This window comes from Malaclemys terrapin, chromosome 20 (genome assembly GCF_027887155.1).
Source record: "Malaclemys terrapin pileata isolate rMalTer1 chromosome 20, rMalTer1.hap1, whole genome shotgun sequence".
NCBI classification, from domain to species: Eukaryota; Metazoa; Chordata; order Testudines; family Emydidae; genus Malaclemys; species Malaclemys terrapin.
In genome coordinates, this window is record NC_071524.1 from 13,236,583 (window position 1) to 13,374,508 (window position 137,926).

A 137,926-nucleotide genomic window follows, 5' to 3' on the forward strand; every position below is an offset into this window, starting at 1 on the left:
TGGAGGGGACCATCTAGTCTGACCTCTCTGGGATGACATGGCGCGGCTCTGAATTCCTGGTTAAAACGGTGCTGATCTTTAAAAAAATATAATAATAATAATAACATCCCCTCTTGATTTTAAACTTGCCACGGACAGAGAATCCATAGAAACATAGAAGATTAAGGTTGGAAGAGATCTCAGGAGGTCATCTAGTCCAATCCCCTGCTCAAAGCAGGACCAACCCCAACTAAATCATCCCAGCCAGGGCTTTGTCAAGCCAGGCCTTAAAAACCTCTAAGGAAGGAGATTCCCCCATCTCCCTAGGTAACCCATTCCAGTGCTTCACCACCCTCCTAGTGAAATAGTGTTTCCTAATATCCACCACAGCCCTTGGGAAGTTGTTAATTACCCGCCTCACCGTACAAATTTTACACGTTATTTTTACTCTGAATTTGTCCAACCGCAGCTTTCAGCCATTGGATGGTGTTAGACCTTTCTCCGCTAGATTGACGAGCCCATTATTAAATATTTGTTCCCTACGGAGATACTTACAGCCAGGGATCAAATCACCCCTTAACCTTCTCTTTGGTAAGCTAAATAGATTGAGTCATGCCTCAGTGCTGGGGGGGTTTCGGGGCTAGCGGGGAGGCAGTCGTGTCTCCGTGTTGGGGGTCCCTGCAGGCCGGGGCGCAGCGGAGGGGATGAGGTGTTTTAGGCCGTGCCTTCTCCAATGTAAATGCACAGCAGTGAACGGCACAACCAAACGAAACAACCCCTCCCCTGCTCCCCCAAAGCCAGACACCCCCGGCACACACTTCTCAAGAAACAACGTGTCACCGACGTTCCCTGCCTCACTTAATGCATGACTGGAAGGGGCTGGTACTGGATCGTAAGACCCCCACAGAAAACAGAATGATGGTGGAGCGCCGGGGCTGCTAGAGTTAGGGTGAAGAATTCCTTCCTCCTTCAGGGTCGACTCTGAACCCTACCTGGTTCCTCATAGTGCTTTGGGTGGGCTGCAGGAGGCTACACCCCTGAGCCCCCATATCTAGTCACGCGCGAGGCTGAGCTGCCCGGAGTCCTAGGCCTTGGGGAAGCCAAAGATTAAAGAGACATGTGCCAGCCCTTCTCCTTTCCGAGAGGGCTCGGATGTCCAAGGCCCGTAAACTGCGTCCAGGGGCTGAGATAGGGTTAGCAATCCAGATCTGGAGTCATTTAACTAAGGGGTTCCCAAGATATAACTCCCCCACCCCCAGCATTTCTTAACGCTGACAGACTCCACCAATGGTTTTTGTGCAGACCTAGTGATCAAACTGTGGTTCTGACCATGCCCCAAATGGCCTCAGGTGTGCGACATTTACCCCAACTAGCCTGTACCAAAGCGAAGCGTCACCGGAGCGGCGCCTCCTGCTGATCGTCTTGGGAATTAGCCCAACTCCAGCTCTGGCGCGCCGTCTGCTGGCTGGTGTCTCGCCTGCCTCAGGCCCCCGTGTCCCTCCCAGACCCCGGTGCCCTTTAACTCGGGGTTCTGCCCCCAGCAGTACCCCCGCTCTGGGTGTCCCCTCCCAGGGAAACCCACAACCCTCTACACCCACCTCGCCTCAGTGGCTCCTGCAGTCGTCAGCTAACCCCCGCTCCCTGGCAGACAGCAGTCTGTCATGGCCGCTCATCCCTGGCAAGGGGGTTGGACCAACTGCCTCTGCCTATCCCGGCCTGCACCTCTGCAGCCCCAGTTCATTTGTGGGCCTTCAACAAGGCCTGCAGCCTGGGGGTTCACCAGGCTGGAGCTCCCCATCTCCTCTTGCCCTTCCCCAACACGGCTCTAGCTAAGGTACCTTCTCTCAGGCAGCCAGGCCCTTCCCGCTCCAGGGCTAGAGTGAGACTCCCTCAGCTCCTGGCCCCCAGCCCTCTTATCAGGGCCGGCTGGGCCCTGATCGAGCTGGTCACAGCTGTGGCTGCTTCCCCACTCGGCCTGGCATGGCTGCTTTTAACCCCTGTTCCCCAGGAGTGGGGCAGCCGTCCCATCACATAGCCCATGGCACCCACTAGCCTGCTGCGGGACAAACCTGAGACTGGTGCGCAGGAAAGGTGTGGGCCTAGCACTCCCGTGCCAGACAGCTTGCAAGGGCATGGGTGGGCAGAGGGGTCTAGCCAGGAACGACTCGCAGCATCAGTGCACCACGGCTGAGAGTTCAAATCCACCCGCTGAGGCAGGTCACCACGATGGGTGGGTGGGGTTCGGCTTTAGGGGGATGGGGATGAGGGTGGGGGGAAGGGTCCAGACAATTATTCAATGACAGTGGACGCTGAGATTCAAAAAGTTAACGCTTTATAACCATTAAAATACAAGGTGTCAACATCACGTGTCAGAATATACCAAGTAGACCTCGTTAAATCAACAGCACCTGGCTGGGTTTGCTTTTCATTCGCTGAAAGAGATGGGCGGGGAGGGGATATCTGTTATTGGGCCGACTTCTGCTGGCAAGAGAGACCAGCTTTCCCGCCCCACAGAGCTCTTCTGGGGAAGGGGGAATATGAAAGCAGGGTGTATACGCTACATACAAATTGGGACCGATTGATTAACACGTTGGAGGTGGTCACTTGAAATGAAGTGAGCAACTGGGGTGAAGATCGGGGGCGCTGGAACAGGGAGGGGCAACGAGGGGTCCATGCCCCCCCCTTTTTTACTGGCAGTAAGGGCAAGCGATGGGAGGAGGGGGCTGAGAGGAGAGGAGTGAGTGGGGGCGGGGCCTAGGAAAGGGCAGTGCGAGGGCGGGAGTTTGGGAAGAAGGGGCGGGGCCTCAGGGGAAGCGGTGGTGCGAAGGCGGGAAGTGGCGGTGTGAGGGTGGGGGTTCGGGGGAAGGGGTAGTGGGAGGGTGGGGGCTCTGGCCAATGGGTGGTGCAGGGCAGGGGCCTCGGGGAGGGGGAGTGGCACAGCAGACGGGGCCCTATGGCCCTTCACTTTGAGGGTGTTTCCGCCAACTTTGGTTCAGATGGTTATGCATAAAGGGTTTGAAGCAGGCAATCAAGGTAGCCGGCAGAGTGGTGTGTGTGCTGCTTGTAGTGAACCATGTAACCAGCATCCCTGGTAGGTCCACGGCTTTTCGCATCTCGCTGAGTTGTGAACGTTACGTTCCCCCGCTCGCCTTTTGAAGGCATTGGACAGGTTTCCCTCGGGGACGAGCACCGAAATATCAGTTATGGAGCGATCGCTTCGTGCAAAGTGTTTGCCCCCAGGGATGCAATATTTTCATCATTCGAGAGCTCCTTCGTTCGCCAGCCCGTCTGCGAGATGCCTAATTCGAACGTCTCAATCGCTAGATTTTGACTCTAATACATTCTCAAGCAGCCTTTTGCTTCCGTCGCCTATCTGTAAATTTAGCCTGTTATCGATGGAAATATCTTTCCCTCGGTTTGCGTGTGTACCGTGAAATAGATGTTTACAGACATTTACCGAAAAATATCTAATCCTCGCAAGCCGAGATATCGTGTAACTCCACCAATCACGAGCCTCGCTCGCTCGACAGCTAATTGGTATGCAACAGTTTCATTGGTTGTGTGAGGGAGACTGCACAGATGGCGGATTACTTGGGCCAGTTGCCACATGCACGGACTTGGAGCTCCCCGTTTCAGGCAATGTTCTAGTGGCGAACTCGCTCGGCTGTAGTTATATTGAGAAGTCTTTTCTGTTTAAAGGTTGATTTTTTTTCAAAGTGCTCTGAAACGCACATGCTTAGGCGGCTTGTCTTGATATCTGTTATGCCTCCTGGAGGTCTGGGGTAGAATTAGTCGTCAAAATTTGGGGTCATTTGAGAAAGAGGTTCCGGAAATACAACCCCCCACCAAATAACAGCTTTTCTTGAAGGTCACAGATTCGATCACATTTTTTTGTGCTCACTTGTCTCCTACAGCTCTAATGGCTGAGAAGGGGAGGGTAAGCTGCGAAATGCTCACCTAGGACAGGTCCCCTCCCTGCTCACTGCCTCAGTTTCCCTAGCTAGATGAAGATACTGACCAGCCTCGCAAAGGCTTGGCAATGCATGCCGCTCCCTTCCACCTTAAAGGGGATGAAGATACAACAGACCAGTGCTAAGTGCTGTCAAGTGGCCCCCTTTAATGAGACTAATTGGTGCACGTCCCCCAGGCTCCAGGCCTCTCCCCACCAGGCCGGGATCAGCTCCAGGGCAGGACCTGGCTCCTCAGAAGTTGTCACCGCAGGAGAAGCATCGGGCCGATCTACGCTGGGAGCTCACATCTGCATGACTACGTCTCTCAGGGGATGTGTGAAAACTCCGCACTCTTCAGAGACGGAGTTAAGCTGGCCTAACCCCTGGTGTAGACAGCACTACGCCGTTGGGAGAATTCTCCCACCAGCCTGGCTGCCGCGTCTCGGAGCACTGTAGTGTTTTAAGCATTGACACATTGTTCAGCTCCTAACACAGGCCATGCAGCGATGCCGACAGGGCAGGGTGGCCTGGTAGTTAAGGCTGGACTGGAATTAAGGGGACCTGGTGAGGCCTCACCCAGCCTGGGACTCTCTGGCTGACCCTCACACCTCACTCAGGCCCATCTCTGAGGTCTCCCGTTGATTTTGGCCCGGGGTCTCGGGTCTGTAGCATGGGGCTCATGGCCCGTCCGTGAGTGCCCCCCCTCCCCCCGCCGCCTAAGGGATTCACAGTTTGGCCCAAAGCAACCCCACTTTTGAGCCAGGCTTTGAACAGGGCTCAGCTCTCCAGAAAATCTGGCCATGGATTTCGGGTCCCTAACGGGTGCTGCTGAATCCTTCTCAAGTGTGAGCGGCCCACACCCTCGGCCGGCTTCCTTCCCCTCCTTTCCTCCTGCCCTAGGAGTCAGCAGAGGTGTGTGAAACCAAACCAGCCCCGCCATGCAGCACCCGCCTTTACCTCCAGGGGACGTGGCACTTTCAGAGAGTCCGAGACCACCAGGGAAGCCCGGCCGGCCAATGGTGCCTTCAGCCTGTCGCGGCGGGTTGAGCCGGAACGTGTCTCTTAGACTCCAAGGGATGGAGACCCGTCTCCGGTCACGGAGCAGTTGTACCGATGCTTTGTTTCCATCACCGCAACAAACTTTCTCCTGTTACCAGTCTGAATCCGGCCAGCTTTGGCTCCAGCCGGATTCTCAGAAATCTCCCCCCATGTAGGGTTACCAGAGAGCAACTGTGAAAAAATGGGACGGGGGTGGAGGGTAATAGGCACCAATATAAGAAAAAGTCCCCAAAACCGGAACTGTCCCTTTAAAAACGGGACATCTGGTCACCCTACCCCCATGGCAGGGACTGGGCAGAGGCTGGCGCTGTAAAGAGTTTTCTTTCTCAGGCTTTTAGCTGATCTCCCACCATCCTCGAGGCCTCGTGGCATTTTCCTCTGGGGCTTGGCAGCAGGGCCCCGGGGAGGCTGGGCTGGGCTCTCTGTACCTGGGGGGAGTGAAGGAGAAGGGAAACCCATAGGGAGTCTCACCCCAGCCCACAGGGAGTTTCCAGCCAGTTTGCAGCTGACCCGGGGTAGCCCTCTCTGACAGCCTGGCCTGCCGCCTCATATTCCCTTTGTCTTTCCTGCTGTGGCAGGATGGAGTCCCAGGACTTACAGACCCTGACCAAATCCCCTCGCAGCCTCCCCTTGGGTAACCTGAACAACTCGAGGCCTTTGCTCTCTGTGGCGTATGAGGCATCGTTCTTGTAGCTCTTCTGGGAGCCCTTTTCAATCGGGAGCATGCAGGCCGGGGTACGGAGCCACGGCGGGGCAGGGCAGTCCGTAACAGTGCCTGGAGAGCCCAGGAGGACACGCACCGGGTACAGCCGTCCTATGGGCAGAAGGACCATTTCCCCGGCTGTATCCACACACGTCTAGTGAGGGGCGCTGTGATGTCTCCAGCACTTGGGAGCTGGATGGTCCCTCACAGGAAAGCAGGCGACGTGCAGAGAAGAAATAAAACCTTTAGCGCCCGATACTTCGTCCTCTTCCTTACATCAGTGCGACTCCACAGCTGCCAGTGGTCGCGCCCCATTCAATGGGGGAGCCAGGGGACTCCCGTGGAGTTACTGCTAACACCTGATCTGCGCTGAAAACGTATCCCAGCGTACATTGGTGAGGGGTGTGAAACCGCCCAGCCCCTAGCCGGCATAGCTCTGACACCGAAACCCGCCGTGTAGACCCAGCTGTGTGGATGGAAGAGGGCTTCTGCCGGCACAGCTGACATGGTTCAGGAAGGCGGTGTTCTCACACAGCAGACCTCCTCTGTCTGTCAGCGGATGCTGTGTCTCCGCTAGGGGGCTCTGCCTGATCCCCAGCTGGTGTCAATGGGCCGTAGCTCCATTGGAGTCAATGGGCCAGATCCCAGCTGGGGTCAATGGGCCGTAGCTCCATTGGAGTCAATGGGGCCAGATCCCAGCTGGGGTCAATGGGCCGTAGCTTCATTGGAGTCAACGGGACAGATCCCAGCTGGGGTCAATGGGCCGTAGCTCCATTGGAGTCAATGGGCCAGATCCCAGCTGGGGTCAATGGGCGTCGCTCCACTGGAGTCAATGGGCCAGATCCCAGCTGGTGTCAATCGGCCGTAGCTCCATTGGAGTCAATGGCCCAGATCCCAGCTGGGGTCAATGGGCCGTCGCTCCATTGGAGTCAATGGCCCAGATCCCAGCTGGGGTCAATGGGCCGTAGATCAATGGGCCAGATCCCAGCTGGGGTCAATGGGCCGTAGCTCCATTGGAGTCAATGGCCCAGATCCCAGCTGGGGTCAATCGTCCGTAGCTCCACTGGAGTCAATGGCCCAGATCCCAGCTGGGGTCAATCGTCCGTAGCTCCACTGGAGTCAATGGCCCAGATCCCAGCTGGTGTCAATGGGCCGTAGATCAATGGCCCAGATCCCAGCTGGGGTCAATGGGCCGTAGCTCCATTGGAGTCAATGGCCCAGATCCCAGCTGGGGTCAATCGTCCGTAGCTCCACTGGAGTCAATGGCCCAGATCCCAGCTGGGGTCAATGGGCCGTAGCTCCATTGGAGTCAATGTCCCAGATCCCAGCTGGTGTCAATGGGCCGTAGCTCCATTGGAGTCAATGGCCCAGATCCCAGCTGGGGTCAATGGGCCGTAGCTCCACTGGAGTCAATGGCCCAGATCCCAGCTGGGGTCAATGGGCCGTAGCTCCACTGGAGTCAATGGCCCAGATCCCAGCTGGGGTCAATGGGCCGTAGATCAATGGGCCAGATCCCAGCTGGGGTCAATGGGCCGTAGCTCCACTGGAGTCAATGGGCCAGATCCCAGCTGGGGTCAATGGGCCGTAGCTCCATTGGAGTCAATGGGCCAGATCCCAGCTGGGGTCAATGGGCCGTAGCTCCATTGGAGTCAATGGGCCAGATCCCAGCTGGGGTCAATGGGCCGTAGCTCCATTGGAGTCAACGGGCCAGATCCCAGCTGGGGTCAATCGGCCGTAGCTCCATTGGAGTCAATGGCCCAGATCCCAGCTGGGGTCAATGGGCCGTAGATCAATGGCCCAGATCCCAGCTGGGGTCAATGGGCCGTAGATCAATGGCCCAGATCCCAGCTGGGGTCAATGGGCCGTAGATCAATGGGCCAGATCCCAGCTGGGGTCAATGGGCCGTAGATCAATGGGCCAGATCCCAGCTGGGGTCAATGGGCCGTAGATCAATGGGCCAGATCCCAGCTGGGGTCAATGGGCCGTAGCTCCACTCGAGTCAATGGGGCCAGATCCCAGCTGGGGTCAATGGGCCGTAGCTCCATTGGAGTCAATGGGCCAGATCCCAGCTGGGGTCAATGGGCCGTAGCTCCACTGGAGTCAATGGCCCAGATCCCAGCTGGGGTCAATGGGCCATAGCTCCATTGGAGTCAATGGGCCAGATCCCAGCTGGGGTCAATCGGCCGTGGCTCCATTGGAGTCAATGGCCCAGATCCCAGCTGGGGTCAATGGGCCATAGCTCCATTGGAGTCAATGGGCCAGATCCCAGCTGGGGTCAATGGGCCGTAGATCAATGGGCCAGATCCCAGCTGGGGTCAATGGGCCATAGCTCCACTGGAGTCAATGGCCCAGATCCCAGCTGGGGTCAATGGGCCGTAGATCAATGGCCCAGATCCCAGCTGGGGTCAATGGGCCGTAGATCAATGGCCCAGATCCCAGCTGGGGTCAATGGGCCGTAGCTCCACTGGAGTCAATGGGCCAGATCCCAGCTGGGGTCAATGGGCCGTAGCTCCACTGGAGTCAATGGGCCAGATCCCAGCTCGGGTCAATGGGCCGTAGCTCCATTGGAGTCAATGGGCCAGATCCCAGCTGGGGTCAATGGGCCGTAGCTCCACTGGAGTCAATGGGCCAGATCCCAACTGGGGTCAATGGGCCGTAGCTCCACTGGAGTCAATGGCCCAGATCCCAACTGGGGTCAATGGGCCGTAGCTCCACTGGAGTCAATGGCCCAGATCCCAGCTGGGGTCAATGGGCCGTAGATCAATGGGCCAGATCCCAGCTGGGGTCAATGGGCCGTAGATCAATGGCCCAGATCCCAGCTGGGGTCAATGGGCCGTAGCTCCACTGGAGTCAATGGCCCAGATCCCAGCTGGGGTCAATGGGCCGTAGATCAATGGCCCAGATCCCAGCTGGGGTCAATGGGCCGTAGCTCCATTGGAGTCAATGGGCCAGATCCCAGCTGGGGTCAATGGGCCGTAGATCAATGGGCCAGATCCCAGCTGGGGTCAATGGGCGTCGCTCCACTGGAGTCAATGGCCCAGATCCCAGCTGGGGTCAATGGGCCGTAGCTCCATTGGAGTCAATGGGCCAGATCCCAGCTGGGGTCAATGGGCCATAGCTCCACTGGTGTCAATGGGCCATGGCTCCATTGGAGTCAATGGGCCAGATCCCAGCTGGTGTCAATGGGCCGTAGATCAATGGCCCAGATCCCAGCTGGGGTCAATGGGCCGTAGATCAATGGCCCAGATCCCAGCTGGTGTGAACTCTCATAGCTCCACTGCCGTCACTGGAGCTCCAGCGCTCTAGACCAGCTCAGGATCAGGGCGTAGGTGTGTAAAGTGACTGGTTAAAAGTAGCCTTCACCTGCAGGTAAATTAGTAAGTTCTCACTGAGCCGCCGCTCCCTGCCGCCCGCTGGGGAATGGGACGAGGAGACTGGGGGAGGGCGGCCATATTGGATCCCTCTGCCACCAAAGCCAGGAACAGAAATCCACATTTAGGCACCGAACTAAGGTCTCGCTCCAAAGCCCCCCGGAGCCAGCGGTTCTCCTTCCACCCTGGGAGCTGAGCATCAGGTCCCCTAGGTGCTCTGCTAGCCGGGGGCTGAGCTCTCCCGGCTCCAGTCAAGCCAATGGGCAAGGTGGACGCTCAGCACGTGCAGAACACAAGAGCCCCTCTGAACGGCCCTTCGAGTGCAGCATCCCGGCTCCAGCCCTGGGGCTGGGACCGGAGAAGGAAAGTGCAGCTCATGCCCCTGAATGGGTGATGGTGGGGTAACCTGCCTCCCGGGGATGTGACCTTCTGGCCCCTCCGGCGCCTGGGAACAGGAAGGGTTAGAGCTAAAAAAATCCTGACTGACGTTCTCACCCTCTGCGTAAGTGTCGGGTCCTCACGTGAATCCTGCTCCCTTCCTGGCCCGGCTGCTGTCCTGTGGTGGGGAGTTCTGCAGGCTCACGGGACGTGGGCTCAGCTTGTCAAAAGAGCCCAGAGCCCACGGAGAGCAATGGAGCATCCCTCTTCCCCCCCGCCCCATGGGGAGCAATGGAGCATCCCCCACCCCCGCCCGTGGGGAGCAATGGAGCACCCCCACCCCCACCCGTGGGGAGCAATGGAGCATTCCCTCTCCCCGTGGCGAGCAATGGAGCATCCCCCTTCCCCCCCCCCCGCCCCGTGGGGAGCAATGGAACATCCCCTCTCCCCATGGGAAGCAATGGGAGCTAAGCGCTCTCGAAGCCCTGCCTTTTGGCATTGCCAGTTGGGTGCCCGGAATAGGTGGCCATTCCCCCCAAGGTTGCTCTGTCCCTTTGAAATGATGAACTCCAGCAGCTGCCTTCCCCGCGGTGATCCTCCTGCTCCGGGGCTGGAGCCAGTCGCTAACTATCCGAGAGTAGGATGGGACCAGTGTGCAGGGACATTAGCCCCAGGGGCTACGGCAAGATTCTCACACCTTCCGCTGGGGCTGAGTCCTGTCTGAGACAGGACACGGGGCTGGACGGGCCTCGGGGCTGGTTCCTAGCAGCCCCCAGTGACTGATGGGGGATGGACCAATGGGCCAGAGACTCTTGAAATCAGAGGGTTAAAACCTCCCCTCTGTCCTAGCCGGTCCCTCCCTCTCGTCTGGTCAGAGCAGGGCTGCTCCCCCCTTCTCCCAGTGCTGGGCTATCGCTTCCCCCCTACCCCCCACCCTCTTCTTTTCTCATCTGTGCTGCTGATTTAATCCCCCCCAATGGAAAGCCAGTGGGGGGAGTGAGCACAGGATGGGGGTTAGGAGCCTGGCTCTAGGGAATTCCTGAACTCTCCCATCAACCCCCTCCTGGTGTGGTCAAACCAACCAAGATGAAGAACATACCAAGAATATATCAACATGTCATCTGAAGGTTCGAGTGCTGTATCAACACCTGACCAGCCCAAAGCACAAATCCAGCGACCTACTGAAGAAACAGCGTCTCCGCAACCTTCCCGATGTTTGTCGGTCAAACATTGCTCATTTATTGAAGTCACAAAAGATGGCTGGCTGGTGCACCTCTTGCAAAACAGGTTTCAGAGGGGTCGCCGTGTTAGTCTGTGTCAGCAAAAAGAACAGGAGTCCTTGTGGCACCTTAGAGACTAATTTATCTGGGCATAAGCTTTCGTGGGCTAAAACCCACTTCATTGGCTGCAAAACACCAAGCCTCTGGACTGCATGGATATGCAGAAAGCCAATCACTGTCACGGGCAATTTTAGAAGTACTTTATGAGGCTGTTGAGAATGCTGGAAACACGACACTGTTTATGCAAACAAACAGGGATGTCGCATCATTCTTCCTATTTAAGCAAGAGATACTACACCCTACAAACTGGAGGCCAACGTTAAAGGCATTGACACTTGTTAACCCTGGAGTTAGACACTGGTTCCAAACAAGACCCGCAAATGCTCACTAGCTTTCGGCAAGAAACTTAACTGACTGGTTAGAAGCATGTGATGCGACACTGAAAGACTCGGCAGTGGAAAAAGCGAAGGACTCTCTCACCCCATTCAGAAAATGTGCCTACGTGGTGATGAATGCACTGATGCAAATGGGGATCAAGTATTAAGTCATTGCGTGCATTATTTTGATTATTCGGCTGCATCTGTGACAACCCACATCTTAGAAGAGTTAAATGCTTGTCAATGGGACCCCAAACCAATGGCTGCTTGTGCGTTTGATGGAGCTACAAACTTCTCTGGAAGACCTGGTAAAGTGGAAGTTTTGCTCAGAGAAAAGTGTAACCCACATCTCTCCTATACACACTGCAGAGGCCAGCTTAACTTCAGTACCCGGAAAGAGAATGGGGCAAATATTAAAGCAATCCCTTTGCAAACACCTAGAAGATAATAAGGTGATAAGTAACCGTCAGCATGGATTTGTCAAGAACAAAGCATATCAAAGCACCCTAATAGCCCTACCAAATTCACGGGCCGATTTGATCAATTTCATGCCCAAAGGGTTTTTTAATTGGTCAGTTTCACTTTTCCGATGTTTACATCTGAAATTTCATAGTGCTGTAACTGTGGAGGTCCTGACCTGACAGAGGGCCATGGGGGTCACAAAGCTGTTGCAGGGGGGTCGCGGGATTGCCACCCTCACTTCTGCACGGCCTTCAGAGTTTCCTGCAGTCGGGGGAGGTTCCCAGAGGTGGGTTTGATCTCCTCTGTACTGCCGGGGGCTTCTAGCTGCTAGTCCCAGCTAGGCGAGGGAGGGACAGGACCTTCCTCTTCCCCTGCATGGCTCTCAGGGGGAGATCAGACCCAACTCCGGGTACCTCCCCTGCCTGCAGGACGCTCCGTGTCAGTGCTGCCTTCAGAACTGGATTCTGAAGAGCTGCGGTGCTTCCTGCAGCAGTAGGAGGTACCCAGAGAGGGGTCTGATCTCTCCTCGAGAGTGGCCATGCAGGGGAAGACGAAGGTCCTGTTCCCCCCAGCCCAGCAGACTAGCAGCTGGAGCCCAGTGAATGGTAGGAGTCCCCTGCTGTGACGCCCCCAGCTCTGCCCATCCCTCTTCCTTCCAATAGCTAGATTTCACAGGGGTGGTCTGATTTCATGGTCCGTGAAATGTTTTACACGTCCAGGATTTTGGTAGGGCCCTGCTAATAGCTTTCTTTGACAGGATAACAAGTCTTGTGGATGGGGGGAAGCGGTCGATGTGGTCTATCTTGACTTTAGTAAGGCTCTTAATACTGTCTCACATGATCGCCTCACAAACAAACTAGGGAAATACAACCTAGATGGAGCTACTATAAGGTGGGTGCATAACTGGTTGGAAAATCGTTCCCAGAGAGTAGTTATCGGTGGTTCACAGTCATGCTGGAAGGACATAACAAGTGGGGTCCCGCAGGGATCGGTTCTGGGTCCGGTTCTGTTCAATATCTTCATCAATGATTTAGATAATAGCATAGAGAGTCCACTTGCGGATGATACCAAGCTGGGAGGGGTTGCAAGTGCTTTGGAGGAGAGGATTAAAATTCAAAATGATCTGGACAAACTGGAGAAATGGTCTGAAGGAAATAGGATGAAATTCAATACGGACAAATGCAAAGTGCTCCACTTAGGAAGGAACAATCAGTTGCACACGTACAAAATGGGAAATGAGTACCTAGGAAGGAGTACTGCGGAAAGGGACCTGGGGGTCATAGTGGATCACAAGCTAAATATGAGTCAACAGTGTAACACTCTTGCAAAAAAAGCAAACATCATTCTGGGATCATAGAATCATAGAATATCAGGGTTGGAAGGGACTTCAGGAGGTTCTAGTCCAACCCCCTGCTCAAAGTAGAACCAATCCCCAACTAAATCAAATGTATTAGCAGGAGTGTTGTAAGCAAGACACGAGAAGTAATCCTTCCGCTCTACTCCACTCTGATATGGCTTCAACTGGAGTATTGTGTCTAGTTCTGGGCACCACATTTCAGGAAAGATGTGGACAAATTGGAGAGAGTCCAGAGGAGAGCAACAAAAATGATTAGAGGTCTAGAAAACATGACATACAAGGAAAAATTGAAAGAATTGGGTTAGGTTGTTACAAGGAGAAGGGAGAAGAATTGTTCTTAACCTCTGAGGATAGGCCAAGAAGCAATGGGCTTAAATTGCATCAAGGGAGGTTTAGGTTGGACATTAGGAAAAACTTCCTAACTGTCTGGGTGGTTAAGCACTGGAATAAATTGCCTAGGGAAGTTGTGGAATCTCCATCATTGGGGATTTTTAAGAGCAGGTTGGACAAACACCTGTCTGGGATGGTCTGTATAATACTTAGTCCTACCATGAGTGCAGGGGACTGGACTAGATGATCTCTGGAGGCCCCTTCCAGTCCTATGATTCTATGATCTACTCAACAAGCACTAGTACAAGCTGCAGAATCTTCAAAATACCTTTAAAAAGCTACAAATTTAATGTCTTCATTAGCCTCTTTTTTCAACTGAAGTCCAAAAGGACTGAATGTCTTGGAAGAAATAGAAGATGCTCTGGGTTTGACGTTCAAATTAATCCAACCCGAGAAAACCAGCTGGCTTTCTCATGAGTGATCCTTGGCCGTTGTCTTAAAATTACTGCAACTGTTATTGCTGGCTTTAGAAAGTATCTACCTAGATGGGACGGATCTCAGTAGTGAGGCTGGTGGACTCCTTTTGCTACTACGTTCAGAGAAGACTATCCCCATTCTCTCTCTTGTAAGTCTACTGTTAAAACCAACTTGGGTCATTAAACAATGCCATCCAGGCATCTGCTAAAACAGTAGTAGACCTTTGTCCAGCAATAGAAGTTACCCTTGGATCAATCAGAGAGCTATCCATTGAAAATGTACTGGAAGAAGCAAAGACTTCAGTCCAGAAGTTGACTAATGAAGGCACTTATATTGACTCCTTAAGTGAAGAGGACAAGAAGTATTTGTTAAGCCAGCTGAAAAAGTACGACAGACTTGATTCTTACAAACCCACAACAGTGACTTCTGGATTCTACTCAGGGTACGTCTACACTTACCGGAGGGTCCGGCGGCAGGCAATCGATGTTCTGGGATCGATCCCGGAAGTGCTCGCCGTCGACGCCGGTACTCCAGCTCGGCGAGAGGAGTACGCGGCATCGACGGGGGAGCCCCCCTGCCGCGTCTGGACCCGCGGTAAGTTTGGACTAAGGTACTTCGAATTCAGCTACGTTATTAACGTAGCTGAATTTGCGTACCTTAGTCCGAAGTGGGGGCTTAGTGGGGACCAGGCCTCAGCCTCTAACTAGCTTTTACAGATCCCTGTCTTATAAAATATCGACCGTTGAGTGGCGTGAGGCACTACCAGCAATGGGGCTGCCATGTGCTCAGGAAAGAATAGAGAATTTGAACAGAGCGGAATATCATAGGATGAATGAATGAAGATTTGACTTCAACTTTTTTATCATCGCTAGTGGCTCGACCTGATCTTCGCGCTCGGTTTCCTGGGATGAACGAAGTAGGAATTAATCTCTTGCTACTCCCTGTCACAACAGCGAGAGTTGAATGTCTTTTTCCTCATTGAATAGAATTTTGTGTTCTGAAAGAAGTCGCCTTCTGCCTGATCACGTGAATGAACTAATGAGCATATCAATTGAGGGACTGGAAGTACCGGATACACCAGAAGCCACCAAAGATGAACGCACTGCTTCCGAGAAGTTCGTTAACAGAGTTGTGCAAAATTATAACCAGAAACCAAGAAGGATGTAGATGTAGTGCTCCATAGAAAACTTGATTTGTGTGATGATTTTAAAACACGAGTTCAATCTAATAAAATGCTCATGAACCATTTTTTTGAACTTTTACTGTGGTGCCATTCAACCCACCTTCACCCTCACGGACTCACCTGCTGGCCCTCGCCCCCCTGTAAATTCGACCCTCCCCCCAATTCAGTTCCTGGGGGAAACACTGCTTGGCTTCAGCCCCTGATCTTGGCATAAGTCAGTGGCGCACTAAGGGCTTTGTGACCCAGCGGTAAAGGGCCCAGGGGACTGGCCACAGGCTGAGAGTCACAACTCCTGGAGGGCATTCCCAGCTCTGCCTCCCTGTGGAAGCCTGGGCGAGTTACGACTGAGCTACGTGCCTCAGTTTCCCCATGCCAACCCCCCTTTGTGACACTGCAAGGTACCTATGAAAAAGATGCAGCGACAGCATCTATCTAGTACTGGCAACATCTTTCTTTCTCAGACACAAGCCCCCTCCGCCCTGGCAAGGGTTAATATACATTGACTTCACCTCCGAGACTGGCACCTGCACTGCCCAATGAGAGCCCCTGCGGCACCCCCTCCCCCGGGCACCGGCTCTGCGCGACTGGTCCGCACCGTGCGCCCTGGGCGAGGTGACTTGGGGAGGTGCCGGGCTCTGGCGGGACGTGCTACTGAGCTGCCGCGGGGAGGGATAGAGCCGGATCCCGGCGAACTCCAGCGCCCCCCCCCCCACACACACACACCCCAACTCTCTTGCATCAATCCACCCCCGCCCCTTCCCCAGTCACCCACGCGCTGCCAGCTCCAGCCGGGAGGGGGAGAGCGCCCCTTTAAACTTCGCTGCGCGCCCGGGGCGGCGGGGCTCCGGGATGGAGGCTGCGGGCGCAAGGCGGCGCTTGGCCGGAGCGCACAGGTAAGGGGCTGCTTGCGCCGGGGGGCGCCGAGGATCCGGGGAGCGCTGGGGATCCGGGGGGCGCTGGGAAGTTCGGGGGGCGCTGGGGAGCCGGGGGGCGCCGAGGATCCGGGGGCGCTGGGGAGTTCGGGGGGCGCCGAGGATCCGGGGGGCGCCGATGATCAGAGGGGCGCTGTTGAGTTCCGGGGACGCTGGGGAGCCGGGGGGCGCCGAGGATCCGGGGGGCGCTGGAAAGTTCGAGGGGCGCTGGGGAGCCGGGGGGAGCCGGGGGGCGCTGGAGAGTTCGGGGGGTGCCGAGAAGCCGGGGGGTGCTGGGGAGTTGGGGGGCGCCGAGGAGCCGGGGGGCGCTGGGGAGTCGGGGGGCGCTGTTGAGTTCCGGGGACGCTGGGGAGTTCGGGGGCGCCGAGGAGCCCGGGGGTGCTGGGGAGCCGGGAGGCGCCGAGGATCCGGGGGGTGCTGGGGAGTTGGGGGGCGCCGAGGAGCCCGGGGGGCGCTGGGGAGTTGGGGGGCGCCGAGGATCCGGGGGGCGCTGAGGATCCGGGGGGCGCTGAGGAGTTCGGGGGGAGCCGAGAATCTGGGGGGCGCTGGGGAGCCGGGAGGCGCCGAGGATCCGGGGGGTGTTGGGGAGTTGGGGGGTGCCGAGGAGCCCGGGGGGCGCTGGGGAGCCGGGGGGCGCCGAGGAGCCGGGGGGCGCTGGGGACTTCGGGGGACCGGGCAGCGGGATCGCTTCTGTAGGGCTCTAGGGGGTTAGCAGGGCTCGGGCAGTCTGCGCTCCCACCCGCATCTCTTTAGCACAGTTAAATCCAGCTCAGGGACCTGAGAGACGCTAGGTTACACTTCCCTCCCTGAGGTCCTGGTCTCTGTCCACAGGGGGCCATCCGGATTGGGATCCCCATTTCCAGCAGGGGCCATCTGGAACCTGGTCTCTGTCCACAGGGATCATCCCGGATTCTGGGTTCTGTGTATGGGTCAGTTTGGATCTGGATCCCCATTTCCAGCAGGAGCATCAGAAATCTGGTCTGTGTACACAGGGATCAATCCAGATTCTGGTCTGTGTACGCAGAGATCAATCTGGATTCTGGTCTCTGTATGGGACAGTTCGGATCTGGATCCCTGTTTCAGGATGGGGCTCTCTGGACCCTGGTCTCTGTACACAGGGATCAATCCAGATTCTGGTCTCTGTCTATGGGTCAGTTTGGATCCGGATCCCCATTTCCAGCAGGGACCATCAGAAATCTGATCTGTGTACACAGAGATCAGTCCAGGTTCTGGTCTTTGTCCACGTGTCCCTTTGGATCCAGATCTCCATTTCCAGCAGGGACCATCTGGACTCTGCTCTCTGTACACAGGGATTAGTCCGGATTCTGGGCTCTGTCCATGGTCAGTTTGGATCCGGATCCCCATTTCCAGCAGGGGCCACCTGGATTCCCGTCTCTGCGTACAGGGAGGTCAGTTCAGATTCTGATCTCATTTCACACGGAGCTTAATCAAGTTTTGGATTGTGGCTCTCCCCAGGGTGGAGATGAACTCTTCTGTCAGCTTCCCCTGGCTGCAGTCCAGAATAGCTCCCTTGACACCAGCAGCGCTACTGCAGGTCAATGAGATCTAGGTTGGGCCCCACTGGTGTTTAATTTAAAGGGGTGCACTTCCAGAAAAGAGAGCTTCCATTTATGGGCCAGAGCCGTGGCTGAGGGGTTGGGGGGACTGGCTGGGTGGGGATGGGGAGGGTTGAAGAATGGGGGATGGAGGCTCTCCCAACCCAGCAGCCCCATCTGGCCCCTTGCCCTGTGTGGCATGGGGAGGCATGTGGGCAGGGGCTGGGGGGCACAGTTGTGGGAAGCTTGCCCCCCATTAGCTTGGCCTTCTCCAGGACAGTCAACCAGGCACTGCTGCCCAGTGCCGGCCACCCCATGGGAGCCCCGATCTGGGTTTGGAGAGGGAGCGTTGGGCTGGGCCGTGATGGCTTTGCTGGCTGGGGACGGGCGGGAGTTACACCGCGAGGATGCCCAGAGTCAAGAGCTGGATCGTGCTTCATTTGCCCCCCTGCAGATGCCCACAGAGCTCAGACACGGCAAGGCGGCCCGTGGGGCGAGACCCAGAACAGATTAGAATTCACTGCCAAAACCTGAATATCCTGGCTCACGCATGGGGGGGTCAGACGCCTCCGGAGAGGCAGGGCCCCCCAGATCCCGGCACCCACTCAAATGCCAGGAGAGACCCCGCAAGAAAGACGAGACTAGAACCTTTGCCTTGCAGTCAGCGGAGTTCCTCTGGCTTTACACCAGCATCGGGCCCAGAGCAGAATCGAGCCCCCGCTCAGCTTCTTGGCCCTTGCTGTCCATTAGTGTAATGGGGACGGGTGCCCAGGACTGGGCGGGGGAGCGCTCGGCGCTTGGCTCCCATTCCCAATTGCAGCTGGGCTTTTTAATCAAATCACAATGTTTTTATTTAGTTTATAAATGAGGAGAACGGTAGCAGCAGAACGCGGCTATGCCAGGGGGCCAACGCCGGGCTGGCCAGGGTTCAGCAACGAGCCATGTATGAAAGAGACTGAGACCAGAGCAGGGCTGGGAACAGAACCCAGGAGTCCTAGCACCCAGCCCCCTCTGCTCTGACTAATAATCCCCACCCCCTCCTGGAGTAGAACCCAGGAGTCCCGACTCCCCGTGCAGTGCCCCGTCCCCCCAGACCACATTGTCAGACCTTCACCCCCAACACATGGCTGCGTGATTTGGCTGGGAGCTGGGGATCTTCACATATGGAAGGGGGGGAGCGGGAGGAATCTTCCACCCCCCAGGTCTTGGTGTGAGAGGGGCTCTAAGGGCTGGAGTAGACTCTGGCCCGAACGCCCCCCAGGGGAGGGGTCTGGGCAGGATTCCTCCCTAGGAGATTGACGGCTCTGTTGGCGATTAGGGTGAGGGGGAATTGGTCTCTGTCTCTCCCGGGTTCCCAGCCCCCCATCCCTGCCCCCCCCCCCCAGCTTGGCTCTCTCTGACGTGAGTGGCCGGATGCTGGGAGACGCCGAGAAGTTAACATTGATTTTTTAGCTTCCCCGGTGGCTTTTAGCCGAGTAAATATTATTGCGCAGTGTCCGGGGAGCTGGCGGGTGATTGATTAGAGACGGGAACATGGAGCAGCCGGTTTGCATGGCTGGCTCCGTGCTGCTCCTGCGGCTGATTTCCTCCATTGCCACCTCCTCAATGGTGGGGGCCTAAGAGGGGATGTAATGTCTAGTGGTTAAAGCACAGGACTGGGCATTAGGACTTCCATCCACCTCCTTATACACCCATCCATTTAGTCATCCATCTCCATACACATCCATCCATCCATCCATCCATCCATCCCCACATGTACCTGTCCATCCATGTCCTTATGCCTCTATCTGTCCATCCATCTCCATACACATCCATCCATCCATCCATCCATCCATCCATCCATCCATCCATCCAACTCCTTACATATCTATCTATGCATCCATCCCTACACAAACACATCCATCCATCTCCATGCACATCTATCTACCCATACATCCATCTGTCCATCTATTTCCTTACACATCTATCTATTCACTCATCCACCCCATCCACATCTGTCCATCCACCTCCATCCACACCCATCCATCCGTCTATCTTTCATTCATCCTTATATACACCTATCAATCTCTCCATCCCCATACGCACCCTTCCATCTGTCTGTAGTATCTGGGGCCATACATAGGTTAAATGTTGCAGCAAAGCCCATCGACATGGGGCCAGCAGCTGGCTGGCTTTGCTGGCGCATTCTGACCTGGGGCACGCTCACCAGGACGCCTTCTGCTCTGCTGGCAGGGACACACTTTGCCCAACTCTCGTTGATCCCTTTTCACCCAAGCGCTTTCTGCCACTCCTTGCTGAAGCATGGGGCAGCGGGGCCTGTGGGTAGATCACCTCCCTGGCAGTCAGGACAGTCCAGAGGCTAATCCCAGCGCTGGTACTCAGAGGCCGTGGGACCGCAGCAAACCACATGCCCTCTCTGTGCCTCGGTATCTCCGGCTGTACAACAGGGATAATGACCCTGACCTGGTGAAATTCTCCAAGACGCTGACAGCCCTCAGGAGATCCAGCCACTGGGACTCCGAGAAGCCTTGTCATAGAGTCCAGGTTGGAGACTGACCAAGAGCCAACTCCAGGCTAGATTAGGAGTTTGCCTGCTGCTGTCCCAGGCCCTCCCTCCTCTGACGGTTAGAACTCATCTCCTTTCCCAGCCTCTATGATTCCTGGCCAGTTAATCCCCATTTGATTCCCTGGGGTGCCCTGAACCTTTGCAAAGTGCTTTGGGATCCCCGGCGGAGATGCCACTCTCGGAGTGCCACAGGGCAAGAGGAGACAGGAGTTTCTTTGCTGTGTGCATGGTGCTCGTGTCATGGGCCATTGTCCAGGGACCCCCTGCCCTCCAGCCTGCCTCCATGGGTCACGACTCCTTCTGCTTGTGGTGAATGATCCTCCACAGGGGCCCAGGGTTTGGGGCAGGTCTGGGGCTGGTTCTTACCAGACTCGAGCCCCCCGGTCCTTGGTTCCAAGAAGAAGCAGCCATGTAGCCACTGCTCTGGGTACAGACCGATCCCTACATTCTCCCCGCTGCCCACCCAGCATCCCCGACAGCCTCCACTTGGGCCAGGCATCCCAGGGCTGCCCGGACTCTGGGTTTCCACAGGGCAGACACTGGGGGGGTTGGCGTGGCCCATACTAGGGGAAGAGGGTCTTTGCCCCTCACGTGTGGCTGCTGCACTGTTTCTGGGTCAGCTCTAGCAGCCAACTCTGGGGCTTGGCTCTTCAGTTCTGCAGCAGGGATGTTCAGCACAGGGGGTTGCAGGTTCAGACCCCGCTGTCAGCCCAAACATGGCCACCGCTGGGTCTCCAGCAGCCTTTGGTGCTTTCTCCATGGGCATTCTGGGCAGGGCTGGGTCCCCTGTGTCTGCCAGTCCCAGGCAGCCCCACCCACCCGCTGCATCTCACCAGCCTATCCCGGGAGCAAAGTCCAAGGCCAGCCATGACACTCCCAATGTGTCCTGATCTCAGACAGGGCCTCTCCCGGCCAAACCCTAGGATGTGCCACTCCCTTTGCCAGCCATAATGGTATATCCTGGTGTCTGCACCAGGGGGACTAGCAGGGGCCAGACACTGTGGTCACATGCGTGGGGCACAGAGGGTCTTTGGTTTTCCCACCCCTTGGGCATCTGATCCCTTTAGAGCAGTGGTTTTCAACCTGGGGTCCGCAGCCCCTGTGTCTAAGATTTCCAAAGGGGTCTGCACCTCCATTCGAAATATTTTAGGGGCCCGCAAATGAAAAAAGGTTGAAAACCACGGCTCTAGAGCGTCCACCCTCTATACAGGCTCCCCGCCACCAGAGGGCGACATCCCAACCACTGGGAGAGCTGCTTTTCTCCAGCAGGGGGCGTCAGCCCCAGTCAGAGCACCCTGAGGTGGGGGGACACGGTAACCGTGGGGCAGAAGCCGCTGTGGGGAGTCTGCCTGTGTAATACCCTGGCTTCCCAGCCCCCAGCCAGGGTAATGCCTGCTCTGCGAGGGACGCCTCCTGTGAGGTGCAAAACCCCAGGATATCTGGGGCGGTTCTGAGCTGGTCCAGCTGACACTGGGCACCGTACAAATTTCCCAGCATAGCTACCTTCAAAAAGGGCTGGGCAAAACTGGCCAGGTAGCAACCCTCACTCAGGCTGCGCCTTGGCTGCTGATGGGTGAGGGTTCAAATCCCCCCTCCCTCACACGCTTGTGGGTCTGACACTGTCTGGATTCCCTCTGGGATTCATTTTCTAGCATTATTTCCAGGCCTTTGCCAAAAGGCGGGGTTGTTACAGGACAAGACCAGTGGAAGTTTGCTGGTCAATTAAGGCAGGACCCCGCTCTCCTCTCAGAGCCAGGGACAGAACCCAGCCGTCCTGACTCCCAGCCCTCCCGCTTCAACCAGTGGACCCCAGAGCCAGGGACAGAACCCAGGAGTCCTGACTCCCAGCTCCAACCACTGGCCCCATCCCTCAGTACTAGGGAAGAAGTAAGACAAGCGGCCTAGAAGGAGATACCCCCAGGCCAACCCCCTCAGGCTAACAACAGGCAGTGCGAAGAAGCAGGGAAGGGTTTGCATGGGGAAGCTGAGGTCTGGCAAATTCAGGACTGGGATGGGCTCATCGGCCTGGGAGCTGAGGGAGATTCTGGCCCATGCGACAGGTGGGGCAAAGGGAGGGTTGGTGGGGGACAGCGACGCCAGGCTGGGGCCGGCTCTTTCTTTAGGCCTGCGTCCCCCCCCCGGGAGCTGGGCTCAGCAGGGCCTTTCCCCCTGACAGTGCCCGCTTGGGGGACAGAGCGGCTTTCCGCTCCGTGGTGCTGTGGTAACCGTGGTTATGTCAACGCCAGCCACTCCGAGGCAGAGAGACTCTGGTCTCTTGTTGGGGCAGCGGAGTAGCGCTGGGGGTCAACGGCCCATCAACACCGCGCAATGGCTGTGAGCTTCCCCACGGCTGTTCCTAGAAGGGCGAGGAGCGGGCGGGCGGGGTGGGCATGAAATTCCTGCCTCCTGCAGTCTTCACATCCTGTCCTCAGCTGGGCTGCAGGACAGCAGTTGAGCAGCTCCTGTGCCCCACCCCAGAGGTGGCTGCATCTCAGGAACCTTATTAGGGGGACCAGATAGCAAGTGTGAAAAATCGGGTCACTTTTTGGGGGGGGGGGGGTATAGTTGCCTATATAAGACAAAGCCCCTAATTTCGGGATGGTCCCCGAAACCCCTATAGACAGTTTGGGATCCTTCTAAGGGAAAATCCCTTATGGTTGTCCCCCGTAGAAGCGGCCTGCTCCCCTGCCCCCAGGTCTGTCTGTGGGCTGTGTACTGGAGACACTTCCCCGCCCCCCCGATCTCCCTCCCTCCGAGGGGCTTCCCCGCACTGTCAGGTCTCAGGCGCTGTATTTATCCCGGGCTCCCCGCTGAACTTCCCACCCACCCGAACCCGGCTCCCTCGGCCAGGGCCCTGGATCGCAGCAGGACGACACGTCTAATGTGCCCTATAAATAACCCCTTCCCACCAGCTGCTGCTGCCTGAGGGTTCTCACGGGAACCAGGTCCTGCTCAGGAGGGTGGGGGGAAGCAGAGGGGGTCGGAGCCCTGCTTGAGGGTGGGATCTATCTGTGCCCATCCCCATGGCATCTTGCTGATGGGGGATCTGTTGGAGAGGGAGGCAGGTGCCCTGGGCCTCTGCTCTGCCGTTGAGACCAGCAGGGAGCCCCATTGCCAATCCATCCGGGTTGCTTCCCCCCAGGGCGCCTCTCCCCGGGTGCACCCCGGCTCTGCTGGAGAGGGACCGAGACAACCGCCGGCGCCTGCAGGACCCCTGAGCCGGACGCCGCTAGCTGGCCTCATGTCTGCACTGCAGCTGAAGCATGTGGGAGCCTTTTACCCTCTTCCTGCTGCTTATGTCGCTCCAGGGAACAGCAGAGGTGAGACTGCACCCCAGGGTGCTTCCCCCCCCCACGGCTGGCACTCAGCTCAGTGACCCCCCCAGGCAGCACCTCAGACCCCTGTTGTTCCATCTCGGTGCAAAACCATCCCCTGCAGCAACTGCACCGCAGCCAGTGCTCCTGTCCCACTCCCCACAGCACCCCTGCTGGGAGAGGCCGGGACTGGAGTAGCTGGGAACTCCCCCCACAGCCAGTGCTCCTGCCCCGCTCCCCACAGCACCCCCTGCTGGGAGAGGCCGGGACTGGAGTAGCTAGGAGCTCCTTGCACACCCAGCGCTCCTGTCCCACTCCCCACAGCGCCCCCTGCTGGGAGAGGCCGGGACTGGAGTAGCTGGGAGCTCCTTGCACACCCAGCGCTCCTGTCCCACTCCCCACAGCGCCCCCTGCTGGGAGAGGCCGGAACTGGAGTAGCTGGGAACTCCCCCACAGCCAACACTCCTGCCCTGCTCCCCACAGCGCCCCCTGCTGGGAGAGGCTGGGACTGGAGTATCCAGGAAGTTGTATTTTCCTCCATGTGAGCCCTGGGGCTGCAGTCTATTCAGGGGGACAGGGACATGGCTGCACCCCGAGCCCTTTGCCCTGACTCCCATCCCGTTGCAGGCGAGCTCCTCGGAGAAGTCAGCCAAGGACATGTTTGCGGCCTGGAGGCAGTACCAGCAGGAGTGTGAGCGCAGCATGGCCGAGGAGTCGGATCCCACAGGTGAGGGGAACGGGTTGTCCCATCTGGGCCGGGGTTGGGGTGGGGCCAGCGGGTCTCATGAGTGCACCCGGCACCCACTTGTGCATCCCAGCCCCTCCTCTCAGCACATGTTGCCATGTTTGCGAACCCATGTTGTGTGTTCTTGCATGGGGTAGCGTGTTAGTGTGGTCCATGTGCATGCCTGAGCGTGGTGTCTGTGTGTGCCCTCTTTTGCATGTGCATGCATGTGGTTGGCATGTGCATGGGGGAGCTGCCTGGATGGGGGTGGTTATGCAGGCACATTTCTATGCGTGTGTGTGATTTGCGTGTGTGTCTGTGTTTGCAGAGGCGAGTTTGTGTGTGTGTGTGTGGTTTGCACAAGTGTGTGTGATTTGCACGTGTCTGTATTTACAGAGGTGAGTTTGTGTGTGTGGTTTGCACATGTGCGTGTGATTTGCACGTGTCTGTGTTTACAGAGATGAGTTTGCGTGTGTGTTACACATGTGCATGTGATTTGCACGTGTCTGCGTTTGCAGAGGTGAGTTTGTGTGTGTGGTTTGCACACGTGTGTGTGATTTGCACGTATCTGTATTTACAGAGGTGAGTTTGTGTGTGTGTGGTTTGCACCCGTGTGTGATTTGCACGTGTCTGCGTTTGCAGAGGCAAGTTTGTGTGTGTGAGTTGCACATGTGCACGTGATTTGCACGTTTGTGTAGGTGAGTTTGTGTGTGTGGTTTACAAACATGCGCGTGACTTGCCCATGTCTGTGGACGCTTAGGCCTGCTTGCCGTGCATGGGTCACACACGTGTGAATGTGATTTGCACATGGATGTGTGCGGCCGCCCAGGCCTGTGTGACCGGCGTTTGCCGGTCTCTGTGACGTGCGAGTGTTTTAAACAGCCTCTTATCTTCATCCCCTCCCAGGCCTGGTGTGTAACCGGACTTTTGATATGTATGCCTGCTGGGGGGACACTCTGCCCAACACCACCGCCATGGTGCCCTGCCCGTGGTACCTGCCCTGGCATCACCACGGTAAATATCCCTTCCTCCGAGGCTCGTTCCAGCCACAACCCCTTCCCATGCCTGCCCCCTCGGCCCGCCTGCTGGGACCCGCTCCCTGTCCCTGAGCTACGGGGCCCGATTCTGATCTTGCTGGAATCCAGAGTTTTGGGCCTGGGGCTGCACTGCAGAGGACCAGGCCTGCGGGTGTCAGCTCCGAGCTCAGGCCCACGCAGAGCACGGTGATGTTAACCCGCGCGTCCCCACACCCCCATGACTGAGGCCGCGGGGGTGTGTGTCACTTTAAGGGCAGGGCGGGGACATCCGTGGGCAGTGGCGGTGTGGCTGTGGCTGACCCTTTTCCCCCCCCTCGCCTGCCACTTGGCTCCCTCTGGTCTCCTCCCCGGCAGTTCGTGGCGGGTTCGTGATGCGGCTCTGCGGCCCGGCTGGCCAGTGGGTGACGGACGAGTCGGGGCTGCCCTGGAGGGACCACTCGCAGTGCGAGGATCTCAGCACAGACCACCCCTTCCAGGTCAGTGCCCCTGCCGGCCAGTCCACAGGCTGCTTCCCAGCCTGGCTCCCAGCTCCTAAGCTACGCGGCTTTCTCTCCTACTGCTCCCACCCAGCCTCCGGCTCCCTCTGTGCTCCGGCAGCCCCTCCCTCTCCAGCGCTGGAGGGATCTGTTGGCTGGATGCGGCGCTGCCCGGGAAGGATCCAGCCGCCGGGTCCCCGCTCTGTTTGCAGATCAATGCCCGCGCCAGTCCCTGATTGTCCTGGCAGGGGGCGCCCTCCCCTGTAAATGCTCCGAGTGGCAGGGGTGGGGCGGAGGGAGGGGGCGAAGGAAGGGGCAAGGAGCCCGGACCTGAACCTCCGCCGCGTCCCTTTGCAGAAGCAGGTGCGGTTCCTGGAGCAGTTCCGGCTGATGTACACCGTGGGCTACTCCCTCTCGCTGGTCTCCCTGCTGCTCGCCCTGCTGCTGCTCCTGGCTTTCAGGTACTGCAGAGCCCGGGGGCACGATGGAGTTAATGGTCCAGATCCGGATGTCAGTGCAGAGGGCATGCACTGAGGTCACTCGGGATTTGCACCCAGGTCGCAAGGCAGGGTTCAGACCCGTGGGTTTTATCTGTACCATCACTCTGGGTCAGCGCCCGGTGACGCTCGCAGGTAGTTGGTGTAGATGACCACAGCTGATTAGTTTCAATGCTGGAGTACGGCTGCCCTCCCATCCCCCCGACTGATGGTCCCCCCCCCCCGCAGGAAGCTGAGATGCACCCGCAACTACATCCACGTGAACCTCTTCCTCTCGTTCATGCTGCGGGCTGTCTCCATCCTCACCCGGGACGCCCTCCTCCGCGTGCGCTTCTCCAAGGACCTGCGGCACGAGGGGGACCTCTTCCATCTCCTCGGGGACCAGGTACTGCCTGGCCCTGGGCGTCACTCCCAGAGGGGGCAGGGGGAGCAGATCCAGAGCCCCTTTCTGACCCGGGGGGGGGGGAGAATCCCTACCTCCAAGTGGGGGCACTGCAGGGAGCACCCCGTACATCGGGGGTGAAAGCCCGGGGACCCCCAAGATCAGCAGCTAGGCAGTATGGGCCAGACCCCAGCTGGCTTAAATCAGGACTGAAATTCATGGAGCCGTGTCCGCTGTGATCCAGCACCAGTGGCGCTCTGGCCTGTTTACACCAGTTCCGGACCTGGCCCCAGGCTGACCCACTCCCAATAGGCACCATGGGCAGCAGGGTTAGGCGTGGGATCAGCGAGGTAATCCGGGGGTGGGGGGAGGGATCCACCTGCGTATCCGTAGGGTGTGCCCACCACAGAGGAAGGGGAATTACTCAGAGCAATGGGACGAAAGGCAGTATAGGGAAACTGAGGCTGGATTCCGGGCAAAGCTTCCTGACTCGAAGATCCGTGGGGTGGGAGAGTTGCCTCCCCAGGGGAAGGGCTGGGAGCGTCCCCATGGGAATCTGGGCCAAGCCATGGGGGGACCGACTGTAGGGGATGCCCTTGCCCCAAGCAGGGATGGGCTGGCCATGACCTGATGGCGCTCCTCCATCCGCCACCCTCCAGCATTCCCACCTCTCTCTGCTCCTCTCCCCCGCTTCCCCGGGGGCTCAGGCTGCCGCCGGCTGCCGCCTGGCTCAGGTCCTGACCCAGTACTGCGTCGGGGCCAACTACTACTGGCTGCTGGTGGAAGGGCTCTACCTGCACAACCTACTTGTGCTGATGGCCATCTCGGAGGAGAGCTGCTTTGTGGGCTACCTGCTTGTCGGATGGGGTGAGTGGGGCCGTGCAGGCATGGCCGGGAGGGGGCATGATGGTGGTACTGCAATACTCGCCGGGGCATAGGGAGACCCCCTTTGGTGACCCTAGGCAATGCAGGCTGGGAGCTGGAAAGGGCCCCAGGGTACGTCTGCATCCAGCAGCCCCCTGAAAGAATCCCCTTTAGGTGCTTGCCCCAGCCTGGCTCTGCTCTGCCGCGAAGGGCAGTGCGGGGCTCCACCCACAACTCCTGCAGTGTTTCACAGCAGGTCTCGGCATCCCGGTGGGTAACGCGCCGGAGTCCTGTCTCCACTACCACTAGCACTCCCACCAGTGTCAGAGATGCACCCACTGGAGAGGAGAGGGAAAATGCTAGAGTGTATGATGCTGTACACAGGGGGGAATCTCACGGGTGGGGCTGGAGAACAAAACCCTAACTGCTGCGTCTGTCTGTCCATCTAGGAGCCCCCATCCTGTTTGTCATTCCCTGGGTGATCATCAGATACCTCTATGAAAACAACCAGTAAGTCCGGCCAGCGAAATCTCTCCGGTTCAGGGTCCAGCACAGAAAGAAAGTGCTTGGAAATCCTCGAACACGGGGTGGCCTTGTCAGCGGGTCTCCAGGGAACAGGGCGGGAAACAGGGGGTTTGGTGCCAGGAAACATTTTGAGGGGAAACATTTAAAAATCCGTTTTATTTTCTTCAAAAACGTCCAGGTTTTCGTTGAAAATCCAAACCCTGAGGTTTAAAAAATAAACGATTTTAGGATTTCAGCCAAAATTTCTCAGCCTTCAGTTGCCAAAAACACGAGGGGGAAAATTGGCTAAAAACGAACCTTTCCATTTTGATGAAAAAGTCACTTCTTGTCCAAAAAACCCATGTCGAATCAAATGTCCCGAGCGGCTCCAGCCCGAGACGTTTTCCCCATCCCTGTTCCACACCCATGTAAATGGGTGTGTGTGAGCTCGCTGCATTCACAGCACTTTGCGACCCCAGACCCACGCATGAGCGTCGCTTGTAGGACTTGACCCATCCATCTCTGGTGTATCAGCTAACGGGCTAATTCTGCTAGCCAGAGCGAGTAACAGCGCCGAGGTTCTTATGTGCTCCAGCCAGGGGTTCTCAACCTTTTTCTTTCTGCTATAAAAACTCCACGGCCCACCTGTGCCACAACAACCGTTTTTCTGCCCCCACTCCACCCCTTCCACGAGGCCCCGCCCCTGCCCCACCTCTTCCCACCCCTTCCCCGCCCCCATTCCAATCCCATCCCCAAAGTCCCTGCCCCACCTCTTCCCACCCCTTCCCCGCCCCCATTCCAATCCCATCCCCAAAGTCCCTGCCCCAACGCCATGTTCCCGCTCCTCCCCCTCCCTTCCGGAGCATGCTAACACTGCCAAACAGCTGTTTGGCAGCGGCCGGGCAGGAAGCGCTGGTAGGTAGGCGGAGGCACGGGGACGCGGTGCGCTCAGGAGAGGGGGAAGAGGAGGTGGAGCAGGGGAGGAGGGGAGCTTGGCTGCCGGTGGGTGCAGAGCACCCACTAATTTTTCCCTGTGGGTGCTCTAGCCCCGGAGCACCCACGGAGTCAGCGCCTATGCCACAAAGCTAAGTTGCTGAGGCTTCAACTTCAGCCCTGGATGGCAGGGCTCAGGGCCCTGCAATATTCCATGCAGTCATGCGTAGTGGGATTTGATGAGTCTAATGCCGACCATGCTTGGCGGACCCCCTGCTTGAGAACCACTGGCTCCAGCCACCTGTAGGGGTTAGGAAGGGATCCCCCCCCGCCCCGATGTATTCTGGGTTTGGGTTTTTTTAATCTCCTTCCTCTGAAGCATCATGTACACAGCTGGAGATGGGAGCCTGGACTGGGTGGGCCAGGGCGACTCCGAGAATTCTCTCTCCGGTGCTTGGCTGGCTGGTCCTTGATCTCATGCTCAGGGTCGGATTTGGGGTGCGGAAGGAATTTGCCCCCGGGTCAGACTGGCTGTGGCCTTGGGGGACTTTTTCCCCTTCCTTTGCAGTATGGGGCATGGATCGCCCAATCAATCCCCTGCCATTGGCGGGGCCCCAGTGCCCATCGGTCCCTGGTGTTCTCTGCCTGTGGCCCATGAGTGTTTAGTCTCCGGGGGGCTGTAATACTTTGATCTAACGGAGGTTGCCGGGCTTGGGGTGGGGGCGGCTGGGTGGGGTTTAGCGGCGGGTGCTCACAGGAGCTCAGGCCGGATGATCTGATGGCCCTGGTGGGGAGCAAAGGCCAGCCCTCTGCTGATCTGGGTCACAGACAGAACTGTGCTCATGGCGGGAGAGAGAAGGCTGGTGCCACCTGGGAGGTTGCTAACTCCTGTCACCACCCCACCCGGCTATGTAGTTCCTCCCTCCCAGCCAGTTTGACGTGAGTTGGTTTTCCAGGTGCTGGGAGAGAAATGATAACATGGCCTATTGGTGGATTATCCGCTGCCCCATCCTGCTGGCCATCCTGGTGAGTTACAAACACCCACTGTTCTTCAGACAGCCAAGAGGCAGCTACTCCAGTCCTGGTCTCCCCCGGCAGGGGACGCTGTGGGGAGCGGGGACTGGCGGTGGGGGAAGCTCCCGGCTACTCCAGTCCTGGTCTCCCCCAGCAGGGGGCGCTGTGGGGAGTGGGGACTGGCGGTGGGGGAAGCTCCCGGCTACTCCAGTCCTGGTCTCCCCCAGCAGGGGGCGCTGTGGGGAGCAGGCACTGGCTGTGGGAGAAGCTCCTGGCTACTCCAGTACTGGTCTTGGCGCTGTGGGGAGGGTGCTGGCTGTGGGGGGAACTTCTGGCTTCTCCATTCCCAGTCTCACCCAGCAGGGGGTGCTGTGGGGAGCAAGGTGAGGGCTCTGGCTGTGAGAGTGCTCCCGGCTATGACAGTCCTGGTCTCACCCAGCAGGGGGTGCTGTGGGGAGCAGGCGCTGGCTGTGGGGGAGCTCCCAGCTACTACGCCAGTCCTGGTCTCACCCAGCAGGGGGTGCTGTGGGGAGCAGGGTGGAAGCGCTGGCACCGGGGGGTGATGCTTTCTCCTCCCCATGTATAAAGCGCCACTCTCCCTCCCCTATGTAAACACCAGCCCTGCTGCAGGGGCTCCCAGCCCATCCCCAGGGCAGAGGGTACCAGTGGGGAGTGGTGCCCCCTGACCTCCCCATGGGTAACTTACTCTCTCTCCCCCAGGTTAATTTTGTCATATTCCTCCGTATCATTAAGATCCTGGTCTCCAAACTCCGGGCTCACCAGATGCGCTACACGGACTATAAGTTCAGGTAGGCAGGGGCTACCCCTCGCGGCGCCCCCAGCCGGGAGCCCCGGCTCCCTGCAGTGGCATTGACTCTGGCTCTTAGATCTGGCAAACTAAGTGTGGTGGTACCACTTCCAGTGGGACAAATCCAGGGAACAGGGCAGGGGCTCACTCGGGGCGCTCTTCTCCGACACTCAGTGCTGGCCTCAATGTCCCAGTGGGGCACTAGGGGGCGCTGTGCTGCAAGGCGGGGTGGGGGCTCCCTAGGGGGCGCTCTCTCCTCGCAGTCAGTACTGATCCCAGAGCCCCAGTGGGGAACTAGGGGGCGCTGTGCTGCAAGGCGGAGTGGGGGCTCCCTAGGGGGCGCTCTCTCCTCGCAGTCAGTACTGATCCCAGAGCCCCAGTGGGGAACTAGGGGGCGCTGTGCTGCAAGGCGGAGTGGGGGCTCCCTAGGGGGCGCTCTCCCCTCGCAGTCAGTACTGATCCCAGGGCCCCAGTGGGGAACTAGGGGGCGCTGTGCTGCAGGGTGGGGTGGGAGCTCAGAAGGGGGCATTTGTGATGGGATCTCCAGCATAGGCGCCGACTCCGTGGGTGCTGAGGGGCTGCAACGCCCACAGGGAAAAATTAGCGGGTGCTCCGCACCCAGTTGCTGCCAAGCTCCCCCTGCCCCCACCCCCTCCTTGCCTCCTCCTCCCCCTCCCAGCGCTTCCCGCCAGCAGCTTAGCAGTTGTTTGGTGACGCTTAGGACTTTCCAGGAGGTAGGGAGGGAGGGGGAGGAGTGGGGACACGGCGCACTTGGGGGAGAAGGTGATAAAGAGGCAGGGCAGGGGCGGGGACTTGGGAGAAGGGGATGGAATTGGGGGGGGCAAGGGTGGTGCAGGAGCCGGGGGGTTGGGGCAGGGAGGTTGAGCACCCACAGAGCAGAGGGGAAGTCGGCGCCTATGATCCCCGCTGTGCCCCCTTAACTCTCCACCCAGCGCTGTCTCACACAAAGCTATGCCAGTGACAAACAGCAAAACCCCTCCAGGCGCCGTGACCACTCAGCCACCAGCCTGTGGAGCCTACACCCAGCCAAACTGCATGAATGTTCCCTGAGCCATTCATGAATCCTACAGAGAGAGGCACCAGCCAGTCACCCCAGCCCCCAGCTGCCACCCCAGAAATATACCAGCATACGCGGCTCAAGATGCCCTTGGAACGGGCAAACTCATTAATTAGTTCACCACTTGCTCAAAGGGAAGTGGCCACGCACCAGCCTTTGTAATCTGAGCTGAGATTCCCCGAGTACTTCAGCCGAGAGCACACTGTTCTAGGTAAAATAGAAAGCAGATTTATTAACTCCACAAAGACAGGTTTTAAATGATTCTAGGTAGCAGGCAGAGAGACCCAAGTTGGTTACATAAGAAATAAAGCGAAACAGAGTCTAAATTCAACAAACTATGTGGGATTTGAATCAAGCAGGGTCTCTTGATTCAACGCTAACAGATGTTACAACTCCTCAGTACAAAGACTGGGTTCCCTTCCAGCCTGGGACCAATCTCCCCAGTTCAAAGTCTTTGTCTTCCAGATGTTGAGATCAGGGGAAGAGGCCAAGTGATCATAGAATGTCAGGGTTTGAAGGGACCTCAGGAAATCATCTAGTCCAACCCACTGCTCAACGCAGGACCAATCAATCCCCAGGTAGATTTTTGCCCCAAATCCTTAAACGGCCCCCCTCAAGGATTGAACTCACAACGCTGGGTTTAGGAGGCCAATGCTCAAACCACTGAGCTATCCCTCCCCCTGTCATTGTCCCTCTTTTATACTTTCTTCCATCTGCTAGAAAGCTCCTTGCAGTGACATGGGGGTCAGACAGTCTCCAGTGCATACCTCGGTAGTTCTCAACCTTTCCAGTCAACTGTACCCCTTTCCCGAGTCTGATTGGTCTTGCGTACCCCAAGTTTCACCTCACTGAAAAGGTACTTGCTTACAAATTCAGACCTAAAAATAGAGCAGCGTCACAGTGCACTAATACTGACCAATCACTGACTTTCTCATTTTTACCATACAATTATCAAATAAATCAATTGGAATATAAATATTGTACTTACATTTCAGTGTGTATGACATAGAGCGGTATAAACCAGTCCATCATCCGTATGAAATTTAAGTTGGTACTGACTTCGCTAGTGCTTTTAATGTAGCCAGTTGTAAAACTAGGCAAACATCTAGATGAGTTGATGTACCCCCTGGAAAGCTCTGTGTGCCCCCAGGAGTACCCGTGCCTCTGGTTGAGAACCACTGGCGTCCGGGCCAGATTATCTCTCCTGTGGGTGCGGGGCTATTAGATTTTGTGGGGCCCTGTATACAAGTCTTTTTCCTAATTTAAAAGAAAATGATCACAATTATGACATCGAGGCTATTAACGCTATACTAAATTTGCCTTTTAATTAACATAAAGCCATTCTGTGGTCACATTTCAGTCTTAAAACATGTAGAATACAGTTAAGTTAATTCAAAATAGCCTACTTCTTACCTTAGAACAGATGATATATTAGTTTCTTTCTGGGAGGGAGTTTGGGTGCAGGAGGGGGCTCCAGGCTGGGGCAGAGTGTTGGGATGCAGGAGAGGGATGCGGGATCTGGGAGGGATTTGGTACAGGAGGGGATTCTGACCTGGGGCAGGGGGTTGGGGTGTAGGATGGGGGGTGAGGTATAGGCTCTGGCCAGGAGGCGCTTACCACAGGTGGCTCCTGGCCGGCGGTGCAGCAGGGCTCAGGCAGGCTGCCTGCATGCTGTGGCCCCACGCCGCTGCTGGCATATCTCTGCATGCCCCTTGGGGGAGGGAGACAGCGGGCAGGGTGACCAGATGTCCCGATTTTATAGGGACAGTCCTGATTTTTGGGTCTTTTTCTTATATAGGCTCCTATACCCTCCACGCCCTGTCCCAATTTTTCACACTTGCTGTCTGGTCAACCTAACAGCGGGTCTCCGTGTGCTGCCCGCACCCACAAGGGCCACCCCCGCAGCTCCCATTGGTCGGGAACCGGCCAATGGTCGCTGCGGGGACGGTGCAGGGGGTGGGGGCAGCACACTGCGCTGCTTCCCCCCCCCCCTCCGCCAGGGGCCACAGAGACCTGCCAGCAGCCAGCCGCTTCCAGGAGCAGCGTGGGGCCACGGCATGCAGGCAACCAGCCTGAGCCCCGCTGCGCCGCTGGACTTTTAGCGGCCTGGAGATGGCGATCGACTGGCAGAGGCTCCAGGATCGACCAGTCGATCGCGATCGACGGGTTGGTGACCACTGAATTGTCTATAATTATGGATTTATGTTTGCGGGGCCACCCTTAGCCCGAGGCCCTGGGCTGCAGCCCCTAAAGCCCCGGCGTTAATCCGGCCCTGACTGGTGAACATGCCCTTTCTCAGGACCTTTTGGGAGAGTGGATTCTTGGTGATGGGCCATTAACACCTGTCTGGCCAGGGATAGATGCTCCTTTGTTGTCACTGAAAGGCCAGCTGTGGGCGTTCCCACCCTCACACCGTATTTCAGTAACACACACATAGCACAACTTCATAACTTCCCATCCGATAGGACACACAACCCAACAGGAGATGCATGTTCAACACATCAAGACTTTTAAAATGATACCTCACAAGGCGTTGCACAAAACACATCATAATCATCTCCCCATGGTGAAGATGGGGGCTCCAGGGTGCTACTTGGAGGTACAGAGTGTCACAGCACTCTTCCCTGGCAGTCAGTGCTGGCACCAGAGGGGCACTAGGGGGCGCTGTGCTGCAGGGCGTGGGGCAGGAGCTCAGTACGGGGTGCTCTCCCTTCACAGTCAGTGCTGACCTTATGCCCTAGTGTGGTGCTGGGGGGCGCTGTGCGGCAGGGAGCGGGGCGGGGGCTCAGCAGGGGGCGCTGGGCTGCAGGGAGTGGGGCGGGGGCTCAGCAGGGGGCGCTGGGCTGTAGGGAGCCGGGTGGGGTCAGCAGGGGGCGCTGTGCAGCAGGGAGCGGGGCGGGGGCTCAACAGGGGGCGCTGGGCTGCAGGGAGCGGGGCGGGGTCTCAACAGGGGGCGCTGGGCTGCAGGCAGCGGGGCGGGGGCTCAACAGGGGGCGCTGGGCTGCAGGGAGCAGGGCAGGGGCTCAACAGGGGGCGCTGGGCTGCAGGGAGCGGGGTGGGGGCTCGGCGGGGGGCGCTGGGCTGCAGGGAGCGGGGTGGGGGCTCAGAAGGGGGCTCGGGGCTGCAGGGAGCCGGGTACGGGCTTGGCAGGGGACGCTGTGTGGCAGGGAGCGGGGCGGGGGCTCGGAAGGGGACGCTGGGCTGCAGGGAGCAGGGCGGGGGCTCGGCAGGGGACGCTGGGTTGCAGGGAGCGGGGCGGGGGCTGGGCGGGGGGCGCTGGGTTGCAGGGAGCGGGGTAGGGGCTCAGCAGGGGGCGCTGTGCGGCAGGGAGCCAGGCAGGGGCTCGGCGGGGGGCGCTGGGCTGCAGGGAGCCGGGCGGGGGCTCGGCAGGGGGCGCTGGGCTGCAGGGAGCAGGGTAGGGGCTCAGCAGGGGGCGCTGTGCGGCAGGGAGCCAGGCAGGGGCTCGGCGGGGGGCACTGGGCTGCAGGGAGCGGGACGGGGGCTCGGCAGGGGGCGCTGGGCTGCAGGGAGCAGGGTAGGGGCTCAGCAGGGGGCGCTGTGCGGCAGGGAGCGGGGTAGGGGCTCAGCAGGGGGCGCTGTGCGGCAGGGAGCCAGGCAGGGGCTTGGCGGGGGACGCTGGGTTGCAGGGAGCCGGGCGGGGGCTCAGCAGGGGGCTCTGGGCTGCAGGGAGCCGGGTGCGGGCTTGGCGGGGGACGCTGTGTGGCAGGGAGCGGGGTGGGGGCTCGGCAGGGGGCGCTGGGTTGCAGGGCAGCGGGGGACGCTGGGCTGCAGGGAGCGGGGTGGGGGCTCGGCAGGGGGCGCTGGGCTGCAGGGAGCCGGGCGGGGGCTCGGCAGGGGGCGCTGGGCTGCAGGGAGCGGGGTAGGGGCTCGGCAGGGGGCTCTGGGCTGCAGGGAGCGGGGTAGGGGCTCGGCAGGGGCTCTGGGCTGCAGGGAGCCAGGCGGGGGATCGGCAGGGGGCGCTGTGCTGCTGGAAGTTTGATCTCATGGCCAAGACGCAGAAAGCCTGGTCCGTGCCCCAGCTGAGGCCAGGGACTATCCCATGACACCGTGGAAACCCGGAGCATCAGCCGGATGCACTGAGCGGTCTGAGAACTGGCCCTGCCACCTGCGGGGCTGGGAAGATGCCAGGCTGGGATCCCAGCCCCGCTGCGGGAGGCCCACACCCTGCGGCTGGTTCCCTTAGCTTTGCCTCGGAGGGCCGTGCGGTCTGGCTGGGCTCTGGGCTGCGGCCCGCTCGGAGCTGACCTGCCCCGTGGGACGACTGTGGGGCTTGGCAGGGGGGCAATTCACCCCCCCGCTTCCCTATTGCTCTCTCCCAGGCTGGCCAAGTCGACGCTGACCCTGATCCCGCTGCTGGGCATCCATGAGGTGGTGTTTGCCCTGGTGACGGAGGAGCAGGCCCAGGGGACGCTGCGCTACGTCAAGCTCTTCTTTGAGCTCTTCCTCAGCTCCTTCCAGGTAGGGAGCAGAGCCGGACACCCCCGGGGCTGGGGGGTGGGGTCTGGGGCAGGGGGGTGCCGGGCCCACCCAGCCCCGGAGGAATGGGGGTGAGGGAACAGGGACTGGCCCACCCAGGGGCTGGGCTTCAGCTCTGGGGATTGTTTGCAGGTGCCTGCTATTGGGTTGGACAGAGACGTGTTCCCCAGCATCCCCCGCTCAAGCCATGTGGGGTGCTGTAGGGTCAGCCCCCTGGCACCCAGAGGCCTGCGAGGCGCAGGTGTGGTGCCGCCGGCAGAGCAGGGAGCTGGCCGAGGGCAGCTCCACGCCGAGCAGCCGTGGAATCCGGCCTGGGCATGGAGCCTCCCGAAAGGCAGCTTCACCCCACCTCTCCACCCCTGGTGTGTCCCAGGGGAACCGGGCCCAGCCCTGCCTTTATCTGCTCTTGTCTTGCAGGGTCTTCTGGTGAGCATCCTCTACTGCTTCGTCAACAAGGAGGTAGGTTCCCCACCACCACCACCGATAGGAGCTGACAGAGAAGTTTCTGATTCCCCTTAACCCTTCACACGCCGCAGTGCTGGCTCCCAGGCGAAAGGGTGGGGGCCGGCGCCCTTCCCCGAAAGTGGTGGGTGAGAGATCACGTGGCGCTGGCATGCCACGGGGCACCGGCAGCAGAGCCGGGCTGGGGAGTAGAGGCAAGGCATTGCACAGCAGCTAATGCATTATTATTTATTGGGGAGGGGTGGAGGGGCCTGATGGCCAAGGCTCAGCTGATGCGACATCTCAGTGATGACCCCTTTGCAGGGCTGGAGTGGATCTATTCAGGCCGGATCCTCTGCTGGTGATAACTTCAAGGGAGCTACGGCCCATTGACCCCAGCTGGGATCTGGCCCATTGACTCCTGTGGAGCTACGGCCCATTGACCCCAGCTGGGATCTGGCCCCATTGACTCCAATGGAGCTACGGCCCATTGACCCCAGCTGGGATCTGGCCCATTGACTCCAATGGAGCTACGGCCCATTGACACCAGCTGGGATCTGGCCCATTGACTCCAATGGAGCTACGGCCCATTGACACCAGCTGGGATCTGGCCCCATTGACTCCAATGGAGCTACGGCCCATTGACCCCAGCTGGGATCTGGCCCGTTGACTCCAATGGAGCTACGGCCCATTGACACCAGCTGGGATCTGGCCCCATTGACTCCAATGGAGCTACGGCCCATTGACCCCAGCTGGGATCTGGCCCCATTGACTCCAGTGGAGCTACGGCCCATTGACACCAGCTGGGATCTGGCCCATTGACTCCAATGGAGCTACGGCCCATTGACACCAGCTGGGATCTGGCCCGTTGACTCTAATGGAGCTACGGCCCATTGACCCCAGCTGGGATCTGGCCCCATTGACTCCAGTGGAGCTACGGCCCATTGACACCAGCTGGGATCTGGCCCCATTGACTCCAGTGGAGCTACGGCCCATTGACCCCAGCTGGGATCTGTCCCGTTGACTCTAATGGAGCTACGGCCCATTGACCCCAGCTGGGATCTGGCCCGTTGACTCCAATGGAGCTACGGCCCATTGACACCAGCTGGGATCTGGCCCGTTGACTCCAATGGAGCTACGGCCCATTGACACCAGCTGGGATCTGGCCCCATTGACTCCAATGGAGCTACGGCCCATTGACCCCCAGCTGGGATCTGGCCCATTGACTCCAATGGAGCTACGGCCCATTGACACCAGCTGGGATCTGGACCCGTTGACTCCAATGGAGCTACGGCCCATTGACCCCAGCTGGGATCTGGCCCGGTGATAGTGAACACCTTTCTGTGCATACAGCTCTCCCTCTCTCTCTCCATTTACAAGACACAATGGGATACCAATATCACACCATCATTTAACCCGCCGCTGGCTTGTGTGAAGCCTCTTGCACTGCTATGGCTTCCCCTGCCCCCCATGAACCAAGGGTCTCACCCGTCCCCTGGGCATCACTTGACCCCCCCCCCCCCGCCTCCTTTTCTCTGCCCTGCCTCAGGTCCAGTCTGAGATCCGGAGGAAGTGGCAGAGGTGCCAGTTGGGTGCGAACCTGCTGGAGAAACCCGGCCACAGCTGCAGCCACGGGCCGTCCTGCCGCTGCCAGCAGGGCAAGGCCTCGGAGGGGGGCTGCCCCCGGCGCCCCGGCCCCCCGGGGAAGAGGGGAGCAGAGGCGGAGTCCAACTGCAGCTCGGAGAACTCCACGGGCGGCTCCCAGCTGCAGCAGCAGCGCCACCCCTACGCCAGTACCGCGGGCAGCAAATCCTACTGCTACATCCCGGTCCAGACGCAGCCGGCGGGCAGGCTGGGGGGCAAGGAACTGCTCCCCAGTGCCAGGGAGCCTGGGGACAACAAGATCTCGGAGAGCTGTTGTTAAAATCAAACTCGGAGCCGGGTTCTGGACTCCTTCAGACTGTCCCTGTCTTGGGCAGGGGGCCGTCACTGAACCAGTAGGGATGGAGGGAAGGGGGTGTTGGGGGTGGGCATGGCGCACAGGGTACCTGGATACCCTCACTACCTGGTATCCTTTCCGCAGGGCACAGTGCCCCCCTGGAGTGCCCGTGGACAAATGCCGTGGGCACGTATGAGTCCACTGTGGCCCACAGCTGTTGCTGAGACTCGGGGGACGTCCAGCTGGGGTCAGTGCAGAGGCACGCCTCCTTGGGCCTGAGGTGGGCACACCCAGCCCCCTGGGAATCCAGCCCCCCACCTCCCTTGTAGGGGGCTCCCTGGATACTGTGGAGCTGGCATAAGGGCCCTGCTCTCAACCTCCTGTGTAGAGGCGACTTGGGGCGCGGCCAGAGAGCACTGCACTGTGGCTATTCCCCGCCCCCACGAGGGCCCGTAGGGGGTGGACCAGGGGCATGGCCAGATAGCACTGCGCTATGGCTATTCTCTGCCCCCGTCCCCCTCAGGCCAATAGGGGGCAGATAGAGGGTGGAGCTGGAATCCACTGTGCTGTAGGTATCGGGCCCTTAGGACGTGGAGCAGCAGTTAGATCACCCCTGAGGTCTCCCTGACAGAGAATAGGGGCCAGGCAGGGCCTAGAGAGTGCATTGGAGCTTAAGTCCACCTCCTGCCATCCTTGCCTCAAGTGCAGAGATGGGGAAACGGGCCCTGGATGTGTGTCCACCTCTTTTGAATGGCCGGTGGCTCCTGGCCTCGGTGACACCCTGTGGCAGCGAGTTCCACAGGTTAACTGTATGTGGCATTAAAAAAGCGTTGATTTTCTTGCATGCGTTGCCTTTGAATTTGATGGGATTTGAACCCGCAGAGTGTGGGGTGCTACCTGTGTAAGTGCAAGGCTTATAGAGGTGAGTGGAAGGGCGTGATGGGTTGGATCACAGAAAGCCCTTTGGGACTGCCAACTGATGTGCTGAGACTACTTCTAACCCGTTTTCCCTGGCCGCTTGGGACTCCAGAACCTTGCCTGTTTGAGCCAGACATGCTACCCTGCTACAAACCCAGACCCAGGTCTGAACCACATCCCCCAAACGCTGATTAGGCCTGAATAAAGCCTGGGAGTGGTTGGGTCATTACAAAACCTAAACCTCTTTTCCCCAATACTAATTTCCCCTACTGTTACCCACACCTTCTTTTCAACTGTCTGAAATGGACCACTCTCGTTACCACTTCAAAAGTTATTTTGCCTCCCTTGGTATCCTGTTAAGTGAATTGTCTCGTTAGACTGACCTCACACTTGGTAAGGCAACTCCCATCCTTTCATGTATTTATACCTGCTCCTGTATTTTCCACTTCATGCATCTGATGAAGTGGGTTCTAGCCCACGAAAGCTTAAGCCCAAATAAATGTGTTAGTCTCTAAGGTTAAAGATGGATTCCAGTTCAGGTCACATGATCACATGTCACTGTAAGACTTCATTACCCACTTGCCAGCACAAACCTATACAGGAAGACTTACAAGTAAACAGAGCCATCTGCAGTCAATTGTCCTGGTTAATGGGAGCCATCAAGATTCCAAACCACCATTAATGGCCCACACTTTCCATAATTACAATAGGCCCACAGAGTTATATTTCTAGTTTCAGACACAAGAATGATACATTCATACAAATAGGATGAACACACTCAGTAGATAATAAGCTTCGTAATGATACCTTAACGAGAGACCTTTTGCATGAAGCATATTCCAGTTACATTATATTCACACTCATTAGCATATTTTCATAAAATCATAGAGGGTGCAACGTCACAGAGGGGATCCAAACCAAAGTGCTGGGGGCTGGTCACCAGTTTATCCCTGTCTCCTGCCAGACCAGGACGATTAGCTTATCTCGCCTGGTGTCCTACCTCCTGCCGTAGCTCAGACAAGCAATGGGCAAGCGTGTGACCAACCCCCACTCTGTTAGTGTGCCGTACTCCAGAGCCTCGGACATGGGGGCGGGGGTGTAGAAGAGCCTCCAGAAATTGCACCGTCTCCCCCCTGTATTTAACTGAATAAAATGAAACCATGGCGACAGCGCCTCATTGCCACGGCCGCACAACTGCAGCAACAAGGCGTGGGGCTGCCTTCTAGCTCGCCCACAAGGCAGGGGCTGCACACCCGGGCTGCTGGGCCATCTGATCTGGGTCAGGATGGGCCCTGCTGGCTTTAACCCAGTGGCTGGTCAGACAGAGGGAGGATACAAGGTCTACTCCTGGCACCCCGAGGAGCTCCATCCTTAGCTCCAGCAGCAGGGCCGGGGCGGGGACCTGGGTCTGGGTCTGGAGAAGGTGGGATCTAGGCCTTGTTCCCCGGGCGTGGCTCACAGCTGCAAGGCCCAGGCAGATTCCCAACCGTGGCTCTCCGGTGTCCCGTGCCGGCCACTTCCCCCCACAATGGGACAATGGGCCCCAGGATGTGGGATCTGCCCCACTATGCCCCCGCCTTGGAGAGGAAACCCCTGACTATCGCTGATGAAAGAGATCGCAGATAGCGCATATGGGGGGGCTGGGAGGAGAGGTCCAGAGACTACAGCCCCCCAGAATGCCCCTGCCCTGGCCAGACCAGAGACTACAGCCCCCAGGATGACCATGGGGAGGGCCAGAGACTACAGCCCCCAGAATGCCCCTGCCCTGGCCAGACCAGAGACTACAGCCCCCAGGATGACCATGGGGAGGGCCAGAGACTACAGCCCCCAGAATGCCCCTGGCCTGGCCAGACCAGAGACTACAGCCCCCAGGATGACCATGGGGAGGGCCAGAGACTACAGCCCCCAGAATGCCCCTGGCCTGGCCAGACCAGAGACTACAGTCCCCAGAATGCCCCTGCCCTGGCCAGACCAGAGACTACAGCCCCCAGAATGCCCCTGCCCTGGCCAGGCCAGAGACTACAGCCCCCAGAATGCCCCTGGCCTGGCCAGACCAGAGGCTACAGCCTCCAGGATGACCATGGGGAGGGCCAGAGACTACAGCCCCCAGAATGCAGTGCGGGGGCGGCGGGCGCTCTGGGAACGCCTGTGCGTGCAGACCCTGGGGGCGCCTGCGCAGTGCAACCCGGAAGCATTGGGAGGAGGAGTTGCTGCTGGGGGAGGGGGCAGCGCGCCTGGCCCCTGTCCAGGGGTAAGAGATGGGGAGCGAGGAGAGGGAATGGGGCTGTGGGGGAGGGGCGTGCAGGGGATGGGGCTGTGAGGGTGGGGGAGGGCAGGCAGGGGAGGGGTTATAGGCTGTTGGGGTGGGGGCTGTGGGGGAGGGGCAATAGGGTGTTGGAGGGGGAGGGCGGGCAGGGCAGGGGTTATAGGCTGTTGGGGTGGGGGCTGTGGGGGAGGGGCAATAGGGTGTTGGAGGGGGAGGGCGGGCAGGGCAGGGGTTATAGGCTGTTGGGGTGGGGGCTCGTGGGGCTGTGGGGGAGGGGCAATAGGATGTTGGAGGGGGAGGGCGGGCAGGGCAGGGGTTATAGGCTGTTGGGGTGGGGGTTGTGGGGGAGGGGCAATAGGGTGTTGGAGGGGGAGGGCAGGCAGGGCAGGGGTTATAGGCTGTTGGGGTGGGGGCTGTGGGGCTGTGGGGGAGGGGCAATAGGGTGTTGGAGGGGGAGGGCAGGCAGGGCTGGGGTTATAGGCTGTTGGGATGGGGGCTGTGGGGGAGGGGCAATAGGGTGTTGGAGGGGGAGGGCGGGCAGGGGTTATAGGCTGTTGGGGTGGGGGCTCGTGGGGCTGTGGGGGAGGGGCAATAGGATGTTGGAGGGGGAGGGCGGGCAGGGCAGGGGTTATAGGCTGTTGGGGTGGGGGTTGTGGGGGAGGGGCAATAGGGTGTTGGAGGGGGAGGGCAGGCAGGGCAGGGGTTATAGGCTGTTGGGGTGGGGGCTCGTGGGGCTGTGGGGGAGGGGCAATAGGATGTTGGAGGGGGAGGGCGGGCAGGGCAGGGGTTATAGGCTGTTGGGGTGGGGGTTGTGGGGGAGGGGCAATAGGGTGTTGGAGGGGGAGGGCGGGCAGGGCAGGGGTTATAGGCTGTTGGGGTGGGGGCTCGTGGGGCTGTGGGGGAGGGGCAATAGGATGTTGGAGGGGGAGGGCGGGCAGGGCAGGGGTTATAGGCTGTTGGGGTGGGGGTTGTGGGGGAGGGGCAATAGGGTGTTGGAGGGGGAGGGCAGGCAGGGCAGGGGTTATAGGCTGTTGGGGTGGGTGCTCATGGGGCTGTGGGGGAGGGGCAATAGGATGTTGTGGGGGGAGGGCAGGCAGGACAGGGGTTATAGGTTGTCGGTGTGGTGGGGGCTCGTGGGGCTGTGGGGTATCCGAAGGGATGAACTGGGGGTGGGGTGGGGAGGGTCTGACTTTTGATGGTGTGTTACAAGGACTTCACCCTTGTGTGTGTCTCGCTCACTGAGCATCCCGTGGCAAGGCCCCACCCGACTGGCGTGTCCTTCGTGGCCCGCAAGCCCCCTCCCACCCCCGAATGACCCGATCACTGGTTTCCATCAGTAATGCACGGCGTGGTGGGGACTTGTGCGTCCAGAAACCGGAACCTTCCCTGACCCCCTGCTCATTGGCAAGTGGTTTCCTGCTGGTGGGCAGCAAATGAGATGGGGGTGTCTCTGTCTGGTCTGGTTCAGTTTAAGCATTTTGGGGCAAGGGCCATCTGTTTATACAGCGCCTTGTGCAATGGGGCCCTGTTCTTGGCTGGGCTTTAGGTAGGACCGTACTAAGCATCATGATTAATAACAAGGATCTAGTTGTGAAGTGGCACCCAGGGAACCCCCTGCTGCACAGCTTTGGGGAGACCTCACCTGGGATCCTTTGTTCTGCTTTGGGCACCTCGTTACCAGAAAGCTATTAGCACATTGGAGGGAATTCAGCCACAGGGAGCTGAAAGGATTGAAGTACGGGGCCATGCTGAGAATCAAATATTTAGCTTGACTAAATGAAGACTGGTTTCAGAGTAACAGCCGTGTTAGTCTGTATCCGCAAAAAGAAGAACAGGAGTACTTGTGGCACCTTAGAGACTAACAAATTTATTAGAGCATAAGCTTATGCATCCGAAGAAGTGGGCTGTAGTCCACGAAAGCTTATGCTCTAATAAATGAAGACTAAGAGTCAGTCTTACCTACAGCGCCATGCGGATGAAGGGGTCTACTGGCAGGGAGTTCCCTGCAGGATCGGGTGTGGAGGGCAATGGGGGCCTAGTGGATAGAGCACTGGGGTGGGAATCAGGATACCTTTTCTTGGCTCTGCCACTGTCCTGCTGGATGACTTTGGGCCAAGTCACAGCCCTCTAGGTGCCTTGGTTTCCCGTCTGTAAAACAGTTTGAGATTTACTCCTGAAAAGTGCTAAGTAACAAGGTGGGATTACGAATTAAGCCCTGAAGCGTCTCACCCACAGGGCCGGCACCAGCCCAGCAAGCAGCTGCTTGGGGTGGCCAACGGTGAGGGGCGGCACGTCCGGGACTGAAGCGGTGGCGGTAGAGCTGATCGTGATCACGGCTTTTTTTGCTTTTTTTGCTTTTTGCTGCTCCAGGGCGGCAAAAACCCTGGAGCCGGCCCTGCTCACCCATCAGATGTATCTGGCTGCGGAGGCCTTTCCCCACGTAGGGCCTTTAAAATTAAGGCTGGGCAAAGCACTCGGAGCTATTGCAAGGTGCAGGCCCGGAACAGGAATGGCTCAGGCGTGATCAAACTCACTGGTCTTCTCATCCTATGCTGCGGCTGTCCTAGGTGGTTTGAAACCGATCTTCAAAAGACAGAGCTGCAAAGGTGGGCGGGCTCCCCAAAGGGGTGGCATGGCTGTGAGCCATGGACTGTGCTGAGCGTGGTGCGGTCAGCAGCCCTGTCGCTCCGAGGCTGGGGCGCTGAGTAAGGCCGAGCGCAGGGCTAGGCGGAGCTGTGGCAGCGGCTGATTCTCTGTAAATGAAGCTGTGGCGGGGTGTCCGTTTGCCCCGCAGTAGCTAGGAGAGAGATGGTGGGTGGATTACGCAGGATACTGGCACTGAATTTTCCTCAGGCCATGTCTACACTACAGACCTATGTCAGTATAACAATATCACTCAGGGTGTGAAAAATCCATAACCCCCTGTGTAGACAGCACTACACTGACAGGAGACCTTCTCCCACCGACATAGCTACTGCCTCTCCGGGAGGTGGATTAACTATGCCGATGGGAGAGCTCTCTCCTGTCAGTGTAAGAGCGTCTTCACTTAAGTGCTACAGCTGCATCGGTGCAGTGTTTTCAGTGTAGACGTGCTCTGAGCCAATTGGAGGGGCTGTACACCAGATGTGCAATTCCCTGAGCGCTGATTGGCTGTGAAGGTCTGATTTGCATAACAGTTGTGTGGTTGTGTCTCAGTAACTGTACAGTGATTATATAAATCCTGGGAGTCTGAGAACTGACCTCAGCTTCCTGTCCATGTGCCCATAACAAACATGGCCTCCTCCACTTCTGGCAACCCTCCCCTCCCTCTCAGCTTCCTGGCCATATTCCCACAACAAACATGGCCCCTCCAGTTTCTGACACCCCTTGTTTGGCGCTGCACCGCCCTCTCTAACCTGAGAGTACATATAATGCATCCCCCAAACAAGTGGTCTTTAAGCTGTTGGAGTGGGGAGTGTGAAATGGAGCAGAGGCAATGTGGTGCAGTGGTCCGAGCAGGATTCTTGGGTTCTTTCTATTCTTTTGCCACCGAGACAATGTCACGTAATTTCTGCTCATTGATTTCTCTCATCTGTATAATGGAGACCGCTGTTGTCCTACCTCCTGAAGCACTTTGCCTGAAAAAACACCACCCCATGCTTAGTAGTGTATTGACAAGGGTGGGATCAAGTGGAGCACCAGGGTCCAAAGTGGGGTAGCCACATTTGGGGGGGCTGGTGAGTTCTCTGGGCATCAGGCAAGGAGGCAAAAGGAAAGAAGCCCAGTATAACAACTGTAGGGTTACCATACGTCCGGATTTTCACGGACATGTCCAGCTTTTTGGGCCTCAAATCCTCGTCTGGGGGGAAATCCCAAAAAGCCGAACATGTCCGGGAAAATCGGGACATGCGGGGCCGGCGGTGCTGGGCCGGGCCGGGGGCCAGGCCCGGTGGTGCTGAGCCGGGGGCCGGGGGCTGGGCCGGGGGGTGCTCGGCCGGGGGCTGGCCCGGGGCTGGCACCCCAGGGCCCGAGCCGAGCCAGGCTGGAGACGCCGGGGGGGCGAGACTGGGCCGCGCCTCCTCCCCCCCACCCCAGCTTACCTGCTGCCTGCTTCAGGCTTCCCGCGAATCAAATGTTCGCGGGAAGCAGGGGAGGGGGCGGAGTTGGGGCGGGGACTTTGGGGAAGGGGTGGAGTTGGGGCGGGGCTGGGGGCAGGGCCGGGGCCCCGTGGAGTGTCCTCTTTTTGGACACCTAAACAACTGGGAGGTGAACCTGGTAAGAGCCTTATGCCAGGCTAACCTGCATCTTGGCCTCAGAGTTCATTCAGCTTGGGACATGGTGGTCAACGCATCTGAGCAGCGCGGATACCTCAGTAATGGCACAGCCTATGAGCTCAAACAAGAATCAGCAGGATAGAAATGCCGTAAACAGTTCCTCCACCCCACCCCACGTGTACAGGGAAATTCGACTCGTGTGTGTGTGTGTGTCCTTGCTTCGTCCATGCCCCGCAGTTGGGCTGGGGTTTGAGAGGTGGGGGCTGGGGTTGTGTGGGCCTTACACAAACAAATCAAAAGAGCTTGAAATGTTCCCGGAACCCAGCTTGTATTTCAGACGAGGCAAAGGTGTTGCCTTCTGCCCGAGTCCTGCGGCGCTCATGCTGGATGGTTTGAGGGCGTTCCCTAGTGGGAAGCGGGTTCTCTTACCGGAGGCGAGGTTTGTACGTGTGCTAACCCTCTGGTTTGGCCTGGGGTCGTGAGGTTAGCTGGAAGGAGGAAGGTGCTAATGTGTTGCCCGGAAAAGCTCTGGGGAAGTGGTGGCCCAAAAGGGGAACCCGCTCCTCGGTTGGAGGAAGGAGACTGTCCAAATAGCAACCAGCATTTGCTCTGCGTCAGGACCTTTGCTGCAAATACTCATCAGCCGGGCCTGGCCAGCCTCCTGCAAGCCAGGTATTATCCCCTTTTATGGACGGGGAAACTGAGGTTCAGGGAGGGGAAGGGGCTTGCTCAAGTCGATGCCGTGGCTGGGAGCGGAACCCAGGAGTTCTGACAAGCAGAGTCGAGCTGGTGAGTTCGTTGTCCTTTTGGCCTCTTCTGCTACTGCAGCAGGTGGGGCCCTGGGTTCATCCGTTCCAGTTCAGTCCTGATTCCAGCAGTAGCCTGTCCTGATTGGTTCAGGAAGAGGTAAACCCCTCCTCCCCCAATATTCAACTGACCAATCAGATAGCACTGTACCACTGTCACCCACTGGAGAGGGGGATACCCTCCATCCTGCCCTCAAAAAACTGGTGTTGAAGGGTTCCCTGGAAATACCTGAGCTAGATCAAATTGTTTGGCAAATGCGCTGGTACTCGAGGTTCAGTAGCCCTTGTGACTTCCACCCTTGTGGATGCTTTCCATACCCTTAAATGCCTAATCCCTTTCTGAGTTCTTTGCTTCGGTAATACCCTGCTGCAGTGAGTTCCATAGGTGAACGACACACGATGCGTTAAGCATGCTCAGAGATATGCCCTGGGGTTACCATTTTTGATCTCCAGCTTTCCACCACCCCTCTGCTCTCCAGCCCCTGTGTGCTTGGTGCCTGGGGAGCGGATGGGGCGTGCGGATGCCTGCATCAGATGGGTGGGAGTTCGTAAATGTCAAATTCCTACCTATGCCCTGGCTATAAAACAATTGTCACCTGGCGGGGAAAGGCCTCTGCTGAGCATCACAGGACCAGCCCAGGTTCAGCAGAATCAGACGCTCCCATAGGTGTGGCTGGGATTGAGGCTAATCGAAACTCTGGGCTAGGAGGTGTCGCTTTGTCGCTGTTGTGCGGTCGGGCCGGCTGAGAGACCTAGTGGGGGGAGAGAGGATCCCTTTGCTTTGAAGCGTCAGGCCTAATTGCAAGAGGCATGACGCTATCCCTCCATCTGGTACTTATAACACCCTCTTCATCGCAGCATCCGACTTGTCCCGGGGTGGGTCGTCTGAACGGCTGGATTTGGGTTGAGGAGAGGTGGCCACGCGACCAGGGCTTTGAAAACCCAGCAAACCAGGAGCACTGTTCTAGGACCGGAGCAGAAAGCGCTCCCCCCTCTCATGCGGCATCTGCTGCTTTCCTAGAGCCGGGAGCCCACTTCCCGCTGGGGGCCCAGCTCCGGAGAAGCAGCGAGACATTGCAGCAATGAGCCCGCTGGAAATTCATTGATTGCTGGAGCTTGGGGGGACCTGGGCTGAGTTTGAGAGCAGAGCTGGGATGCTCAGGCAGTTTTCGTGTCTGATCTGATTATGCAGCTGGCTACAGGTGTCAGCAGCTGGTGGGACCCGCCGGAGTGGTGGGCGAGCAGCCGGGGGTGCAGAGCAGGGCTGGTAAATCCCCCTTGTTACTCAGAAGCTTAGGGAGTCAGCTCTGCCCTTGCAAGGTCTTTTGCGGGGGAGTGTTTCAATTCTTAGCCCTATGGAGCCTTCTCCTCTCAGGCATCCCAGACACCCCTCCCTGAGCAGATGGCAGTAGGGTTGCCTGTGTACCAGGGGCTGCTGTCCCTTTAAATGCAGCTTGTCAATCAGTGCAGGGAGGCAAGGGAACGTCTCAAATTGGCAACTCTTTCTTGCAGAAGTGAAATGCGCAGGAGGTGTCTAAAGGCAAGGGAGAAGGCAGATGGCACCAGCTTGGCTTAAAGGGGCACCACAGAATTCACTGGCCCGGTCCTTGCTCTGCTCAGATCTCACTCCTTGTCATAACTCCTGGCGTTCAGAGCCTTGGGGGTCCAGAATACTGCGTCTACACTAGGCTCACCTGGGACCATCTTGCCTCCATCACCTGCTTTCCTCTCCAGCCCTAGCTGCTTCTCGGTTCCTTCCCTCTGAGTTGCCGTTCTAATGGCACTGGAGCAGACCCGGCTGGGAGGAGAGTTGGGGATGGAGGAAGCCCACAGAGCAGTGAAAATTCAGGGTAACTTGGAGAGAGGAAGACAACCAGCGAAGGGAAGCGGGGAGGTTGGAACAGGGGAAGCCGGCCCAGGGGGTGTCGTGTTTGGGAGCGGGTGGAGATGTCTCCTAGGGCTTTGTTTGTATCCTGTGCAGATTTTTTCCCGACTAGCCCCACTTGGCAAACAGGTGGACGTGTGATACCTACATAGTGAGGCTCCAGGGCACGGATTTTTTGTTACTTGCCTACCAGGCTGGGGAGCTGATCCACCACTACGGGGCGCTACTGGAATAGCGAGAATCTCAAGAGGAGAGGGCACTGGGTCTAATCCAGGGGCGGCCACGGACATGCTGGGGACCAGGGGCCTCCCCGCTGGGGTGTGAGGATGATGAATTCTGGCTGCTATTGTAGAGGTTCCTCTCATTGGCTGGGCGGTGGAAGGGTTCGGGTGGCAATTCTCCGCAAGGCGAGAGCTGGTGTTCAGGTCGTAATTCACCTGCTCCTCCTCCTTTCCTTGCGTATCTTCGTCTTCCCTCTGCGTGCTTTGTGGCGACCCCGAACCGCCAGCATCTTCCCCTTCCACTGCTGTACAGCTCCAGGGGCAGCATGTGCCCCGGACCTGCTCGCAGTCTGTGCCCTCTTCGGGGGAGATTCCAGTGGAAAGATGCCCAGAGAGGGGCGCCAAAGTCCCAGACTGACCGGGACTGAAGCCAGGCAAAGATCCAGATCCGCCAACATCTCTCTAGCCAGGCCGGGCTGCGGCTCTTCCGCGACCCCTTCATCATCCAGGGAAGCAGGGGGTTCTGTGGGGCGTCAGAGACGTGCCCAGACATGGGCAGAGGGATACAATTAGGACAGGCACGGAGGCCTGGAATCCTCCTTGCCCTTCGGAGGCCTCCCCTAGAGAGGGAAAAGGACATATTACTGCTGCCGGCTCCAGGAGGTCAAGCGTTTATAGAACAAAAGGACCAGGGTTCTAATCCGGGCTCCCCCCCGTGCGTGGGTGGGATGGTGGTTGCAGGATGAGGGGAGCTGGGCGTGCGCCGTAGAGTCTAGCCCTGCTGGGTATCGCAGTCCAGCCGAGATTCGGGGGCTAAGGCAGTGGATCTGGCTCCACGGGGATGTAGCATGAACATAAGCAGTGCGAAGGTGGCGTCAGCCCTGAGGCCAAGGAGTGTGTCGTCTGCTGCAGAAAGGCCTGGTAGGGGAAGGCGGACACCCCAGCACGCCGCCAGGATAACGGGCGGGAGGATTCTCCGTTGCTTGGAGTCTTTCCAGCAGCTGGGATGTGTCTGTTTCTAGTTCCCCAGGAATTATTATTCTCTGCTCTGAGTTATGCAGGAGGGGCGGGCTGGGTGATTGGAGCGGCCTTCCCATCTGCAATTAACGTGCCCTGGGCTAGGATGTAAGTGCTGGGCGGGTCACACCTTGCCATCCTCCCAGGCTGTCTGCAGAGTCAGGCAGACGTTGCGGTATCAGGTCGCGTGTGGACCATGAAGAGAGAAGGCCCCCAGCTTTCCAGGGGAGGTTTGCCTGCTGCGGCCCTAGCTGGCTGGCCAAACCGAGCCGGGGAGCTCCAGGGAACCTAAAATGTGGGTGCTGCCCCTGCGGCCCGAGAGCGCAGAACTGGGGTTTGGCCTGTGCCGCCATCCCCGGACTCCAGGCCCTCTGGTTTACTGGGCTCCTGCTTCAAACTCTGTCCTGACCCACGGGAGGCGGCAAACGACAGGCTGAGAGGCGGGCATGGCTCACGGTGGGGTTCATACCGGAGACTTTCACCTCTAGGTCCCCAGACCCAGCGGAGCGGGGAGCAGACGCTTGACCCCCACCCGAAGCCAGAGGGTGGCATGCAGACCCCTCCCTGGCAGGGCAATCTGTGCCTCCAGGCTGGCGCGGAGGCCAAGGAGGGGGCGTTGGCGCTGGGTGCTCCATGTGTTCAGCCAGTGGGATAATCTCTCCCCCCCCCCCCCCTCCCAGCAGCCCGGCCCTGCCCTTGCGCCTCCGGCCAGGCTGGGGAACAGCTCCACGCTCCCTAACCGGGAAGCCCCTGGGTAGGCTGAGGTTCTGCTGTCATCCATATATGGGCATGCCCCAAACTCGGCCTTCTGATTGGCTGCCAGCTCCATGCATATGTCTGTCAACAAATGGCTGGAGCAGCCGCGAGGGGGGGGGGGGCGGGGGTCGGGATCAAAGGCCCCTATTGTAGTGTAGGGACCGGCGGGCCCGAGTAATGGGGGCGCTGCCCCTTTAAGGACCAGGAGCCAGCTGGAGCTGGGGGCCCTGGGGGGGCAGATGCCGGGACCGCCCAGCCCTGGGTGGCTCCGCTGCCGATCCCCCCCCCCCCGCCCCTCCGGAGGCTGCTGCAACCTGTGGCTGGCCGGGCCCCAGCAGGGACCGGGCGCGGATCGGACCCCGCCTTGGGGGCTCGGGTAAGGCGGCGGGGCCCCGCGGGGCTGGGAGGGGGGGCGAGCCTCGGGCTTTGAACCCCCCCCCCCCCGGGGGCCGCCACACGCTGGGCTGGTAACTCGCCACTTCCTGCCCTAGGCCGAGCCGTCCCCGGGCTGGGCCTGGTGTGGGGTGGGGGCGCACCCCCCCCCCAAGGCGGATTAGCCCCATTCTACAGGTCAAGGGGGGGGGAAACTGAGGCACGGGGCGACTAAGTGACTTGCCCAAGGTTGCCCCGGGGATAGGGTGACTAGACAGCAAGTGTGAAAAATCAGGACGGGGGTGGGGGGTAATAGGAGCCTATATAAGAAAAAGACCCCAAAATCGGGACTGGCCCTATAAAATCGGGACATCTGATCACCCTACCCGGGGAGGGGGCTGTGTGGTGGAGCAGCCAGGACTCCCAGCGCTGTGCCTTATCCACCAGACTCCCCCTGCCCCCAGCGCCGGGGGCTGGGTCCGTATTAGCCCCGTGGGGAAAGCCAGCTGGATCTCCGGCATGGGCCTGATTCTTGGGGTTGGTTTCCTCCCAAATTCTGGCTTCGATTTCCAGAGCTGTTTGTTTATTTTTAACTTCAAATGGGACCTCCAAAAAAAAAAAAAAAACCCAACCCCAATCTGCTCCAGAACCAGCAAAAGGGGAGGGGAAATGAATTCTTCCTCTTAGGGGAGGGACGCCTCCCAAATGGAGACCCTGGGTCCCCCCCCCCGGGTGGGGCGGACAGGTGCAACCACTGGCCCCTCTGAACTCGAAAAGCAAGTTGGCTTGGGAGAGGCAAGGGGGAATTCGGGCAAGGTCTGAGGGGGGTCCGAGTGGTACCCTCACCCCCCACTCCCAAACCACTCTTCTGCCAGCAGCATGGCACCTGTGGGTGAAAGGGCCCAGCGGATAAGCCCTTAGGGGACAGTCTTGGGGCCTGTCCCATCCCCTGTCCATCAGGGTCATGCTGCTCTGTGCCTGGTTAAAATAACGCCACCTGAAGGGTGGGAGTCAAACCTGCCCCAGCAGGGCTGGCTGGCTGCATGAATGGGGGTTGGGGAGCCCACCCAGGGATCCTGAGGGGCAGTTTGTGCCCCCGTCCCACCTGTAGGAGTCAAGCCATCAGCCGTTCAGCTGAACATAGGGATAGCTGCAGGCTGGGTAGCTAGAGGATCTCGTCCCCCGACTCCCCGGCTTCAGACCCAAAGCCAGCCTTGCCCTGCCCCGGGTTAGGCAGAGGCTGCCGCCGTGCGCTGGTTATTGCAGTTCTCTGCTCGGGTTTCTGGGAGCGTCTGGTGCTGGCCGTGGCCATGCGCAGGACTCGGTGCCTTTCTCCGCTGTTCTGATCGGTTATGGCAGCGCCTGTCTGTGATCCAAAGGGCGCAGTCGGCTATGCTCCCTCCAGAGCCCAGTGGAAGACCGGCTTGCATGCCACTCTGGCCAGTGCCAGTGAGTCCCATGGACTTCCATTACTGGGGTGGGCATGGTCTGTGGGCCCTCAGCATAACAGTACCTAGAACTGCTGAGCTGTCCCTCTCCAAAGGCGTGATGTCCCCATTTTACAGGTGGAGAAACTGAGGCACGGAGGGGCAGGGACATGCTAAGAGTCTCACATGGAGCCGAGGCAAAGCTAGGAATGGAACCCAGGAGTCCTGGACCCCATCTGCTGGAGCAGTCTGCTTGGCCTGGGATGTTGGCGGGATGCTCCAGCCGCCCCATTGGCTCCCCAACTCTTGCTTTTAAATGCCTCTCTGACGTCTCCCTCTTTTGATGCCAGTGGGAGATCAGGCTCCATGTTGCCCCCCCCAGGTCTGCCTTTGACTGGCCCAAGCTTCTGTGAGGGCACCTGGCTGCTACCCCTTCATCCGCCTGCGCTTATCAGTAGAGCTCTGTCCCCCGGCTCCGGCAGTGCCCCCGACCTGTGGAGTGAGACTAAGGGTCAAATGCAGGTTTCTTTCCCCACTCCCACGCCTCCTTAGCAGGGGCAGGATAGTGAAACTGAATGTGTAATGAAAGGAGTTTGGGTTTATCCCAATGAACTTGTGGAACTCACTGCCACATGATCCAGTTGAAGCCAAGCGTTCGGATGGCTCCAGACAAGGATTGGGGGGCGTTTATGTGGATAACGGCGCCGCCTACAGATCGATTTGGTAGGATATAGGTGTAAGTTTCGGAGGGATCTAAGATCTGGTACCTCAGAGAATGAACTGATGGGTTGGTGGAAGGGGGAAGCTTTCCGGGGGCAGCTATTCCATAATTGTCCCTGGGGGTTTCTTGCACCTCCCTGCGAAGCAGCCGATGCTGGCCACTCTTGGAGCCGGGATACCAGGGTAGATGGGCTCCTGGTCTGATAAATTCTTCTGTGCGTCTCTAGCCTTGCTGGCCCGGGGAGCGGGTTCTTTGTCCAGTCTGTCTCCCAGGAACTCGTCCCAACGGATGGGCAGCTGCCTCGGACGCGGGCAGTTGGTCGATGTGCAAATCGCTTCTGCGACCATGCCCGGGATAAGGGAGACTCGATGCAGCCCCGGGAGCAGAATCCGTCTTCAAACCGCCTCCCACCTGCCTGCTGTGGCTCCCCTAGAAGTACTGAAAGTGCCTCACCCTAGCTATGGCCCGCAGACCTCCCACCACGCATGAACAGATTAGGCCCAGCGGGCAACGTTGGCTGCTCCCAGCCCTTAACTCCTAGTTCCCCCTCATATTGTGTTTTGTCAAATGAAGATACCATCAGGTTGGAGGATAACACCCCGTTCTTTCCACAGCATTTGGAAACGGCGGGGGGGGGGGAGGGGGAGAGGAGATTGTGGCTGAACAAGGGACTTGGGAGTCAGGACTCCTGGGTTCTGTTTTTGGCTCTGGGATGGGGGGAGTGGGGCCTAGTGGTTAGAGCTGTGGGGTCTGGGAGCCAGGACTCCTGCGTTCTTGGCTCTGGAGGGGGAGTGGGGCCTAGTGGTTAGAGCTGTGGGGTCTGGGAGCCAGGACTCCTGCGTTCTTGGCTCTGGAGGGGGAGTGGGGCCTAGTGGTTAGAGCTGTGGGGTCTGGGAGTCAGGACTCCTGCGTTCTTGGCTCTGGAATGGGAGTGGGGCCTAGTGGTTAGAGGTGTGGGGCCTGGGAGCCAGGTCTCCTGCGTTCTTGGCTCTGGAGGGGGAGTAGGGCCTAGTGGTTAGAGGTGTGGGGTCTGGGAGCCAGGACTCCTGCGTTCTTGGCTCTGGAGGAGGAGTGGGGCCCAGTGGTTAGAGCTGTGGGGTCTGGGAGCCAGGACTCCTGCGTTCTTGGCTCTGGAGGGGGAGTGGGGCCTAGTGGTTAGTTGTGGGGGGGCTGGGTGTCCGGACTCTTGGGTTCTACCAGCTCTGCCATGGAGTCACTGTCTCCCTGCCCCAAGACCTGTCTCCCTTCCCTTGTGGAGGAAGCCGGGCTATGCTTGTGCTCGCTGGAAGTGAGGGACTTACTCCCCTGGACATGTAGGGAGCAGCATCGACTCCAAGAAGAACCCGGCCCCGCCACAGGCAGCCTCAGACTGGCACGTAGCAGGCGCTGGGCCAGCGCTCTGGTGTCGCTTGCAGGTGGCCAGCATCTAACCACAGTCCTGCGGGGGGGTCTGTGCCCGGTTGTCATCCCTAGCAAGGGGTCCCTGGCTGTGCTGCGCTCAGTTGTGGCTGAATGGGAAGAGGTGGCATCAGGGAGGGGGCACTGTAGCCTGTCCTCCCTTGAGGGCACGGCCTGTGATTCTGTCCCGCCTCCCCGGGGGCTTTAGGCTGCAGAGGAAGGGATGCAGTCCTTCATACCTGAATGCCTCCTGGTAGGTGGGGTGCAGGCTGTGGGCATGAGCCCCTGGTGCTGCCCCAGGCCTTGGGGTCGGTGGGGGCAGACTCTGGACCTGGGCCCCATGGCGCTTCTCCAGGGGCAGACTGTGGGCATGAGATTTGGGGTACATTCTCATTGGGGCCTGAATTCCTGCCTCAGCCCCGTCTGGCCTCTTGACCCCAGAGCGGGGGTCACAAGTTAGTCTGGTTAGTCTGTGGGTAGGGGATGGTGGCTGGCGCTCTCCCCGGCAGTCAGGGCTGACCCCAATGCCCCAGCGTGGTGCTAGGGGGCGCTGTGCTGCAAGGAGCGGGACGTGGGCTCAGTAGGGGGCTCTCCCCTGGCAGTCCGGGCTGCCGGAGACACCATCTTTCTGATAATACCTGAAACGGAGACTGTGGCCATTCAAAAGAAAAATCCGTTGCACTTTTTGCGCAAAGTGGAAGGGTTAACCCCAGCGTCTGTGCAAAATTCAGACTTGTGCCTCCGGGAGCTTGTCCTGCCGTTTCAGTTTGATAGGGGATACTTCACTTCCTGTCCCACACATCTATCCTGTGGCTGTGTGCTGTTAAACAGCTGCCATGTTCCGCCCCAGAGGTGGCTGCATTTCAGTGGTGATGTGTACTGCATGGAACCAAGACCAGGACTTGACCTGAGAGGCACCATGGGGACTTGTGGAGGGTGAAAGGCCCCATAGCGACGGGAGATGGGGCGGGCAGCATGTGTGGGGTAGGATAGGAGGGCATCTTCCTAGCTGTTAATCCCTGCAAAGTGCTCATTGCAAGTGAGCTTCGGTTCGGTAACTTGGGCTGCGAGGGTTGATGGCCCCCAGTCCTGTTTTGCACATTACAGCCCCGCAGACAGAGGAAGGGTGGGCATCGTGTGCCGTGGCCCGAAGCGCTGGTGCTCCGGGGCTGGGGAACGGGCCCAGGGGGCGCGATCTCGACGTGGTATTGTGTGCTTGTGCCCATCACCTGTCTGAGTGCTCCCAGGCCACGCTGGTTCGTACGGACCAGCTTCCCCAGGGGTCTGGATCCGGCCAACTGCTACCCTGGTGCTCGGTAGGGCACGAAGACCCGTCTTTCTGTTAGCGAATTCCCTGCCCTCTGTGCCCGGAAGGGGGTGGTCCAGGCAACGAGGGGTCAGCTAGTGACCGTGCTGCCGGGGGAACTCGCGACGGCTGCTGGGGGACGGACTGACTCACCCAAATGATGAGGGAGTGGATCCGCCCACTCCCAGCTGTGTATGGGGAGCCTTGGCAGCCCGCCCACAGCCCCCCGTGCTGGAGCAGCGGCAGAGTGTGGCAAAGGCCTGGCATAGCGCGAGAGTGGCTGTGAGAGAGAGGGGACAGTGGTGGGAGTCAGCAGGAGGGAGGTGGGAGAGCTTGAGACAGAGGGGTGCATGTGGCCCATTCTCTTAGCGCCGCCAGGCAGCCCCCAGACTCTGACCCACCGAGCTGCAGTCCGGAACCTCGGTACAAATCAGGCGTGACACCGAGAAGGCAGGATCGAGCCTGGGACACCCCGTGGCTGGCGCGCTGGGCCAGGGTGGGTGGCGGGGAGTTGGTTTTTGCGCGCCGCAGCAGGCTCCGCTCGGAGAAGGCCTGGGATGCGGGGAGCGAGGTTTCCCGGTATGCTGCGGCGTGATCGGTTTCCGGCCTGCCTCACCGACTCTGCAGGCCGGCCCGGGACCGCGGGAGTCGAGGTCTCTCTCCCTGGGAGAGGCAGAAATCACACACGCTGGGGAAGGGAGCGTGTCTGGGAGGCACAGAGCCAGCTGCGGGTTTTCCCGGCTGCTCCCCTGAGCTCTGGCCCCCACTGCTGCAGAGAGACTCTGCCAGCTTTCTCATGCCCGCGTGGTAGGCTGGCCCCTGCGGCAGGTCCCGCACCAGAATCCCGAGCTTCCTCCATGTGCCCGCTGCCTGGATCGATCCCCCTTTGCACCTACGTGCGCTTGTGCCCGTTCTCCAGGGGTCGTGTCTGTTCACAGAAGTCTGGAGCATCTCATGAAGGCTCTTTATTTTGAAGGTCACATTGATGTTCATGTGGGTTAAAATTAATGTGTGTCCCCCCCAGATGTGTCCCTAAGCTGCTGTTGAGGAGAGTGAAAAAAACTCGTTGGGGGCAACCCAGGCTTCCCTGCCCCACAGATCCCTCCCTAGCCCTCTTCTCTTCAAGGCTTGAGGGCGGTCAGGTCCCTTCCCAAGCTCCAGGCGATTAGGGTTCTAGGATTTGCTGTTCTAGCTCTGGGCACTGTTTTTTCCGCATGGTAGCGACCGATCCTGTTTTGCTCTTGGCCTTAACGGTGTCCTGTGGCAGAGAGTTCCGCAGGCTCACGGCACACCGTGAGAACATGTATTCCCTCTGACCCCTTAGGAACTTACTGCCTTTCCATTTGGCCGGCTGCCCCCTCCTCCTCATCTCAGGAGATTGGGCGAACGGAAGCCCCCGACCCGCTTCCCCTAGCGGGCTTGTTCCATCATAGCTGCCTCTCGAAAGGAGCCATCCCCAGTGGAGGCTCGTACTCCTAGATCCTTGAGTCCGGGGTGGGCGAACCCCCGGGCTGGTTCCCAAGCTGGCAGAGCGATTCGTTTCCAGCCAGCCTCTCTGATCAGTGTCTGTCTCTCCCTTTCCCCAGGTGGCTCCGAGCCGGTGAAGATCTCGGTGTCCGGCACCAGAGCGCCATGAGCTAGGGGGGCACCACCTGTGCCATGAGCCCGGGATGGATCAGAACACCTTCTCGCACATCCAGCTGTGGTGCCCGCGGCCCTTCGGCACCTACTCCCAGAACAAGCCGTGCGGCGGCAGCCCGGTGAAGAAGCCCTTTGGGGACTTCGCCTGCAGAACCAAGGAGGGGGAGGACAGCGGGGAGGCCTGCTCTGAGAACACCCCGCCCGCCCCGGCCCCGCCGCCTCCCCTGGTTTCCCCCAGCCCCAGCCAGGGGGAGGAGGGCCGGGTGCTGCTGGACACCTGGTACGTCATCAAGCCAGGCAACACCAAGGAGAAGATCGCCTTCTTCGTGGCCCACCAGTGCAGCAGTAGCAGCCGCACCAGCACCATGAAGGTCAAGGGCAAATGGGGGAGCGACAGCTCGAAGGCCAAGCGCCGGCGGCGCTCGCATGACCCCAGCAAGGGCAAGCCGTGCCCGGGGAAGGACAAGGACGGCAGCAAGGAGGCGGAGGACGTGTACCTGTGCCCGGAGGCCCACGCCGAGCCGGGCGGCGACACGGACCTGCTCTCCGTGGCCGAGATGGTGGCCCTGGTGGAGCAGCGGACGGCGCTGGCTCTGCAGAGCTACTCGCGGCCTTGCGCCGGGGGGGCGCCCGCGGCCCCGGCCTCCCCCGTGGTGTTCCTCTCTGCAGATCAGGAGCAGGCGGACGGGGAGAAGAAAGTGGCGGGCGGAGGTGGGGGCCAGGACTGCAGCCGGGTGGCCGAGGCGGTGGCCCATTTCGAGTCGCAGCAGGAGGAGCGGAGCGTCGAGGCGGCTGAGTGTGTGGCCAACTCCCAGCATAGCCCCGGCGAGGTGCGCATCGCCTTCCGCATCTCCAGCAGCCGGGACCCTCGCTCGCCCCCCGAGGTGGGCTCCGGCGCCCGCCCCAACTGCATGTTCATGAGCTGCGGCACCGGGGGCTCTGCCACCGGCTCCGGCGCCCATGCCAAGGACAAGATCACTTGCGACCTCTACCAGTTGATCAGCCCCTCCCGCGACTCCCTGCCCAACAATGTGGACTTCCTGCTGTCCAGTGCTGCGCCCAAGGGCGACGGGGCCAGCGAGCCGCCCGATTTGGAGATGAACTGCGGCGAGAGCCAGGCCTTGCCGGGCAAGCTGGACGCCGTCCCTGAAGGCAGGGCCGGGGAGAAGCTGGGGGGGCCAGCGGCGACGCCCCGGGACTGCGTGGCCGGCTTCCACGTGGACGTGGTGGTGACGGGCGTGGTGGATCAGTGCGTCTTCTTCGGCAAGGACAGCACCAAGAACATGAAGGAGGAGACGGTGTGTCTGACGGTGGGGTCCCCCACCCCGGACGGGCTGTGCTCCGCCTGCGAGGATCCACCCCCCGGCCAGCTCTTCTTCCTTCACGCCCAGCCCCCCCGGCCCGAGGACACCCGGGAGGCTGCCGGCTCCCTCCTGGACAGCAAGAACACCGGCGAGGGGGGCGTGGAGTGGCCGGATGGGCCCGGGCTGGAGCCAGCGGCCTCGGACACCTCGCTGTGCCGTCTCTACCGGCACGTCTCCCACGACTTCCTGGAGATCCGCTTCAAGATCCAGCGGTTGCTGGAGCCCCGTCAGTACATGCTGCTGCTCCCCGAGCACATCATGGTGAAGATCTTCAGTTACCTTCCCACCCAGTCGCTGGCCGCCTTGAAATGCACCTGCCACTACTTCAAATCCATCATCGAGACGTTCGGCGTGCAGGCCACGGACTCCCGCTGGAACCGGGACCCGCTGTACCGGGACGACCCCTGCAAGCAGTGCAAGAAACACTACGAGAAGGGGGACGTGTCCCTGTGCCGCTGGCACCCCAAGCCCTACCACCACGACTTGCCTTACGGACGCTCCTACTGGATGTGCTGCCGGCGCACGGACAAGGACACGCCGGGCTGCCGGGTGGGGCTGCACGATAACAACTGGGTGCTGCCCTGCGACATGCTGAGGGACCGAGCGGCCAGGCGGGAGGACGGGAGGTGAGGTGGGGCGGACGGGCGCTGGGGCGGGAGCCCATGAGGTCTCGTGAGTGCGTGCGTGTGTGTGTGTGTGTGTGTGGGGTTTGGTTTGTTTGCCTGGCTGTCTGGTGCTGATCTCGGCTGCAGCCCTTCCCAAAAGAAATTGACTCGCCCACCTGCAAAATTATACAGGGCCGGGGCCAGATCGCCTCCTCCCCCTGCTACTACAGCCGCCAGCCCCGCCCGCCTGCCTTGGGCAGGGGGTCCTTGCTGTGCCCCGGCTTTGCAGCTCGTTGGCGGCTGTGAATTCTCCTGCTAGCTGCCCACCCTTGTGTCCAGCCCCTCTCATCCGCTGCTCCTACCTGCTTGGTGAGCACTGGTACGTCATCGGTGGATTCACCTGAAATCTCCTTCTCCAGCCCCCGTTGCTGGAGCAGCGCTCCCCTCAGCCCAGCTCTACCCTGCTGCCAGCGGGCACGTGGCAGCGACCGGCGGGAGCACGTGATCGGAGCCAGGTTCTGCTGTCTGAAGCTGTGAAACCCCCACCGCCACTAGGGCCCGCTCTTCCCATGGCCTCGTTCGGGGGTCAGTGATTAGGCTCCAAGAGAGGGCGCTGTGCTCCCGGCCCCGCAGGCTGGCACGGCGAGCGTCACGCCGGCTGGGGGTCCCGTTTCCAATCCAAGCCGCTCGTGCGAACACATATCGGGGGGCAAGAAATCAGCCTCCGGAGAGAGAGAGAGAGGCGGGCCCACTGCTGCTTGGTAGAACCTGTCAAGCCGAGGCCGGCCTGCCCCACCCGCGGCTTGCTGGGGCTCAGAGCCAGCCAGTGGGTCACAGCAGCAAGGGAGCTGGGGGTGGGGATCCCCATCCCTCCGTGATGGCACCCCCCCAAAGAGAGAGCCCCCTTTGTCCCCATCCCTGCCTATATGCGGCCGCCTCTCCGGAGCTGTTGGCAGTTTGCCGTGACCGTGGGTTTCTTAGCACGGTGGCCACCAGTTGACTTTGCCAAGCTGCTGGGACGCGTGGGTTCTCAGCGAGAGGGGGTGGCGGCTGCCGGCCTCCCTCCGGCCATCGGCTGGTCCCTCCCCTTTTCTTCTAGCCGCGTTGCTTGTGGAAGGGGGGATTGGCAGTGGGGGTCGGCCCCAGCCTGGCCGGCGTCACTGGCTCTTTGGGGTCCAGATCTGTAACTCGAACCCCCATATGGCAAAGGAACCCGGCTCTCCCCTCCCCACAGGCCGGAGCGGCCCAGTGCCAGGGGAGGGTGGGCGTTTCCGTAACCACCGGGCCAGCCCCACAGCTGGAGTGAGTCGGCCTGGGCCTGTTGGCTTCACTGGTGCCACCCGGCGTGCCAGCTGGGGGTCTGGCCCTCGGCCTCCCCCCGTGCCTGGAACTGGGGCTAACAGCCAGAGCGGCCTTTCACCCTGCCTCTTTGCCCCCTGGGGTCCTGATCCCCGCCCCCTACACGGCCTTATCCCCTCATTGTTCCATCTCCATCCAGCCGGGTGCTGGACTCCCACCCACTGCGTCTCCCCCAGCTGCGGACCGTGCCTCCTTTTTGCAGCCTTTTCATTTGAACCCACAAAAGGTATCTCCTCTCCCCCCCGGCTCCCCCACCACAAGTTGCCTTGAAATCCTAGCCCTGGTGTCTTGGCTTACGCACGAGTACGGTGGGGCGGCACCCATTCTCGTGTCGCCGGGCTCATGCGGCCAACGGCTGCACCTCAATTCCCAGCTAGTGTCGTGGTCCGAAACCAGGGGGCCGTCCCCTGCCCTCCACGTCGGGCCCATTTGCATCCCCCCCGCCCCCCTTGCCCTAAGGAGGCTGTCGGCCTGTGGTGCTCTAGTCCCCAGGTGCCGATCCGGTTCCGGATCCCCCAGCCCGGGCACAGCTCCGCCTGGTATTTATACGCCTGTCTCTGTGCATGTGTGACATTTCAAATGACTGTTGAGTGGAAAACAAATTAAACAGCAGAAAAACTGACTCTGGGGGTGATTTTTTTTTTGCCCTCGTCCCATCCCCTGGCAAAAAGGGGCTTTTGGAAGTTAGAGAAATTGCCCCCCCCCGCTTTGCTGGCTCTCCCCTCCAAAATAAAATGAATCATGTCCCCCTGCCACCCAGCCGTGTGGCATTAAAGGCTGGTAATGCATTCACCATCTTAATGCCGACCTTTTCCTAGGATAGCTCTTCACAGCGCACTCCTCCTGCCCCGTTCTTCCATGCACGAAAGAGTTAGCGGCATTCAGGGTTGTGTCGGAGGCAGCTCCCGTCGAAATGAAGCGGGCAGTCCGGCCATCTGAACTATTATTTCAGGCTCTCTGCAAACTCAGGCAGCGGCTGCCTCACTTCCCCTCGGGTCGCGTGGGAGGAGCAGCTGGAGCTGCGGCGCCATTTGAAGAACTAAAGTGAGACGCAAGAGGCAAACTGGTGGGAACATTTCGATAAGAATGAAAAAAATGGTTTGGGCCAAAATTGGCTGTGGGAAATTTGGAACTGCTGGGGGAAAGCAGAAATATTGCAACGGGGCTGTCCTGGGAGTGCCTCATGGGAGTGGTAGTTTGGGTGTTTCCTGCTCCTAGTCCCTCGGAGCTGGGGGCCGGACGATTGCTTCCAAGACGCACCCCGCTCAGGGAGAGGGGCCACTGGCTGCAATGCGGGAGATGAAGTCCAGTGGGGAAGTCTGGCCCATAAAGGGCAATGGGCAAACGAGGCAGCTCCCATGAGCCTCTCTGATTTGAAATCATTTGCGGGCGGGCTGGGTTTTTGGGATGATCCAAATCTAAGTTGTCTGCAGGAAGCAGATGCCTTTTGTGAACTATTGCCTTTACTTCTTAACCCAATTACCCATCCAAAAAAAACAAGTTTGGGGGGACATTTTCCAAGCCCCCCTTGTGGCCAACGAGGTGTGTCCTTGCCCCCACCCTGGCTAGATTTTCACTTCCCCTTCGCTCTGGGAAATGCCCCCCGTCCACAGTGTATTGTGGCGGGAGTTGGCTGGCCGTTCTGGGCCCGTGGGATGATGGTGGGAAGGCGTTGGAGGACGAGCCGTGCTCGTCCGGAGCTAGCCTGCATCCGCACTGCAGGGCGGGCGAGTTGTGCTAACGCGAATGTTAGCCCAGCGGGCGTTCCTGGCCCTGCTGCGCCGTGGACGGTAGGTGATTGAGGAGCAATGCTTAGGTTCTAACTCAGGATAACTCTGCAGTGAAGACAAGCCTTTAATTGTGTGTATTCACAACAGGCGTGGCAGTGCTGGGTAAGCTGCCACCCGCCCTCCTAGCGTTTGGCCCGAGGGGAGGGTCGCTGCAACTTACAGCTGCCAATTCAAAGCTGATCTAGCCCCGGTTGCTTCCCACGCTGCTCCATTGACCAGTGGGACTCCCTGCCACATGATGCTACGGAGACCCAAGAGTTGAGGGGGACGCTGAAAAGGACTGGGCGCTTCTCTGGCTAACGAGCATCTTGACTCAGCCTAGCAAATGCTGAACTAGTCCCCGAAGGGCCGTGAACCAGCCTGCTTCTGGGCAGGACCCAGCCACTGCTAGGGGTCAGGAGGGAATTCCTGGAGGGCGAACTGCCCCCCTGCAGGGATCTTTGCACCTTCCTCTGGCACTGGCCACCGGCAGGCTGGGCAGCCCCTGGTCCGATGCAGCCTGGTGGCTCCGCTCACCTATGGGTAGGTGGCCTCAGGCTGGCTGGGCGCATAGGGTCTGGGGCCCAGCTTCATGAACCCCCTCTCTGGTCCTATTATGGCCAGCAGTTGCTGTACCAAGCTGGACGGGGTGGGTGAGGCCTTGAGGGAGAGAAGGTTAAGGGGTGACTTGATCCCAGTCTAGAAATACCTACCTGGGGAACAAAACCTTGCTCCTGGGTTCTTTTCAGTACAGCAGGCAAAGGTGTGGCAGGATTCAAGGGCTGGAAGTTGAAGCTAGTGAGAGTCCATAAACCATGTAACATTTGGGGAGTGATTTTTCCAAGCCCCACTTGTAGCATGGAAAGAACCATGCAAAATTAAGGCCACCCCGCCCCCCGGTGTTATATAATGTGTGGACAGCCCCTAATTAACCAGTTGCACAACTTACCCTGGGGCGTGGTGGATTCTCCATCACTAACCACTTTTAAATCACAGTTGGCTGGTTTTCTAACAGATCTGCTCCAGGAATGGTTTGGGGCCAGTTCTGTGCCACCCAGCTGGTCAGGCTGGGAGATCGCCGTGGTCCCAGCTGGCCTTGGAGTCGAGGAATCGTACGGGGTGGTGCCGTTTCATTAGGAAGCGCTGGGTCTCTCTGGAGCACGGACCACCCAGCCATTAGCCAAACCGATGGGCTTAGAGCCATCTCCATGCTCACCCAGGCTCGCCATGCACTTTATGTAACCGCCCTGGCACCCACATGTGCTTATCTGCTTCCAAGGGAGTGGGCTGCCCCCAGCCATGTCTCTGAGCCACGTCCCAGGCTCTTGAGTATGTGCTGTGGGTGGGTGGAAACGGATGGAAAAGGTTCCTTCAGGCTGGGCCCGGCACTATGGCTGGGCCTGGCCCCCGTGACGGCTCTGTCAAGGTTTCTGGGGGTGGAAACGCCTCTGGGCTCCTTGCAGAGCAGGCATGGCCATTCAGCATAAGAACGCAGCCACCTACCTTCCATGCCGAGTGGTGGGTTTGGCCTTTGGAGATGGTGCTACCCAGCCAAGCAGAGGGCAGCAGGCCATGCTGGTTCGTGCGATCTCTGTGGGTTGCATGGCCCGTCTCACAATCCCCTTCCCCATCTGGGCTCCAGAACCAAGCTGGATCAAAGCTGACGGGGAGTGGCAGTGGTGGGGGGCGCTATTTCTAATCTCCCCATCAGCGGACGGACACACGTGGCTGCATGGAGTCGAGGGGTCTGCCCTTGTCAGGCTGCCGGGACGTGCCTCGGGCTGGGCATGGGGAAAAGCTCTTGCCCCTGGGGGCTCTGCCATGCTGTGTGTGGGGTGGGCAGCAAGCGACCTGCGGCGCTGGGTGCCCTGATTCATCACAGCATCAGCTGCGTGTCCATCCGGCCATCTCGAGGAAAACGGGGCCCCGAGTGTGAATGTGACGGGGCAGCGGAACGAAGGGGGTTGAGGGCTGCCGCACGCCGGGGGTTGAACGGTAGCAGCTCTGCCTCCCCATCTCCTCTCTAAGGCATCCAGCCCCCTAGTGCTCCCTGGGGGATGAAAAACCCTCCACTTGATGTGACAGTTCTCGGGGTACCCAGAACAGTGAGTCACCCCCCCCAATTCCAGCGTGAGGGAGCCTGGCTGATGGTAACTGGGCGTGAGTTGCTCCAGCCCCCTCCTCCGAGCTATGCCAGCCCTGGCTTCGCCCTGCGGGGTAACTCTGGGTGCACCCGCGTCCCTTTGCTGCATCCCCCCTGTGATATCCAGCCCAGGGCTTTGATTACCCCCAGGAATCCCAGCTCCTCTGCCCCCAAAGGTGCAGCATGCCCCAGTTTAACCTTAAACTACCGCTCCGGTGATGCACAGCACATGTAACGACCCCCAGCAAGGTTGATTTAGGAAAGAACAGAGGTTCCACTAGCAAGCGAGGGAGAGAAACAAATGGTTGCAACACAAAACAAAATCATTCAATGCAAACGGGCCTTCGTTTTACCTTTCCTAGCTAATACAGCAAGTCCTGCCCATCCCAACGTTCAGTCGTTGCAGAGCTGGCTGGCTCCCCGGGATCCAAACTTGCATGAAAACCCCACTCCCCAAGCCGCTCCTCAGTGAAGGGATGCAGAGGGCATCTCCCCACTTGGTGTTCTACTGAAAGTCATTTCTCTATTCACCGGCAGATCCCCTGTCTGGCGCAATGTTCCCTTCCACCTCCACCTGGTCTGGGTTGTTTGCAGTTGTCTTTGGTGGCTTTCTATTGACTGTTCTGCGGTAGGGCAGTGGCGCTGCATCACCAGCAGCGAGCCAGGGAGGGTAGCAGCTCCCCGCAACAGGCCGTCCCTGAGGGATCTTCCTGCCCCCATCCTCCTTTTCACTTTAAGACCAAAAGGGCATAAATGCCAATATAGTGACACTCTCACTATATAACTCTCACCCCTACACACATCACGCCAGGATTGTGAACATTGATACGTTGCCAGCTTTCAGTGGAGACCTCCCATGTTACCTTTTATGGTCAAGTACCCTGCAAGCAACGTATTTGATGTAATGAGTGTGCCCGCTCTGAGGTGAGAGTTGTTTGCAAAGAACAGGGGACCCTTTGGCTCACACTTGAGCATGGTACATTCTCACAAGGCCCTGACCCCCACCCCCGAGAATCGCCAAGTTCTCAGCTCCCCGCTCTGTATGGGCCCCCCATCATTGTCACTGAGCCTCACACACAGAGGGGGGGAGGGGCAGTTCCCTCCCAACAGCCCTATGAGCTGGGTCATTCTACACAGGGAAACTGAGGCTCGGAGCAATATCGTGGCTGGCTAAATGTCACATAAGGAGAATGCAGGAGAGTAAGGATTAGAACCCATGGCTGCTGGGTCCTAACCCAGCCGTCCTACGCATGCCTTTTGGGGCTAAGTCCCCATTTGTGGCAATTAGCCCTCCACAGCAGCTGGGCCCATCGATCTGCCATTCTCTCGAGGGACGTCAGAGCCAGTCTGCCCTTCACCTTGGTTTCCTCTTTCCTGCATGGGCTGATTTTAGGCTTTTCTTGGGGCTATAAAGGCCAAGGGGATTTAGGGGCTTTTCCTGGGTAGCAGCAGAATCGTTTCAATCAGCCCTCAGGGCTCTTCTGCTTTGTATAATTCCCTGCCTGTTCCCCGCACGCCCAAGCCACAAACATAACCTGCACCTTGCTGCCTCCAGATGACTCAAAACAACTTCTCCCACTGCCTCAGGGGAAGTCTGGTATGAGCCTCAAGATCTGGGAGGAGGGAGCACCTCAGACTTTGGGAAGAGACTTGCAAATTGTAGATGTGTCCTGAACTGCAATGTAGCATTGCTGTGCCCTGTATAAACAGCTGCTGTGTTCCACCCCAGAGGTGGCTGCATTTCAGTGCTTGGTGGGAGCGGATAGGATTCCTGTATAAAGAGCTGTTGTGATTCACCCCAGAGGTGGTCTATAAAATCAGGACTGGTGTGGAGAACATGAATAAGGAAGTGTTATTTACTCCTTCACTTACCACAAGAATCAGGGGTCACTGGAGGAAATTAACAGGCAGCAGGTTTAAAACAAACACAAGGACGTACTTCTCCACCCAACACACAGTCAATCTGTGGAACTCACTGCCAGGGGATGTCGCGGAGGCCAAAACTATAACAGGGATCAAAAAAGAATGAGATAAGCTCTTGAAGGACAGGTCCATCAGTGGCTATTAGCCAAGATGGTCAGGGATGCAGCCCCATACTCTGGGCGTCCCTAAACCTCTGACTGCCAGAAACTGGGCCTGAAACTGGCACCAGGGGGCGGGGGTGCTCATCCTCCCAATGTCCGGGCATGGGGGGCAGTGATGGTGTGACAAAGTGGGGATTTCCTGTAATATTGGAATGAATCCTACGTGTGCCTCAGTTTCCCCTAGATGTTCATGGTTACTTAGTGGAAGGGAAAGGGATTGTTTGCCTCAGGGCAGGCTAAGGGACACCTGGGAACTGACCAAGGAGGTCAGATGGGGAGAGATACAGAGTCTGGCTGTGGGAGCCATTCCAGCTTGGCTGGGCGTGGGCTGACCAGGCCGGATGATGCTTTAACCTCCGTGTCTCGGCGCTAAGCTGGGGCCATCCCGTGGTGGGCTCCAGGGACCAATAAACCCGACAGGTCTGCCAGTGCTGCCGAGCGTCCCTGCAAGTGCTGCTGGGGCGTCAGTCCCTGCAAGGGGGATAAGGCTCTCCCAGGCGCCTGGCTGGCCCCGCTGGGCAGAGCTCGCAGGGTGCAGCAGGAGGGCTGGAGCCCAGAGGTTCAGTCTCGGAGGTGGGGAGGCCACATGGCCGATCCTGGAGGACGAGTAAGACCTGAGGGACCTGGCCCACTGACGGATTCCTCCGAGAGGCTGTTCCGAAGCTGGGGCGTAGCCCCGATCCTGGGGCTCCGTGACAGATGGCACCAAGCCAGAGCCAAGGCCTCCAAAGGGCATGATGGGTCCTGCAGGGTAAGAGGCCAGGAGGCCTGGCCTCTCTTCTGGTTTGATGCCAGCCCAAGGGGCCAGAAGCTAGAAATTGGGTGGGATGAGTTTGTTGGGTCTCACCCACGCACCCCTGTTTTCCCCCAGCTCCAGCCTCTCCCCGCTCCATTAGTCCTCCTCTGCCACGTTCTGGCATCCCTGTTTGCTTTCCTCCCGCTGTGTGTGTGTGGGCAGCTGCTGCTGTGGACAGGAAGATGCGGCAGCTGCTGATTCCCCGACCCTGTGGCCCCGGGTGGCACAGCGGGCGGAAGATGGAGAAACTAAAGGGCAGCGTGTAGGCCCAAAGCGGGAGTCAGTCCCTGAGCACCTCGGAGGAGCTGCCCCTAGTACGCATGAAGCTGAGGGAACCCTGCCTGCTGCCAGCCGATGGGTGACGCTGCCGTGGGGCCGAGTGGGGGGCCCCAGTGTCTATGGAGGGGAGAATCCGTTCCCCAGCATCCAGTCTGGGTTTAAATACCCCAGCAGCACTAGGGCTCCCTCCGGGAGATGCCTCTGTAGCCAGAAAGGCTCCAAGCACACAGACAGTCGTGCTGCCCAGCAAGGACTCCCCGGTCGGTCTGAATCCACCTGCCAGCTTGTGTCTTATCCAGAGATCATCAGCTCTTTGGGGCAGGGACTGCTCTGTGTTTGTACAGCACCTAGCGCAAGGGGTCATGGCCTGGGATTGGTGCTCTAAGGCACTACAATTATCTGTATAATAAATAATGATTTCAAGGAGGCAGCTAGTTGCGCTTGGGTCAGCCGCAGTGCGGTTCCGGTCTGCAGTGTAAACCGAACCATACCACGTCTGGTTATCCAAGGGACGCACTCTTCCGCTTCAGATCCAAGCTGTGCGGTACTAAGGCCTTAGCCAGGACAGCCTGCCCCTGGGCCCGGAGAGCTCCACGATATCCAGCCTTCCTTTCCACTTGCCCCCTCTCCTCGTTCTCTGACACTTTTGGATCCACAAGCCGCTCTGCCTGGGACATTTTGCTGTGTCGGGGAGTTGTCAGAACACAGCATCGCCAGTCCCAAGCGTTCAAACCACAGGAGTGGTCCCCAAAATCATGCCATGGGCTTAAAAATCATTAGCTTAAAAAAATGGGGAGATTTTTTATTTGCTGGTGGCATGGACACCTAGAAACTTATGTTTCAATGGAAGCCGGTATCTCACTCCATCCCATGACTCCGGGAGCTGGTGCTTTAAGAGACACACCAAATACCAGGGGAACCGTGATGAAACCACAAGCACTGGCCACTTGGGAGCACCCTGTGTGTGTCACACAACCTCACACCCAGTGCTCTTGGCCATGTAAGTGAGGGGCAAATCCTGTGATAAACCCTGTTATACAGCCCAGGAGGAAGGTCGAACGCAGGGACCACCCTCAGCGGGACCCATGAGGTTAGAACGACCCAGCGACATCAGTGCTGCAGACAGGCCCTGTGCCAGCAGCAAGGGGGGGCGTCAATCCAGCTGCTGCCAGCTGGGCTCTAAGCACTGTTTTCCTTGCTGGTATATTGAGGGGCACAGGGGACAGGGGCACCCCCTATCTAGTCACCCATCCATCCCTGTACGCTCCCCTGCCCCCGGTTTTCCAGGCCCAGGTGCAATAGTCAGTCTGTCCTTCTGTCCTTCCATGGGCTTGCTCTCTCCATATGGACCTGTCCTCCATGTGCACTCATCCCCATGTCATCGGGACCCAGTGCGGGGAGGGGTCGGACCTTTGGGTGCACTGGAGAGGGGAGATTCAGATCCATGGGTGCGCTGGGGGGGAGTCGGACCCTTGGGTGCATGGGGGGTGTGTGTCAGACCTTGGGTGTATGGGGTGGGTCGGACCCATTGGTGTATTAGAGGAATGAGGCATCGGATCCAGGGATGTGCTGGAGATGGTCAGACCCATGGGTGCGGGGGAGTCAGACCTAGGGGTGTATTACAGGAAAAGGGGTCAGACCCATGGGGGCACGGTGGGGTTGTACCAATGGGAATGATAGGCAAAGGGGGGGTCAGACTCATGAGTTCGGGGGGGGTTGTATCCAGGGGTGTGTTGGGGGGGCGGGTTGTGCCCATGAGTTTGTTAGGGGAAGGGGGGTCGGACCCATGGGTGTGTTGAGGGGGGGGGTCAGACCCAGAGATGGTTTATGGGAAGGGGGGGTCAGAGCCAGGGCAGGGGTGCAGTGGGGGAGTAGGACCCAGGGGAGTGTTAGGGGAAGGGGGGTCGGACCCAAGGGTATGGTGGTGGGGGGTAGGACTCAGGGGTGCAGGGGGGGGGTCAGACCCTGGGCTGTATTGGGGCGGGGGTTGGACCCAGGGATGCATGGGGGGAGGAGGGGTTACATTTTGTAATATGCTCTTGTTATGTGATGAGGTGTCCTTCCCTGGCCCCGCCCCCTTGTGGGTGTAGCCCCTCCCCCAAGGGCGCGTCCCCGCCCCAGTAGGGCGTAACACGTCGTGGCCCCGCCTCCTGTGGGTGGGTCTTGCGGACCGCCCCCGCCCACAAGCGGCTGGGGGCTTTATATGGGACCCGCCGCGCGGGGGCGTGGCTTGCGTTTGCCCCGCCCCTCTGGCTGCGGGCTCCTCTCGGCTCCTCCCCGTGGGCGGGGCTCGCTGTCTGCCAGCGGCGCCATGCGGAAAGGGCCGGGTGCGGGGGCCCGGCGCGGCCGGGGAGGGGGCGGCCCGGAGCCCAGCGCCCCCCCGCGCCGCACCCCCCCGCGCCTCCTTCTCCTGCTGCTGCTGCTCGTGGCCGGCGCCGGCCTGTACTTGGGCTGGGGGGCCGGTGGGGGGCAGCCGCGGGGCCCGCCCGGCGCTCAGGTGAGGGGCAGGGGGTGCGGGTGGGGAGCATGGGGGGCAGGTGCCCGGGTGCGCGGGGCAGGGTGTCTGGGGGAAGTGGGGGCGGGAGTAGGGAGCATGGGGGGGGGCAGGGTGCCCAGGGAGGGGCAAGAAAGTTGGGGTAGGGAGCATGGGGTGTGTGGGGGCAGGGTGCCTGGAGGGTGGGGAGGGGGGTAGGGAGTATGTTAAGCGTAGGGGCAGGGTGCCAGAGGCACGGGGGCAGGGTGTCTGAGGGGGTGGGTGTGTGGGGGCAGGGTGCCCGGTAATGGGGGGGGGGGGTAGGTGTTGCAGTGAGGCATGGATGGGATAGGGTGCCTCGGAAGAATGGGGTCGGGGGGGCAGGGTGCCTGGGGGGAAGGAGGTATGTTGAGCGTAGAGGCAGGGTGCCAGAGGCACGGGGGCAGGGTGTCTGAGGGGGAGGGGGCGTGGGGGCAGGGTGCCCGGTAATGGGGGGGGGGGTAGGTGTTGCAGTGAGGCATGGATGGGATAGGGTGCCCGGGAGGGAGGGGGTGTGGAGTCAGGGTGCCTGGTAATGGGGGGTGGGGGGGTAGGTGTTGCAGTGAGGCATGGAAGGTGCAGGGGAGCTGGGCGATTTGAGTCCTGGGGCTGGCAGGCTGGGGGGAGGCCCTGGGTGTGACGTGCGGGTGCCCAGAGCCCTTGGAAAGGCAGTAGCAACACCAGTGCTGGCATCTCCCCTCCACTGACTCTGGTGGGGGCAGGGAGAGCCCCTTTAATTCTCACTGGCTCTTGTGCTCTGTTCTCCGTCACCCTAGCGGGCTCGTGCAGCGCAGGGGGACGCAGTGGGAGGGCGCTCCCCGTTCGCAGCCACTGCTTGTATTGGGGACAGGATGCCTGGGGAGCCCTAGTCACGGAGCAGGGCCCCGTTGTGCTCGGCGCTGTACGAACACGAGGAAGGAGACAGCCGCTGGCTCGAGACCCAGACCACAGGACCCCTCTGCTGTTGGCTGGATGGTCTGGGTCTGTTCCTGGTGCGGGGTGTGTTCTGAACGGTCCCTTGGATTCCAGCGCTGTTCCTTTCCGCAGCTCGGCCACAAGCCCCGGAGCCTCTCCAGCAGCCAGGTGAAGCGGCTGGCCTCCCTGGTGGACCTCCAGCGCCTCTGGGGCTCCTTCCTGAAGCCCATGCTGATCGAGCGGTACTCGGGCAGCCCGGGCAACAGGAAGGTGCGGCAGGTGAGTGTGGGCTGTGGCCTGGCGAAGCCTTGGGGATGTGTGGTCCTGGTGCTGTGCTGGAGATTGGGGCGCATCCCGGGCTCAGAGGACACCCTGGAATGTGGGACCCCAGAGTAAGCTCGGGCCCTGCACACTCCAGGGGTTTGCCCCAGCTGCAGCCAGTGGCTCGAGGCCAGGAATTGCTCTGGGGCAGCTTCGTCTGTTTCAGGCTCCGGTGCAAACAGCGGCTTTGCCTCCCTGCACCCAGGACCCTGGGCAGTCACTGCCATTGGTGCGAAGTGGGCGCGAGAGACCCGCTAACTCAGTGCCCGCAGGGCACTGGTGTTTGTCATTGCACGAGGGAGAATCCAGCCCCAAGGAGTGACAGGGCCCTGGCTGCAATGGGGGCAGGGTTAGTCTGTGGCCTTGTCTACACTACGCAAGCTCTACAGATATGGCCGTACTGGTATAGCTGTCCTCCGGCACTGCCCCCTAGTGTAGACGCAGTGGACGCTGACAGAAGAGTTTTGCCCATGTAGGAACAATTTCCCTGAACGACACTTCCATGGCAGCTGCATCTACACTGGGGGTTTTGACAGCCAGGGTCTGTTGTTTTTTTTTTTTCTTTCCACAACCCAAACGACAAAGCTAAGCTGGGTTTGTGGAGTCGCTCTGGCCTGAACTAGAGATGCAGAAGATCTTTGGGGTTGGGTCTGCTGCACCTCTTGGGGAAGCTACACTCGCTTTGAAGTGGGTGCCGAAAGCGCAGTGCATTTTGGAAGCGTCTGTGCGAACGACATGTCCATTGCAGACCCAGCATGCCGAGGTTCAAGCCGTTGAGAATTGGTTTTCCTGTTCTGCAAATATTTTTGAAAGTTCCAAATATTTTCCTGTCTCGAATCAGGACAAAAATCTCGGGTATGTGCAACCCCCCAAAACCGTTTCTTTGCCAGTTCGGGTCAATGGAAACGGTTCGTTTTGATCAGGTTCCCATGTTTAATTTCAGTTTTGACCTTTCTTCAGTCTGATTAGCCGAAATTTCAGAACAAAACATTCTTGGTTTGACCCAGAAAATGGGACTGTTCGAAGCGATCGAAACGTTTTATGTGGACAGTTGGAACATTTTTTCGAGGCGGGAGAATTGTCAAACCTGACCCTGTTTCACACAATTTGGATGAGTTGGTGTTTTTTGATGGACAAACGATTTGTCAGAAATGTCCCAACTGGTTGGGGGGGGGGAAGAAGGGGGAGGATACTGGGGATTGGGCTGGTTTCCCCCACCGTCCGATCGCCTGATGGACGGACCCTGAGGCAGGATGTGGGGGATCCTCCAAGCCCCCCAATTAGTGAAGCCTGGCGATTCTCCTGCCCTTTGGAGATGGCTCCAGGGGGTGGAATTGCAGCAGAGAGGGAAGACGGGCTGTGGGGTAGTGGACCGTTGGGAATGTAGACAACGGGGACCTGGTGACCATGAAACCAGCTAGGTGCAAAGGTCACGAGATCCCTAGATGGGTTTCTGGGGTGGAGCTCATGGTGCACGTTGGTACCAATGGTGTGGAAAATAGGAAGGAGGTTGGAGTTGAGACCTCAGTACCAGCTTTCTCGGAGAGGCTACCGGTTCCAGGCAAGCAGAGGGGACTTCAGAGTCTCGTTGCTTGATGGAGAAGGTTATTTCAACTTCTAAGCACCACTTGGGACTAAAGAAGCGAAGTCACCAAGGCGTGAGAGACAAAATATTGTCTTGGATCCAAAACTGGCCAAGAGGCTGGAAGCAAAGAGCTGCTTCAGGGCATGTCTACACTGCCATGAAAGACCCGGGGCGTGGCTGCAGCTGGCCCGGCTTAGCTGATGCGGGCTGGGGCTGTGGGTTTATAAAACTGCCGTGCAGATGTTCAGGCTCTGGCTGGAGCCCGGCTCTGAGACCCCATGAGGAGGGACGGTCTCAGAGCCCAGACTCCAGCCCGAGAGCGAACATCTACATGGCAACTTTTAGCCCTGCAGCCCGAGCCCGAGTCAGCTGGCCTGGGTCACAGTGTAGACTGTTCCCTCATCTATTGATTGTGGCTTAATTACATTGATTACTTATCTTCCCAACCACCGGGCTGAGGTTTGGTGGGTTCCTGGCCCAAGATCAGGCCGAGTGTGGTTAGAATGACTAAGACCCAACGTGCATGGTTGCGACCTAAGTTCCCTCCAAGCCGCTCAGCCGTCATCTGTATTTCCTCACCCTACTAATGTCAGGGTGCCCTTCTCCCATAGTTCACTAGGCCTTCTACCTCAAGCTTATTAACATATATGTTAATTAGTTAGCATTGGATTCCTATGCTTGGACAGCTGCTTATGTTCCTGTCTTAAAACATCTCCACTTGTCAGCTGTTCAGGCATTCCAGCGTTCTGTCCTGTGAGATCTGATTAGCAACGTACGCTGAGGCTTCTTAGCCCGCGTGCCTTGTTTAGCTGTGCTATTGTCTCTCAGGCCAGAGGCTTGTATGCTCATTGCTTTATACCTGTGCCGTACCTAGCAAATACCTGTAGGCCACAAGCCGTACCTCACGTGGTCAGTTTCAGTCATGGCTAAAGGTCCTGTGTTGTTTAATATTTTTGTTAATGATCTGGAAGTTGGGGTAGTAGCAAAATGATTGAGGGTACCCAGGAGCAGAGAGGGCCGTGAGGGATTTCAGAGAGGCCCGAACCAGCTAACTGAGGGGAGGGATAGCTCAGTGGTTTGAGCATTGGCCTGCTAAACCCAGGGTTGTGAGTTCAATCCTTGAGGGGGCTACTTAGGGATCTGGGGCAAAATCAGTACTTGGTCCTGGTAGTGAAGGCAGGGGGCTGGACTTGATGACCTTACAAGGTCCCTTCCAGTATCTAGGAGATAGGATATCTCCATTATAACAAAAAAATAACAATAACAAATAACAATAGCCTGGGGGGTGGGTGACGCGATGCTGATGGAATTCACTGGTGACGGGCAGCGTAACGCACGCTGAATGCAAACTCCTCCGGCTCTTCCCGGGTGCCAACCCAGCTGGATACGCTCAGAAATGGCCCCCATCTCACATGGGATAGAACAAAGGGGGTCCAGAGACCGGGGTCAAGACTGAGCAGAGTCGGGGAAAACCTCTTGGGTGTAGGTGGGACCGATCGGGATCGTTAGTCTGGAGTGGGATGAGCGAGAGGGATCATGGCAGCAATCGTTCCAGACCAGTTGTTACTTGATAGGATGCTTCTCTCCTGTGCCTGGAAGGGGACATTCCAGGGAATTAAAAGGTGGGAGGAGTCAAATCTGGTAAAAGGAAAACCTGCTTCCTGTGATGTGTGATTAGCCAGTGGAACTCACTGCCACAGGAATTCACCGGGGCTGAGAACTTACTAAGATTCTCGAAGGAACAGGACATTTGTATGGAGAACAAGGATACCCAGAGCAGTGGGTGGTCAGTACCAACAATCTGGTGGAGAGAGTGAACCCGTGCCAGGCCTCGACCTGGTCTCTAAGTTAGGATGAGCCCAAACGTGGGAGGCAGATCATCCCACGGCTGCTACTGCAGGGTTCTGTCGCCTTCCTCTGAAGCAGCTGGTGCTGGGCACCGTCAGAGGTGGGATGCCAGGCTAGGTGGGCTGCTTCTCTGATCCTGTCAGGCAGCGCGTGGGGTCCGCCTCGGAGTATCCTAGCCCCATTGCACTGGGCAGATCCCTTTGGAGATAGTGAGCATCTCTCCGACCCTGCCCCTTGCCTTAGAAGGGTGAGACCTTCCCCCGCAGGCCTCCCTGCTGATATCCCCAAAACCGCTGCCACCTGCCCCCCCCCACCCCCGACAGCACCCTGACGGCTTTTCCATCTTGTCCCAGTTCATTGTGGATAGCCTGGCCACGCTGGCTGCGGGCTGGCGGGTAGAGCTGGACGCCTTTGAGGATCGGACCCCACGGGGTGTCGTGAGCTTTGCCAATGTAGTGGCCACGCTGGACCCCGCTGCCGGGCGGCGCTTGGTCCTGGCCTGCCACTATGACTCCAAGTACTTCCCCCGTGACCGGCAGGGCCGCACCTTCCTGGGGGCCACTGACTCGGCCGTGCCCTGTGCCATCCTGCTGGAGCTGGCCACTGCCTTGGACGCAGAGCTGCTGAAGGCCAAGGAGCAGGTGAGTGCTTCCCAGGTTGGGGGTTCTACTCTTGGCTTGGGGAAAGGAATGGAGTCTAGTGGGTAAAATCAGCGGGGGCTGGAAGCCAGGACTCCTGGGTTCTATCTCTGGCTCTGGGAGGGGAGTGAGGTCTAATGGTTGGAGTTGGGAGCTAGGACTCCTGGGTTCTATCTCTGGCCCTGGGAGGGGAGTGGGGTCTAATGGTTGGAGTTGGGAGCTAGGACTCCTGGGTTCTATCTCTGGTGCTGGGAGGGGAGTGGGGTCTAGTGGTTAGAGCGGGAGGCTGGGAGCCAGGACTCCTGGGTTCTATCCCCAGCTCTGCTGCTGTCCTGGTGCAGTCCCCTCACCTGTCCGGCAGTGCCGGGGTTGAGCGAGCCCATGTCTCTCCCCAGGGCTCCGAGGTGACGCTGCAGCTGCTGTTCCTGGACGGCGAGGAGGCCTTCGGGGAGTGGAGCGAGAGGGATTCCCTGTACGGGGCGCGCCACCTGGCTGAACACATGGCCAAGGCTCAGCACCAGCCGGGCACCAGCCAGCTCCAGGCTATGGTGAGAGCCGCCCGCCTGCCCCTCTGGGGAGCTCTGCACAGGGGATCTTTCAGGATGGGGGGGGTGCCTGTCCGGGGGGGGGGGGGGGGGTCACTCTGTGCACTGGATCTTGTACCAATCTCTACCTCAGAGCCTCCCGGGGTGACTGGGCCCCTGCAGATTTAACCCCTCGTTGCTTCCTTCCAGAACCTGTTTGTCCTGCTGGACCTGCTGGGGGCCCGAAACCCGACCATCCAGAACCACTTCCCCCTCACCGCCTCCTGGTTCGACCGGCTCGTCGGCATCGGTACTGAACCTTCCTTCCTTCCAAGGGTGGGAGGGGGCTTGCCCCCCAGGCACCCGTAGCAGGACAGCTACTCTCCCTCTCCCCCCCCCCCCCCCCCCGTCCTGATGGTCCTGCATCTGTCTGACAATGAATAAAAGTGCCTGGGTTCTAGCCCCAGCTCTGGGAGGGGAGTGGGGTCTAGTGGTTAGAGCAGGAGGGGCTGGGAGCCAGGACTCCTGGGTTCTAGTCCCAGCTGTGGGAAAGAGCTGGGAGTTGGAGATTCACTCCCCCTGGGCTGTTGATCTGGCATCTTTCACCAACACTTTATTTCCCTCAAATACAACATGTCAGGTTTGAAATCCCCCCTCCCTCTCTGGCGTTTTCCCCTGCCTGCTCCCAGAGACAGCAGCGTCTCCATGTCCTCAGGGAGCTCTGGTGTGAGCAGGCAGGCCGCTGTGGGGCTCGTCTCACCACGTCCCCAGCCTCGCAGGTCCCATTAACCAGCCCATTCCTCACCCTCTGTTCTGTCTCGCCCAGAGAAGCGTCTGCACCAGCTGGGCCTGCTGCAATCCCACCCCCGGGAGCAGACGTACTTCCAGCGGGAGCCTGCGTATGGGCCTGTCGAAGACGACCACGTCCCCTTCCTCCGCAAAGGTACCTGCCCTGCCCCTGGTTACCGGGCGTCCAGGCGCAGAGCAGTGGGAGTGGACAGCTGGGGGGGCCTCCCTGGAGGAGCCAGGGCAGAATGTGTGGTGAGACTCCCCCAGGCTCCCCCACAAGCCTGGCCTCGTGAGTGGAGCAAGGGACTGAGACCTGGGTTCAGGTCCTGGCTCTACCGATGCCCTGCTGGGTGACTTTGCTGCTGTCTTCCTCAGTTTCCCCATCTGTGAAGTGGGGGGAATCATTCTGACCCCCTTTGTAAAGTGCTTTGGGATCCCCTGAGGATAAGGGCTACGCAAGAGTTAAGTGTTGTTATTTAAGGGGGTAAAATGCTTTATAGATGTTGTTTGCCTGCCTGGCACGCTTCACCCCAGAGCTGGCTGCAATTTGAACGTAGGCTCTGGGATCCTTGAGGGTGAAAGACTTTATAAACACATCATTGCTATCTCGCCACTTGGCCCTGACCTGTTTGATGTCTCTGGCCAACCTGGTTCCCATAATGCACCTGGCCTGCTGCTCGTTGTTAGGTCAGGGGAGCACAGGGCTCCTAGATGTAAGGTCAGGTCGTGGCCGGATCCCTGAGGGCCTGGCTTCATCTGCTGAGGCCATGTGTGGGTTTAGAATGTGTCACACGTCGCCCTCTAGTGGCTGGGACACATGGGGATAATAGTCTACTACTGCTGACGCTAGTGGAATTACTCCTGTAGCTCCAGCAATAGAGGCCGGTGCTTGCAGCGTTGCAGGTCCCGGGTGGTTCCCCGCTGACCGTCCGTGTATCTGTCTGGCTGCAGGAGTGCCGGTGCTGCACCTCATCGCCACCCCCTTCCCGTGGGTCTGGCACACGATGGAGGACACGGAGCAGAACCTGCACCCCCCGACCGTGGAGAACCTCTGCAAGATCCTGGCTGCCTTCCTGGCCGAGTACCTGTGGCTGTGACTGCCCAAAGCCTCCCCTGGCGAGGGGACCAACCTCTCCCTGGGCCTCGCGGGATCCTTCGCCCCTCCTGGGCCGAGCTCCATGGGGCCAGTGGCCAAAACACCCCAGGGACCAGGCAAGGCGGCTTGGGGGGCCCGGGCTGTGGCAGCCCCGCAGGGGCTGGGGAAGCTGTTACGATGGTGGCGTCTCAGAGAGGACGGGAAGGGAGATTGTGCTGCGTCTGTGAAACCTCGTGCTTCAGCCCCTTGAGGTTGGGCCCACGGCTCAGAAGCAGGAATAACCGGGCTGAACCCGGACTGTGCCGGGGGCAGGACACCGGGGGCTGCGGGGGGTCCAGGCCTGCGCTCTCTGCAGCAAGGCCTCCAGCTGCTGCTCCCGTTTCTGGGGCCCGTTCAGGCCTGGGGGCACCGGGCTCCCAGCCTCACTCGGGGGCTGCTCCACAGCGACTCTGGTAACAAAGAGCTGCCCCATCAGGGCTGCTGCCCCCTCCCCATAGCGCCCCTCACGCTGGGCAGCCCTGGGCACTGCGGGGCTGGGACACTGCTGCTGGCATGGCTGTTTCCTCCGCTCCAGCCCCCTCCCGCCGGTCTCCAGCCGCAGCCCCAGCTCCCATCACCAGGAGCCAACCCCAGCTCCCCTCCCCTTCCTGCCGGGCCTGTCTGTGTGTAACCCGTGCAGAACCAGCGCCCCCTTGGTTTCCCTCCATCTCCTCCCTCTGGACTGAGCGGCAGCACTGCCTAGTGGGCAGAGCACTTGACTGCAGCCCTTGGGTCTGTTCCACGCTCTGCCACTGACTGGCCCTGTGAGCTTGGGTAAAACTTTCCCCTCCCTGTGCCTCAGTTTCCCCTCCCACCCTGTGTCTAGTTAGACGGTGAGCTCTTTAGGGCAGGGACTGTCTGTTTTATGTTCTGTGTGTAAAGTACCTAGCACAAGGGGGTGTCAGTGCTAATCTGACAGACCCTAATCTCACCCTCTGAGCTCTCCCAGCCCAGCCCAGTGGCGGGGGGTGGTTATGGTTTAACAGGAGATGAAATGATTCACGGCGCTTCAACTTTTCATGTGCTAGAAGCTGGTTTATTGTCACTGCTCAGAAGCTCCCAAGCAAAGCAAGCCCTAAGCCGCAGGGGTGCTGGGTTAGAGGCAAATCGCACTTGAATTAAAACCCCTTTGTGGGTCTCTGCGAACCACCCGCCGGGTCCTTCCCAGGCACCTGCCGCGTGAAGATCCAAACACTTCGCCCCCCCTCGGTGAGAGGCTGGCGGGAATGGACTGTCAGAGCGAAAGGGGCTGGGGCTGAAAGCTTTGAGAGCCAGCCCCTGCAGGGGCCAGGCCGAGCTGCGGGTCAGGGCTCAGGGACACTGGGGTTCCCTTTGTGGGGTGGGGTAAATAGCGACCAATTTCTGGGGGAGTCCAGCTGAATTTGCTGCAGATGTCGGGGGCTGGGGGCAGAGGAGGGTTTGACTCTGGAAGTGAGAATTGCTCAGACGTTTAACACGGGAATGGAGGCGACATTCCCTGAGCTGCCCAGGGATTGGCAGGGCCGTCGCCATGGAGCTCGGCTGAGGATTGGCCCCACCCCCTGGATGCTGTCAGACCCTGGGCCTGGCTGTGTGTGGACCCGGGCTGAGCCGACGTGTCCGTTCTGGGCGGGAGCGAGGGGCTAGGCCTGGCCTCTGCCGCAGGAAGCCACCTGGGGGAGGCAGTTGGCTCCAAGGCACCATTAGAAATCTGAGCCCCCTGGGGTGACGGCAGCAGAGCCCAGGGGAGACGGGAGCGTAACCCCAACTCTCAGATCCCTGCTCTCCAGGCCCCAGGAGGCAGCAGGTGGGCAGGAAGCACGAGGCTGCCCCCTGCTGGGGGGCGGAGGTGCTGCTTGGGCAGGCAGAAGCCGCAGGCGGGGTCAGTGATGGGCGCAGGGGCTGCCCCGAGGCTGCAGGGACTCAGGCTTTGAACCTGGGCCACTGGGTGATGACATTGTAGAGGGCGTTCCCGGGGCAGTCGGTCTGGCTCACGTTGCGATGCCCCTTCAGGGTGTAGCTGCTGCTTAGGGAGCCCCTGTTGACGGCGCATTGGATCAGGCTCTTGGCGGCGTTCAGGGCGGCAGCGTTGGGGGCTCTGCCTGCAGGACAGAACAGCCCCGTGTTAATCTCACCCTGGCCCTCGGCCCCTCTCTGCTGCCCAGGGGATGTGACTGTGGCCTGAATAAATAACCCCCCTCTGCCCACGCTCTCCATTGGCCATGTAAGTGTCACTCCCCCCCACCCTTTAGGTAATGCATCCCCCCCGCTCAGCTGCATTTGCTTAGCCAAGGTCCCTCCCCCCCTTTCCTGGCCCTGTGCCCCAGGCAAGGGGAGCTCGACTGTGGCAGAGCCTGGCGGGATGGCGCTGAAGCGAGCTGGGTTAGCCCAGGGGCAGATCTCTCGCTGAATCCCAACCCCCGCCCCCGAGCTCTCAGCTGGGAGGGGGCACATGGTGAGTGCCCAAAGGATTCCCACCATTTGTAAGGCTATTTAAGGCAGGGGAGTGACATCATCAACGCTCGTTCTTCACGGAATCCCGGCCCAGGATGGCTGCTGGAAACACCTTAGAAACAAAGACTGGGGCGGGACCCACGTACTGGAGAAGTTGCCCAGGAAGCTGAATCCCAGCGACTTGGCGCTCCAGTACATGACGTGGGCCCCCACGGTGCTCCAGCCTCTGCCCTCGTAGACGTTGCCGTCCTCGCCGATCAGGAAGCTGCAGGCGGAGCGCAGTGTGAGACCCCGTACAGGCACGTCGGCCGCAGCCTCTCCTCCCCATCGCTCCCGGGAGCTCCCCCAGGGTCGTCGCTGGCCCTGCCCGGGTTTGAACCTGGGACCCTCAGAGCTAGAAGCTCAATCCTCTGCCATGCAGCTAAAGACCCACTGAGGAAAGGGACTGGAATGGGGGGGGAACCTGTATTGCACTGTTTGGCCATTAGATGGCGTTTTGTGTAATGCCCCTTATGGAAGCAGCCCTGGGCCCCACCTGGACACAGCTGGGGGGCGAGGGAGGGCTGTAGCCGGCCCAGATGTGGGGCAGGAGAACAGCGCTGGGACCCGCCGCCCTGCGGGAAATTCCCAGCTGGGTTTCCATCCCCCGACGTCGCCATCTCAAAACATTTCACGGAGCAAAATCTCCGCCCAGGTTTTCGTTGCGGGGCGTCAGGCCGGCCCCACGGAAAGGTGTTGATAACACCGGCATGGGGCAGTGTCAGAGACGAGCAGGGCCCAGGCTGCGCGGCGTCTGTCGACCGAGTTCCTGGCATGGCCCAGGGGCTCCCAGTGGTCCTCCCACCCGTCACCAGCTCCATGACTGCCCCCTTCCCATCCCCTGTTCTTCAGGGACTCCCTCAGCCCCTTCCCAATCTCCCCCTGCCAGGGGCTCTGTGGCCCCCTGTGACGTTATTGACATAAACTGGGACCATATAGATCATTGTTGCAACCAAGGTCCTGTAGTGGCACCCAAATCTTGTATAAAGGGGGTCAAATGGGGTGTCTAGGACAAGGTTATGGTTTACTGGTTATGATTATGCTGTCTATATGTATGTATCAGTTTTGTAGTCGAAGTTATGAATATTGGCTCTATACTGTCTGTATGGCAAACTTATGCTATGCTTCTGGGGGACATCCCAGACAAGCTGAGATTAGCTCTGCCTAGCCTGCTTGATGGACCATTAAGGACCATCAGCTATACAATGGACCCATTGAGAGAAGGCAGATACGCCTTGTACCTCAGCAAAGTATGCAGGGACTGGCCCATGTGACTCCAGACTCGATTTTGCTGTAACTTTCCACAGTAAGAACAAAGAGGTGACCTTACACCTGGAAGAGACTATATAAGGCTGATGCCTGATCTCCATCTTGTCTTCAATCCTGCTTCTTACCTCTGGAGGAACTTTGCTACAAACTGAAGCTCTGAACAAAGGACTGAATGACCCATCCCAGCTGGGGATGTATTCCAGAGACTTGATTTGAACCTGCAGTTTATTCCATCGCTGCTGCAAGCCTGAACCAAGAACTTTGCCATTACTGTATGTAATTGATTCCATTTAACCAATTCTAACTCTCATCTCTATCTTTTTCCTTTTATGAATAAACCTTTAGATTTTAGATTCTAAAGGATTGGCAGTAGCGTGATTTGTGGGTAAGGTCTAACTTATATATTGACCTGGGTCTGGGGCTTGGTCCTTTGGGATCAGGAGAACCTTTTTCTTTTACTGGGGTATTGGTTTTATAACCATTTGTCCCCATAACGTGTGGCACTGGTGGTAATACTGGGAAACTGGAGTGTCTTAGGAGATTGCTTGTGAGACTTGCGGTTAGCCAGTGGGGTGAGACCGAAGTCTTAGTCTGGCTGGTTTGGTTTGCCTTAGAGGTGGAAAAACCCCGGCCTTGGGGCTGTAGCTGCCCTATTTGAGCAATTTGTCCTGAGTTGGCACTCTCAGTTGGGTTCCGCCAGAACCGCATTGTCACAGTGGCGTAGTCGTGCTTGGATCCACAGAACCAGGTCAATTAAGCTTTGGGTCAGAACACCACGCTGTCCAAATTTGAGTTTTGGGATTGAGAGTTTTGTTGGTTAAAGAACTGCTGCAATGGCTGAGCAAAGAGCATATGAGGGACTTGGCAAAAAAGCCCTGGAAAATTTGTGTTCAGAAAAGAGGATATGCTTTAGAAAGAAAGCTACAAAGGAAGAACTGAGAAATCTGTTAATAGCCAGTGATCAGGGGGCAAGAGCACAGCCCTTACCTGAGGCTGCAGAAGATGCAGAAAAAATTAGGATGCAAAGGGTGACAAGTAAACTGCAATTTGAGCATGAACAGAAGCTAGCAGATCTTCGATTGCTGGAGAAGCAAAAAATAGCAGAATTAGAAAGAGAGAGAGAGAAAGAAGCCGATCAAAGAAAGAAGGAGGCTGATGAGAGAGAAGAGAGAGCTCGTAAGGGACGTCTAGAGCTGCTCGCTGCTGAGCAGGAGACTCACAGGATGGAACAGGAGACGGCCAGACTTCAGCTCCAAGTAATGGAAGAGCGGAGAAAGTCATCCCCACCTGGTACTCCAATTCCCCCCCACCATGAGAAAAACTGGGAAAGGATGTGTCCCATTTACAATGATACTGAGGATATAGAGGAGTTTTTGTCTACCTTTGAACGCCTCTGCAATCTGTACCAGATCCCTGAGGGTCAGCGAATGCCTGTCCTGCTGACCAGACTGACTGGAAAAGCCAGGGAGGTGTTTAATGACTTGGGGGAACAAGAAGCCTTAGATTATGAGCGGTTTAAGGATTCTGTGTTAAGGCGGTTCAAGGTTACTCCTGAATCTTACAGAGTTAAGTTTAGAGAGTTTAAAATGTCTAAGGATTGTACTTTTGTAGAATGTGCTCATAAGCTGATGGGTTTTGTTAAAAAGTGGGTTATGGGAGCCAAGGTTCATGGGAGTTTTGAAAAACTGCTGGATTTAATAACTTTGGAACAGTTCTTAGACATTGTGCCGGACAATGTGAGAGCAGCTGTGTGTGACAGGGACCCTGAGTCAGTCCTACGGGCAGCAGAGATTGCGGATGCCCATACCCAAAACAGGGCTCGAGAAGGGTGTAAAACCCCGGGGAAAACTGATCACCATTCTCCCCAGTTCAAGAGGAGGGAAGGATTTAAAAATAAACCTGACTCTTCTAAAGGAGTTCAAGGGGGTCCGGGGGGTAGGAACTCACATCCCAGGACGGAACAGGTTACATGCTATCACTGTGGTATGCTGGGCCACATGAGACCAGACTGCCCGACACTGAAGGGCAGCCCAAAACCAGCAACCCCAAATGCCACGGCCAATGCTAACCCTGTTGTTGTAAACTCACAGGCAAGCCACACAGAGCCCAGCATTGGTGCCCTGTGTGCAAATGCTGTTTCTGTGGTCTCGGAAGAATCTGACCTTAAAACTCACATTAGAGCTAAATATGGGGGAAATAATGCAGAGTTTATTAGCAGTGCAGAAGTAAATGGAGTGAGGTGTATGGCATGGAGGGACACCGCAGCAGATATTACTCTGGTTAAAGCAAGTCTGGTCAGGAAGGAAGATTATTTGCCAGGTGAAGATGTAACTGTTGTAGCCTTATCTAAGTATTTTGTCAGGGTGCCTTTGGCTAAAATCCACCTGAAATGGAAGGGATTGGAGGGCACCATGGTTGTGGGAGTAAAAGACATAATCCCTAAGGATATTATGATTGGAAATGATATTAAAGCTATGGTCAGTCAAGTTAATACAAACCAGGCACAAGAGAGGATTGATCCTAAGGTTGTGCCTATGGAGGGTTTCTCCAAAAGTTTGTCTTTGGAAAGTAGCTGTTTGGCTGTGAATGGAGTTTCTGAATATCTATCTAATGTCTCAGAAGTAAATCTGGAATTAGATCAAGCGAAGGGAGAGGAGAACAAGGAGATTTTGGATGAGCCTAGGCAGTCTTGTGAGCTGATGGCTTTATCTAGTCAGCAGTTTGGGAAGGCAAGGAGAGTGGAAGATGAGTGTCCCTATACCTTGTCTGTTTCCTGTGCGAAGAATAGTGACAGTGAAGGAAATGTGCCTGTGTCTGTCAGGGGTATTGACTTGCCTATGGAGGAAGCTACCCCAGTCTCCAAGCAGTTGTCTGTGAACAGCCCTGTGTGCTGGGACAAGGGAAATGAAATCCCAAACTATATGTCCAGTAAAGAAAAATGCTCTTTTTTGTCTGTGGAGCAGACAGAAGGTGCCTTTCGGCCTATGATGGTTGAGAGTAATTTAGTTGTCTCAGAGTTGGTTCTGGATTCAACTAAAGCCCAGGAAGGGAATGGTCCTAAGTTTGCATCTGCTGGGGAGAATGGCACCGTAGCTAGGTTGCATCCAGTTAGTGTCTTAGCAAAATCCCAGAGACCAGACAATTCTGATGCTTGTATTGGGCCTGTTGCTCATGTGTGGTTGGAGAAGGGTGTAACAACTCTGTCTGATCCGGGTGATACCCTAGCCAGGGCACAAGGAGAGCAGAAAGGTAATTTGGTTGTGTTACCTACGGACAGTTTAACAACTTGTAGCAAAAAGGAAAAAATTCCTAAGCTGGTGTGTGGCAAAGAGAAGGGAAGTATTTCTAACCTTTTAACTAGGAAGCCTATGGGTTCACCTGAAAGGGGATTGTGTAGAGATCTGCCTGATGGGCCAGAGGTGATCCTGAATGTAAGTAAGACCCAGACAGAGTCTGTTGTTGCTCAGGAAAGTGTGCCTTTAGAGCAAGCCCTAGGTGAAGAGGGTAAGGGCGGAATTTCTGTGAGGGGTGAATTGCTGCTTAGAAAAGCTCCTGGAGAAAGGAATCCTCATGGTACTCGGTGGAAGCAGTTCCCTGCAACTGAAGGGTGTGAGAGTGATTTAATCAAGGAAGTTTCAGTTCCTAGCAGCCAAAAATTGTCTGTTGTGAATGGATCCTCTGACTTTCCTTTTAAAAGATCCAGTGTGGGTAGCTTTGAGAAGGTCTCAGAGGAAGTAAAAGTTGTTAAGGAATTGAGGCATCCCTATAACCGAGTGGCTGTGTGGGGCCAACTTGTTGGGGAGACAATGGTGTTGGAACAGGAATGTCTCCTTTCTGATTCTTTAAATGAGCAGTTTGTGCTTCAGGGTTTGAGGACAGATTTGGTTACTGATGTGTCAGAGCAGAGCAGTTCTATGGCTAAATGCTTGAGGATGCGGGGGAGAGCAAGCAAACTCTCACCCGCAGACTCTTTGGATTTGTGTGGTATCTCTTTAAGACAGAGTCCAGCCTTGGAGATGATAGCAGTTACGAATATGAAAACTGGTGGACTGGCTCTGGTCTGGGGTAGTGCAAATTACTTGCCTGGCTGGGAAAGGAAGGACTTGCTAATAGCTGTTAGCACAGAGGGCCCACCCCATCAGCCAGTGAATTCTGTTAAGCAAGAGAAATCGGGGTTTGATCCTGCAGGACAAGGAGGAAAGAGAACGCTGAATTTTGCAAAGGGAAGCCACAGGTTAACCCTAAAATGCCCCAACTCCAATGGTATTGAGCCAAAGGTGTGGCATGACAAACATGACTGTAGATGGACACTTGCAATGAACTTGTTGTTATTGCTAAATTTTGTAATTAACAATGTGCCTAATCTTTTGGAGAATCCCTGGGACATGTTAAAAGGAATACATGAAAACACACGTTATGTTAAAAGGCCTTGTTACACTGGGGTTTCACAGGTAATGCCTATAAACAATATGGGAACTTTTCACAGGGGAAAAGACATTCCAGACCTAATGTGCTGTATGAAAAGGAAGACTGAGGCACACTACCATATTGCTTTCATGGCTAAATGCCAAGATTCCTGGACTATGAAGAACATTAATATCTGCATTTATTCGATGTTAATTGGGTTCCAAACATTTGCCCGAGCTTGTATGGATAAAGTAGCAGTCTTCTTTAGCTCTTGGCAAGATCACATGGCACATACAGGAACCATGCTGCCAGAGCAGATCCAATCCACTATTGTTCTAACTAAGTGTTACCTTGAGTTTGTAAAGAGGTTCAATCATGTGGTTGAACATGATTTTGATAAACCATTTCTGTTATACACTGGTACGGCTTCTAACCCAATACTAGCTGTAGTGAGACAGAACCCAGGATGGGGAGCTCTTGGGATGCAGTCAGTGATGTTTGTGTCATCCCTTCCTGCATCAATTTTGCGTTGGGGGTGTGACGTTATTGACATAAACTGGGACCATATAGATCATTGTTGCAACCAAGGTCCTGTAGTGGCACCCAAATCTTGTATAAAGGGGGTCAAATGGGGTGTCTAGGACAAGGTTATGGTTTACTGGTTATGATTATGCTGTCTATATGTATGTATCAGTTTTGTAGTCGAAGTTATGAATATTGGCTCTATACTGTCTGTATGGCAAACTTATGCTATGCTTCTGGGGGACATCCCAGACAAGCTGAGATTAGCTCTGCCTAGCCTGCTTGATGGACCATTAAGGACCATCAGCTATACAATGGACCCATTGAGAGAAGGCAGATACGCCTTGTACCTCAGCAAAGTATGCAGGGACTGGCCCATGTGACTCCAGACTCGATTTTGCTGTAATTTTCCACAGTAAGAACAAAGAGGTGACCTTACACCTGGAAGAGACTATATAAGGCTGATGCCTGATCTCCATCTTGTCTTCAATCCTGCTTCTTACCTCTGGAGGGACTTTGCTACAAACTGAAGCTCTGAACAAAGGACTGAATGACCCATCCCAGCTGGGGATGTATTCCAGAGACTTGATTTGAACCTGCAGTTTATTCCATCGCTGCTGCAAGCCTGAACCAAGAACTGTGCCATTACTGTATGTAATTGATTCCATTTAACCAATTCTAACTCTCATCTCTATCTTTTTCCTTTTATGAATAAACCTTTAGATTTTAGATTCTAAAGGATTGGCAGTAGCGTGATTTGTGGGTAAGGTCTAACTTATATATTGACCTGGGTCTGGGGCTTGGTCCTTTGGGATCAGGAGAACCTTTTTCTTTTACTGGGGTATTGGTTTTATAACCATTTGTCCCCATAACGTGTGGCACTGGTGGTAATACTGGGAAACTGGAGTGTCTTAGGAGATTGCTTGTGAGACTTGCGGTTAGCCAGTGGGGTGAGACCGAAGTCTTAGTCTGGCTGGTTTGGTTTGCCTTAGAGGTGGAAAAACCCCGGCCTTGGGGCTGTAGCTGCCCTATTTGAGCAATTTGTCCTGAGTTGGCACTCTCAGTTGGGTTCCGCCAGAACCGCATTGTCACACCCCCGTCCCCCTCCAGGGCAGGCAGGGCTCGCAGTGCTGGGAGGGCTGGGGGTGCAAACACATCTCTGCACCTACCACGTTTTCCACCTGCCCCCCTCCCCCAGTGACTCATGGGGGGGCAGGACTTGGGGGAGGGTCTGGAGCCACAGCCCAGCCTGGTCCCGTGTTCCAGCCCCCCTGGGTCCCGGCCTGGGGGAGGGGCAGGAGCATGTGCGGCAGTTGCTGGGGTGGGGCGAGGGATGGGACAGGGCACCAGCACTTGGGCAGGGCATGGCGGGGGGGGCACATGGAGGGCCAACTGCTGAGGAACTGCCTGAGAAACAGGATCAGGAACTACTGGGTTGGCCCTTCCCAGCCTAAATCCAGTTCCCGCACTTCCAAGTCTCAGCACCTCCCCTGGCTCCCCATCATCCCTCAGCCCCCCCTTCACAGGGTGCTTCCCCCCCCCCGATGGAAGGGAGGGTCTGTATAACCCCCATTTCACCCCTCCTGCCCCCCATGGCCTCCTAGGGGCATATGCCCCTCAGCTCTGTGGAGGCCCCCGCCCCACCCTGCCGTACTCACTTGTAGCCGATGTCGGGCCAGCGCCGGGTGTCCATGTGGTAGTTCTGGATGCCCCTGACCTGCCGGCTGCAGGAGGCCTGTGAGGTGCAGGGATTCCCTGCCGTGTGGTGGATGATGACGTAGGGCACTGGGGTCCTCATAGGGACCCTGCTTCTTGGGGGCTGGGCCCCCCACTGTCGGCGTGAGATGATGCGGGGGCAGCCTGTGCCATGCGGGGGAGGGGAGAAAGGGCTGGGTTAATGTGGCTGCCCCCCACCTGCCCCAGCCCACGCAGCAGGATCGGGCCCAGGGCTGGTGCTCTGAGTGGGGCTGCGGCAATGGGGTTGGGGGACAGGCCAGCAAAGGCCCAGCACGGCGCAGGGAGGACACGCAGCCCTGCGTTAAATGTGACAGGACTGGAGACAGGCCTGGCCGGGAGCCTGCTCGCCGTGCAGCAGCACCCGCCCCGGCAGCAAAGGGGTGAACGGGGAGCCAGGCCGGGCTGGAGGGAGGCCAAACAAGGGCTGGACTGGAGATGGCAGGTGGGGCTGGTGCTCTGAACTCACCCTGGGCTGGGGAAGCTCCCACCCAGGGTGTTTGGCTCAGAACCCGTCTGTCTCCTCTGCCCCCTCCGGTCACTTGTATTCTCCACTGCCGGGCTCCGCTGCCCAGCAGCCTTTCCGCTCTCTCTGCATCCGGGAGGCCCCTGATCCTTCAGGTCTCCCACTGCTGACCCCCCTGCCCCTCTGCCAGGAACTTCCGAGTCGGGGTGACCAGGATGGAGCCCAGTGCCCCAGAAACTGGAAGGTCAGAGCATCCGACCCTGAGAAAAGGCTCATTGGGCACAATCGGCCTGTGGAACTCGCTGCCACTGGCTGTCACTGGGCCACGAGCAGGATCCAGCAACGGATCAGAGGTTTCTATGGAGAACGAGAACAGCCAGCGTGGGACTGGACGGGCTCCCGCCCCAGGGCTGGGGGCCATTAACTGATGGGAACAGAAAGGAAATTGCCCTGTAGCCGGGTTATTCCATCATGGGCCACTAGGGGGTGTCAGTCACCTCCCTCTGGAGCATCTGGCACTGGCCACTGCTGGAGCCGGGACACCGGGGTAGATGGGCCCTGCTCTGATCCAGGGGCGATTTCTTGGCTGCAGGGACATTCCCAGAACGAATCCTGCTGACGGGGCCTTGGTGGGAGCTGGGGGACCAGCTAGTGTTGTTACTGCTCCCCCCCACCCCCACCTCTGCCCCTGCTCTCCCCCTCCCCAGCCCCCTTTCCCCTGCCCTCCCCACAGAGCCTCAGCTCACTGCCCCTCTGCATGCTGGGAGCTGGCCCTTTCTGGCTCTTGGTTGCACCAGGGCAGTTCGGGTTGAGCTGGGCTGGCAGGGGACACGGCCTGGGCGGGAGGTGTGCGACCTGGGATCGGCTCCCCTTGGGCAGGGCCAGGGGTCTTGTCCCTTGGGCCGATGAACACTAGGGCTCTGGGAACGGGCGGCAGGGGACGACCCAGCCCTGCCTCATGGAGGGATGGGCTGGACTGAAGCCGAGGGGCATCTCTAGCTCTGCAGGGACAGGTCCACCCCCAGGTGCCAGGCCAGGGGCTGCGGTTGGTTAAGATGAAGCCGAGCTCGTGCAGCAGGGCTCGGGGGTCTGTAGCAGCACCAGGGCCGACAGACTGCGTCCGAGTGGGAGGGAGCGATTCTGGCCTGGCAGCGCGATCCCGGGGGCAGAACCTTCATCCCAACCTGGGCAAGGCTGGGCACAGAGCACAGCCCGGCCTGGAGAGCTGGGGAACGCCACAGCAGGGGGACAGCACATCAGCCACCGTCCGTGCCACCATTTCCTGCTCCGACCGATCCAAAAACGCTGTGTGCCCCGGCTCCCGCTGCAGTAAGGCAAGGCCTATAGGTCCCAACCAACATCAGTCCCGCATTGGGCCGGGCGCTGCCCAGACACATAGTGACCCAGGTCAGGGCCCTGTCACGCTGGGTGCTGCCCAGACACACAGTGATCGAGATCAGGGCCCCGTCAGGCCACACGCTGCCCAAACACATAGTGACCAAGGTCAGGGCCCCGTCGCGCCGGGCGCTGCACAGACACACAGTGACTGAGGTCAGCACTAAGAGCAGACAAGGCAGGATGTGAATTCAGCAGACCTCAATGCTACTTATAAAGACAGACCAGAGCACGGTCGTCTGGTGACAAAGACCCTCGGCCAGGTTCATTGCCCTGAAGGCACAGTCCTAGTGCCCTGGCTCCATGGTTACAGGTTCACTAACACGAGTGCCCCGTGGCAAGGAGCGGGTCAGTCAGCGACGGGAGTCACCGCTGTCCACTGGGCCACACACAGACTGACGGTGAGGTACCCGAGAGCAATAGACTGAGACAAGCAGCTTCCGTCCCACCTTCCGTGTGTCACCACATTCACCTGTCACCTCCCCTGGGTCCTGAGATGTTGGACAAAACACCCCCTGTTTATTATTTTCTCCAACCATCTTATTTTGCACTAAATTGAATGTATTTGTACCACCTACGCTATATTTACATAAATCTCTAGTGCCTAGGACACTAGTGACAACGTTGCCGAGTACGTGAACTGCACAGCAAACCTGTCAGCATTTGCTCTAACCCATGGGCTGACTTTGGTTCACAGCCTCTGGTTCAGGCCTCAAATCTTGCCCCAGGCCCAGTGCTCCAGGCTCTCTGTGCTACCCCGGTCGCTGCACAGACACACGGTGCCCGAGATCGGGGGCAGGGAAGGGATCTGAGCCCACAGCTCCCACCTAGTGGTCAGGCGAGGGCATGACAGGCGCTCTCTGTCCTGGTGCCTCCTGTTGGTAGCCGCTCCCACCCTGTGCTGTCTGTCCCCTCCTGTCTCGCCGTCACGCCAGGCGCTGCCCAGACACACAGTGACCGAGATCAGGGCCCTGATGGGCTGGGGTGCGGGAGGGGGTGTGGGGTGCGGGAGGGAGCTCAGGGCATGTGCAGGGGTCTGGGGTGTGGACTCCGAGAGGGAGTTTCGGTGCAGGAGGGAGCTCAGGGCAGGGGTTTGGGGCATGGGAGGGGGTTCGGAGTGCGGGCTCTGGCTGGCGCTTACCTCAGGCGGCACCCGAGAAGCTGCCAGCATTTCCCTCTGTCTCCTAGGCGGCGGTGTGGCCAGGCGGCTCTGCGCGCTGCCGTTGCTCTGCCGGTGCTGCCCCCCTGCAGTTCCCAGCCAATGGGAGATGTGGAGCCAGAGCTGGGGGTCAGGGGAGTAGCATGCCGAGCTCCCGTGAACACCCCTAAGCCTAGGAGCCAGAGGGAGATGCCAGCAGCTTCCTTGGACCTGAAGAGGCAACTGAACTTTTAACCGGAGTGGCCAGGATCCCTTTTCAACCCGCCGTTGCCATCAAAAACCGAACACCTGGCAACCCTAGCGCCAGGCGCTGTTATCCTCATGGCACAGCGGGGGGGGGGGGAGGGGGCTGTAGCCGTCCCAGGCTAGGTGATGGCCGGAGCTCCGTGTAGCTGAGGAAGGGACAATGATGGTGTCACCGCTCAGGGCAACTGCATCGGTCCTGCCCCTCCGTGGGCCGGCCAGGGCACTAGAGTTGCCAATTTTGGCTGGACGTATTCCTGGAGATTTAATCACATGACATAATCTTTAATTAAAGAGTCATCTTTAATTCCTGGAGATTCCAGGCCAATTCTGGAGAGTTGGCAAACCTAAAGGGCACCCGCCCTGGGCTCCTGGCATGCCAGGCACTACCTCTCGTGGGCAGGGACCCGCCTCGCTCTCCCTCCTGCCGGGTGCTCCAGGCTGCCCGGTTTCCTGTTGGCACTGTGCTGTCCCCAGCAAGTCAGACTGGCCGAGCCGGTTGCTTTCCCACCCCCTCAGAGGCTACAAGCCCTGTGAGCCCCACAGCTCCGGCCCTGCCCAGCTCCCCCCAAGCAGCACCTGGGTGCTTACGGTGCCAGCACTGCCGAGAACATGCATTAAACCAATCAGTGAACCCACCTGCTAATGAGCTTTCCGGGATCCCCCTTCTCCTGGCCAGCTGTTCATGGGCATTTCTCTCACCCAGTCCCGTGCAGCCTGGAGCTAACTGCGGGGTCCGATCCCCCCATCTGCTTTCGGAGCCCTAATAGCACCCCCCAAAGCACAGAAGAGGGGTTACCTGGCAACACCCACAGCCAGCCCCCGACCCTTCCCGGGGCTGCCAGAGATCTGGGCTGTCGCAGAGCGAAGGGTTCGGCATTGGCAAAATCAACCCACATTTCACCCCCGAGGGGTGTTTGACGGGGCATCGCGACGTGGGATTAACGACACTTTGCGCAGTGCCAGGATCTCTCCATCCAGTGCGTGTCTCCCCATAGCTCCCACCTGCTGCTCCTGGGCGCCGATGGACAGTTTACAATCTTAATAGGCAGGACAGATTATTACCCTTCTTTTACCAATGCACACCGGAGACACCTGAGACACAGGGGAGATTAAGTATCAGGGGGTAGACATGTTAGTCTGTATCTACAAAAACAACGAGTCTGGTGGCACCTTAAAGACTAACAGATTTATTTGGGCATAAAACCTCACTTCTTCAGATGTATCTGAAGCTTATGGCCAAATAAATCTGTTAGTCTTTAAGGTGCCACCGGACTCCTTGTTGTTTTTTTAGGGGAGATTAAGTTACTCAAACAAGGAGTACATTTCAGAGCCAGGAAATTGACCCCAGCTCTCCTGAGCTAGGTGGATTGATACAATTCAATGTGATTTCAATCAACAATTTTATTCCTGGTTTAAATCATCTGGGAGAAAAACCTGGTTTGAATCATTGATTTTAATCTTGTTTTGCATTAGTATCTTTGAGCTATTTTCCTAAAAAAAGGGTTGATTTTCATTGCTTGGTAAGCATTAAACATGTTGATTTGCAACTAAATATAGCCTTTATATTACATTTTGTACCTTTTGTCATAACCAGGACACGTTATATCTATATGCATTTATTCAAACAATTATATAGCTGGATAAACATTTATTCAGATTCTTAATTTACATTACGGCAAATGACTCATTTCTTATTAATTAGATGTTTTTTTTTTTTTTACAAGCTGCGTTTGGATGCAAATTGGAATTCAATTACAAAAGCACAAAAAACAGCATCTTAAAATGGTTTTCCATTAGTGAAATAAAACATCATTAAGTGGGCTGGTTGTACATACACCCTGGGCTGTCTCTCACAATGCTTTGCTAATGACAAGCAGCAAACCCCTCCATGGGTTGTGATCACTCAGCCAACAGCATACAGACATACACCCAGCTAAATTGCATGAATGCTCCCAGAGCCTCGCATGAATTAAACAGAAGGAGACACCAGCAAAACCCCGCAGCCTTGCACCCCAGAAACGTACCGTCTTATGCTGCTCACGACCATCTCTTGAACAACACAAGCTCATTAATTAGTTTGCCACTTCGTGAAAGGATAGCGGCCACGCACCTGCTTTTGTAATCTGAGCGCAGATTCCCCAACCACTTTAGACAAACTCACTGGTAAGAATAAAACATTAAAAAAAGTTTATTAACGACAGAAAGAGAGATTTTAAGTGCTTATAATTGGTAGGCATAAAGGTCAGAGATAGTTACCTAAGAAAATAGAAAGCAAACACACATTCTAAATCCTAAACTTTCAGACTAAGCAAGATTTGAATCAAACAGCTTTTCTCGATGCCGGCAGGTCACAACCGCTGGGAGTGGAGCGCGGTGGAGGGAAAGGGGAGTGAGGTGTTACAGGGACATTTGTTTGTCAGCCTCTCACACCACGAGGTGAGAAACTGAGGCAAAGGACACACGACCCAACATGCTCTGGGGTAGGTGCTTTGCTCACGGGCATATGCTTGAGAATCCTGCTTGTGGCATTTCCCCAAATGAATGCCAGGTTCCTTCCCCCTTTTTAGTCAAAGTCTTTTCCTACCTAGACTCGGTGCTTGCGAGAGGGGAAGTTAGGGTGACCAGATGTCCCAATTTTATAGGGACAGTCCTGATTTTTGGGTCTTTTTCTTATATAGGCTCCTATTACCCCTACTCCCTGTCCTGATTTTTCACACTTGCTGTCTGGTCACCCTAGGGGAAGTGTTGCCCCGGCGTGGTGTGTAATTTTCCCAGATTACTGGATGGGGGCTCAAGACAAGTCTGTGTTGGGCTGTTAAGAGGAGCGGTTAGATCTTGTTGCTGTCGACTCCACCTGGCAGAAGGGTTACAAATCGGAAGAGAAAAACAAGCTTTCCTACGTGCTCTGCTCCCAACCAGCTTCTTCACTTGGACAGAGCGAGTCATTGAACTGAACTAGCTGAATACACTGGAATGAGAAACACATTCTCTCTGCACCTGCGACTGCTGGCAGACGCGGAGCCTTCCACAACCTCTGGCTACGGGTGCTTAGCCAGCGACTTCCCCCAGGTCACTGGCTTGACTTTCTGCAAAACGTCATCAGCAAACCCGTCCGGCTTGCCTAGAATTCTTTTAGTGATCATCAGGTAAGCCTTAGCAAGTGTCATCATTTCAAATTTACATTCAGACGGGTTTATTTTTTAAAAGAAACATGTCTTGAATTTATATTAAACGAATCCTATTTAAATCAAAAATCGGATTGAATAAATACAGAAATAAATAAAAATCATGAGTTCTTCTCCACCCTGCTACTGAGTCTGAACTCACCCGTCCCCAGAACAACTTTCCTTTATGTTCCTCGAGCTGAGATTCTCAGAATCCCCCTCCTCCCGGAGCTGAGACTTTCCGAAATATGCCCAAATACGCCCAGAAATACACCCAACCGAGAATTGGCCACACCAGAAGGTTCCTGATTTTCCCCATTTAAAAAAAAAACAAAAAACTCTAGTTCTTGATTTTTCCCTTTAGATTTTTCAACTTCCCAGCCCCACAAAAATAAGCAGACCAAAAAAATGACCCTGTCAACATTATTTTTCATTTTTCAGGTTGGAGGGGTGTGGTTTGCATTGTCAATTTTGAATGGTCTTCTTAGTCACACGGGGACAAAAAGTTTTCCAAAGAGCTGCAGGCCAGACTTTCAAATGCTCAGCGCCCAGGAGGCAAGCAGTATATCAACAAGGGGGCAGGCTTCCCCCCTCCCCCAAATAAAAAATAAAGAGATAATTTTCGAGACGCTGACTGAGTCTAATTGTGTGGATTACAGACCTTATCAGCCATAACCGACCAGGTGAACAAAAAACCAAAGTCTTTTTTCAGGACAAATGCTGATAGATCGGCAGGATCAAAGTTAGTTTTGCATTCCCATTGTGTGATGAATACATGTGATAAAATTTCAAGCTATCATTTTAAATTCTCAGGTGGTTCCTGGTCCTGCTGGCAGGCTAAAGGAGTCTGTAGGGCAGCGTGCAATCTGATGCAGAATGCAGAGAGCCAGCTTAGAGTTAGGTGGGGTGAGTTCGGCCTCGCTTCATCAGGGAGCAGCCTGCTTTGTCTCCTCTGGTTTTGGTTCCTGATTGTCAGGGTTCTGGGTTTTAGGAAATAAAGTCGTGTTATGTTGCAACTTTCCAGCAAGAGCATTGCATGTTTTTTTCTAACTTCTCTGGGCGTACGCCATGATCTGGAGGTCATAGTGGACCACAAGCTAATATGAATCAACAGTGTAACACTGTTGCAAAAAAAGCGAACATGATTCTGGGATGTATTAGCGGGAGTGCTGTAAGGAAGACACAAGAAGTAATTCTTTCGCTCTACTCCGCGCTGATTAGGCCTCAACTGGAGTATTGTGTCCAGTTCTGGGCGCCACATTTCAGGAAGGATATAGACAAATTGGAGAAAGTCCAGAGAAGAGTGACAAAATTTATTAAAGGTCTAGAAAACATGACCTATGAAGGAAGATTGAAAAAAATGGGTTTGTTTAGTCTGGAAAAGAGAAGACTGAGAGGGGACATAATAACCGTTTTCAAGTACATAAAAGGTTGTTACAAGGAGGAGGGAGAAAAATTGTCCTTCTTAACCTCGGAGGACAGGACAAGAAGCAATGAGCTTATTTGCAGCAAGGGCGGTTTAGGTTGGACATTAGGAAAAACTTCCTGTCAGGGTGGTTAAGCACTGGAATAAATTGCCTGGGGAGGTTGTGGAATCTCCGTCACTGGGGATTTTTAAGAGCAGGTTGGACAAACACCTGTCAGGGATGGTCTAGATAATACTTAGTCCTGCCATGAGTGCAGGGGACTGGACTAGATGACCTCTCGAGGTCCCTTCCAGCCCTATGATGCTATAACTCATGGCTTAGGGTTTAACAGTTGTCCTCAAACACAAGGGCTTCTCTGGGGGAGGAAATTCAAAAGGGGCACTGACATCAGCTTTCTGACAGGGGAAGATACTAACAAGATGGGGCTTTTACTGGGGCTTGACGGGCTGCAGCCGATCGATTCTAAAACGTCAGGGGACGTTCTTGTCATCGAGAGGCGGCACCCAATAGATTCTGGCGAAAACCAGAAGTCCGATTTTCACTCAGGCCAGCTCAAAAAGTTCAGTCGACCCAGCAGATTTTTCACACCCCCGCCCCCCCGAGGAATGTAATTATGCCGACCTAGCTCCTGGAGTAGACAGCACCACCGACCCAGCTAGCGCCTCTCGGGGAGGTGGACTAACCGCGGTGAATGATGTGCCACAGTGGCGCAGCTGTAGTGTTTTAACTGCAGATGTAGCCTGTGATTAGCCAATATCCTGCTCTCTCAGGGGGTGGATGCCACCCACTCCCCAGGTGGGGCCCTGTGTAACTCACCGTTTCACGAAAGCGTGAAAAGGCCCCCGAGCGATGCGACCGCTTCAATATTTTGCTTTTTAAAGGAAAACGTCCAGGACAAAGTCTTTAATTCAAAAAAATAATCGCTGTCGTAGCTAGTCAATTTCAAGGACAGACGGACCCTTCCCACGAAATCGAGTCCATTTCAAGGACCTTACTTGTAACCGTCCTCCTGTCCTTGAGACTGGCTCCATTTAGTTGTAAAATCCATTCCCTGCAATCTCTGCGAAATTCAACAGCCTGCCGGTTACGTGGTCATGAATTTTCTAACCATCAATGACTCAATCATGAGTTCCCAGAGCTCAGTCCATAAATAACAGCGAAAGTGAACATTTATTACACCCCCTGGGAGGGAGGGCAGAACGATGGTCCCTAGTGCACAGCTGGGAAACTGAGGTACAGACAGGCCAACGTCACACAGTGCAGCTATAGCAGAACCGAGGTTTGAGCCTGCCCTTCCTGAGTGTCCAGCTAGGCCCCTAACCACTTGGCCACACTGCTAGCGAGGGGCTGCTTGTGATTAGCTGTGACATATTTCACTCTGTTCCTCATTCCCACATATCTATGGGGCGTCACCATGCCGGAGAGCCAGATGCTCCCTAGAAGTGGGAGAGGTCACCAGCGCGCAACCCGTGACCCTGCCCCCTGTTCTGCCCCTTCCCCCCTAGGTTCCACCCTTGCTGCTCCTCTTCCCCGAGGCCCCACCCTGCCCCGCCCCTTCCCCTAAAGCCCCGCCCCTTCCCCTGAGGCGTTGCTCTCACTCCGCCCCTTCCCCCAAGGCCACACCCCCACCTGCTCCTCTCTTGCCCCTTCCTCCCCATGGCTCACCCTTAAGGCAGGTAGAGGGTGGCGTGTGTGGAAGGGGAATATGAACTTGTGGTCACTGCACCCGTCTCAGCTACGGAGGCTGGAATTTACAGCAGACAAGGCCCTCCCCTTCTGCTCCCCAGGCCCCAGCGGTACCCCTTCTTTTGTGTTCATGTTGGCGGTAGCTCTGTGGTAGCTGCCTCGCGCCATGGGTCTGGAGCACGACGGGACCCACATCTCAACGTGGCGTCTCTCCGCGCTACCCCAGTTGGAATAAGCAGCACGGTGAGCCGAAGACGGGCCCGGGACAGCTCAGCTGTGACTAGCGAGCGCCGGAGTGGTGCAATTATACCTCATTTCCCATTGAACGACCAACGTGTCACCTCGAGCGGCTTCTCTGCTTTTCGCCCGCCCCCCCCACCCAGCTCGCTGAGCGCAGCAATTAACATTTAAACCTGCCTGTCTGTCTCACGATAATCAACCCATCGCAGCCGCCGCAGCACCAGGGCCCTTCGCCGGGCTGGATGAAGTGCAATTTCAATCACCGTTCATCCTCCAAGGGCCCTTCGCCATCATTACCGAAGGCATTTTTAATGCCATCTTGAAAGGATTTTGCTAAAAGAGCCATGGGGGGGGGGGGGGGGGGAATTGCGACTACAGCATGTGCCTCTTGAAAAAGTTTTGCAGCATTGCATGCTGGGACTTCTGCTAACTCCGAGCTGCGGATTGACGGTGTTCCAGGACCAACCGAATCGAACAGCAGCTCGAGGGACGTGATCGTTCCCCTCTATTCGGCATTGGTGAGGCCTCATCTGGAGTACTGTGTCCAGTTTTGGGCCCCACACTACAAGAAGGATGTGGAAAAATTGGAAAGAGTCCAGCGGAGGGCAACAAAAATGATTAGGGGTCTGGAGCACATGACTTATGAGGAGAGGCTGAGGGAACTGGGATTATTTAGTCTGCAGAAGAGTGAGGGGGGATTTGATAGCAGCCTTCAATTACCTGAAGGGGGGTTCCAAAGAGGATGGATCTAGACTGTTCTCAGTGGTAGCAGATGACAGAACAAGGAGTAATGGTCTCACGTTGCAGTGGGGGCGGTTTAGGTTGGATATTAGGAAACACTATTTCACTAGGAGGGTGGTGAAACACTTGGAATGGGTTCCCTAGGGAGGTGGTGGAATCTCCTTCCTTGGAGGTTTTTAAGGCCCGGCTTGACAAAGCCCTGGCTGGGATGATTTCGTTGAGGATTGGTCCTGCTTAGAGCAGGGGGTTGGACTAGAACCTCCTGAGGTCTCTTCCAACCCTGATATTCTATGAATGGATCTGAATGGCTTTTAGAGTGCGGCTCAAGTCGCTGCTTTAAGTCAAGCTTATTTTAAAAGTCACAGTGGCTGCCTGTGCTACCCTCCATCCCATCAGCACCTGGGTTTAATGACAATAGGACTTGAGCTCAAGTTACCCCAGTTTAGATCCCGGGTTTCCAGCCGCTCAAAGTGCCGGGCACAGTCTGATCCCAGCTTCTCACTTAGCTCATTCCTAAATCCAGCCCAGGTGAGCAAGAGAAACCAGAAGAAAACCCATCTCTGTAGCCCAGGGCTTTGCAAAGGAGAATAACGGGGCAGATTGTACCAAGAAGAGATGGGAATAAATCTTACAACGCCCCAGGAAGATAGCATCGCCTGCAACACAGAGCCCCCTGCTGGCTGAAGCATTGGGGTCTGCACTGTCTCAGAGACGAGAGCGCCCCCTACTGAGACCCCACCCTGCCCTCTGCAACACAATGCCCCTTAGCATCACACTGGGACTTTCAGGTCAGCATTGAGTCTGATAGGAGAGGGCCCCTACTCAGCCACTCCCAGCACCCCCCAGCGCTGCACTGGGGTCTGCACGGTCTCAAAAGGAAGATCGCGCCTTGGAGCACAGCGCCCCTTGGCAGCACAGACTTCCATCTCTTCTGGAATCAGACAAGTTTTTTCACGCCTTTAGCAAAACCTTTGCACGTCACTCCGAGGGCCGTTCGTTCTGGCCCAGCTCACAGCAGGTTTGGATTCTCCTTGAAGGTGTGAATTCAATTATTTCCACTGCACGGGGGAGTTGGAGAGACACAAGTGCCGTGTAGCCAACGTCAACCGTGCAAACGAGCAGACTGGGTTGGCTCTGCATCACTAATAGAAAAATCACACATCGTGCGAGTGCCCCACTGCAACGTGTGAGGCCCTGCGACGCGCCGGTTTTGACAATCACCTCGCTTCTTCTCAGCGCTCGCCGTCCAGTGAAATGAACCGCATGGCTCGTCCCTGAGCGAGCTCCGTTCCCCGCAGAGATCCCAGCGTGTCTCTAATTCCCCAGGCCACTGTTCTGGACACTGTGTCTGTCTCTGCAACGAACTGAGTCCCAGAATCCAAGTCCCAAAGGGCCCATTGTGATCATCCTGTCTGCCCTCCTGGAGAACCTAGACAGAGACCTGTTCCAAAGTCATTCCTAGGTGTGGCGAGGCGACGACTCACTGGCGCGGCGCCTCCTGCTGGTCGTCCAGGGAATCCAGCCTTTGGAGCGCCCTCTGCAGCCGGGGTCTCGCCTGCCGCTGGCCCCATGTCCCTCCCGGACCCCTTTATCTTGGGGTGCTGCCCCCTGGCAGTACCCGCACAGATCTGGGTCTCCCCTCCCGGGGGAACCCCCAACCCTCTATCCCCACCTCGCTTCAGTCTATGGTTACTGCCAGTCTCCATCTAGCCCCCGCTCACTGGGGCAGAAAACCACTCATCATCAGCAAAGTGGGGGTTGCCTTTGCCTAACCCCTGGGCTGCAGCCTCTGCAACCCGAGTACCTGGTTTGGCCTTGCATGGGGCCCGCAGCCCGGGGAGTTGCCAGGCAGGAGCTCCCCAGCTCCTCTCGCCTTTCCCCAGCCCCGCTCTGTTGCCTGCACCCTCAGCTCCCAGGCAGCCGGGTCTTTCTCCCTCTGAAGCTGGAGGGAGAGTGCCTAGCTCCTGGCTCATAGCTCTTTTATCAGGGCCAGCTGAGGGCGGATTGGGGCGTGGCCCAGCTGTGGCTGCTTCCCCCATCAGCCTAGCCCCAGCCCTCTCCCAGGGCTGGCCGTGACCCTTGCCAGACCAGGGAGCGGGGGACCACCCCGCTACACTAGGGCAGAGCTGTTCGAAAAACATCCCGTCTGGAGTGAAAAATTGCCAGTGCTGGAGAATCCCCGCCCCACCCGTGGGAAGTTGTTCCGATGGTTAGTGACGCTCACGCTTCAAAAGTGACGCCTTATTTCCAGTCTGAATTCGTCCAGCTTCAGCTCCCCGCCGTGGGCTCGTGTTAGACCCGTCGCTGCTCGATTGCAGAGCCCTTTATGAAATAGGTGCGCTCCGGGGCGGTACTTACAGACTGGGATCAAGTCAGCCCTTCCCCATCTCTGTGTTCAGCCCTTTGAGTCTCTCGCGACAAGGCTGGTTTCTAAGCCATTGATCAGCTCCTCTCTGACCCCTCTGCAATTTACCAACATCCCTCTTGAATGGTGGGCACCAGGGCTGGACACAGGATCCCAGCAGCGGTCGCACCAGGGCCAGATACAGAGTAAAATCACCTCTCGGCTCCTACTCCAGATCTCCCTGTCTATGCACCCCAGGCAACGGATCGCATTAGTGCTGTTGGCCACAGCGTCAAACTGGGGGCTCACGTTCAGCTGATTTGCCACCATTTTCGGAGTCCCCGCTTCCCAGGATAGAGCCCCCAACCTGCTTTGTTCCTACGGGTAGACCTTAACATGCAGCCGTACGGAAACACCGAGTGTTCGCTTGCCCCCCGTTTACCAAGTGTCCGTGCCAGGTCGCTCTTATGGAACTGGTTTTAAGCCATTTCCAGGCTGGTTCCGTTCAATACCCTCGTTCTATCTCTGGCAGCCACTCACTGCAAAGCGCCTGCGCCCGCAGCCAATGCATCCACGACCAATCCCACTGCTGACACCACGTTGTCACAGACTCACAGATCGTGCCCACTCTTGGCCCCGTGTGGTCCATGGGGGGGTACACCCAGGGAAACTGAGTCCCACTCCCTCCGCATGCAAACGATTGAAAACTCCACAGAAAACAAGAAAGCCCCCCACTTTGTCACACCAAGTGACGCCGACCTCTCTGAATCACTGACCTGTGCCCTTCGGTATTTATCACTCCCCAGTTTTTGTGTCAGCTGCAAACTTTATCCGGGAGGATTTGGGGTTTTTTCCAGGTCATTGATAAAAATGTGAACTAGAGCAGGGCTAACAACCGATCCCTGGGGGACCCCGCAGGCAACACGCCCGCTTTGGGGTGATTCCTCATTTACAATCACATTTTGAGACTATCCGTTAGCCTCCACGCCCAGAGGGAATAATGCCACCCTGTTCGCTAGCCCGGAGCGACTCTCAGCCAGCGTAACACAGGAGGGGTTATTGAGCATCTGAACCCAGCACAGGAAACTCTCAGGGCCTCAGGCCTGGCCTCCCTCAGCACAGCACATCACATCTAAGTCTCTCCTGCATCCAGGTGGGCTCTGCCTGCTCCCTCTCTCCAGTCCAGAGACCCTGCGCTTTCCAGCTGGGCATCCGATATCACCGGCCCCAATAGCTCCTCCCCTGTCCTTTGTCTTCCTTCGTAAACAGGTTGCTGGGGCCCTCTCGCCTCCGTCCTTTGTTCCCCTCTGGCTGGAACTGGTTGGTCAGGTCATCGGGGTCCTCTCACTTCAGCCCATTGTCCTCCCACTGGCCAGAACCAGCTGACGGCCAACCTGGGGTGGGCCTCTTAGTCTCCAGGTCACCAGCTGTTAGGGTCCCCCATCTCCAGGTCGTTGCTGCTAGGCGAGGTCGCACCTGGTCCTCTGCAACCACAAACCCTCTCCCACCACCTCGTTAAACATGCAGCACATGGGGAAACTGAGGCGCGCACACACTATTCATGTAAAACACTACAAAAATCCCCAACTTTGTCACAACTTTCCCCATCACTCGGCCTAGACGGGTTCAGCTGGGCCTTGATAGCCCTGTTGTTGGGGTCTGATTCCCCCAGGGCAAATGCCCCAGCCCCTTGGCAGGCCCTGACGTGGGCAGAGCTCGGCTGGACCCAGTGAGGGAACAACTGAGGTCAGGGCACCGGGACCCACCTCACCTCAGTGGGTCCGAAGACACGTCCCACAAACCTCTCCGCAGCATGAGCAGGGTTGTCATCCCCAGGGTCGGGGCTGGGTTCAGCTTTTCTCCTTCCTCGCCTGCTCGGTTTCCCAGCTGCCTGATGCCCGCTCCTTGCTGGGGACAGATCCGCCCCCGCCCCGCGCTCTCCAAAGCACTTGCAGCTCCTGGAGATGCTCTTCATCAGGCTGCTGAGAGCTGCAAGGAGGCAGCGGGGGCCCGGGGAGCAGGAGGGGGCCAGGGGAGAACTGGGAGCTCCTTGCCCCGGCGTTGAAATGCCCAGAGCAGAGACCAGCAGGTCTGGAGGAGAACTAGCCCTGGGGCAGCACCAGGCTCTGTGGTGCCTGATGTCTGTTAGGGGGGAGTCATTCAGTACAACGAGTGTGGGGGAAACAACCTAGTGGCTTCGTTTATAAGGTCCGTGCAGCCGGGGGCAGGGCGTGGGAGAGGGGCTTGGGGGGGAGGTTTGTGGGCTTTGGGGTGCTGGGCGGTGGGGAGCTGGGCAGTCACTGGGTCGGGGGGTGCTGGCCATAGAGGTCTAGTGGGGGGGCCCACAAACGTGTTTGGTGCCAGGCCAACCAAAGGTTAATCTGACCCTGCCTGAGTCAGTGACTCCCACCAGGGGCGGAGGGGGTTGGGGCGGTGGGGGCCGGGGGAAGGGGGTCAGTGTGGGGGGCGTTGGAGCCCCCCATTGCTGCCTCTCTGCCGCGCAGGCTCGTTTGTCAATCCCGGCTCCGGTGCTGGGCAGCCCTTGATCCCGGGGCAGCCCTGGGTTGGCTCCGCTGCTGCAGATGCTTCCCAGGTTAGAGCCTTAAATGTCCTCGACTCCGGGCAGGTGTTTGTCCCGGCTCCTCTTGGGTGGTGGGGGAGGGACTGGGCTATTTCCCACATCACAACCACATGTACAGAGCTGTGCCGGTGCCCCTCACTCCCGACTCGCAGCCCCCTGCCAGCCTAGCCCTGCCCCCCCCCCAGCTCTGCCGGTGCCCCTCACTCCCGACCCGCAGCCCCCTGCCAGCCTAGCCCTGCCCCCCCCAGCTCTGCCGGTGCCCCTCACTCCCGACCCGCAGCCCCCTGCCAGCCCAGCCCTGGGCTCCCCCCAGCTCTGCCGGTGCCCCTCACTCCCGACCCGCAGCCCCCTGCTACCCCAGCCCCGGGCTCCCCCCAGCTCTGCCGGTGCCCCTCACTCCCGACCCACAGCCCCCTGCTAGCCCAGCCCTGGGCTCCCCCCAGCTCTGCCGGTGCCCCTCACTCCCGACCCGCAGCCCCCTGCCAGCCCAGCCCCGGGCTCCCCCCCAGCTCTGCCTGTGCCCCTCACTCCCGACTCACAGCCCCCTGCTACCCCAGCCCCGGGCTCCCCAACAGCTCTGCTGGTGCCCCTCACTCCCGACCCGCGGCCCCCTGCCAGCCCAGCCCTGGGCTCCCCCCTCAGCTCTGCCGGTGCCCCTCACTCCCGACCCGCAGCCCCCTGCCAGCCCAGCCCTGGGCTCCCCCCACAGCTCTGCTGGTGCCCCTCACTCCCGACCCGCGGCCCCCTGCCAGCCCAGCCCCGGGCTCCCCCCAGCTCTGCCGGTGCCCCTCACTCCTGACCCGCAGCCCCTGCTACCCCAGCCCTGGGCTCCCCCCAGCTCTGCCAGTGCCCCTCACTCCTGACCCACAGCCCCCTGCCAGCCTAGCCCTGGCCCCCCCCCCAGCTCTGCCGGTGCCCCTCACTCCCGACCCGCAGCCCCCTGCCAGCCCAGCCCCGGGCTCCCCCACCCCCGCAGCTCTGCCTGTGCCCCTCACTCCCGACCCGCAGCCCCCTGCCAGCCCAGCCCCGGGCTCCCCCCAGCTCTGCCAGTGCCCCTCACTTCCAGCTACAACAAATTAGTTTCAACTCTTTCATCAGATTTCTGCCGCCATCAAACACCCTCCCCCCCTCCCCCCGAACAATTCAGGGCCTTTGTTACCGAGTGGAGACAGCAGAAAATGCCTGGTCGATTCAATGTCTTTTATTGCGATAAACGGTGCTAATTTCGCAGCCATTGTCCGTCCCCTGAAGAGACGGAGACAAATCCCACGGCTCCCTGCTGGGCCCTGAGAAACCAGCCCCCGAGTCTCATCACTCAGCCCCCACCACCCCCCTTCTGGCTCCCAACATCCAGCTCTGAGTCCCTTACACCCCGACCCACCTGCCCCCACCTCCCGACGTCCACCACCCCGGTCCCAGAACCTGCCACCAGCCCCCTGATCAGAATTCTCTGCTCCCCTGGGCACGCTGGGGGCAGCGGGGAGACGCAGTAATTACGCTCCCAGCTTTGCTGTGGGGCCGGGGCGGGGGGTGACTGGCAGGAGCCGGGCTCCATTCACAGAGCGATAGCAGAGCCGGGGCGGCTGGACGGTGAGAGATCGGGAACACGGTACATACACCCACATGCCTGCACACGCCTGCACACGCACATGCACGGGCGTGTGCACACAACCCAGTGTCTGATTTACAGTCTGCTTGTTTGGTCACCTCAGTCCTCAACCGCAGCCCCTGGGTATCCTAGCCCTGGGCTCCCCCCAGCTCTGCCGGTGCCCCTCACTCCTGGCCCCCCAGCCCCCTGCCAGCCCAGCCCTGGGCTCCCCCCAGCTCTGCCGGTGCCCCTCACTCCTGGCCCCCCAGCCCCCTGCTAGCCCGGCCCTGGGCTCCCCCCAGCTCTGCCGGTGCCCCTCACTCCCGACCCGCAGCCCCCCTGCCAGCCCAGCCCCGGGCTCCCCCAGCTCTGCCAGTGCCCCTCACTCCTGACCCGCAGCCCCCTGCTAGCCCGGCCCTGGGGTGCCCCCCAGCTCTGCCGGTGCCCCTCACTCCCAACCCGCAGCCCCCATCCAGCCCAGCCCTGGGCTCCCCACCACCCAGCTCTGCTGAGACCCTATTTAAACGTTCCTAAGGGCTTCATGGGTTCTATTCCCAGAATATAACGGCCACACGGCACATGCCAGCTGTAACATGGCACCTCCTGGCTACAGAGCCCCCCCCCCCCGACCACTACAATAAGGGTTCCCCCAGTTCCCCAGTCCGGCCAGCCAGGGGGTGCCCGGCTGTGTGCGGCTGGAGGGCCTCCATCAGCCCTTCGCCTGTAGCTGATCCATGGGTTCATCGGGGTGAAACCTGGGTGGGGCAGGAGAGGGGATGGCAGATGGGACCGTGCCTGGCCTGGGGTTCTCAGTAGGGGACAGCCCTGTCCTGGGACGGCCTGGGGATGGGCTAGCTGGACCTGGTCGCCCCCGCCCTGCTTCCACCCCCTCCCTCAGCACCCCGGACAGCTCCCCAAGAGCAGCCCTGGCTCCCCCGTGCCCCTCCCCGCAGGGCACTGACCCACCTTGCCTGTCCCACTCCCAGCTCCTGGGCCTGCATCTCCCAGGTAACCCGCTCTGCTCCCCCCTGCCCCTGGGGTCGAGGAAGGGAGACTAGGGTGGGGAAATGGGGTATGGTGGGAGGGGCTGGGAGAGGCCTCTGTGTCCTGGCTGCCCTCACGGGAGTGTTTGGGGTGGGGGAGAGACGGGGTCAGCTCCTTGGAGGGGAGAAATTCCCCCCAGAGTCAGGGGGCGGATGGGAGCTGGTGCCCGCTGGAGGGGAAAGGTCCCAGTCCCATTGCCTGCCCCGTGAGCCAGCCAATCCCTGCCCAGGGGCCAGATGGGAGCTGGCGTCCCCAGCGGGGAAAGGCCCCAGGTCCCATTGCCTGCCCCCTGAGCCAGCCAGTCCCTGCCCTGGGGCAGCCACCCAGGGTGCAAAGCCACAGGGGGGTGGGTTTGGGGAAGGCTTGGTGGGACCAATCCCACATGTCAGGGCTCGGGAAGGGAGCACCAACCTCCAGCCCCTGACTGACTTCAGCAGCTCACCCAGCCTCCCTGGGTTGGGGGGGGGGCACAACTAAAAAGTCTGGGGGGGGGGGGCATGACCCTTCTCCCCCGCATCACCTGTGGTGGTGGTGGGGCATATCCCGCCTCGCCCTGGGCGCTAAAATGCCTAGTTACAGCTGTGGCCTGCGCTGGGCCCAGTGTCCCCCCCCCAAGCAACCACCGGCCACATATGTGCAAAAACCTGCAGAGCGGTTACACACACACACACGGATGCAGAGCGGTTACACACACACACACACACACACGGATGCAGAGCGGTTACACACACACACACACACACACACACGGATGCAGAGCGGTTACACACACACACACACACACGGACGCAGAGTGGTTACGCACACAGAGACACACACACACACGGACGCAGAGTGGTTACACACACAGACACATGCACAGAGTGGTTACACACACACACATGCAGAGTGGTTACACACAGAGAGAGAAACACTGACACAGTGTTTATATAGACAGAGTGGTTACACACACACATAGACACCCACACAGTGTTATACACACACACACACAGACAGAGTGCTTACACACACACACACACACACAGCGGTTATGGGATGGAAGAGGGAGGGGGAGGCATAGAGGGAGGGAGCAGGAGGGATGGATGGGAGGGGAAGGGGATGGATGGATGTGTGGGGAGATGGATAGAGGGAGGGGGAGGGATGGGAGTGTGGTGGGCTCAGGGCCTGGTGGAAGCCAGGGTGGGGCTGGAGGCGGGCAGCTGGGGTCAGTTGAATGGTTCTGGTAGCAAGGGATGGGGGTTGGGTTGAGGGGCTCTGGTAGGAGAGACTGGGGGGTTGGGGTGGAGTTGAAGGGTTCTGGGGGCAGGGGATGGGGGGATGGGGGTGGAGTTCAGGTGGTGGGGGCTGGGGGTGGGGTTGAGGGGTTCTGGTGGCAGGGGATGAGGGTTGGGTGTCAGGTTGAGGGGTTCTGGTAGCAGGGGTGGTGTTGAGGGGTTCTGGTGGAAGGGGCGGGGGGTTGGGATGGAGTTTAGGGGTTCTGGTGGCAGGGGACAGGAGTTTGGTGTCAGGTTGAGGGGTTCTGGCAGCAGAGGATGGAGGTTGGGTGTGGGGTTGAGGGGTTCTAGTAGCAGGGGATAGGGGCTGGGGTGGAGTTGAGGGGTTCTAGTACCCGGGGACGGGGATTTGGTGTGGGGTTGAGGGGTTCTGGTGGCAGGGGATGGGGGTTGGGTGTGGGGTTGAGGGATTCTGGTGGCAGGGGATGCTGGTTGGGTGTGGGGTTGAGGGGTTCTGGTGGCAGGGGATGGGGGTTGGGGTGGAGTTGAGGGGTTCTGGTGGCAGGGGATGGGGGTTGGGTGTGGGGTTGAGGGATTCTGGTGGCAGGGGATGGAGGTTGGATGTGGGGTTGAGGGGTTCTGGTGGCAGGGGATGGAGGTTGGATGTGGGGTTGAGGGGTTCTGGTGGCAGGGGATGGAGGTTGGGTGTGGGGTTGAGGGATTCTGGTGGCAGGGGATGGGGATGGGGTGGAGTTTAGGGGTTCTGGTGGCAGGGGATGGAGTTTAGGAGTTCTGGTGGCAGGGGATGGAGGTTGGGTGTGGGGTTAAGGGGTTCTGGTGGCAGGAGATGGAGGTTGGGTGTGGGGTTAAGGGGTTCTGGTGGCAGGAGATGGAGGTTGGGTGTGGGGTTGAGGGGTTCTGGTGGCAGGGGATGGAGGTTGGGTGTGGGGTTAAGGGGTTCTGGTGGCAGGGGATGGAGGTTGGGTGTGGGGTTAAGGGGTTCTGGTGGCAGGGGATGGAGGTTGGATGTGGGGTTGAGGGGTTCTGGTGGCAGGGGATGGAGGTTGGATGTGGGGTTGAGGGGTTCTGGTGGCAGGGGATGGAGGTTGGGTGTGGGGTTGAGGGATTCTGGTGGCAGGGGATGGGGATGGGGTGGAGTTTAGGGGTTCTGGTGGCAGGGGATGGAGTTTAGGAGTTCTGGTGGCAGGGGATGGAGGTTGGGTGTGGGGTTAAGGGGTTCTGGTGGCAGGAGATGGAGGTTGGGTGTGGGGTTAAGGGGTTCTGGTGGCAGGAGATGGAGGTTGGGTGTGGGGTTGAGGGGTTCTGGTGGCAGGGGATGGAGGTTGGGTGTGGGGTTAAGGGGTTCTGGTGGCAGGGGATGGAGGTTGGGTGTGGGGTTAAGGGGTTCTGGTGGCAGGGGATGGAGGTTGGATGTGGGGTTGAGGGGTTCTGGTGGCAGGGGATGGAGGTTGGGTGTGGGGTTAAGGGGTTCTGGTGGCAGGGGATGGAGGTTGGATGTGGGGTTGAGGGGTTCTGGTGGCAGGGGATGGAGGTTGGATGTGGGGTTGAGGGGTTCTGGTGGCAGGGGATGGAGGTTGGATGTGGGGTTGAGGGGTTCTGGTGGCAGGGGATGGAGGTTGGGTTTGGGGTTGAAGGGTTCTGGCGGCAGGCGTTGATGGAGGTGAGGTGATGGGAGCAGTGGGGAGGCTGGTTTGGAAGCAGATACCGCTGAGCATCACAGAGATTCTTCAGGGGCTCGGTGGCTGCTCAGGACCTGCCCTGCTGCTCCCCATCCCGTGCTGTTGGGCCCCTTGTACCTGTGCCACCCCGGCCAGTTGCTCCCAGGATTAAACCCTGCCCCTCCCCCTCCCCGGATCCAGAATGGCCCTTTTGTCCTATACCTGCCGCGGCTAGCAACAGGGAGTTGATCAATCCTGGGTTAATCACAGGCAATTTGCTGGAGCCGAGAGGGGAGCAGGCAACGATTTCCTGCTGCTGGCCAGTGTAATTGCAGCTGCTGGGGATAATTCCCCCCAATTTGGCTTCAATGAATTGCACAGGTAGGCAGCCGCCCGCCAGGCTCTGCTCCCTGGAGGGAACCCTCACAGCAGGGACGAGCGGGAGACCCCAGAGCCTATTCCACCTCTGCTCCCTCTCAGAGGAAATTCAGAGTGCGAAGAAAGCCGTTAGCCCCATATTGTGCTGTGTCTCTGCTTGTTCCTGTCTAGCCGAACATCAGCATCTCCAGCATGGCAGGACTGACAGACCACATAGAACCCCACTGTGCGGAGTCTGCCCAGACACACAGTGACCGAGATCAGGGCCCGTCATACCGGGCGCTGCCCAGACACACAGTGACCGAGATCAGGGCCCCGTCGCGCCAGGTGCTGCCCAGACACACAGTGATCGAGATCGAGGCCCCATCGCGCCGGGCGCTGCCCAGACACACAGTGATCGAGATCAGGGCCCCGTTGCGCCGGGCGCCGCCCACACAGTAACCAATATCGGGGCCCCGTCGTGCCAGGCACTGCCCAGACACATAGTGATCGAGATCAGGGCCCGTCATACCGGGCGCTGCCGAAACACACAGCGACTGAGATCAGGGCCCCATCGTGCCAGGCGCTGCCCAGACACATAGTGATCGAGATCAGGGCCCCGTCGGGCCGGGCGCTGCACAGACACACAGTGACCAAGATCAGGGCCCCGTCGGGCCGGGCGCTGCCCAGACACACAGTGACCGAGATCAGGGGCCCGTCGGCTCGGGCGCTGCCCAGACACACAGTGACCGAGATCAGGGGCCCGTCGGCTCGGGCGCTGCCCAGACACACAGTGACCGAGATCAGGGCCCCGTCGGGCCGGGCTCTGCACAGACACACAGTGACTGAGACCAGGGCCCATCATACCGGGCGCTGCCCAGACACACAGCGACCGAGATCAAGGCCCCGTCGGGCCGGGTACTATACAGACACACAGCCTCTGTCTGAAGGAGTTTATAGTCCATACAGACAAAGGGATCCTGACCCTTGTTCTCTGGACTGGGAACTGCGACCTGGTGGCGTTCGGAGACTTGCGGGGCGTCTGAGTGCCAGAACCACTAAGCAGCTCCTGTCTCTTTGTATGTCTCAGACTGCTGTTCGGAGCACTTAATCCACCCCATATGCCAAGCCAAGAGCCAGGCCAGGTGGAGATGGCGCCCGCCCTACACGATGGGCACCCGGGGGGATCTGGTGCCCAGCTGAGGCCCTGTGAGCCACTACAACCAATATTTACTCTTCACAGCTAGAATCTGGCTGGTATTTCCGTTGCTACGGCAATGGCATCTCTCCAAAGTCTTAACTGCCGGGTTTAGATTTGTGTATTGTTCCAGCAGGCTCCTGCCCCGGGTCCCCAGTGTGCCCTGCTCCTGACGGGCTCTGAGGTTTGCTCTCATCCCCAGCCCGCACATCTCCGACCGGCAAAATCAAACAGCCGTCCGGTTATTTCGTTTCTAGTCAGACGCAATGGCTGAGACGGGAGCCGGCGCATCGAAGGAGCCAGGCACCAGCTGACAGTTCTATTTCCGAGCGCCTCTCTCCAGTCTGTTATCCCCCTCCGGAGGAGGCCTGGGACATCTCGCGCCGGGCGGCCGGGCCTTCCAGAAGCCAGGCTCATGTGATTTGTGTTAGCTCCTGGGTCTGGTGCAACTGGGCTGGGCTGGGCAATGGGGAGGCTAAGACCAACCCTCAGTTACCGTCTGTGATGGGGAAGCAGGGACTCTTGTCGGTCTGAACATCTTAAAAAAGTGAAGAGACCAAAGCGCAAGGGTACAAAGGGTGCATTTTAGGTGACCCATCGATTACTCAGTCGAGCTTGCTAGCTATTTTCCATCCTTTGCTTTGGGAGGGGAGTTAGATCCCATGGTTAGAGCAGGTGGGGCTGAGAGCCTTGGTTCTATCTCCGGCTCTGAAGGGAGTGGGATCTAGTGGTTAGAGCGGGGGGGGGCTGGGAGCCAGGACACCCGGATTCTCTCCCCAGCACAGGGAGGAGTGTGGTGTCTAGTGGTTAGAGCTGGAGAGTCGGGACTCCTGGGTTGTGTGTTCACCATTTCTCTGGCTCTGTGTGTATTAAAGTTGCGTAAGGACCCAGAGGCCGAGGGGTGGGTTTGTTCAGAAGCCAGCATCCAGCATCACTGCGCGAAGCTGAGAGTGAGGGTTAGCAAGAGAAATCTCTGAAGGGCCCTTGGTCGTTTTCTTCTGAAATTAGAAGCCAGGAACGTGAATTAGCCGGTGAATCTCCAAGGACCGACGCTGAAGTTTGCTGCTTTGCTCTTCCTGGGGCCACTGGGTCGGGGAGAGAAAGGAAAACTCGGGGTAATAACACCACACAGCTCCAAGGAGCAGCGGCTGCCTGAGGATCATAAAGCACTTGACGAAGGGGGTGTGAAACCCATTCTACGGCACTGGCACAGTGAGACCGATTGACTCACCCATAGTCGCACAGCAAATCAGTGGAGAGCCAGAAATTGAATCCAGGAGTCCTGACTCCCAGTCCCTCCCTACTGTAACCACAGATAAGTCATTTGGTCTCCTGGCATCACTGGGGATGTGGGCTGATTCCCCACTCCGGCACTTCGAGTGCAGAAGGTGGGGGCCCGCAAGGATTTTAAAAATTAATACTGGCCACTCCAGGCTGGTATTAAGCAATCTCTAGGTATGATCAGATGGTTTTTCATACCTGGCTTTCAGCTTCTCACAGCATAACTGCTCCCCGTTCCCCTCTTTCCCAGAGAACAACTACACACAGACAAAGGGAAGTTTTTCCCCAGTTTTTAAAAGTTCTAGCTCTCCCATTGGCTCTTTTGGTCAGGTGCCCACTCCCTTCCCTTTACCTGCGGGCTGGTTAACCCTTTACAGGTAAAGCAAGTAGAGAACAACCACCAGGAGGGATTCCATAGCCAACTGGCTGGCTGGGTGTCCACAAAAGGGAGCTACCCCCCACCTCCATTTATCACACTCACACTGGAATAAACATCAGGAAATCCAAGTAAATCTAGCTGTTTAAAACCAGCTTCCCAGTCCACACTCCCAATTTTGTACCCACTGTGGCCCCAGTTTTGTGGGTGCCATTAGCTGCGAGGCCCTCAGGTGACTGGCTCCCTGGCTGGGCCAGTCTGGTCATTTCACTGGTGCCCAGTTGTGAAACAGACAAGAATCATGTCAGTTTCAGTCAGTCCCTGCCCCTGGGGCTCCCAGGGAGAGTGTCTCCTTTTGGAAACATCCCGTTTCCATGCTCCCAAAATGAAAACCTGCAGGATTTCAGTGCTGGGGAAAATGTCAAGTTTTTGGCTTTTCATCCTGTTTCAGGACGAAGAATTTCCCCCAGATTTGAAAACGATCACAGAGCAGAAATTCGGTTTCCCGATCAGCTTCCGTGAGCACTGATTGTATGGGGAGAGCGGTCCTGCCCAGCCCCCCGCTCCTTGCAGCACCATGTTCCCTGCTGAGGCCCCCCCACTTCTCTAATCACTAGACTCCCCTCACCTCCCAGAGCTGGGAATAAAACCCAGGAGTTCTGCTTCCCAGTCTCCTTGCTCTAACCACTAGACAACCTTCCTTCCTTGGCTCAGAACGTGTCTGCACTAGCAGAGGTTGCTGGTTTAGCGAGATCAGCACCTGCCCACCTTGTGCAGATGCAGCTTATGCTGGCCAAAGAGTTCTTTAGCTGGAATAACTCATAACAGGCCCCGAATGAAATAAGCTAGACCCCGGCAAAAGAACGTTTTGGCCAGGAGAACAAGAGCAATCCCTGGTGCTTTTTATCAGAAGATCTCAAAGCGCTTTATAAAGAAGGCGACGATCATTCGTTATCCGTATTTTTATAGATGGGGAAACCGAGGCCTAGGGCGGCGGGGTGACTTGCCCAAGTCGGCCAGCAGCAGAGCTGGGGAGAGATCACAGACACACAGTGACCAAGATCAGGGCCCCGTTGGGCCGGTCGCTGCCCTGACACACAGTGACCGAGATCAGGGCCCCCTCGCGCCGGGTGCTGGGTGCTGCTCGGTCACTCTGTGTCTGGGCAGCGCCCGGTGTGAAGGGGCCCCAATCTCAGTCACTGTGTGTCTGGGCAGCGCCCGGCCCGACGGGGCCCTGATCTCGGTCACTGTGTGTCTGGGCAGCGCCCGACGCGACGGGGCCCTGATCTCAGTCACTGTGTGTCTGTGCAGCGCCCGGCGCGACGGGGCCCTGATCTCGGTCACTGTGTGTCTGGGCAGCGCCCGCCGCGACGGGGCCCTGATCTCGGTCATTGTGTGTCTGGGCAGCGCCCGGCCCGACGGGGCCCTGATCTCGGTCACTGCGTGTCTGGGCAGTGCCCGGCGCGATGGGGCCCTGATCTCAGTCACTGTGTGTCTGTGCAGCGCCCGGTGCGACGGGGCCCTGATCTCGGTCACTGTGTGTCTGGGCAGCACCCGGCCCGACGGGGCCCTGATCTCGGTCACTGTGTGTCTGGGCAGCGCCCGGCCCGACGGGGCCCTGATCTCGGTCACTGTGTGTCTGGGCAGCGCCCGGCGCGACGGGGCCCTGATCTCGGTCACTATGTGTCTGGGCAGCGCCCGGCGCGACGGGGCCCTGATCTCGGTCACTGTGTGTCTGGGCAGCGCCCGGCGCGACGGGGCCCTGATCTCGGTCACTGTGTATCTGGGCAGCGCCCGGCGCAACGGGGCCCTGATCTCGGTCACTGTGTGTCTGGGCAGCGCCCGGCGCGATGGGGCCCTGATCTCGGTCACTGTGTGTCTGGGCAGCGCCCGGCGCGATGCAGCTCTGCTCTGCTCTCGGGTGGAACTAGCGACGCTGCTGTCATTCAGTAACCTTAATCAAAGCAGAAACCAATTACCCACGGAACATGAAATTGACGCCGCTGGCTTTGCCGCCCAAGCTGGGCGCAGGGAAATCAGCGTGCGGCAGAGACGACGCGAGGCCAGCTCGCTCTCTCCCGCTGCGTCCGCATCGGGGCCGAGGGTTAATGGAAACACGGGCCAGGCGTCTGCAGAGACCGAACCTCCCCCGTTCCATTAGCTCCGGCTCACTTGACTCCCCAAGGAGCTTTGAACGGCTGCCTCTGCTGGTGCTACAGAAGCCCAAGCAGGCAATTGACTTTGAATTAGACCGCCTGAAATGGTCCCTCGCTCTGCCGCTCGGAGGGGGACCACTCAGGCTGGTCCTGTCGCGCCAGGCAACCCTTAAACAGAACCTATCCGGGCTGGCTTTAGCCTGGGCGGGGCGCAGGCAGCCAGCAAACGAACAGTCTACAGGTGAGCTGGTGAGGGAAGCTCCTTCCTCAGGGCCTGAACTTCCCTGCCCAGTAAGGAGTTAGCCACACCCGGGTGGGGCGGCAGGGGGACACGGGCCCACCCTACTCCACCGCGTCCCAGCCCAGGGCCCGGGCAGGGGCAGGATTGGCTGCCCCTGCGTCGGTGGGGATCCAGCCCCGACTGAGCCACGCCGAGCTCTGCAGCCGGCTGCTCCGTGGCTGCCCCTGGGTTACTTCCTGCCACCCCGGGGTTCGGTCCCTCTAGCTTCCAGTCCTCTTCCGGCTCCTCGGGGTAGACGGCAGCAGGCACTCCGGGCCAGTCCTCGTCGGCGTCTGCGGATGGGGCGCAGCTCGGTGAGGGTTCCTCTCGGGGACACGGCCGAACCGGCAGAGCGGCCTTCTCCTCCACAGGCTCCCCGCCAACTGTGCTGCCTTTTCTACTTACGGCCACGCCCTGGTATTTCTGGCGAGGGGGGTGGGGCAATCTAGGCTCCGCCCTCCAAAAGGCATGTAATGGTCCCTCACTCTCCTGCTCTGAGGGGGGCCACTCGGCCTCACTACACGCCCTTCTTGCTCCGATTGGCTCCTCTCACAGCCACCCTGCGCCCTGGAGATCAAGCTGCAATTTCCCCTGGAGATGCTCTTTTCCTTCCCCCCTTCATTTCCATGCCGTGTCCAATTGGAAGGTTTCTGGAGCTGGAAAGTGCATCGGGGCACCCCAGGTGTCAGGGGGAGATGAGCTGTTTCCTTTGCCTCGTGCAGAGCGTCCCCAAATCGTCCGCAAACGCGCACCATTTGTGGAGCACCGTCGGGCCAGCCAGAGTGACCACGTCTGATGTATCAGAGGGGTAGCCGTGTTAGTCTGAATCTGTAAAAAGCAACAGAAGGTCCTGTGGCACCTTTGAGACTAACAGAAGTACTGGGAGCATAAGCTTTCGTGGGTAAGAACCTCACTTCTTCAGATGCAAGACCAGACGGTGTGTAGATCTGGCTCAGTCCCGAGGTGCCACGAACCTCGGGGCGGCCCTGTCAGGTCAGGGCGTGGCCCCCCCGTCACACATCGGTGCAGCGTTGGAGAGCACGGTGCGCTGAGTGGGTGAGGTTGTCCATCCTGGCGAAAACAATGAGCGGCTGGAGGAAGGACAGATCATTGTGGGACTGGGACATTTCACATGAAGTCAGACCATGTCCGTAGTGCGACCTGGACTCAGGCAGGAAGTGGCGAGACCTCTCCGTGGGGGAGCGTCCCATTCGCTGCGACCGGTCAAACAATGCCAGCAGTCTATGTAGATGAACTCATCCCCACTCCCCATGGTGCTTGGCTCTTCCTGCACCCGGGGTTCTGCTGGCCCAGCTCCCAGGTCTGGATCTTGGTCTTCTGCCAGGAGACGTTCAACCCCACAGCGTGGAGGGTGGGGCTGAAATTCTCTGACTTTGTATAGAGGAGCGAACTCACCCCTGCGGCGCCTCCTGCTGGTGACTCTGGGAATCAGTTCGTTCAGCATCTGGAGTGCCCTCTACAGGCCGGTGATCCACCTTGTCCCTCGCACTGGCCCCTGTGTCCCTCCCAGGACCCCAGGGCCCCTTGCTCTGGGTGCTGCCCCCTAGCAGTACCCCCACAGATCTGGGTCTCCCCCAACGGGGAACCCCCACCCACTAGGCCACTGCCAGTCACCAATTAGCCCCCGCTCCCTGGGGCAGACTGCAGTATAGGCCACTCATCACAGGCAAGGGGGGTTTGGACCTGGAAGCTCAGATGTGGATTGGCGTCTCTCAAAGTTCATTGTCAGCGTAGTGTTTCTTGATTGGGCACTTACTGAGAATAGTCTATTCTCAAGAAGCTGGTCAAGTGCTTCACTGAGGCTACTTAAAATCAAACAAGTACATAGCCAATATTCATAACTTCGAATACAAAAATGAGACATGCATGTAAATAGGATGAATATATCCAGGAGATCATAACCTTTGCAGAGATATGTTATATGGCGTATCTAGCATAAAACTGTCATGGCGAGGCTCTGGAACTGCTCCCTAGGAAGCCAGGCAGGACTCTGGTGAAGTCTCCTCTCTGTGAGCAGACTGTCTCCAGGGCAAGAAGCTCACACAGCTTCACCTTCCTGGGTCTGACCTTGGAGCATTCAGCATATGCCCCTCCGTGCGCTTCCCACAGCGAGTCCGCCCAGGCGGGGTACTGGGGAAGCCACAGGGTCCTGCACCCCCACTTCGCAGTCAGACATGACTCTCAGCCAGCCAGTAAAACAGAGGTTTATTAGATGACAGGAACACGGTCTAAAACAGAGCTTGTGGGTACAGAGAACAGGACCCCTCAGCCGGGTCCATTTTGTGGGGCAGTGAGCCAGACACCCACGTCTGCACTCACTCCATGTCCCCAGCCAGCTCCAAACTGAAACTCTCCAGCCCCTCCTCTCCCTTTGTCCCTTTCCCGGGCCAGGAGGTCACCTGATCTCTTTGTTCTCCAACACCTTCAGCTGGCACCTTTGTAGAGGAGGGGCCCAGGTCATTAGTTGCCAAGAGACAGAGTGTCGGCCATTTTCTGTCCAGACAGCATCACATCTGCCCTCTAGGGCTCTACAACATTCACACCCCCTTCTCCCACCACCTAGATACTTAAGAACTGCATAGGGGAAACTGAGGCACCCACACAGTATTCAGAGAAAACATTAAGAACATTAAGAACAGTCCCACTTCGTCACAAAAACATAAGCATATTTCTGTATTATGGGGTGCAACATCACACTAGTTAGGAATTTAAACTCCCGGGCTCCTCATTTGAAAGTGTTGGGCAGGTTTCCGTTGAGGAGGAGGAAGGAGAGGTCAGTTATGGAGCGATCGCTTTGTGGAAAGTGTTCGCCCACAGGGGATGGGGTGGTTTTGTCTTTTGTCATTTTCCTGTGAGAGCTCATTTGTGAGCGCAGGGACTGTCTGGCTTCACCCACGTGGTTGTGATGGGGGTGTTTAGTGCGCTGGCTGAGGTTACACCACATGTTGTGCTAGGCATGGGCAGGACGCATGGACCTTGAACGGTGTGTTGTGGGCGGCGCTGATCGCTGCAGCGGTGGAGATACGGCGGGCTGGGGTGACGGCGGGATTTGGATAAGGGCATTAAAGTGTCAAACAATCGTGCAGCGCTCACACAGCAGATGCAAGTGCGATCGGAAGTAGGTCGGGGTCTGTAGTCCCATTGAACAGAGAGAAAAACTGAGGCACGGGCAGAGCGCAGTTAGGGCTCGAGGTCAGACCAGGTATCAGTGGCAGAGCTAAAAATAGAACCCAGGAGTCCTGGCTCCCAGCATCCCCCTGCTCCAACCAACTAGACCCCTCTCCCCTCCCAAAGCAGCGCAGAACCCAAGAGTCCTGATTCCCAGTCCAGTGCACCACCCGCTCCTTCCTTCTCTGGTTCCCCCTCCCCGATCCCTAATGCCCGCGGTGCATCCCCGTCCCCATGCCCTGAGCCCCAGGGCGCACCCAAGGCACGGCAGCCGGCCCCTGCTCCCAGTGGGAGGGGTTGCAGGGCCCTTCCCTAGACCGCGTTGTCCCTGGCAGCTCGATCGCCCTGTCCCAGTCCCGGGGCATCGGGCAGAAGGCTGAGGCAGGTGTTGGCACGGGCGCACTGCCCGTTGTGCCGCTGCCTGTGCTGGATGTAGCCGCGCAAGTGGGCTCGGCACTTGCGGTGCAGCGAGGCGTAGATGAAGGGGTTGTAGCAGGCCGAGCTCATGGCAACCAGGTGGCAGGAGACCTGGGCCAGGTTGATGTAGCGCTTGCCCAGGAGGGTGAAATCAGGGTCCAGGTCCCGGAGGAGATTGAGGACCTGCAAGGGCAGCCAGCACAGGGCAAAGACCAGGACAGAAACCACCAGCAACAGGAAGGTCTTGCGCTTCTTCTTGTCCCACCGGGCCTGGCTGAGGTTGGCCGAGCCGGGCAGGCTTCTCCGGCGAAGGTGGGCCGAGATGAAGCAGTAGGAGACAGTGACGGCCAGGAGGGGCACCACGTAGGAGAGGAGGAGCATGGCGCAGGAGTAGGCCAGCCTCTGCCTCTCCATGTGCCTCCAGAACTCCTCGCAGATGATCAAGTCATGTCCGATGGGCCGCAGATCCACGTAACTGGTGTGCCAGGCGGGCGGGGCAGCCAGGGCCAGGGCCAAGGCCCAGATGGTGGCCACCACCAGGCCGCAGTAGCGCAGGGCGATGCGCCGCTGCACGGGGTAGGCCACCACCACGTAGCGGTCCACGGCGATGGCTGCCAACGAGAGCACTGAGACGTAGACGGTGGCGGCCTGCAGCAGGGCCACGGCGTGGCACATGGTGTGCCCGAAGAGCCAGCCCCGCCCCTCGAAGGCGTAGGAGGCCGTCAGAGGCACGCAGGTCAGGCACATCAGCAGGTCGCCCAGCGACAGGTTGCCCAGGAAGAAGTTGGTGGCGTTGTGCAGCTTCTTGTTGGCGGCGATGCAGCCCACCAGGAAGGCGTTGCCCAGGCAGGCCACGGCCACCAGGAGGCAGTAGAGGGGGATGAAGAGCGGCTTGAAGTGCAGCAGCAGCTCCAGGCCGGCGAAGAGATCCTCGGGGTGGCTGGTGTTCCCCGGCCCGGGGCTGCTGCCATTGGGCTCCATGGGGTCACCCTGGGAGAGAGGGATCACAGTCACCCATGGGTGGGGGATTCTCAGTGCAGGAGCACTGGCTGTGCAGGGAGCTCCCTGCTAACCAGTCCCAGCCTCTCCCAGTAGGGGGCTCTGAGGGGCACTGGCTGTAGGAGGAGCTTCTGGCTACTACAATTCCAGCCTCTCCCAGCAGGGGGCGCTGTGGGGAGGGGGCAGGAGCTGGCTGTGGCGGGAGCTCCCAGCTACTCCAGTGCCAGCATCTCCCGGGGGAGGAGGGGTGGGGCTGGGGTTTTAAAGTATCTTTCATCTAAGGACCTGGGAGTGCTACAGACTGACGGAGGAAGCCTCCCAAAGCCCCAGGGAGGCAGGAGTGTGACTGTTGTTCAACCAGCTTGACAAACAAGTGGGTCTAGGCTGGCTGCCAGCCCCTCTGCGCTAACCACCGGACCCCGCTCCCCTCCCAAAGCTGGGCATAGAACCCAGGCGTCCTGGCTCCCTGGTCCCCATACAGCCGTCTAGCCGGCCCGGAGCACGACTCAATCAGCCACGCAGTCTCTGCCTGGGCGCAGTTTTCCCTCTAACTCGTGTTTTCAAAAGACAAAGCAGCGGGTGGGGGTGAGTCTCCGGTTCCACATGGGGGTGTCTCCACACCACCACCCCCAGAGCTGGAGAAATCCCCCCACTCTCTGGCCAGTTGGGGGGTGTTAACCAGCGACTCCTAGAGCCCCCCGAGATCACCGCCCCTGCTCTGGCTGCATGGAAAGGAGGGAAGCATCGCCCCTCACATCCTGCCAGGTGGGAATGTGGGAGCCCAGGGAAACGAGAGCCTATGGAACCGATTGCGTTAGCAGCAAAGCCCCTACCCCGAGCCCCGGACCCGTCACAACCCAGAGTCACCCCAGCTCGGCTGCAGTCACTCTGGATTAGCCCCAGAGTCACCCAGGCCAGGATCAGGCTCACCCGGCCAAACCTCAGCCCCCGGGTGTAACAGTGAGGAGAGAGCCGGGGGCGGGGAGGGGTGGAAACAGGACACGGGGTATGGGAGAGATTCAGTGGGGTGAGGGCAATAAAAATGCACAGACAGGATAGATAGATAGATAGATAGATAGATAGATAGATAGATGTGTATGGTGATGCATGGATAGATAGATAGAAGGTGGGATGGATGGTAGAGGGGTGCGTATGGGAGGGATGGATCGCAGGGGGATGGATGGATGGTAGAGGGGTGCGTATGGGAGGGATGGATCGCAGGGGGATGGATGGATGGTAGAGGGGTGCGTATGGGAGGGATGGATCGCAGCGGGATGGATGGATGGTAGAGGGGTGCGTATGGGATGGATGGATCGCAGGGGGATGGATGGATGGTAGAGGGGTGCGTATGGGATGGATGGATCACAGGGGAATGGATGGATGGTAGAGGGGTGCGTATGGGAGGGATGGATCACAGGGGGTGGATGGATGGTAGAGAGGTGCGTATGGGATGGATGTATCGCAGGGGAATGGATGGATGGATGGTAGGGGGTGGGTATGGGATGGATGGATCGCAGGGGGGTGGATGGATGGTAGAGGGGTGCGTATGGGATGGATGGATCGCAGGGGGATGGATGGATGGTAGAGGGGTGCGTATGGGAGGGATGGATCGCAGGGGGATGGATGGATGGATGGTAGGGGGTGGGTATGGGATGGATGGATCGCAGGGGGGTGGATGGATGGTAGAGGGGTGCGTATGGGATGGATGGATCGCAGGGGGATGGATGGATGGTAGAGGGGTGCGTATGGGATGGATGGATCGCAGCGGGATGGATGGATGGTAGAGGGGTGCGTATGGGAGGGATGGATTGCAGGGGGTGGATGGATGGATGGTAGAGGGGTGGGTATGGGATGGATGGATCGCAGGGGGGTGGATGGATGGTAGAGGGGTGCGTATGGGAGGGATGGATTGCAGGGGGTGGATGGATGGATGGTAGAGGGGTGCGTATGGGATGGATGGATCGCAGGGGGGTGGATGGATGGTAGAGGGGTGCGTATGGGATGGATGGATCGCAGGGGGGTGGATGGATGGTAGAGGGGTGGGTATGGGATGGATGGATCGCAGGGGGGTGGATGGATGGTAGAGGGGTGCGTATGGGATGGATGGATCGCAGGGGGGTGGATGGATGGTAGAGGGGTGGGTATGGGATGGATGGATCGCAGGGGGGTGGATGGATGGTAGAGGGGTGCGTATGGGAGGGATGGATCGCAGGGGGATGGATGGATGGTAGAGGGGTGCGTATGGGAGGGATGGATCGCAGGGGGATGGATGGATGGTAGAGGGGTGCGTATGGGAGGGATGGATCGCAGGGGGATGGATGGATGGTAGAGGGGTGCGTATGGGATGGATGGATCGCAGGGGGGTGGATGGATGGTAGAGGGGTGCGTATGGGATGGATGGATCGCAGGGGGATGGATGGATGGTAGAGGGGTGCGTATGGGATGGATGGATCGCAGGGGGGTGGATGGATGGTAGAGGGGTGCGTATGGGATGGATGGATCGCAGGGGGGTGGATGGATGGTAGGGGGTGGGTATGGGATGGATGGATCGCAGGGGGGTGGATGGATGGTAGAGGGGTGCGTATGGGATGGATGGATCGCAGGGGGGTGGATGGATGGTAGAGGGGTGGGTATGGGATGGATGGATCGCAGGGGGGTGGATGGATGGTAGAGGGGTGCGTATGGGAGGGATGGATCGCAGGGGGATGGATGGATGGTAGAGGGGTGCGTATGGGAGGGATGGATCGCAGGGGGATGGATGGATGGTAGAGGGGTGCGTATGGGAGGGATGGATCGCAGGGGGATGGATGGATGGTAGAGGGGTGCGTATGGGATGGATGGATCGCAGGGGGGTGGATGGATGGTAGAGGGGTGCGTATGGGATGGATGGATCGCAGGGGGATGGATGGATGGTAGAGGGGTGCGTATGGGATGGATGGATCGCAGGGGGATGGATGGATGGTAGAGGGGAGCGTATGGGATGGATGGATCGCAGGGGGGTGGATGGATGGTAGAGGGGTGCGTATGGGATGGATGGATCGCAGGGGGGTGGATGGATGGTAGAGGGGTGCGTATGGGAGGGATGGATCGCAGGGGGATGGATGGATGGTAGAGGGGTGCGTATGGGATGGATGGATCGCAGGGGGGTGGATGGATGGTAGAGGGGTGCGTATGGGAGGGATGGATCGCAGGGGGGTGGATGGATGGTAGAGGGGTGCGTATGGGATTGATGGATCGCAGGGGGGTGGATGGATGGATGGTAGAGGGGTGCGTATGGGATGGATGGATCGCAGGGGGATGGATGGATGGTAGAGGGGTGCGTATGGGATGGATGGATCGCAGGGGGATGGATGGATGGATGGTAGAGGGGTGCGTATGGGAGGGATGGATCGCAGGGGGGTGGATGGATGGATGGTAGAGGGGTGCGTATGGGATTGATGGATCGCAGGGGGGTGGATGGATGGATGGTAGAGGGGTGCGTATGGGATGGATGGATCGCAGGGGGATGGATGGATGGTAGAGGGGTGCGTATGGGATGGATGGATCGCAGGGGGATGGATGGATGGTAGAGGGGTGCGTATGGGATGGATGGATCGCAGGGGGATGGATGGATGGTAGAGGGGTGCGTATGGGAGGGATGGATCACAGGGGGGTGGATGGATGGTAGAGGGGTGCGTATGGGAGGGATGGATCGCAGGGGGATGGATGGATGGATGGTAGAAGGGTGGGTATGGGAGGGATGGATCGCAGGGGGATGGATGGATGGTAGAGGGGTGCGTATGGGATGGATGGATCGCAGGGGGATGGATGGATGGTAGAGGGGTGCGTATGGGATGGATGGATCGCAGGGGGATGGATGGATGGTATAGGGGTGCGTATGGGATGGATGGATCGCAGGGGGATGGATGGATGGTAGAGGGGTGCGTATGGGAGGGATGGATCGCAGGGGGATGGATGGATGGTAGAGGGGTGCGTATGGGAGGGATGGATCGCAGGGGGATGGATGGATGGATGGTAGAAGGGTGGGTATGGGAGGGATGGATCGCAGGGGGATGGATGGATGGTAGAGGGGTGCGTATGGGATGGATGGATCGCAGGGGGATGGATGGATGGTAGAGGGGTGCGTATGGGAGGGATGGATCACAGGGGGGTGGATGGATGGTAGAGGGGTGCGTATGGGATGGATGGATCGCAGGGGGATGGATGGATGGTAGAGGGGTGCGTATGGGAGAGATGGATCACAGGGGGGTGGATGGATGGTAGAGGGGTGCGTATGGGATGGATGGATCGCAGGGGGATGGATGGATGGTAGAGGGGTGCGTATGGGAGGGATGGATCGCAGGGGGATGGATGGATGGTAGAGGGGTGCGTATGGGAGGGATGGATCGCAGGGGGATGGATGGATGGATGGTAGAAGGGTGGGTATGGGAGGGATGGATCGCAGGGGGATGGATGGATGGTAGAGGGGTGCGTATGGGATGGATGGATCGCAGGGGGATGGATGGATGGTAGAGGGGTGCGTATGGGAGGGATGGATCACAGGGGGGTGGATGGATGGTAGAGGGGTGCGTATGGGATGGATGGATCGCAGGGGGATGGATGGATGGTAGAGGGGTGCGTATGGGAGAGATGGATCACAGGGGGGTGGATGGATGGTAGAGGGGTGCGTATGGGATGAATGGATCGCAGGGGGATGGATGGATGGATGGTAGAGGGGTGCGTATGGGATGGATGGATCGCAGGGGGATGGATGGATGGATGGTAGAGGGGTGCGTATGGGAGGGATGGATCGCAGGGGGATGGATGGTAGAGGGGTGCGTATGGGATGGATGGATCGCAGGGGGATGGATGGATGGATGGTAGAGGGGTGCGTATGGGAGGGATGGATCGCAGGGGGATGGATGGTAGAGGGGTGCGTATGGGATGGATGGATCGCAGGGGGATGGATGGATGGATGGTAGAGGGGTGCGTATGGGTTGGATGGATCGCAGGGGGATGGATGGATGGATGGTAGAGGGGTGGGTATGGGATGGATGGATCGCAGGGGGATGGATGGATGGATGGTAGAGGGGTGCGTATGGGATGGATGGATCGCAGGGGGATGGATGGATGGTATAGGGGTGCGTATGGGATGGATGGATCGCAGGGGGATGGATGGTAGAGGGGTGCGTATGGGAGGGATGGATCACAGGGGGGTGGATGGATGGTAGAGGGGTGCGTATGGGTTGGATGGATCGCAGGGGGATGGATGGATGGATGGTAGAGGGGTGGGTATGGGATGGATGGATCGCAGGGGGATGGATGGATGGATGGTAGAGGGGTGCGTATGGGAGGGATGGATCGCAGGGGTGCGTATGGGAGGGAGCCCAGCCTGGCAGCTTCAGAGGCCAATAGCTCCTGCCCAAGGTCGGGTTCCGACTCCCCAGCGAGAGCCGGCCGAGTTTGGAGCCCAGGCGGTGCGAGCACCTGGCGGGGGCTGTGGGTCCCGGGCTGAATCAGCCCCACTCCCCTCCTCTGCCCCTAACCCCGCCCTTCACTCACGGAACACGCCCCCGTCTGCTAAAACCCGGCCCTGCTGGGGGGAGCCAGGGGGTTTGGGGTCCCCTAGGGCAGGACCCTGTTGATCATGGTGTGAGATCGCAGCTCCGGGGTCCACCTCTAGGGCCGGGAGCGGTTCACGCAGCACTGCCGAAGCCCGGAGGGGCCGGGGATGGCAGGCGGGGCAGCCCCTGGGTTTTGATAGAGCTGGCAGATACCCCCTGTTATCTGCTGTCCCGCTGCACGGTGCCAACCCCCCACCTCCTGCCAGTGCCCCACGGCCGAGGAGCACGACCCGGCTGCAAGTGTCACCGAGTTAAACTCCCCGCCCGGGCAAGAGAATCGCAGGATCCCTTTGGCAGAGAGGGAAACCGAGGCACAGAGTCAAGACTAAAACCCAGACCTGCGAGCTCCCAGACCCTGGTCAAACCCTAGAGCTCACAGCCCTCCCCGAGCTGCGGGGAGAACCCAGGAGTCCTGGCTCCCAGCCCCCACCTGCAGTAATCTCTCGATCCCCCCTCCCTGAGCTGGGATAGAACCCAGGCGTCCGGGCGCCCAGCGCCACATCCAGTTTTCCAGCCAGGGCAGGTTTCTCCGAGTCTCTCTGGGTTTCAGGACAGCGCCGGAGTAAAAACTTTCCCCACCCCGGGTCCCCTAATCTGCCAATGCACTGACCAGCCCCACAGGAGGGCGGAGCCCGGCTCCCGTGGGGCGCGGATCCCCCCAGCCTCTGCCCCGGATCGTCCCAACTCGACCCCCCTTTAGAACGCTGCCCGGAGCCGGGCCGATGCTGATTGACAGCTGTCAATCACACCCCAAGAGTCCCGGCCCCCCGGGGCTGGGGAAGCGCCGGAGACTCTCCCCGCGGCTCCGTACCTGGGCGGCTGCTCCCGGGGCCGGGGCAGGTTCCGAGCGTCCCCACTGGCTGCTGCGGCTCGTGTGTTGCCAGCGGCGAGCCCGGGCCCGGGCGGGGCTGCGCCGCCCCCCCCCCCTTGGGAACCAGACTCGTTAACTCCTTCAGCGCCGGCTGCGCCGGCATACGGGGCACCCCCATCCCCGCAGCGCGGGCAGACGCTACAGAGCACCCTCACTGTGCAACCTGTCCCAACAACCCTGGCTGCAGCGTCTACCCCCGGGGAGACAGCCACGGGCGCTGCCATCTTTCCATCCCTCCCTCCCGAAACCCCCCTGCTGCTCGGTAACTCGCTCCGCCAGGGGCACGATCCGCCGGCGAAAGAAACTCACTGGCCACCTCCCCAGTGGCCTCCTTACTCCCTTGGGGGCAGTGCCAGGAGACCAGCTGGCAGGTGCTGCCCCCTGGTGGGAATGGGCCAGGGTCTGTGACCCTGCAGCTGAGGGGAGGCCGGCCTGGGGCTGGGGGACCCTGCCGCCTGTCAGGAGCACGCAATGCAGGGAGTGACTGGAGCAATTGTTGCGTTGTGTCCACACTGTTGCGAGGAGGCTCACAGCAGCGAGGTCCTAGCTAGTCCAGACTTCCGCCTGAATGTCTAGATACACTCTTTTCCCGAGATGCAGAAATAGAACCCAGGAGTCCTGACCCTCAGCCCCCGGCCTGCTGTAGCCCCGCCCCACCCACAGCGGAGAAAAGAACCCAGGCGTCCCGACTGCCTGACCACTGGACCCCTCTCTCCTCCCAGGTTCTCATGGCCCCAAACCGCCGTCCCGGTTGTCGCTACAGCTACATGATCCCAGATGCAAGAACCTGCCTTGGTCTTCAGCAGTGGCCCCTGGCCACCGCTGCAGTGACATTCCTCCCCCCGCCCTCGTCCCCCCTGAATTCCCGGCATCCTGCCACGGTGACGGTTATGTGAGGTGCAAGGCAAGCTGGTAAAACCTCAAGGTTTGGGCTGATCCGTTTTTTTCTTTAACCTCATATATTACCAAATTACAAGCCCGGAAGACTCAGATGCCCCCTTTCCCCACACGCCACCCGCGTCATCTCGCGCCGTGGTTCTCGCTCAGCCAGGGGACAGGTTTCGGGGGGGGGCGGAGGGCACGTCAGCTCATGGAGATATTTGCCTAGTTTTACAACAGGCTTCATAAACAGCACTAGCGAAGTCAGTGCAAACCCAAATTTCATACAGACGATGACTGATCAGCAGGGCCGGCTCCAGGCACCAGCCTACCAAGCACGTGCTTGGGGCAGCACCTGGAGAAGGGTGGCGCTCCGGCCGGTCGGGGAGAGCGTGGCCCCAGCTGGGCTCTCCACCCTCCCCCCGGCGCTCCGGCCAGCCAGGGAGAGCGGGGCCGCCCTCCCCCAGCGCTCCGGCCGGCTGGGGAGAGCGGGGCCGCGGCCGGGGTCTCCGCCCTCCTCCTGGCGCTCTGGCCGGTCGGGGAGAGCGAGGCCCCGGCCGGGCTCGCCACCCTCCTCCCGGCGCTCTGGCCGGTCGGGGAGAGCGGGGCCCCAGCTGGGCTCACTGCCCTCCCCGTGGCGCTCTGGCGGGCCGGGAAGAGTGGGGCCACAGCTGGGCTCGCCGCCCTCCCCTGCCGTGCTCCCTGCTGGGGAGCCGGGGGCGGCGAGCATGGCTCTCCCCGACCGGCCGGAGCGCCGGGGAAGGGCGGCCCCGCTCTCCCCGGCCGGCTGGAGCGCCGCCCCTCTCCAGGTGCCGCCCCAAGCATGTGCTTGGTAGGCTGGTGCCTGGAGCCGGCCCTGATGATCAGAGCCGGTCCTGCTGATCGTATAGACAATGACATTCATGCTGCTCTATGCACTATATTCAGCAGTTCTCAAACGGTGGGCTGTGACCCCAAAGTGGGTCCAGAGTTCATTTTAATGGGGCCGACGTTAGACTCACTGCGGCCCAGAACAGAAAGCCGAAGCCCCAGCCCTGCTGCGCAGGGCTGAAGCCGGAGCCCGAGCAACTTAGCTTCACAGGGTCCCCTGCTTGCCCCCCCTAATGCCGGCCCTGAGCCCAGAGGGAGGACACTGAACTAGGCTTTGGAGGGTCTGTTACCTTTTGGGTCAACATATCTCTGTGAAGATATATCTCTTTTTTTCGCTCTGACTGCCAGCAAGCCAGTGTGGAGAAAAACCTAACTGTGGCTGTCGCTCCATTGCCTTGTAAGCAAGTTTGTGAGCAAGTCGTTTGTAAGTGAGGTGAAACTAGGGGTACACGAGCCAAATCAGGGTCCTGGAAAGTCAGAGAACCACTGATCTAGCTCGTTCCATTGTCAGGGCCGGCACTTCCATTTAGGCTCCAGGATTTGGGGGGGCGGCAATTCGGCGGTGGGGGGTCCTTCCGTGCTCCGGGTCTTCGGCGGCAATTCTGCGGCGCAGTGGGAAAGTTCCCGCCCCCTTCCCCTCCCCGGGCTTGGCTTTTTCTTATGCTAATGCAATCTGCCCATAGTGAGGTTCACAATTGATTGGTGCCTGAGCTTAAGTGCTGCATTTTAAGGAACTGAAAAAACTGAAACTGCTTTGCACAAAAAAAATAATCGGTGAGCCGGGAATCTTTCCGCCTGGTTTTTCATACCAATACTTTGTAAAGCGCTCTGGGGTGCGGGACGGGAGGAGACAGGTGGGACGTTATCTGATTAAAATATGGCCATATCGATCATTGTTGCAACCACTGGTATATATTTGCGGCAAATCTTGTACAAAGGTTGGCGAGTGAGGTGTCTATGAAAAGGCTATGATTGGCTGGTTATGATTATGCTATCTGTACGGCTGTATCATTTTTCTATTTGAAGTTATAAGTATTGGTTCTATACTTGGAATTAAAACGCTGGCTCCTGGGGTAATGCCCACGGGGTAACGCCCAGCACATCGTGGAAGGACTATTCAAATTAAGTGGCTCATCAAAAGAACATTTACCTGCCAATAGACCATGGGAGACGCCTGTCTCCACTTAATGAGATTTCCTGTTGTGACTAGGCGAAATGCATGGACATGGGACTTGCCCAGGTGACTCCAAACTCCATCTTGTGGCTGTAATTTTCCACAGGAAGAACAATGGGTTGCCCTCCACATGGCAAAAGCTATAAACTGCCCTGGAAACCCCTCCATCTTGTCTTCAATCCTGCTTCTAACCTCTGGAGGACCCTTGCTACAAACTGAAGCTCTGAACAAAGGACTGAATGACCCATCCCAGCTGGGGATGTTCCAGAGACTTGATTTGAACCTGCAGTTTATTCCATCACTGCTACAAGCCTGAACCAAGAACTATGTAATTGATTCCTTTAACCAATTTTAACTCTCTCTCTCTCTCTCTCTCTCTCTTTATAAATAAACCTTTAGATTTTAGATACTAAAAGATGGGCATCAGCATGATTTTGGGGTAAGATCTACGTTATACATTGACTTGGGTGTGTGGCTGGTCTTCTGGGATCAGAAGAACCTATTATTTGATGAGACTGGTTGCAAAGAACCACTCATCTGTGAATCCAGTGTTTTTGGTGGTGATATAAGAACTGGGATGCCTGAGGAAACTGCCTTTATGTTCTCTTGTTAGCCAGTGTGGTGAAAGAGGAGTTTACTTTTGTGGCTGGTGTGACGAAGTGGGGGGTTTTCTTGTTTTCTGTGGAGTTTCAATGGTTTGCATGCAGAGGGGTGAGACTCAGTTTCCCTGGGTGTTACTGGTTTAACGAGGTGAGGGGAGAGGGATTGTGTTTTGCAGAGGACCGGAGAGAGGACGCGGGGACCCAGCCAATGGCCGGGAGGATGGATACCCCAGCGAGTGGTGACCTGATGACCTGGTGACCCAGAGGCCCAGCTGAGGAGACGCAGCCGGTTCTGGCCAGTGGGAGGACAATGGGCTGCAGAGTGAGGACCCAGTGACCTAACCAGCTGGTTCCAGCCAGAGGACAGAAGCAGGAGAGGAGGCCCCGGTTTACGACCCTGTTTACCTGGAGAGAAGACAATAGACAGAGGCGGGGCCTGGGGCCGGTGATCTCAGATGCCCAGCTGCGAGCAGGGGGGCTCTGGGCTGGAGAGGAGGAGCAGGCAGAGCCCACCTGGATGCAGGGAGACTGGGATGTGCTGTGCTGAGGGAGGCCAGGCCTGAGGGTCAGAGAGTTTCCTGTGCTGTGTTCAACTCTCAATAAACCCTCCTGTTTCATGCTGGCTGAGAGTCACTCCGGTCTAGAGAACAGGGTTGCATCAACCCCTTTGGGGGTGGAGGCCCCGGGGGTCCAGAGTGAGTGGACTCCCTGAGGGGGCCCACGGCAGAGACAGATGTGCTAAGGCTCAGAGAGATGCGGATCCAGGAGGTGGAGGGGCCTGACCCCGAGAGAGAGTGGACCCCCGAGAAGGGCTGTCTCACTAAAAGGGGCACCCCCCCACGGACCGCACGGGGCCAAGAGTGGGCACGATCTGTGAGTCCGTGACAGCTGGTTTGGTCTATCTTATAAAAGAATAACCACCAGTTTGGGGTTGTGTTTCGTCCTGAATTTGGCATCCTCAGTTGTGACCCACTGAGTCATGGTTACAGCGGCGTAGTCTGTCTAGGATTCACAAAGCCAGGTTAATTAAGCTTTGGAGCAGAACCCCCCCGCTATTAAAATTTGGTTTTGAGAGTTTTAAAGGTTAAAGATCAGTGGCCATGAGCCAGAAGGCATCAGCAGAAGGAATCCAACTTCAAGCCCTGAGAGAGCGCCTGTGTGTTGAACAGGAACAAATCCTGGCAGAACTAAGAATGAGAGAGAAGCAAGTCTTGGCCCAGCTGGAAAGAGAAGCTTACAGGAGGCTTATGGAATGGCTGGTGGCTGAGGAGAGGGTTCACCAGATGCAACAAGAAACTGCCCGAACTGTATCATCCTGGAAAGCCAGCTCCTCTCAACAACAGAGCTGGGGATAGAATCTATCCAGTTTGTAACAATGTTGGTAGGTTGTTTGACTCTAAGCAGTTAACTGTGTGTAACCAAATTTACCCCAACACGGCCCCCTTTTATGTAGATGCTTTTACTGTGAGCTCAGGTGAAGGTGACCCCATAACTGGCCCAGAGAATGTAAAAGTCAATGGTAAAAGCTGCTTTGGGCAAATTACACTGGTCTACAATGTTTGCGAAGTCGTCTGCTTCAGAGATAAAATGTGCTATTTATTATGTATTTTGATGTGCTGAATTCAAATATGACAATTAAAACAACCGATTGGCTACTGTTTCTAAGATATTTAAGTTTTTACATTTTATGTCCATGTATATTGTGTAGATAGTAGAGTTTTAATCATCAATTGTAAACCTAGGTCTTTTCATGTGTTTATGGTTGCTTTACAGGATAATATTTCACCTGTCTTGTTTATGTAACACTTTAAAAATCAGCAAAAGGGTTATATAAATAAAATGTATTATGAAACAAAAGGCAAAAAACTATTCTGTACATAGTTTAGTCCTATTCAGTGTCTACTCGGTGCTTCTTGGCTTGTCTCTTGTATTCATTAAATGGAGCATCTCTTGTCACTGTCCAGCAATAGTCTGCAAGCATTGATGGGCTCCATTTGCCCTGATAGCGTTTCTCCATTGTTGCAATGTCCTGGTGAAATCGCTCGCCGTGCTCGTCGCTCACTGCTCCGCAGTTTGATTGAAAAAAATCTAGATGAGAGTGCAAAAAATGTATCTTTAGTGACATGTTGCAACCAAGGCTTTTGTATGCCTTGAGGAGGTTTTCCACCAACAACCTGTAGTTGTCTGCCTTGTTGTTTCCGAGAAAATTTATTGGCACTAACTGGAAGGCTTTCCATGCCGTCTTTTCCTTGCCACGCAGTGCATGATCAAATGCATCATCTCGAAGAAGTTCATGAATCTGAGGACCAACAAAGACACCTTCCTTTATCTTAGCTTCACTTAACCTTGGAAATTTTCCACGGAGGTACTTGAAAGCTGCTTGTGTTTTGTCAATGGCCTTGACAAAGTTCTTCATCAAACCCAGCTTGATGTGTAAGGGTGGTAACAAAATCTTCCTTGATTCAACAAGTGGTGGATGCTAAACACTTTTCCTCCCAGGCTCCAATGACTGTCGGAGTGGCCAGTCTTCCTTGATGTAGTGGGAATCTCTTGCACGACTATCCCATTCGCAGAGAAAACAGCAGTACTTTGTGTATCCAGTCTGCAGACCAAGCAAGAGAGCAACAACCTTCAAATCGCCACAAAGCTGCCACTGATGTTGGTCATAGTTTATGAACCTCAAAAGTTGTTTCATGTTGTCATAGGTTTCCTTCATATGGACTGCATGACCAACTGGAATTGATGGCAAAACATTGCCATTATGCAATAAAACAGCTTTAAGACTCGTCTTCGATGAATCAATGAACGGTCTCCACTCATCTGGATCGTGAACGATGTTGAGGGCTGCCATCACATCATCGATGTTGTTGCAGGCTACGAGATCACCTTCCATGAAGAAGAATGGGACAAGATCCTTTTGACGGTCATGGAACATGGAAACCCTAACATCACCTGCCAGGAGATTCCACTGCTGTAGTCTGGAGCCCAACAGCTCTGCCTTCCTCTTGGGTAGTTCCAAATCCCTGACCAGGTCATTCAGTTCACCTTGTGTTATGAGGTGTGGTTCAGAGGAGGAGGATGGGAGAAAAATGTGGGTCCTGTGACATTGATGGTTCAGGACCAGAAGTTTCATCTCTTCCTCGTCTGACTCAAGTGAGAATGATTCTGGTGCATCAGGAACCGGCAGTCCTTCTCCGTGGGGTACTGGGCGTATAGCTGATGGAACGTTTGGATAATGCACAGTCCACTTTTTCTTCTTTGACACACCTTTCCCAACTGGAGGCACCATGCAGAAGTAACAATTGCTGGTATGATCTGTTGGCTCTCTCCAAATCATTGGCACTGCAAAAGGCACAGATTTCCTTTTCCTGTTCAACCACTGGCGAAGATTTGTTGCACAAGTGTTGCAGCATATGTGTGGGGCCCATCTCTTGTCCTGATCTCCAATTTTGCATCCAAAATAAAGGTGATAGGCTTTCTTAACCATAGTGGTTATACTGCGCTTTTGTGATGCAAAAGTCACTTCACCACAAACATAGCAGAAGTTGTCTGCACTGTTCACACAAGTACAAGGCATCTCTGCTCACTTTGGCTAAACAGAAATGTGTCCCTTTGCAAAATCAAACACTGACAAATAAGAGAGCACGACACTGTATGATTTCTAGAGCTGATATAGGGCAATTTGTTCAGCAGAGTGATGTAAGCTTCGTTATGATTGCATCATCCATGATTTCTAGGAATAACATGATGCAATTCATATCATGTATGACACAATACCAGCGTCAGATTGCATCATTCATTGTTTTGCCTAAAAAGCAAGTACTGTCCAAACCCAGTCATAGATTTATTCATAGATCCAGTCAAAGATGTATTTTAATCATTTCTGGTTTAAATTGAGATCCCTTCCCTTTATAACTCACTTATCCTCCGCCATTCCCAAGTCAAGGGTCGTATATACCGACCCAATAGCATATCTTGAAAACTAGAGCCAATCAACACTTTTAAGCATCATTTTCGTTCTCAGTGACCCAGAATGAGTAAAGTTTGACTACATTTATTTCAGAAGCATTTTGGCTGTAGAGCAGGGTTACAGCTTCTAACATCACTCTTGTTAAAGCAGATCTGGTCAAAGAGGAAGATTATTTACCAGATGTTGTAATCCTCTATGAGTTTGCGGTAAGTGTGCCTTTGGCCAGAATCCACCTTGAATGGATTGGTGTTAAATGTGAAGTTATACCTGGTGTGAGGAAGTTATTGCCTATGGACCTTTTGATTGGGGATGATATTAAAGCTTTGTTAAGTCAAGTTGGTGACATAAACCAGTCACAGGAAAGAAATAGTCCTGAACCTGTGTCTACTAGGGGCAAGATTTGGAGGGTTTCTCCAAATGTTTGTATGTGGAAAATAGCTGTTTGTCTGTGCAAAGAAGCAGGGGAGATGAGGAAAACAGTTCTGAGTGTCTGTCTGGTATCTCAGAAGTGAATCTGGCATTAGATAAGGCTCAGGAAGATGTTTCTCTAGAGCAAATTTAAGTTGGTGATCAGGTTAAAGCCCTAACTGAGGAAGGAAGGGGGACAGTCGTGAGTGATACATTATTGGCTAGTAAAGCTTGGGAAAGTCAGTCTGACCCAGTTGACGTTGTAAGTATTGGCTCTATAATCGGAATTAAAATGTTGGCTTCTGGGGTAACGCCCACGGGGTAACGCCCAGCACATCTTGGAAGGACTATTCAAATTAAGTGGCTCATCAAAAGAACATTTACCTGCCAATAGACCATGGGAGACGCCTGTCTCCACTTAATGAGATTTCCTGTTGTGACTAGGCGAAATGCATGGACATGGGACTTGCCCAGGTGACTCCAAACTCCATCTTGTTGCTGTAATTTTCCACAGTAAGAACAATGGGTTGCCCTCCACATGGCAAAAGCTATAAACGGCCCTGGAAACCCCTCCATCTCAATCCTGCTTCTTACCTCTGGAGGACCTTTGCTACAAACTGAAGCTCTGAACAAAGGACTGAATGACCCATCCCAGCTGGGGATGTTCCAGAGACTTGATTTGAACCTGCAGTTTATTCCATCACTGCTACAAGCCTGAACCAAGAACTTTGCCATTATTGTAATTGATTCCTTTAACCAATTTTAGCTCTCACCTTTCTTTCTTTCTTTTTATGAATAAACCTTTAGATTTTAGATACTAAAGGATTGGCACCAGCGTGATTTTTTTACAGCCCCAGCTCCAGTCCCAGCCCAAATGCCGGCCTGGCCTGGGAGGAGAATAGGAAGCCCCTACCTGGATACGTCACCATATCACAAAACCCACCACCCCTGGGTCAGAGTGAGCACCCCAGTGTGGAGGCTGCCTTGGATTTGTCTTGGGGCACCATCTCACGATTATTTTGCACCACTTGCATATGCCACTGCACCAGCGCATGGGGGCAGCCCAGGCAGAAATCTCCTCCCCTCCCCCGACACACGAGAGGTGCTGGGGTGGTGGCAACAGGGGCAGGCATCAGGGCAAGTGGCTGTTGGGTGTGTTGCTGGATTCTGGAGAGACCTCCCCTTCTGCCACCAGCCAGCCCCACAGGAACACAGCACAGCGCCCTCCCCTGCCCATGTCTGCCACTGTCTCTCCGCTCTGCGGAGCTCCCACAACCTGCTACCCTGGGGCAGCGACAGACCCTCTTGCTCTCCAGTTATAACACCTAGCCCTGAGCTAGCCCCTTGCACCAGCAGATCTCAACACACTTCACAAAGGAAGTTGGCATCACTATTCCAACTTTATAGATGGGGAAACTGAGGCACAGAAACTGAGCATGGGTGAAGTGACTTAACCAAGGTCACCCCACCGGCCAGCCATGTCTGTATGCAAATGCCTGAGGACTTTAACTGTACTGGTCTAGTTAAAACATTACAAACAACCCCCCACACCCGTGGGGATGCCATTATACGAGTACGAAGGTTTGTTAACTGGTAGGCCAAATTCCTACTAGACCTCAGGCCTACTGGTGACCCAAACTCCCAAGATGCTTTGGGAATGCTGCTAAACACTCCCAGGCTGTGATAAATGCCAGTTTGCTAAATTTTGTAGCCCAGCGCCCTGTTATTTGCGTTGCAACGCGACTGTACAAGAAATGTACTAACGGCAAAGAAACGGCAATGTATAAATAACATAGTGATGGTAAAAGTTCATACCTATACGGCAGATGTGTGATTGTGTGCTGAGACATCTATGAAATTTACCAGACACAGATGGATTTGTAGATTTGCACTGGGAAAGAAGAAGTGATAAGCTGGAAATAAGTTACCTATAAGTAGTCCAAGCTGTAGACAAGCAGCGGCAAAAGACATCACTGGTCTCAGTCTGTCGTTTATGTCAACGGCTGGAAGGTTTGGTCCCGCAGACTTGGTCATGGGTATGCCTTTCTCTTTGGGCGCTGTACTAATAACTAATAAATATTGGCCGGGGCTTGGGTCCTTGAGGTCTCTCTAAGTAGGAAGTAAGACTGAACCTGACTTGGTAATAAATCTGCTGGAACCACACAGGGCAGGGTCACAACCTCTGTGTCGGGAATAAAGACCGAGCCGTGTGCGGAGACTCTGGCTGGGACAGTCTAGGGGCCTTGAAAGGAAGGGAAAAAGTTTGAAGAAGAGATGTAAGAATAGATCCAGCGAAATGTTAACTTGGGAAAACTCCATCCAGGGTAAAATGTGGGCTAAGAATGGTAGAAATAATCAAGGAGCGCTTGGATGGTTTGTACAGAAATGTGCTGTGTCGCATGGAGGTTCTGTGACCGCCACGGGTCAGGCCGGCCCGTGGAATCCCACGTGTGCGTTGCTTGTCTCTGAGGCTGAACAGAAAGTTGAGGGGAACGCGTGAAACGAGACCGTAGCTCAGTATCGGGCGTGTGAGGCTTTTAATCCGAAGCTCAAGGAAATGACAGAAAACGCTCCGAACGAGAAGCAGCAAGATGGGGAAGTCAAAGGGCAGCTGGCAAGCGCAGCAGGTCACCCAAGGAAAGGGGAAGGCGGGCGAGGGGAAGGGGCCAAGGAGACGGTGCAGAAGTGGGGTTGTCAGAAACGGGAGGAGGACAGTGGAAGCGCTTATTGGCCAGCGCATGAGCAATTGGTTGTGGTGAAGCTGGGGGCGCCGGGAAAGCCTTTTGAGCACACGTAGGACCCGGAGGGTGTGATGGAGCAGGACAAGCCCCAGCGTTAATAAGGCAGCCGAGACCTGTAGGAAGTTAAGAAAATGAACCGGGCGCTGGAAGGAAAAGGTTTGGGGGCACCCGCGGTAAGGAGGGGCGTGGGAGAGCTCGGCCCAGGGGCTCTAGAGAGAACTGGGACAGGAGGCTGCCGGCCGACCGGGCGGTTTGTGAAGGCCGGGTGCTGGCGTGATGGCAGAATGTTTCTTAAACGCAACGTCGAAACGTGACATTGTGACAGGCCATGGCAGATACGCCAGGCCGGGGAGAAACCTGTCCACCAGGCACTAAGTCAGTGGGCTCCCCACGGGTGCCGGACAGCACCTGGTTCCACCCAGTTCTGTAGGGGGAGATGGGCCAGAGCCGGCGATTCCCTGCCAGACCCGGCACAAAGCTGGCTGGACGAAGCGTCGGTGTTTTCGCAGTTGATTGTATTACAAATGCGAATGGGTCTGGAGTCTGGGGGGATGGGCCGTGACTCCTCTGGGGGAGACCTGACTCCAGCAAACCCTGGGAGGGGTCAGGACCTTCACAGGACACTTGTAAAGCAACCGACCGGCCGAAGCGACGCCCTGAGGAGTGAGCCACTGCCTGCGAATGACCTGTTCCCAGATCGAGGGACCGGCCTGTGGCACACACAGATTCCCGGCGGGCTGTGTTCACAGCAGAAACTGTGCTGAGTTTGGAAGCACTGAAAAGCCCCTGGGTGGGGTTTGACGGGCTGCACCCCGGCCAGAGCCCTGGCTGGAGTTGAGGGAGGGATCCCTGGAAAGCCCATCAGCAGGCGGGTGGGTTCACCGACTAGTTTAACACGTGTTCTCGGCAGTGCTGGCACCGTAAGCACCCAGGTGCTGCTTGGGGGGGAGCTGAGCGGGACCGGAGCTGTGGGGCTTATGAGGCTTGTAGCGTCTGAGGGGGAGGGAAAGCGGCCGGCTCGGCCAGTCTGACTTGCTGGGGATATCACAGTGCAAG

General features: G+C 57.8%; 5 protein-coding genes across 8 annotated transcripts; 3 read left to right on the forward strand and 2 right to left on the reverse strand.

The window, feature by feature from the left end:
* Positions 1-23,193: 23,193 nt before the first annotated feature.
* On the forward strand, positions 23,194-38,459 carry GIPR (gastric inhibitory polypeptide receptor). The gene is made up of 13 exons (XM_054009931.1): positions 23,194-23,280; positions 23,902-24,001; positions 24,905-25,012; positions 25,390-25,511; positions 25,869-25,972; positions 26,237-26,393; positions 27,098-27,257; positions 27,704-27,764; positions 29,648-29,717; positions 30,426-30,514; positions 35,932-36,070; positions 36,506-36,547; positions 38,079-38,459. Exons 1-13 carry the CDS (start codon positions 23,224-23,226, stop codon positions 38,451-38,453), a joined length of 1,584 nt encoding a protein of 527 aa, XP_053865906.1. The 5' UTR covers positions 23,194-23,223; the 3' UTR covers positions 38,454-38,459.
* Positions 38,460-41,533: 3,074 nt separating this feature from the next.
* Positions 41,534-61,405, forward strand: FBXO46 (F-box protein 46). Of its 4 annotated transcripts, none has more exons than XM_054009846.1 (2): positions 41,534-41,637; positions 57,401-61,405. In XM_054009846.1, exon 2 carries the CDS (start codon positions 57,485-57,487, stop codon positions 59,447-59,449), a length of 1,965 nt encoding a protein of 654 aa, XP_053865821.1. In that variant the 5' UTR covers positions 41,534-41,637; positions 57,401-57,484; the 3' UTR covers positions 59,450-61,405. The 4 variants fall into 4 exon arrangements, with proteins under 4 accessions (XP_053865821.1, XP_053865820.1, XP_053865823.1 ...); XM_054009845.1 differs by lacking the exon at positions 41,534-41,637 and adding an exon at positions 50,709-50,966; XM_054009848.1 differs by lacking the exon at positions 41,534-41,637 and adding an exon at positions 51,714-52,411.
* A 9,618-nt stretch (positions 61,406-71,023) lies between these two features.
* On the forward strand, positions 71,024-79,138 carry QPCTL (glutaminyl-peptide cyclotransferase like). Its single transcript, XM_054009750.1, has 6 exons — positions 71,024-71,560; positions 75,389-75,676; positions 76,069-76,221; positions 76,408-76,507; positions 77,024-77,140; positions 77,938-79,138. Exons 1-6 carry the CDS (start codon positions 71,339-71,341, stop codon positions 78,081-78,083), a joined length of 1,026 nt encoding a protein of 341 aa, XP_053865725.1. The 5' UTR covers positions 71,024-71,338; the 3' UTR covers positions 78,084-79,138.
* An 89-nt stretch (positions 79,139-79,227) lies between these two features.
* LOC128826464 (peptidoglycan recognition protein 1-like) lies at positions 79,228-93,441 on the reverse strand. The gene is made up of 4 exons (XM_054009755.1): positions 91,528-93,441; positions 88,450-88,651; positions 80,701-80,819; positions 79,228-80,202 (listed from the first exon to the last, which is right to left on the reverse strand). The coding sequence occupies exons 2-4, from the start codon at positions 88,587-88,589 to the stop codon at positions 80,024-80,026; spliced, it is 438 nt and encodes a 145-aa protein (XP_053865730.1). The 5' UTR covers positions 88,590-88,651; positions 91,528-93,441; the 3' UTR covers positions 79,228-80,023.
* Positions 93,442-118,558: 25,117 nt separating this feature from the next.
* Positions 118,559-126,329, reverse strand: LOC128826371 (prolactin-releasing peptide receptor-like). The gene is made up of 3 exons (XM_054009619.1): positions 126,167-126,329; positions 125,552-125,643; positions 118,559-119,743 (listed from the first exon to the last, which is right to left on the reverse strand). Exons 1-3 carry the CDS (start codon positions 126,327-126,329, stop codon positions 118,649-118,651), a joined length of 1,350 nt encoding a protein of 449 aa, XP_053865594.1. The 3' UTR covers positions 118,559-118,648.
* Between the last annotated feature and the right edge of the window lie 11,597 nt (positions 126,330-137,926).

What these genes read in the sequence shown, in the direction of transcription:
- GIPR (XM_054009931.1), top strand. Translation starts at nt 23,224, where the DNA reads ATGTGGGAGCCTTTTACCCTCTTCCTGCTGCTTATGTCGCTCCAGGGA. An exon ending in CTGCTGCTCCTGGCTTTCAG is followed by an intron (nt 25,973 to 26,236) that starts GTACTGCAGAGC and finishes CCCCCCCCGCAG; the next exon opens with GAAGCTGAGATGCACCCGCA. An exon ending in CTACCTGCTTGTCGGATGGG is followed by an intron (nt 27,258 to 27,703) that starts GTGAGTGGGGCC and finishes CTGTCCATCTAG; the next exon opens with GAGCCCCCATCCTGTTTGTC.
- QPCTL (XM_054009750.1), top strand. Translation starts at nt 71,339, where the DNA reads ATGGTCTGGGTCTGTTCCTGGTGCGGGGTGTGTTCTGAACGGTCCCTT. An exon ending in TGCTGAAGGCCAAGGAGCAG is followed by an intron (nt 75,677 to 76,068) that starts GTGAGTGCTTCC and finishes GTCTCTCCCCAG; the next exon opens with GGCTCCGAGGTGACGCTGCA. An exon ending in CCAGCCAGCTCCAGGCTATG is followed by an intron (nt 76,222 to 76,407) that starts GTGAGAGCCGCC and finishes GCTTCCTTCCAG; the next exon opens with AACCTGTTTGTCCTGCTGGA.
- FBXO46 (XM_054009846.1), top strand. Translation starts at nt 57,485, where the DNA reads ATGGATCAGAACACCTTCTCGCACATCCAGCTGTGGTGCCCGCGGCCC.
- LOC128826464 (XM_054009755.1), bottom strand. Translation starts at nt 88,589, where the DNA reads ATGAGGACCCCAGTGCCCTACGTCATCATCCACCACACGGCAGGGAAT. An exon ending in TGGCCCGACATCGGCTACAA is followed by an intron (nt 80,820 to 88,449) that starts GTGAGTACGGCA and finishes CTCCGCCTGCAG; the next exon opens with CTTCCTGATCGGCGAGGACG. An exon ending in CTTCCTGGGCAACTTCTCCA is followed by an intron (nt 80,203 to 80,700) that starts GTACGTGGGTCC and finishes TCTGTCCTGCAG; the next exon opens with GCAGAGCCCCCAACGCTGCC.
- LOC128826371 (XM_054009619.1), bottom strand. Translation starts at nt 126,329, where the DNA reads ATGCCGGCGCAGCCGGCGCTGAAGGAGTTAACGAGTCTGGTTCCCAAG. An exon ending in CCCCGGGAGCAGCCGCCCAG is followed by an intron (nt 125,644 to 126,166) that starts GTACGGAGCCGC and finishes TCTCTGCCAAAG; the next exon opens with GGATCCTGCGATTCTCTTGC. An exon ending in CCGTGGGGCACTGGCAGGAG is followed by an intron (nt 119,744 to 125,551) that starts GTGGGGGGTTGG and finishes CCTCTCTCCCAG; the next exon opens with GGTGACCCCATGGAGCCCAA.